Raw genomic sequence first — 144,179 nt, forward strand, 5'->3', positions numbered from 1 at the left:
TTTTTAATTCTTATAGGTGCAAGGTGATTCCTACTGCTTCAGTTTAGTCACTAAAGGTATGTGAAGAGGTTACACTTAGATCAAGGGTGGGCAAAATATGGCCTGCGTGCTGGATTTTCAGCCCTGAGTGGTCCAGGCATGGGGAGCAGGCTGGGCCATGGCACATGCAGCCAGTCCCACCATCCCCAGGTGCCCAGCAGGGCTGGGGCAGCACAACAGCCAGACTCACTTCCCAACAGCCTCTGCCATGGCAGTTCCCTCCAGCTGCTGCTGCCAGTCTCCACCACCACCACTGGACCCAGCCCCACCGCCTGGACATCCCAACCCATCTTCGTCTATACTATTCCATGGTCCTCAACCATGTGGACATGAATGATGTGGTCAGGAGCAGTCCGCACCACATCATGAGTGATTACAGGGCTCTGGGGACCAGGCTTAGGAAGTTGAGGGCACAGGTAGTCTTCCCATACATCCTTCCAGTCAGCGGTCACCATCAACATCAAGATGCCTGCATCAGGGAAGTCAACCTGCAGCTCCAGAGTTGGTGCCATCATGTGGGTTTTGGCTTCTACAACCATGATCCACATTTCCATGACAGAGGCATCCTGGGACAAGATGGTCTTTACCTCTCTTCTAAAGATAAGAGTCTGTTCTCTTACAGGTTGGCTGATCTCCTCCGAAGGGCTTTAAAGTAGGTTCGTCGGGGGACGGGGAAGCAGAGGATAAGGAGAACCAAGGATCAGCGAGCCACAAACAATGCAAGAGTGCCCAAAAGCTTCCCTGGCTCACCAAGGACGTCCGGGAATGCCTGGTTGCCAAAAAGGCAGCGTACACCTGGTGGAAGGGGAGGGCTATCTCCAAAGAAGAGTATACCTCCACTGCTCGGGCCTATAGGGGGGCTGTTAGGAAAGCTAAGGCGGACATAGAACTAGGACTAGCATCAAAGATCAAAGATAATAAAAAGTCCTTTTTCAAATATATAGGGAGGACGAAGAAGGCACTGGGAAACGTGGGGCCCCTGCAAGATGCGCTATGCAATCTGGTGGTTGCGCCAGAGGAGAAGGCAGACCTCTTTAACAAATTCTTTGCCTCCATTTTCTTGTGCAGGGACTGGGACCGTGTTCCAAGATGGACTCAAGAGGAACGCCTCAAGACCTAAGGTTGAGGAAGACCAGGTTAGAGTGCTTCTGAAGGGGCTGGACGTGTTCAAGTCAGCAGGTCCAGATGCTCTCCACCCCAGGGTGTTGAGGGAGCTAGCAGGGGTTACTGCTGGGCCCTTGGCACGGCTTTACGAGCACACGTAGTGCTTGGGCCAGGTGCCAGATGATTGGAAGATAGCCAATGTGGTCCCCATCTTTAAGAAAGGGCGGAGGGAGGACCCGGGCAACTATAGGCCCATCAGTCTTACCTCAATCCTGGGGAAACTCTTTGAGAAGATCATCAAGGAGCACATCTGTGATGGGCCGGCATCGGGGATGATGCTCAAGAGCAACCAGCACGGTTTCATTAGGGGCAGGTCATGTCAGACCAACCTGATTGCCTTTTACGATCAGATCACAAAAGCATTGGATGCAGGTGTCGCCATGGATGTAGTCTTTCTAGACTTCAGCAAGGCCTTTGACACTGTCAACCACCGCATCCTCATTAAAAAACTAGGTGACTATGGCATCGATGCCTACACAGTCAGATGGATTGCTAATTGGCTGAAGGGTCATACTCAGAGGGTGGTGGTGGACGGGCCATATTCAACCTGGGGGGAAGTGGGTAGTGGAGTCCCCCAAGGCTCAGTCCTTGGGCCCGCACTGTTAAATTTCTTTATCAGCGATTTGGACGACGGGGTGAAAAGCAACCTGTTCAAATTTGCTGATGATACCAAAATTTGGGGTGAGGTGGGCACGCTAGTAGGGAGGGAAAGACTGCAGAAAGACCTGGATAGGTTGCAAGGGTGGGCTAACAAAAACAAGATGTGTTTCAATACAGACAAGTGCAGGGTGCTGCACTTGGGCAGTAGTAGCTGGCAGCACACTTATAAGATGGGAAACTCCCTTCCTGAGAGCACGGAGGCAGAAAGGGATCTTGGAGTCATCATTGACTCCAAGATGAACATGGGCCGACAATGCGAGGTCACAGTCGGCAGAGCTAACCGGACCCTATCGTGCATCCACGGGTGCATCTCAAGTAGGGCCAAGGAGGTGATCCTCCCCCTCTACACAACACTGGTCACGCCGCAGCTGTAGTACTGTGTCCAGTTCTGGGCACCCCACTTCAAGAGGGATGTGGACATTGAGAGGGTCCAGAGGAGGGCCACCCGCATGATCTAGGGACAGCAGGGCAGACCCTACAATGAGAGGCTACGGGACCTGAACCTGTTCAGCCTTCACAAGAGAAGGCTGAGGGGGGAACCTTGTGACCGTCTATAAACTCACTAGGGGGGACCAGAAGGTTTTGGGGAAGACCTTGTTTCCCCTAGCGCCCCCCGGGATAACAAGGAATAACGGCCACAAGTTGTTGGAGAGTAGGTTTAGATTAGACATCTGTAGGTACTACTTCACAGTTAGGGCAGCTAGGATCTGGAACCAACTTCCAAGGGAAATGGTGCTGGCTCCTACCCTGGGGGTCTTTAAGAAGCGGCTCGATGCCTACCTGGCTAGGGGCACTTGAGCCCAGTTTCCCTCCTGCCCAGGCAGGGGGTCGGACTTGAAGATCTACAAGGTCCCTTCCGACCCTACTTCTATGATTCTGTGATTCACTGGATCAGTCCAGGTAAGCACTAAGGTAAGCACTAAGGGGCCCAACAGACATCAGGACAGGGGGGTACCAAGGGCACCCATCAGGGGGCTTAAATGCGTCTACACTAATGGTAGGAGCATGAGGAACAAGCAGGAAGAATTTGCACTCCTGCTTGCAAGCAACACCTTCGACCCACTTGGACTAATTGAAATCTGGTGGGACCCTACTCATGATTGGGCAGTAGGCATTGAGGGTTACAGGTTGTAGAGATGGGATAGAGTGGGGAAAAAGTGGGGTGGGGTGTTGCTATCTATGTTAAGGAACAATATACATCCTCTATACTCAAGATGGGATCAGAGGAGGGCCAAACTGAGGTACTGTGAATCAGGATACATGGGGATCAGGGGGAAAGGGACTTGGTAGTGTAGGTCTACTATAGACCGCCACACCAGGAGGATGAGCTAGACTTGGAATTCTCCAGACAGTTCTCAGAGGCCATATGGTTGAGAGATATGGTTGTCATGGGTGACCTAAACTACCCTGACATCTGCTGGGAGCAGTCAGCCAAATCTAACCACTCACATAGGTTCTTAACCTGCATACAGGACCTCCACCTAACACAGGAGGTATACAATCCCACTAGGCAAAATGCCTTGCTGGACTTGGTGTTAGCTACAAGGGATGACCCAGTGGGGAATCTGCAGGTACAAGGCAACCTAGGGGATAGTGACCATTGATTAATTTAATTCACTATCCAGTGAATGGTGGGTAAACTAACCAGCAGGGCTGAAGAGCTAGACTTCAGAAAGGCTAACTTCAATGTGCTCAGAAGATTAGTTAGTGCAGCATTAAAGCTCAAGAGTATTGGCGAAATGGGGGGTCTAGGAAGAGTGGCTGTTCCTCAAGGGAGCAATCCTATGGGTGCAGAAGGAGACAATCCCAATGCACATAAAAGGGAGCACAGGGGCCAAGAAGCCCTCTTGGCTGAATAGGTAAGTCCAGGAAAGCCTAAGGGCAAAGAAAGAGGTGTACAGGCTGTGGAAACAGGGGGTAGCTACCAAGGAGGAGTATACCTCCCTGGCTTGCACTTGCAGGGAATCAGTTAGGAAGGCCAAAGCAGGATTAGAACTTAGGCTGGCAACAAAAAATAAGGACAACAAAAAGTCCTCCTTCAGGTATGTAGGGGGCAAAAGGAAGGTGCAGGGTAGCATAGGACTCCTACAGGACAAACTAGGGCAATTGGTGACAGAGAGGGGGGACAAAGCTGAGCTCTTCAATGAGTTCTTTGCATCTGTATTCCTAGACACAGACCAAGACAAATATTCCAATTGGATCATAGACAGACACAGGAGAGACACTAGTCCACCAACTGTTAGCACAGACTTAGTGAAGGGGCACTTGGAGAGGCTAGATATGATGAAATCAGTGGGCCCAGATGAACTTTATCCAAGGGTGCTGAAGGAATTAGCCAGTGTCATAGCAGAGCCATTGGTATGACTGTTTGAGCAGTCATGGTACTCCAGTGAGGTCCCAGAGGACTGGAAAAGGGCCAATGTGGTCCCTATTTTCAAGACATGGGGCAGGGAGGAACAGGGAAATATAGACCAGTTAGTCTCATCTCTATCCTTGGAAAAACTCTGGAAAAAATCATTAAGGATCACATTTGTGGGAGCCCAGCAGGGAAAATAATGGTGAAAGGAAATCAGCATGGATTCATTGCAGGTAGACACTGCCTGCCTAACCTTGTTTCTTTTTATGACCAGGTCACAAAATGCTTAAATGCAGGAGTTGAGGTAGATGTCATCTACCTAGACTTTACAAAGACCTTCGATGCGGTATCACATTCTGTTCTCGTAAATAAACTGACAGGCTGTGATGTAGATGTTTACATGGTCAGGTGGGTGGCAAATTGGCTTAGGGGTTGCACGCAGAGGGTGCGTCCAGACGAGTGCACGCATGCCTCTTGCCCCATCTCAAACCCCTTTGAGACGGGGCAAGAGGCATGTGTGGGAAGGAAAAATGTTCCCAGCACTGCAAACCTGAATATCCAGGGGTCAAAAAAAAATGGAGTTTAAAAAAGCGGGACAGGACATGGTCCCGGACCGTGCCCTGAGGTAACCGGAGGCTCGGTCCTCCACTGAGATGCTCTGGCTGCCAGAGCATCTTGATGGTTGGCAGCCTCGCCCTGGTGCTGAAATGCACGGCCTGCCAGACAGCGTGTTCAGCACCAGGGCTCCAGTGCCTGTAAGTAAGGAGTCAAGGGGGCTGGAGGAGGGGTGAGGGGATGATGGGGGATACCTCTGATGGCCCTGTCCACTCCCCCAGCCCCCCCCGACCACTGCCCTGCCCAGCCCCACCCCCTGCCTGTCCCCCCAACCCCCCAATAACTTTCTTGCCTGGCCCTGCCCCCACCTGCCCCCATCACTTCCCTGACCAGCCCCAGCTTCTGCCTGCCCTCCTGAGGCCCCCAATCCCTGCCCTCCCCAGCATCCCCAATTTAAAAAAAAAACAAAACCCAGCACTTACCGGCAGTCTGGCTGCCACCTGTCACTGGGGCCCTGCCCACACAGTGCAAGGCAGAGAGACAGCCAGAGCAGCCCCAGCCCGGGCCCCCCTGCCCCCCACTGCCCTGTGCTGCCTGGGGGGGCTCTGCCAAGAGGCTCCAGAGCCCCCCCAGCCCCTGCTTCTAGGGTAAGTAGAGGCTTTTTTTTTTGCTTTCTTTTTCTTTCAAGTGATGGGGGCCTGGAGGTGTGAGTGGGGGCTGGGGCTGGGCGGGGCAGCCATTGGGAGGTCTGGGAGAGCAGGTAGTGGGGCTGGGTGGGGCAGCCATCAGGGGGATTACAGCAGCTGGCAGGGGATGGCACCAGGTGGGGCAGCAATCGAGGGGTTGGAGTGGGGCATGTAGGCCTTTCGGGGGGGGGGTGGTAGCCCCTGCAGGCCTTCAGCCCCTGTTGGGGGGCCATAGCCCTTGTGTGGGGGCTGAATCCCCATAACCCCTGTGTGGGGGGTCGTATCCCCTGTGGGAGGGCAGCAAAATGTATATTCATGAATTCATGAAACATTTATTTAGAGTTCACTTTATTATTATGATTAGAGACATGCTTTAACACTGTAGATATATCAATAAAACATTGTCCAACTGATCACTGTCTCTGTCTTGTTCTCTCTCTCTCGTTATAGTGGTCTGTTGTTTTACTTGTGGAGGAACATGGATTTGTGGGTATTTTACAGAGTGACTTTGGGATTTTTTTTATCAGGGATTTTTCAGTTTTCCAATAGGGAACACCAGAATTCCTGCTAGGGAGGCCAGTGGCAGGACCCTGCCTGCTCAGAGCTGGCACCTTGGACCCAGCTGGCTATGGCTGACCTCCTGGCCAAATTGGGCCAGGAGGACATGTTTTGACAGTTCAAAGCAGGCCACCACACCAGGAACATCCTCCAGGTGATAGCTGCCCAGATGGCTGGGCAGGGGCACACATGGAAGTAGTGCCACACAAAAGGCCAACTCTGCAGCCAGAGCCCACTGGCAGCTGGCCCAGAGGGGGCAGATGCCTCTACTGGCTGTGCAGTCCCCATCTGGGTCTGGCAGATGTGCAGCAGGTCACAGCTGGGCAGCAGCCCCCACAGTCAAACTGCTGAAGTGGGTAAAAAGTGCAGGGAACTCTCAGGGCTGCTTCAGCAGTCCAGCTAGCACAAGGGGTAGTGTCCCCAGGTACCAAATGGCTGGGCCCCAGAAGCTCCTGAGAGGTAGTAGCTCTGAGCTACTTGCCAGGGCAGCTTTTTATACTGCTGGGGATAGCACAGGTGCTGGCCCTGGGCTCTAGCCCCCCCTGGCTGCAGATCCGGGAGGAGCCAGGCAGGGTTATTTTGCCCCAAGTGGCGCAATTTGCTCTTCAACAAAACGCATGTCTGAGCATGTCCACTAAGGCAAAAAGCCCCAGCTCAAGTTTGCACCACTTATATTTGAGCTGCTACAAGCACATGTGCTTACTTGTGTGGACGTGTCCAGAGAGTGGTGGTGGATGGGTTGATATCGACCTGGAAAGATGTGGGCAGTGGAGTTCCGCAAGGCTCAGTCCGTGGACCGGTGCTATTCAGTGTCTTCATCAGTGACTTGGACGAGGGCATATAGAGCACCCTGTCCAAGTTTACAGATGATATCAAATTATGGGGCAAAGTTAACACACCAGAGGGTAGGGAATGGATCCAGGCAGATCTGGACAGGTTGAAAAAATGGGCAGAACGAAATAGGATGCAGTTCAACAAAAACAAGTGCAAAATGCTGCACCTAGGCAAAAAGAACCACCAACACACTTACAGACCAGGGGATGACCTTCTCAGCAGCACAGCAGCAGAAAGGGATCTTGAAGTCATAGTTGACTCTAAGATGAACATGAGTTGTCAATGTGACAAAGTGATCAACAAGACTAACCGCACTTTATCATGCATAAGCAGATGTATGACGAACTGGTCCAGGGAGGTGATGCTTCCCCTCTATGTAGCACTGGTCAGGCCGCAGTTGGAGTACTGCATCCAGTTTTGGGTGCCGCACTTCAAGAGGGATGTGGAGAATCTTGAGAGGGTTCAGAGGAGGGTACTTGTATGGTCAGAGGCCTGCAGGCAAAGCTCTATGAGGAGAGGCTGAGGGACCTAGATGTCTTCAGCCTTTGCAAGAAAAGGCTGACAAGTGATCTTGTGGCTGCCTATAAAGTCATCAGGAGAGGGCAACAGGGAATAGGAGATGCTCTATTTACTAGGGCACCCCCTGGAGTAACTAGGAACACTGGCCACAAATTGATGTAGAGCAGATTTAGGTGGGACATTAGAAAGAACTTCTTCACAGTAAGGGTTGCCAGAATTTGGCATGGGCTTCCAAGGGAGGTGGTGCTCTCCCCTACTGTCTGGGGGTCTTCAAGAGGAGACTGGACAAGCATCTAGCTGCGGTCATCTGACCCCAACACTCTTTCCTGCCCAGGGCAGGGGGTCAAACTCAATAACCTACTGAGGTCCCTTCCGACCCTAACATCTATGAATCTATGAACCTGTCTACCCCACTCCCATTGCCGGAGATGCCAGATGCAACAGGTGGGCAGGGTCTCCCTGGAGACTAGCCCAGGACCCATACAGGCAGGGCACGCTCAGCCAAGTATGCTCAGCCAGGCAGATAGGATGGGGCCATGAGGGGCAGGCAGGCAGGGCCAGGGCCGGGATCAAGATTGCAGGGTGGTTATAATGTGGGGCCAGGGCCTGGGGAAGAAGCGCAATCCACCCCCACATGCCCCAGCCCATGACACTGGTACCCATCGCAGGGGTTTGCAGGGAACAGATTTATTTTCCCTGGCTTAAAAGCCTGGTTTCTTTTCTTTAAAAAGAAATAATGTAAAATATTCTCTGGTGAATCAATCTGTTCCTGTATACTTGAAACATGTGCTTTTTCAACAGGAAGAGGTAAAAGATATAAGTACTTTTGTAAAAGTAGCTTTTGTTTAATTGAGTGACATGTTTAATGACAGAGTATAAAAGTAGCCTTTGTCTATGACAATGGACTAAGCTCGCAGCTGGTGTAAATCAGTTCTGCCAGTTTACACTACTCGACAACCTGATCAAAGATTTTCAGACAGGAAAAGTAGGTTTATTTTTCCGTGGACTGTTTTGATAAGACCTGCTGCTATTCCCTTTAGCCTGGTCTCATTCTAGCTTGAAATCAATGACATTTTGGCCATTGATCTTAGTAAATGCAAAAGTGGTCTTTTTTGTTCTCTCCATCATATTAGAACTGAGTGAAGAGTATTTTGAATTAGTGTGGGATGGGAAAAAGTAAGAACCTTTTTGAAATGACATATCCTGAGTTCCCCAAAGCTGTCTAGGTCAGCCCAAAGTCTAGCCAGATTGTGTGCTCATCCCTAGTATTTACATTGACAGAGGAAGCAGGACTGAAACAGCTGCAAATGATTATGCTTGTGACCCTTTCAGAGTGAAGCACTGTACTCAAGGATGCTTTAGTTCATACTGTACAGTGCAATGGCTAATGTTCACTTCTGTTTAAAAACAGCCACATGAAACTTATTTCATTATGACTAATATATATTAAATTAAATTAGTTTTAAAAGAGTCCTTGGAAATCTCTCTCCTCTGAATGCTTCCTCTGCCAGAAGAATATCTGTCTTATATGTACAGTGGTTTTCATTTTTCCTGATGCACCTATAATGGATAACATAGGAAAAGGTAGAATCAGTCTGAACACAATGGATGAGGCCCTGGCCTTTCCCAGTGTTTCTCCTGAACCTCTAGGGCTATGTGAAGAAGCTAAGAACCAGCTCTTATGTATTCTCTTGGCCTGAATGAGTCCCAGGTGGATGTAGATATGGCTTTATGCCACCCTCATCCAGCAGTGCTGGAACAAGGAGTATGTTAAGGATGTTTTAGCAACACAAACATGAGAGGCCAGAGCACAATTAGCCAACATTCCCCAGCTGGCACAGCAAAAAGAAGCCAGCCACAGATTTTTTTCACTTTCACACAAACTACTGTATTTTATAGAACTAAAAATATGACTGATATTGAAGAAAAGATCAAATTTTATTTATTTCTATCCTTGGGAATAATGAAAAGAATTAATGGAACAGAATATTGCTGGAGCACAATAGTTTCTGCTGTTTCCATTTTTTTTCTCTCTTTATGGACTTGTTAACATCATTTAGAGCTAAATCCAGGATCCACAGAACAAAGCTTGGAACAGAAGTGGTTTGTTTTGTGTAAAAAAAGTTTAATACGTCTGTTACTGGATTCAAGATGAAAGAAGGAGGGACAATATTCTCGTTGCAGACCTTTTTCATGGACTTAGAAGAACAAACACTTAAACAATATCACTTAATTATTACAATATTATAGATACGTACTTTAATAAGGAAAATGGAAATTATACATAATTTAACTCCAGTTACTCTGATTATTGAAGTTAAAAGTTTTCCTCTAGGGGATTTAATAATTGAGAAAGCAGATTGGTAGAAAATGGCATAAAGTATTATAGTACTCTCTTTGAGAATACAGTATGTACTATACTGAATAATAAAAAACTGGAAGAGACTTTTTAAAATTTGCCTTTATACTTTTATTAACAGTTATTTAGGTATGCCACAGGAAAAATATAAAGGCAAATAAGTCATAGAGTAAGTGGTTTAGAGACCATTTTATTACCAGAGTCTCAGTGGAAAGGTGGAATCTAAAAAACACTTACAGAGTTTGAAAAATTAATAGAATAAATTACAAAAATAAGTTGGGAAAAGCTTTCACCTCCCAAATGAAAAGGGAAAAATAAAATGAAATAATAATGTATATTAGAAAGTTCATCTCCAATTGCTTACAATCTGATGGAAACTCATTATGAATTGATACTTTCCTTCAATATTTAAGTGCACAGAATTACAGGGACCTTCACGCTGCTCGTGTAGGAGCTTAGAGCCCCATATCATGCATAGACGTATATGCCATTATCTTTATAGACCATGTATAGTAGGGGTATGCAAGCAGTCCCTATTCGATTCAGATTCAGATTCGGCCTGAATCAGGGACAGTGATTCAATTTGTTGATTTGGATCACTGTCCCTGATTCGATTCAGCCAAATCCGAATCTGAAGATTTGGTGTTGATTCAGAGAATCTGTGATTCAGACACAGACACAGCTATAAAAGTTTTTTCAACATACCTTGAGGTAGCAGGCACAGCTCATGATCGCTGTGATGCTGGGGCACATGGAGCATCCCACAGGAGTGCAAGGGGGCCCTCCATGTGCTCAGCAGCGAACCCAGAAGTACTTCCAGTCCACTTCCAGGTCTTCTGGGGAGCATGCTGGGGAGGCCCCCAGCACCCCCCCCCGGCTCAGGAATCAGCCACAGGGGGACCCCAGGTGCCCCCCCCCCAGACCCAGGAAGCAGCAGTCATTGAGCTGGGGGGGGGGCACAAGGGAGCCCCCCAGCACACTCCCTGGTGGACCTAGAAGTGGACTGTAAGTGTTTCTGATCCACTTCTGGGTCTGCTGCCGAGTGCGCTGGGGAGCCCCCCACGTTTCTGTCGGGTGCTCCATACACCCCAGCATTGCAGCACTGACAAGCCCCTGCTACCTAGTTGTATGTAGAAAAAACATTTAAGCTGTCTCTATGTCCAAATCTCCAAATATTTCCGAATCTCTCCAAATTGATTCGGAGGGTTCTGATTCAATTCAGAGAGATTGAAGCGTCCTCTGATTCAATTCAGATTTGGAGATTCAACCACCAAATCGGGCCAAATGGCTGCCGAATTGAATCAGAGACCGAAGCTTCGCACAGCCCTAATATAATGTATAGCCGTACTTCATCTTTGCAGGATTGGAGCCATAGTTTGGCATTGTTCAAAAACAGAGAATATTTGTCCAAATGTTATATATGCTACCAAATTATCAATGAAATGAAGAATGGTATGGCTCTACCAAAGCAGTTTGGAGTATACAGTACCAAAATAGCAAATGCTGAGCCTCAAAAAAATAACTAAATGCTTATTTACCAGCAAAAGATATTGTCATAGGATTTAGAAGTTTCAGTCACCCTCGAGGATTTTAACACTTAACGCTAGTCTGAAGAGTTACTCACTAATGCCAATGGAAACAGCATTAAACCATAATGACTGGCTATGCAGTATATGGCATGTGGCAGAAATGGAATGTTGCAATTTAGGCATTCTAGTACACATTGAAAATCTTTAAAGCTGTGTAGAAAACTTGTATAAGTTTCATAGCAAACTCCTCTAACCCTGCAGGAAAAAAGATGATAGTGAAACGGACTGATGAACAATATTAAAAGAAGCTGGATAAATTTAATTTGATCTGTTTAAAAGAATGAGGGTGCATCTACATGTGCAATTAGGGCAAATAAATAAACTCCAGTGCAGTTCACGCTGGAGTTTATTTCTCCTGGGCATAGCATTTAAATGTGCACTCAGGACCGCAGCACATTGAGCCAGGGCAGAGCAGCTCAGGCCTAGCAAGGGAGCCAGGGGGTCAACCCTGGGCTCTGGGTGGCATTGTTAGGAGGCAGAGGGGTTGGTTGGGGCAAGCAGGTGCTACAGTGCAGGTTTAGCCAGCAGTCAGCTCCTGCACTGTAGCACCCTTGTGCCCCAGCCAGCCCCAGTTACCGTTTACATGTGCACTGCAGTGGCATAAATTACTCTGCAATAGGATAGTACTTGTCCCAGACAGTACCATCCTATGGCAGAGTTAATTAATTTACTGCACCCTAATACAGTTGCATGTGGAGATGGTGATGTTTTATTGTGGATCTAATTAGTCAATTCCACATAAGGCATGCATGTAGATGCACCCTGAATGAATGTCACATCTGCAGAATGTTCTTTTAACTGCACATTTGAATCGTAGACTACGTAAGCAGTTTGGTGTTGATAATGTTGATTATAGAATTGGCATGTAATTTATTAATGTCTGTGCTGCATCATTTGGAACTGTGGTTGTCTATTTCAGTTCCATTTGGGGAAAACAAACAAGGGCTGTTATTGAAGAAAAAAAAAAACTCGACAAAAATGCACAAGTTGAATTTAACTTGGCAAAGTCATTTGATTTGATTTTTTTAAACACAAGAAAATGACAAATTATATGCTTTACACAGAGTTGCAGAGCTATGAAATAGGATTACAGGCCAAAACAGGCAGGCTGTGCATCTTGGCTAGCAGATCCTGCATCTGTTCAGGGAGTTGGACTCAATGACCCCTGAAGTCCCTTTCCAACTCTATGATCCTATGCCTATGACTAGAAGATATCAACAAATAACAAGCAGTAGCCTGTCCCACCTCTTACACAGGACATCTGATCAATGGATATTCATCGGGTACAGATCCACAACTCAACAGATCTTTGGCATACCTATAAGTGCTTCAATTCCCTTCAATTCCCTGCACAGACCATTTCTGAACATTATAGTAATTATTATCCACATTGATTGTTTTGTCTGCTCCCACCTTAAACAAATCTATGGAATCTACTTAAACAAGTCTACTGAATCACTGATGTACAGTTACTCTATCATACAGACCCATATATTTCTGTTCTTTCCTGGAATGCCTACAATACCAGTACTCTAGTCCTAATCACAATTTCATCCTGTCTGTGTAATCTCCATAATATCCTGGTGTACGACCTGCACCATCAGTACTAGTTCTTCCGTGTTGCTGCCCAAACTCCTAGCAATAGTATACAAACATCTCATTTGCTTCTCCCTGACCTCATCCAATTTCCTAGCTTCATTATGTGGATTTCTTTTATTAAGTGTAATGATCACCTGGCTGTTGCTTTCATCAGAATTAGTATTTTCTTCTTGTTTTCCATACCTCTGCACTTTGGGGTCCTTTTATCCATCAGCATAACCTCATTTGCCTAATTTTTCCTCTTTCTGTGTATTCAAACCAGGCATGGAGATTACACTAAAGATCTTCAAGGGGAGTCTATCTATCAGACAGAGTCCTATTTCCATGAATGCCTTCTGGGGTGCATCCAGATGAGTGCGCACATGCAGTATGCAGCACCACAGGCTCATCTGTGGCTCTGCACACTGCACCAGGAGGCATTCCCTACGCTCCTAATTAGTAGTGCGGGGATTTTTTGTTTTGACAACGGGAGATCCTGGTGTCAAAAAAACCTGTGCTAGAAAAAAGCAAGGTGATGCACATGGCGGCAGAATGAGCCATCCAAAACCAGAGCCTGGCCAGCCAGAGCTATGTTCCAGCTTCTGGCCAGGCTCCCTGCTGCCAGATTGCCACTGCTAGAGCCCTAGGAGGTCCCCCAGACTCCAGGTAAGGCTGCTGGGGCCAGACCAGGTGTTGGCCCCAGCTGCCCCTAACCCACCCAGGGCAACTTGCTATGCACCAGAGCACGTGCTGTTCACCAGAGCACACCTATGTGCTGCTGTCATTTATCCCCAGGAAAACATACATGCATACTCATCTGGATCTGCCCTTGGGGGTTAAACAACCTCAAACTTTCCATGACACCAGTCTCTAAACTATCTGTTGACCTTCTCGGATCATCTTGGGTCAACTAGTGTTGATTTTCTTGTCATTTCTTTGCCCTTCTTCTCCTAGGAATAGAAAAATTGTACTGAAGATCACCTGAGACTTTGTACCTCAGAATATCTTCCCAACTTGGTACAGTCATTCCTGATTAGTTCCAATGGGGATCTGGCCATGTCATCTATCCTGACATGAAGGACAGTCAACAGAGATTACTACCGCTCACATCAGTATCCTTTTCAACCCCAAGTGCACATCTTGTACTTGTAGCCTTACTCCTGACACATACCTAGGACTACTGGATTCATGGTGGAAGTGGGTTGCTCTGTGGCTCCTTTAATCTTGCAGGTTCCCACATGCACCCCCTGCTGCTGACTGGTGGAGGGGCCCCACTTGTGGCCTGCTGTTTTTGCCTCCCTGCCAGTCAGCAACGGTGAGGAGGCACAAAGAGTGCCATGTTTAAAGTGGTGGTTTTGGCTTCCCTGCCATTCAGGAGCAAACTGCAAGAGGGGCCCTTCCACCAATCAGTAGTGGGAGGCATGTGGAGGAACCTGCAAGATTAAAGGAGCCACAGAGCAGCCCACTCCCACCATGAATCTGGTAGGTCCTACACATAGCACACCCTTCTGGTGTCAAGCTTCTAGCTTTTTTAGTAAAGAGTCTCCAAGCATATAGATCTGCCTCTTCTAGTGTTGATGTAACTCAGGATCTCACTGCCCTCAATTGGCAAATAGCATATGCAAACATTTTTTTTCTGCTTTTCATTTTTCAGAGCAATATTTTGTGTTCACATGATAGGTGCAGAAGTGTTCACATGATAGGTGCAGGAACCATTGGGCTACAGAATATTAACATAATGTTGAAAAGAGATCATTTAGCTTTCAGAATTAGGAAATAAGAAGTGCCATACTGGGTCAGACCAATGTTTCATTTAGTGCAGTATTCTCTATCTGACTGGCAGGAATGGATGTTATCAAGGGAAAGCATTAAAATGCATATCTCTAGAGTGATCTAATCCCCTATCCAATATCTACCCTCACATATATCATTATTGGTTTAGAGATGTCAGAGGCAAAATCTCCAACAATTCTGTTCAATAGCCATTAATAGATCTATCATCCATGAATTTATCCAAACCCTTTTTGAACCTGGCTATGCTATCTGCCTAAACCACCTCCTATGGCAATGAATTCCACAAGTTAAAACATACGTTGCATAAAAAATGACTTTTTCTTGTTAGTTTTAAACCTGTCACCTATTAAAATCAGTGTGTGCTCCCTAGTTTTAATATTCTGGGACTTGCCAAAAAACAGTTCCCTGCTCACTTGGCCAGCACCTTTCATTATTTTATAGATCATGATCAGCCCCTCAGCCTTCTCCTTTCCAAATTGAAGAGTCCTAGCTTTTTTAGTCTCTCCTGGTATGGCAACTGCTCCATGCCCCAATTATTTTGGTTGCCCTTCTCTGTACCTTTGCTAACTCTACTACATCCTTTTAGAGACGTGGGAAACAGAGCTGTACACAATTACTTTTCATCTGTGCATTAGCACAGAAGCAATGCAGGATGGTCCCAAGGAACATTGGCCAGAAATTATCTACAAGAATACAAGTTTACGTGATTTTGGGGTTGGGAGTGGTGTGGAAGATTAACAGTTCATAGTTTTCCAAAACTGTCTATTTTTTCAAAGCACAGATGTAACATGCATCTTATTTGTCAGAAGCATAAATACATTCCAATTTTCATTCATTTTTACTTCAGTAACATTTGCTTAATAAATCATTTGCATAATTCCCTTTGTAGGGGGTATCTCTAAGTAACAACAGAAACAATGATTGTGGTAAATTCATTATCTTGTATAACTCCATTTTCCTTAGTAATCTCCACATTACCCTGGCAATAGTAGAAGCTGAATCACAACCTCTCCTGGTATTGTTATTAACACACTAAAATTTTTTTTCATAAGCATTTGGTTTTCTGTACAATGAATTCAGAAAATTAAAGCATGAACTACGTCTCTACACCCAGCCTGGGTGAGAGGTGAGCACAAGTTCAAAAACAGTAAACACTTATGGGTCCTTCTGCTTTACATCCAATTTATGGGTTCTGTCCTAGATACATGCCTGCCTTTAGGCTGCTTTATAGCTTCTCAAATGTTCAGTACACAGGAAAGGCCTCTCAGATGTCTCTGTGAGCTACACTCATCAGTACACTATGGTGGCTTTGCACCACTTTAGTAACACAGTCTGGCTTTAAACACTGTTAATTCAGATTTACAGCTACTCTGCATCACCAAATAGTTAAAAACAACCAGAGATTATGGGCAACTCTTGTCCATCTGGTTTGTTAATTTAGCTTGAATCTTCCATAATAGTTTAGCCTATAGTCCACGTACTCCTAGCTTTACATCTTTATTTTTTAAAAGCACAAATGGCTCTGATTTTAAAAAGCAAAAAAATAACATAATGAAAGCTGCATTAATACAGGAATGAGTTTGCATCTGTACTTGACATTGAATGGATATTGGCATTAATGTTCAGTTTATGCTAGAATACTATGGTGATGGGCCCAGAATAATTACTTTAAAATAGATAAAATGCATGAAAGAAGTGATAATAAGCATAGAATGTTTTCTATACTATGAAACAACTGCAGGAAAGCATTTCATTCAGTGCAATGTATGATCTTTAGATTAGTGCAACAAGTCAACCATTTCTATACAAAGTAATTGCAAAGATTAATAAATTCTGATAAATATATTTTTAAATAGGTAAATAACTAATTGAAAATTAATGGACAACCTGTTCTGTGTGAGTAGGCTTGGGAGAATTTGATTTTTATTTTTTAATGTTTGACAGCTAAAAATGATGCTCATTTTTAGGGTTGTTGGTTGTAGCCATGTTGGTCTAAGGACATAGGCAGGCCAGGTTCTTTAGGTAGATGTGGGCAGACAAGGTTCTTTGGGTGAATCTGATATCTTTCATTAGACCAACTTAAATAGTTGGAAAAAATATTCTTTGCAAGCTTTCAGGCACAAATTCCCTTCATCAAGCATAGGAAACCTCTGCTGGTGTTATGTGTTCTTCAAGGTAGAAAAAAAGCTAATTTTCATCATGCATATCTGCAGAGAACCAGCAGTCACCCTAAACACATCAAAAAAGCTGTAATATACAGCCAAGCTCTCCGATACCACCAAATCTGCAATGAGGAGAATACCTGCAATCATCACCTCACACAGGGCTTTCACCTTAGAGATCAGAAGGCAATATTTTACAGTTAGGGTGGCCACAATCTGGAACCAACTTCCCAGGGAAGTGGTCCTCGCCCCTACCTTGGGCAAATTCAAGAGGACATTGGACGATCACCTGTCTGGGGTCTTGTGAACCCAGCATTCATTACCAGAAACCCAGGTAAGCAACAGACACCCAGGTAAGCAACAATAGGCACAGCAGTCCTGGGAGCAGGGAGGAGGTACATGCACTCTAAGGAGGCCTCACATGTCTGTACACTAATGCACATAGTATGGGGGGCAAGCAGGAGGAACATTGCCTTCTGATTGCAGGGAAAAATCCAGACTTAGTGGGGCTCACAGAAACCTGGTGGGATCCTACTCACAACTGGGTGGTGGGCATTCAGGGATACACTCTATATAGAAGGCACAAGACTGGGAGGAAAGGCGTGGGGGGGTGGGGTCACCCTCTATGTCAAAGAGCAACTCACATCTTCAAGAATTAGCTTTGGGGTGGAAGAAGGTCAGGCAGAGGGAATATGGGTCAAACTTCAAGGGGGGCAAGGCGAAAGGGATCTTACGGTGGGTGTCTACTATAGACCACCCTGCCAAGGGGTTGAGATGGACCAGGATTTCTCAGTACAGCTTATGGAGGCAGTTGGGTCTAGGGATGTTGTTGTCATGGGGTACCTAAACTACCCAGATATCTGCTGGGAGGAGCAGTCAGCCAGGTCTGAACATTTGCGTAGGTTCCTAGCTGAAATACAAGACCTTCACCTTATCCAGGTGGTGCACAGCCCCACTAGGGGAGATGCCTTCCTGGACCTGGTCTTGGCCACTGAGGATGACCTGGTGAGGGGACTGCAGGTCCTTGACCACCTGGGTGACAGTGATCATCGCCTGCTGGAATTCACCATCCAGTGCAGGGTGTTGAGGGCTTACACCAAGACTAAAGCCCCTGACTTCAGAAGGGCCAACTTCAACCAACTTAGGAGATTAGTGGGGGAGGCACTGAGGGCCCAAAAGGTAGAAGATATGGGAATCCATGAGGGATGGTCATACCTTAAGGGGACAGTCCTCCAGGCTCAGAGTGTGACAATCCCTGAGAGAAAGAAGGGAGTAAGAGTGCTCTGAAACCCCCTTGGCTCAGCAAAGACATTTAAGAATGCCTGAGGGCCAAAAGGGAGGTGTACACCTGGTGGAAGAGAGGGGCTATCACCAAGGAGGAATACTCCTCCTTGGCCCGTGAGTGTAGGATGGCCATTAGGAAGCCCAAGGCGGGGGTGGAGCTCAGGCTAGCGACCAGGATTAAGGACAAAAAAAAGTCCTTCTTCATATACATTGGGAGTAAGAAGCAGGCACCGGGTAATGTAGGGCCCCTGTTAGACTCAAATGGTAATCTTGTGGCTACGTCAGACGAGAAAGCCGAAATCTTTAACAAGTTCTTTCCCTCTGTTTTCTTGGACAGGGAACAGGACAGCTGTCCCACCACAGGTAGGGGCAATCTTGAGGATAGCACTGCCAGGCCTCAGGTCTGTACAGAAGTAGTTAGGGATCTTCTGGAAGGGCTAGATGTTTTCAAATCTGTGGGCCCTGATGCCCTCCACCCACAGGTGTTGAGGTTGCTGGCGGGGGTCATTGCTGTGCCCCTGGCCCGGCTGTACGAGTGATCGTGGTCCACGGGCCAGGTGCCCAGAGATTGGAAACTAGCTAATGTGGTCCCCATCTATAAGAAAGGGAGGAAGGAGGACCCGGGAAACTATAGGCCCATAAGCCTCACATCGGTCTTGGGGAAAATCCTTGAAAAAATCATTAAGGAGCACATCTGTGAGGGGCCAGCAGGGGAGATCATGCCCAGAGGAAATCAACATGGATTCATCAAAGGCAGGTCCTGCCAGACCAACCTGATGGCCTTTTATGACCAGGTAACTAAATCCCTGGATGATGGTGTCGCTGTGGACATAGTCTTTTTGGACTTTAAGAAGGCCTTTGACACTGTCTCTCACCCCATTCTCATTAATAAACTGAGCGACTGTGGCATTGATGCCTACACAGTTGGATGGGTCAAAAATTGGCTGATGGGGTGCACCCAGAGAGTGGTGGTGGACAGGTCGTACTCGACCTGGTGGGATGTGAACAGTGGAGTACCCCAGGGCTCGGTCCTGGGGCCTACCTTGTTCAACATCTTCATCAGCGACTTGGATGAGGGAGTGGAAAACACGTTGTCCAAGTTTGCTGATGACACCAAGATGTGGGGAGAGGTAGGCACACTCAAAGGGAGAGAGAGGCTGCAATTAGACTTAGACTACACAGGTGAGCGGATGGTAATAGGACGGGGTTAAATGTAGATAAATGCAGGGTGCTGCACCTGGGGAGAAGGAATCCACAGCATACATACAAGCTGGGGAGCTTCCCCCTTGTGAGCACAGAGGTGGAAAGGGATCTTGGAATCATTATTGACTCCAAGAGGAATGTGAGCCACCAATGCCAGACCACAGCGAGCAAAGCCAACCACACCTTGCTGTGCATCCAAAGATGCATCTCAAGCCAGTCCAGAGAGGTGATATTCCCCCTCTACGTGACATTGGTCCAGCCTCAACTGGAGTACTGCATCCAGTTCTGGGCACCGCACTTTAAGAAGGATGTGGCCTGCCTTGAGAGGGTTCAGAGGGTCACCCATTTGGTTGGAGGGCAACAGGGCAGGCACTATGAGGAGAGACTGAGGGACCTGAACCTGTTCAGCCCCAGCAAGCAGAGGCTGAGGGGGGATTTGGTGGCTGCCTACAAACTCGTTAGGGGAGATCAGCAGCAAATAGGAAGAGCCCAATTCTCCCCAGCAGCACCTGGGGTGACGAGGAACAATGGCCAGAAGCTGCTAGAGAATAGGTTCAGTTTAGAGATTAGGAGGCACTATTTCACTGTCAGGGTAGCTAGGATCTGGAACCAACTTCCTAGGGAAGTGGTCCTCGCTCCTACCTTGGGTAAATTAAAAAAGAGGTTGGATGAACACCTGTCTGGGGTCATGTGGTCCCAGCATGTGCTCCAACCAGTGGCGGTGGGTTAGACTAGATCTGTTCAGGTCCCTTCTGACCCTAGCTACTTTGAAACTATGAAACTGTGAAACTATTCCTGCTTGTGGCAAGGGGTCAGGCTAGATGATCTGTTCAGGTCCCTCCTGACCCTAGCTACTATGAGACTATGAAACTAAAGGACTTTCACCCAACAAGGACACTCGTCCAGAGAGATACATTGTACTTTTGAAAGAGCCACCCGGATACTACGTGAAAAATTACTGCAGTACAAAAAGAAAATCTCCATGAATCACACAACATTAGTTATGACATGTCATCCTTCCCTGGAACCTATATGGAAAATTCTCAAACATTGCAACCCATACTAAAAGAAGACCCAATTCTTAAAGAGATCTTTCCAGAACCACCCATCCTAGCCTTTAAACAAGCACCGAACCTTGTTAACCTCATCACCAGAAGCAAACTTCCTATGGCCCAAACCACACTGAATGGATACAGATCATGCCAGGACAAGAAATGTAACAACAAACCTGCCACCAGTCCCACAATAACCACACCCCACAACAGAACCATCACTGTTCCTGGATCTTACACCCGCACCTCCAGATATGTAATATATCTCATCCAGTGCACCAAGTGCCCTGATAGAAAATATGTAGAAGTAACCAAACAACAACTGCATATCAGAATGAATGCACACTGAAAATCCATCAAAGACAAATATCTAATTACCTGTCGGTGCATACTTTTCAAAAGACAATCACTCCCTCTCTGACCTCTCCATTCTAATCCGCAAAGGGAATTTACAAAACACCTTTCATAGATGAGCCTACAAACTTCAGTTCATAAATCTACTGGATATGAAACAATCATGAACTAAATATAGTTATTGGATTTATGGCACATTACATCCTGCTTGCCATCTGATAACCTGCCTGCAGCTGACCAGCTACATTCTTTCACACTTCCCTTCTTTCCCCAACCTCCCCTCCTATCTCTACCCATTGTCACCCAAACTACCACTCACATTTTCACAGACCTGCAGGTTGAAAATGAGCTTCTTAACTGCCTTGAAGAACACATAACACCAGCAGTCTCCCTATACCTGAAGAAAGGTGTTTGTGCCCGAAAGCTTACAAAGAACATTTTTTTCAAACTATTTAGTTGGTCTAATAAAAGATATCACGCTTATTTTTAAGCATTCGTTTGATTTTTTTTATTGACTTACATTTTCAGGATTGCACAAAATTAAAGGGTGGAGCAGGTGCGTGCATAAGCACACACACGCATACGTGCATGAGCTCCCTTCCTCTCCTCCCTCCCAACACACAGCAGGTGAGGAGAAAGTTGCTCTGCTGCTAGGTTGTCAGCTTTCTGCTCAGCCCCTGATTAATTGAGTCTGCTCTAATGCGCTGTAATTACAGCATGTCGGAGCCAGCCACCTTAATGCACATGTATAGGCACCCCTTGAGTGCAGGGTGGACATGTGTGTGTGTAAGTTGTGCAGTCTTTTATAAGTTTTCACACACTGTTAAGTACAGTGTCAAGCTTTTTAGCATGACAACTTCTGAACTATACACAAGTTCAGAACTTTTTAGCGTGACAATTTCTGAACTATACACAGTATTCTACTGGGGTGTATACCATAGCATGTGCAGTAGTTCTGAGCACTTTGAAGTTGGCACAATGTGCCAGCTACCCATGCACAGATTTTACTGCTGACCTATTGAATGTGATGTTTATAGGTGAAGAAGCATGCTCTTGGCTTGACCATTGTTCAGGTGGAAGAGTGAAAATACTGATTTACTGATGCTCCCTGTAGCAGGGCACTAAGATGCCTGCTACTTGGAGAGCCGGAATAACTCCTCAGGTGCCGGTTGATGAGGCAACTAGAGGGAACTAATGACCCACACTGGCCTAGCCAGATGACAAGAAGGGGCAGGGCCTGGCTCCTATATAAATCACAGGCAGGAGGGAGTTCCCTGCTGGCAGACAAGGAGGAAGGAGCTCTGCCTGTGTGAGCAGAGGGAAGAGGCCTGAATGTATCAGCAGTGAGACTGGTAAAGGATGGAGCACCCTAGGGGTGGCTGGATTAATGTTATAGCCGGACAGCTGGAGTTTGTGTTGTAGCCCAGGGGCTTGTGTTTTGCTTGCTGGTTGTAACTGGTGGTTTGGGTGAGGCTAAGAGGGGATGGAGGAGGCCTCATAGGTGACCTGCAGCAGCGTGGGAACCCTAGCCTCAGAGAGAGAGGGGGCAGTGAGAAGCCCCAGAGAGAGGGGGCAGCGAGAAGCCCCAGAGTGGGGCAGCGATTGCAAAGCACCAGAGGGCACAGAGAGAGACGGGGCAGCTGAGGGCCCGAGTGCCAGAGAGGGCGCGGAGAGAGAGATGGGGCTGCAGAGAGCCCAAGTGCCAGAGAGGGCACAAAGAGAGAGAGCCAGGGCTGCGGAGAGCCCGAGCACCAGAAAGGGCGCAGAGAGAGAGAGAGATGGGGTTGTGGAGAGCCCGAGCACCAGAGAGGATGCAGAGAGAGACCGAACGACATCAGTTACATCTGCGAGGCTTGGGGGGTGGTACAGGGGTGGTTGGAGCCATGCATAGCCCATAAGGCTGGGGTGTACAGAATACCCAATACAGGAACAGGACAAGTGATAACAGGAGAACCGTGGCCAAGAGTACGAAGGGCAGCCTCCCTATAAAATACATAGGACATTAAAGCCGTGGCGGGCGAGAATCTGAGGGTGCTTGTCGGCAGCTTGGCACGGTAAAGGAGGCGGCAGGGGATAGCACAGCAACCCTGACCGCCCTCCCGTTACAGTGGTGCATTGGCCAGGAAAGCTCAGCCGTGTGCAAACAAGGAAGGAGAATGAACCTGTGGGTAAGAATAGAACCGAAGAAGGATTTATAGAAAGGGAGGGGGGCCACAGCTCGTGAGGTAGGGTGGAAGGAGGAAGCCCATTGCCAGGAGTCTCACAGAGTAAGACTGAGACCCCATCCCAGAAAGGTAGGAAGCATGGGAGACCAGAGACAGGAAAATTTCAACTGGCAACTAAGGATGGATGAGATAGAGGAGAAGATGACTCAGTTCGAGTGGGAGCTAGGAATAGCAAAAGCCCAAAAAGAGAGAACAGAGGTGCAGGTTGCTGCATTAGAGCTACAAGTATAGTCTGGCAAGAAAGAGGGAGGATCAAAAGAAATCAGGTGCCTAGTGGTGATAGAAGCAGGAAAGACACAGACAATTGAACAGCTCATTTCTCAGGAGGCTCAGAGGAGCTGGGAGAGGGAAGAGAGATTGAAAAAACTGCAGGAAGAAATGATAGTGGGGGGGCAAGGTCTCTGGAAGCCAGCACCAAACAGGCAGAAGAACAAAAGGAGGTGCTATGGAAATTAGAAGTAGCCAGAGGCCTAAGAGGAGTCCTCCAAAAGCAAGTCCATAGCCAGGAGGACCGGATAGGAGAATTGCAGGAGGAGCTAGAGAGCTGGCAACAGAAAAGTACGTGTGCAGAAGATCTGGCACAGGAATTGCAGGAAAAGCTGGTCAAAAGCCATACCCAGGCGGAAGAGACAGACAAGATACTCATGAGAGAGATGGAACAGATGAAAAATTTTAGGATGAATTATGAGATGTTGGATAAGCAAAGGCTGTCCCTGGAAGGGGAGCTAAAAACCAAGGAGAGAGAGAATGACCGGTTACAGACCCAGTTAAGGAGTGTGGAGGGGTAAAAAGATAAACTTGGGCAACAGGTACAGTCCCTTAAAACCTTCTAGAAGATAGCCTAGCTAAGGAAGAGTGGACAAGGGTAGAGAATGAGCAGTTACAGCTGGAAGTGCAAATGATGAGGCAAGAAATCCAGGGGTTGGAGACTGAGGGAAAAAGATTACAAGAAGCAAATGACCAGATGGCTATAAAGATCCAAGACCTGGGGGAGGCTGAGAGGTCAGACAAAAGACTGGTAACAAACCTCGCAGGAGCAGGCCAGAAACCTCAAACCTTAAATACTGTGGACAGAACATGGGAAGGGTTGGAGGCTCTGGGAACCCAACTAGCAGAGCACCTGGGGGACGCCAAGTATGAACATCAAGAACAGTATCAAGAGATAGAAATATTGAAGGGGTCCTTGAAGGAGGCAGAGGCACTGTTAGAAATCACTCGATCAAGAACTATGGAGTATCTTGAGCCAACAAAGTTCCCCAGAGACCTAGGCCCAGAGGATCCTAGGGAGGAGGCTGGAACAGGACAGTCCAGAAGAAACAACGGGGAGGAAAAATCCACAGGGGAGAACTCGGTGACCCTACAAAAGCAGTCCCTGCTGGCAATCTTAGAGTACTGGAACTGGAGATGGGACCAATGGCAGAGTCACCATGCAAAGGAGATGAGCCAGCTAAAACATCAGCTGAAGGAACTGTTCCGACTACAAGCCAAGGGAAACAGTACAGCATCAAGTAGGGGGCAGCCAAGGGAAGTAGACCTGGTAGAGGCAGGGAAGCATGAACAGATGACCCCAAGGAGGGAGCCCTCCTGCTTAATTTGCCAGGACTGTACACAGGCAGCCCAGGGCCTGGGGCAATATGGGTCAAAGATGGGCCCTGTAAAAAGGGAACCAGGTGAGCCCAACAAAGAAAATGGGGCCAAATGGAAACAGACAAGGAAGAGGGAACTACCACCTAAAGGGGGATCAAAATCTGAGAAGAGAACTCAGATTTATGTAAATGGCCCCCCTAGACAGGTCAGGTGGTGGATGTTAAGAAGCCGCATTGAAGAAAAAGTTGGGAGCGTAGCATATATGAAGGTGTATAAGGGACCGGGAGGAAGGTCCACCGGCAAGGGTAAGGTAGAGTTCTGGAGAGAAGATATCCAGAAAGCATTGAGGAGGCAGTGGGAGATCTGGGGGAAGCTTCAGGATCTCCAGAAAGGCATAAGGAGACAAGAAACCCCACAACTCGCCCTGGGAAAGAGACCAGGGTATACAGGGATGGAATATAGATGGGCCAGAGGGGAGAGGGAGAAAAACCACTGAGAGTCAGGCCGAAGCTCGACCAACAGAGAGTGTAACCTACCAAGGTTGGCTAGTGTGGGGGGACTGCCCGTGGTGGGGCACATCCCATAAAATCCCACATGGTGCGCCTTGGGTAAAAGGCAGGTAAGAGGCGCCTTAAAACCTCCGCCTCTGCATGCTGTAGGGGTTGAAGAACAAGAGCCTGAACTTGAGAGAACTGAGACAGAAGATGTGCAGCAGATAAGAACCAAGACCCGGCCCACTGAGTTGGAATCTTAAGTGGGGATGTGTGTAGCAGGGCACTAAGGTGCCTGCTACTTGGAGAGCCAGGATAACTCCAGTGAGACTGGTAAAGGATGGAGCACCCTAGGGGTGGCTATATTAATGTTATAGCCGGACAGGTGGAGTTTGTGTTGTAGCCCAGGGGCTTGTGTTTTGCTTGCTGGTTGTAACTGGTGGTTTGAGTGAGGCTAAGAGGGGACCTGCAGCAGCGTGGGAACCCTAGCCTGAGAGAGAGAGGGGGCAGCGAGAGGCCCCAGAGAGGGGGCAGCAATTGCCAAGTGCTAGAGAGGGCACAGAGAGGGACAGGGCCACGGAGGGCCCGAGTGCCAGAGAGGCCCCAGAGAGGGGCAGCAATTGCCAAGCACTGGAGAGGGCGCAGAGAGAGCTTGGACCACGGAGAGCCCGGGCACCGGAGAAGGCGCAGAGAGAGCCGGGGCCGCAGAGAGCCCGGGTGCTGGAGAGGGCGCAGAGAGAGTCGGGGCCGCAGAGAGCCCGGGCGCCGGAGAGGGCGCAGAGAGAGACAGCCAGGGCTGCGGAAAGCCTGAGCGGCAGAGAGGGACCGAACAACGTCAGTTACATCTGCAAGGCTTGGGGCATGGTACAGGGATGGTTGGTGCCACGCATAGCCCATAAGGCTAAGGTGTACAGAACACCCAATACAGGAACAGGACGAGTGATAACAGGAGAACCATGGCCAAGAGTAAGAAGGGCAGCATCCCTATAAAATACATAGGACATCAAAGTCGTGGTGGGCGAGAATCTGAGGGTGCTTGTCGGCAGCTTGGCATGGTAAAGGAGGCGGCAGGGGAGAGCATGGCGCCCCTGACCGCCCTCCTGTTACACGCCCCAATGACCTCATGCCTCTCAAACACCACCCTCCAACTCCATGCCATTGTCTTGGAATGAAGCATAGGTGAAGCAGAGAATGAAGCAGTAATTGCCCTATACCGGAGTGGGCAAAATACGGCTTGCAGGCTGAATCTGGCCTGCCAGGCCATTCTAGCTGGTCTACAGGGTCCCTAAAAAATTTAGAAAATTAATATTTAGCTGCCCCTGGCTGCCTGTCAAAGATGACAGGACACAGGGGCAGTAGGACCCAGGGAAAGCCACCAGCAGGACCAAGCTGCTGTAGAGGCAAGTCTGGCCCGACTCCGCACCTCCCCCAGCTCCAGCCCCCACCGACCCCAAGCCAGAACACCCTGCCTGGCAGAAGCTTTTGGCCTGGGGCTGTTCCAGCCTCCCTCTGCTGAGGAAAATTCAAATAAGAAGGGGAGAGGGAGGCAGGGGAGGACTGCGGGTGATCCCCTCAGACCTTAGGGTCAGGGCAGGCCAGCTCCTGCAGTCCAAGCACTGCAGCCAGGCACCATGTGATGCCAGAGGGAACAGCGGTGGCAGACATGGGCAGGAAAGCTGGGAAGTGGCTATAGCAGGTGGGGGGGAAGGGACAGCAAGCAGGTGCGTGAAGCACAGCAGCAGCCAGGCAGGAGCATGAGGCCCACACTGATGCACCGAGGCCAGGGCCAGTAGGGGCCAAAAGCATAGTGGTAGAAATGCAGGGCCCAGGCTGCCCCTCCCTGCTGGTGCAGCCTGGCCCAGCTCCATAGAGTCCCCACTGGCCAGCGCCTGTTGCTGCACTCTGTGTGCCTACTCACATCCTGGGCACACAGCAAGGCTAGGGTGGCTCCACAGTGGGACTGCCTTTCTAGGCAGCCTGGGACATGGCAGTTCCTTTGCTGCTGCTGTTGTCACTGGCTCCAGCCCTTCATTACAGGCAGGGACCAGCACATGCACCCCCAACGTCACGCATCCTGCGTCGGCTCCAGGCTGCCCATCTAGGCTCAGTAGCAGCAGTGCTGGACAAACTGCTGCTCAGCATGGTGGGAAAAGCGGCCCCTCCCACTCCCACTCACTGTAGCTTTCTAATTCAGCGGCACAGGGCCTTCCCTCCATCTCCACCCCGTCTGACCTGCCTTGTGTGGCAGCAGTGACAGCATGGAGCAGCCACAGGCCAGCTGAGAGGTGGCAGTGATGAAGCTGCAGAGCAACAGTTTTTGCCTGGCACCACCATTGCTACTGCTGCTGCTCACCCTGGACGGGTGAGCCAAGAGCAAGCACAGGGCGTGCAGGGTCAGGGCTCTGGGCTCTGGTTCCCACTGCTACTGCGGGGTTGGGGGCAGCAGCAGCAACCAGAAGGAGCTTCCCCAGGTCTGCTGCATGCCCGGGGGCAGCAGGACACACCATGGCTGGGCAGTGTGGAGCAGACATGGGGCACGCTGGGGCTGTGTGCTGTTGGTGGCAGCAGGGAGGCACCATGGGCATGTGGGCTCTGGGCTGTTGTAGGGTGGGGGCAGGTGCTGGCCAGCTCAGGGGGGCTCCCATGCACACCCCATATACCATCAAACCCTCCTCCACAAGCCCCACAACCACACCCTGCTCCACACACAATCACACACCCCACAAATACTCTACCCACACATACACAACAGTGCACCTCTGGGGGTAGCCCCACTCACTGGTTCATGCAGTAACCCCACTACACACATGCACCCACACACACACTCCCCCTGCCACACTCCCCCTCCACACACCCCAAATCCACCCACAAACCCCATACCCAACCACCCACATATCCCAACAAACCCCCCACACTCACCCACCCAAACCCCCACATTCCTCCACACCCCACACAATATACAAGAGTAAGACTTCATTTTGAGCTATTATGCAATCACTTCTATATATACAGCACAAACACACAAATCAAGACAATTTTTTATAATTAAGTTAAAATATATTATTATGGATGTTTAATTTTTTAGTATATAATTTGGGGGTTCTCCAGTTCTAAGATGGCAAACCCTCTTCCCAAAAGGAGTACCTCCAGGGCAAGGGGAGGGACTTCCAGTGGAAAAGGTCAGAAGTTAGGGGTGGGACTTACGGTCCCTAGATGTTAACTAGGGGGCGGGGGGAAGTGCTTGTCAAGGGGTGGGGCTACCCGTGTGGCCCTCGACAGCTCAGCAAAACTCATTAAGCAGCCCTCAAACGGAAATAATTGCCTGCCCCTACCCTATACTGCTGGTGGGGGCTTATCCATCTGTTACATTGAGTAGGGCCATAACTCTGATTAATTGACAACTGGCTGCCCCACCCCTCAAGGTCACTTTGCTTTCCTGAGAGAGGCCAGGGTGTTGATGTGGAATCACTTAATGCAAAACGGCACCCAAACAGCTCCCAAAAGACACAGAAAGCTTTTCAAACCTCACAGCCAAAGTGTAACCAACAGTCATAACTGTGAGTTTTCACTGGCGCAATCACCGCAGTACCCTTTCGCACAGCACCTACCATTGAGCATTGCTGGAGGTAAGGCCTAGCAGGAACATGAAAACTTCCCCCTAGCAAACCCTGCTCCTGACTCCCTCCCTCTGCCCCTCTCCTCCTGAAGCCTCTGGGCCCAGACCCTTGGATTCCCAGGCTTCCCAGCTCCCACAGCAGGAAGGTGGAACCCAAGTGCCCATGTCCAGGTATTCCTAGCTGAGAGGTGGAATGCAGGCATTCCGTGACATGGCCACTGCTGGGTTGTGAGCAGCTGTGCAGCTTCTGGCACCAGGCAAGGGAAAGGGTCCAGACAGAGGAGTTACCATAGGTGCCTCAGTGTCTCCCTTATTTGCATACTCTGCAGTTGTGCATGGGAGGCCCAGTCATGGAATCCAAGATGCTGGATCCAGGATGGTCAGCCAGACAACTGCAGGGCTCAGGGGACACGTTTGTAGATAACACCAGCAAATGCAGATCAATTCAGACTCCTGAACGGACAGGTTGGCAAATGCTTGCCTCCACACTGCCGCAGCACTTGAACAAGCCATCCAGGCCCAGCAATGGATTGTGAAGGTCCAAGAATGAGGTCTATAGATGTCCAACCACACACTGAGGGAGGCCATGCTCATGGCTATAGAGCTGAGTGTTGCACCGCTAGGATAAGGAGTTTTTGCACAGGGTCAAAGACCTATTGGGATCCAGCTATGACACCCCTGAGTGGCATCAGTGCCACCTCCTGCGGGGAGATCATTGCCCTCCCAGGCAGTAGTGGTGGGGCAGACTGGTGTTTACCTCCCCTCTCCCAAAATGGAAAGTCCTGCTCCAGGGAGCTCCTTCCTGGGATGACATGCATGAGAGTCCCAAGTGAGGGAGTCTTAGATAGCAGCTATGAGTAAATTCTTCACACCACACATTGACTGGTAGATGCTACGGTGTGGGGGGGCCCTGGAACAGGAGATTTGGTGCATGGGAGCCCCTGTCTCATGGTCCAAGAAGCCAGAAAGGCACCTGGAGTGGCCCACTCCAGGAAGTAGCGATGCACGAAGGGAGAGGGACCAGGCTGCCTGAGGCCCAATGTCAGGGCTGGCATTGATTCTGTCTGCCTTCCAGGGCAAACTTGCTACTTCCAGACTCTGGCCAGCCCTGGAAGAATGCAAGATCACTCAGAAGGGCACAGTGTACACTCCTGGCCTGGAGCTTGCTGTGGAGAAATGGTGCAGCCTCTGTAAGGATAGGCAGCCCAGGGCAGCCCCCTGGGCTTGAGTCCAAGTTCTGGAGTGGGCAATGTTTCACAGTTTTCCTTTATCATGCACACAAAAAAGTATGGCAGCTGCAACATTTAATTAAACCGGGGGCATTGCTCCTGTTGTCCCAAGTTTCATGTTTAAATTGAGCTCCCATGGCTTTCCACCTTCCCTCCTCCCCACCTCAACATCATAACCACCTCGTGCAGCCAGGGTCTTTTCTCAGTCTCTCAGTGTTAACAGAGAAGATGGTTTCAAGTTCCAGAACAGTCAATGTTCCACAGTTTTGTTTAATAAACACACTAAAAGTTGGCAGCTTCAACATTTGATTAAAATGAGGCAAGTACCTTCCTTGGGCTGCATTCCCCTGCAGCCTGGTGTGTGCCCCTGACAAGGGCTGGGGAGGGGGAGGAATGGGGATGGTGCCCAGGCACCTTGGGTTGTGGGCAGCAGTGCCCAGGATGCAGAGGCAGAAGAGCTTGGGGCTGGAGACCCATGGCTTAGTTAGTACCAGGCTGGGGGCACTTGAAGCCCTCCAGTCATACTCATCTGGGGAGGACTCCCAGTCCACATTGTTGGTCATGGCTTCATGGATCCTGACAGCCTGCCGCTGTGCACAGCCAGGGCCACCAGCATTGGTGGGAGGAGGGCACAGAAGTATAGGCATCCAAGACGCAGACGCATGCACACACACACACAACCCAGGCATCGAGGACGCATCCCCACACACAGAACTCAGGCATCTGGAACACAGGCACAATCCCCCCAAACTCAGATATCCAAGATAGATAACACATACACAGAACCCAGACATCCAGGACACACACAGAGAAGCCAGGTGTCCAGGATGCATGCGTGATCACACAGACACACACAGAACCCAAAAGTCTGGGGCACATGTGCACACATACACCCTCACACACAGAACCTAGGAGCCCAGGATACACACACATAGACATACACAAACACACACAGAACCCAGGTATCTGAGGCCCACACACACACACACACACACACGCGCGCGCGCGCGCACAGAACCCAGGCTCAGCCGTTCATCTCTGCTTGAGACAGCAGCCTAAGGAGCCCGCAGGGCACTCTGGGAAATGTGCATGAGAGGCAGGCATTCTCCCCATATTTCTTGGGACACAGGGACAATACAAGCAACTGCTTTATAGCTGACAGCATTCCTCTTTGGTTCTTCAAACATCTAGGAGTCAGTAGGCATGTCTACATGAGACGCTTAACTGTGCATTAGCATAGTTTACTGTGAAGTGTGCATGTGCGTCTACACATGCACATGCTTATTATGCAGTAAACCTTCCAAAACCTGAGTAAATTTGTTACCTACAAATGCAACTAGCAAATTTACTCAAAATTAGTAATGGCACACTAGCACTTATGTAGACACCTGACCAGAAGCAAAATCTGCTCCTGGTCAACCATTCACCGGGGGGTGGGAGATAGCTCAGGAGCAGTAAAAAATCTACCTGCTACAGGCTATGTCTACATGAGATACTTTACTAACAGCATCACTGTCTACACATGCAGGCACTTAGTGTGCAGTAAATTAGTCTACTGTTCAGTAAATTTACTACCTGCATATTCAAATAGAAAATATACTGAGCAGTATATAGCACAGTAAAGCCAAATAGCATTAATTGTATGTGTAGACGTACCCACAGAAATCTAGAACCTAAGTCACCAGTCAGGTTCCAAGCTCAAGCTTCAGCTCAGGCCTGCTTCATACCTCATTTGTTTTGTGACTCCTAACAGCTTGCTGAATGATTATTGAAGGTAGCTCTTCAAGGTTAGATTTTACAGTTCTGGCAGTAAATCACCTGGAAATCATACATAAACCTGCCTAACACATTCAGCAGAACAGATGTTGATCTTTCTAACAAATGTCTGAGGAAATGATGGCACTAGTGTTTTGAAGCATATCTGGTATGTTCAAAAGTCCAGAAATTTTTGGAATCTCCATGTGTTGTGAACATAGTTTATCATTGAGATTATATGAAATATGCAAATCCTGTTAACTTTTGAGATTCAATTAAAAAACAGAGAAAAATAGTACAGGCCTTTTTTTTAAATTGTAACTACATTTTATAACAACATAGAGATCTAGCTATAATGTCTATTACTAGGTGACATACAGCAAGTGGACCAGTTCTATCAAACTATATTGATTTGAAATTTTGCTATTCACAAGAATAGCACTCTTCACTAGAAATTCAACTTGGACTACCAGATCTATATATCCCATTTATGCTCTAGAAGAACTATAAGGCAATTGGAGCCCTGGCAAAATGGTGCCTCTCCTTCAGAATATCATAAGGAAAGAGAAATCTGCTAAAGATCCGCTGACTGAGGACTCAGCAGTCCCAGCTCCATCTGTTTATTTGAAAAGATGGAGAAAAGATTACTTCTGGTCTGTTTAGAGGTGATTTTCTTCCAAGTTGATCTCTGTTTTCTGCCAGTCTCAGACCAGCAGGCTATGAAGAACTGGTACATAAAGCAAAAATTGGCCCCATTGACCAAATGAAGAATATAGTTTGGAAAATTAATACTCCTCAAAACAGAAAAGGGACAGAAGTAGTGATCTGGACAACCTGTTTCTGTGCATAATAGATGGAATTTTATTTTATCTAGTGGACTACTGAAATGCAGCTTACAACCAACTCTGAGTTACCTGACAACAGACTAGGAGTGACCTGCCCTCCACCCCCTGCAAAAGTATGTAAATACCCCTCTTATAGGAATCTGATTGCCCTGCAGATATGTGCTGATGTTTACCTATTCCTATAATGGTGGCACAATTGGAGCTGGCCACCAAACTCCTTTAAGCTCCTTTGAACATCAGGAGTAACCTCCAATACTGACTCCTTTTGTAAATATAGGCTAGTTACTTAAGGCTACATTTTCAGAAGGCTGAGTTCCTGAACTGAGGGATCTCAAATTAGTGGACCCTCTAGCACTCTCCTTCTTCATGTACAAAAGAAAATAAAACTTATTCTTCCTATTCGGTTGTTGTGAAATTCAGTTAGGACCTAATCCTGCTCCAGGTGAACTTCATGGGAGTTTTGTCACAGGCTTAAATGGGAACAGATTCAAGAGTAGCAAAACCCCCAGTTTGTTTGTTTTTTTAATTTTAAAATGCATTCCCTCCCATTCCCCAACCATTTCTGACTTTTTCTCTCCCTCTCTATTCCCTATAGATAAGTATAAGTGAGCTCAGACTTAGGATAAGCTTTAAACATTTTTATTTTGGTAGTAAGTTTTTGGTTTTGGATATCCATTGTTGAATATTGTATAATTATTAGGTTTGTATTGATTTTTACTGTTGTATATTGTATTATTATCATTTTTGTATTCATTTTTATTGTTTCATATGGATGTTGTATGGTTTAGGCCTGTGTTTGTAAGTGAACCAAAGTCATGTCAAGTTTCCATTTTATATGTCAAGCCTCCATCTTCTGTCCTCTGCCTGGGCATCCCAAGTTGCAACTGTATGAGTCACGTACCCCTCCCATGTAACTGGTTCCCGGATGAATGAGAATGATTGGGAATGATTGAAATACAATAGTAGCAGGCCTCTACTGAATGGCCTGTAATGACTGGGCCATCATCTCGCATTGATTCTTCCAGGAACCACAGACCTCACCCAGGAACAGAGACAAGAACCCAGCATTTGAAAGACAAAAGACCCTGCAAAACCAGCAACTCTCTCCATTACAGATACCCAAAACTACACATCCCTGCATGAAGAACACATGCTCAGTATGCCAGGGGCTGACCCTTGCCTGGGCATCCCTCTGTCACTAGGGTCACACAAGGTCTGCCCCTATAAAAAGGGGCAGTGAAGACAGATCCAGTGGGATGCCCTCTCCTTCTGGACCAGCACCATGCCACACCACCTATCCACCCAGAGGTCCTGCCGGCGACCCCCCTCTGGACAACACCTACTGGACAAGGACCCCTTTCCAGCCTGGATAGGTAGATATTACCTGCACACTTCCTCCTACAATTTGTACTCTCTCTCTCTCTCTCTCTCTCTCTCTCTCTCTCTCTCTCTCTCTGTCTTTCTCCTCCTGGACTTCAGTGGACTTCAGGCTCTGCACCAAGCCTCTCTAACCCCTGCTGCCATTGTGTGTGTGTGTTTGGGAGGGTGCAAAGGAACCAATAAGACATTGTGTCACCATCTCCCCTGTTCAATAAAAACACTGTCATTTGCAACCCCGAGTTGGGTCATGTTTTACTGAATCCCAGTCCCTTCCTTATCTTAAATTCCAGCCACATTCTTGCTCTCTCTCTCTCAGCTCCAGCCCCCACCCCTCTCCAATAGTTTCCCGGACTCCTCTCAATTCCTACTGCCTTTTCCCTGCGACTTTCTGCTGCCTTTCTCTGCTTTCCTGCTGCCCCTGATGTCTTTCAATCTCTCCTGCCGCTTTTCCTGTGGTTTTCTGCTGTCCCCCTGCTCCCCACGCTCCTACTGCCTTTTCCCTGTGACTTTCTGCTGCCTTTCTCTGCTTTCCCGCTGCCTTTCAGTCTCTCCTGCTGCTTTTCCTGTGATTTTCTGCTGTCTGTCTATCTGTTTTCAGGCTTCCCTCGCACCTTCTGTAATCATTTCCCACCCTCCCCTCAGCTTCCCAGCTCCTCGTGGCTGTCCTGCAATTTTTCTCCAGCAGCTGGAGCTTTTCTGCAGTTCCCAGCACCTACTGCCACTCCCTGCAACTTCTCTAGCTGCCCCGGAGCCATCCTCTGGCTACCCACACCCAGAGCCCTTCTTTAACACCCACGCTTTCCCTTAGTCCCATTTTCTCTCTCCCCACCTAGCTTTTCAGCTCCCCCGTAGCTCTGGCTCCAGTCCCAGCCTCTGTGCCGACATCCTTCCCCTAGTCTGTAGGCTTTGGGCATTGTCTTTTAATCAATTAAGATCAATTAACCTAAAGTTACCCCCAGCCTCAGTTCTTCAGCCCAGGCCCCTCTAGTCTACCAGTTCTAATCCTGGTCCCACTGACTTTCACTCCCAGCAACTTTCACTCCCTACACTTCTACTTTCTTAGCTTAACCTTTCCCCAGGTATCTCAAGTACACCAAGCACATACATACATACACATCACAACACCCAACTTAGGAATTCACTTGTGTGTATGTGTAGGTGGGTGGTATGTGTGTGAATACACATATATATACATATATAGATATCATTGTGTGTGTGTGTGTGTGTGGTATATGAATTAGTAATCCACGTATGTGTATTGGATGTGCAGGTGTTGGTAACTGGTAACTGATTCTGTCTAAATTTGGTGTGTGTAGTGTGTATGGGCTTAAACTGGTGATAGGTGTGCATGAACTAAACTGGTTATTTTGAACATGTGTGTATCTGAGTTGCTAGTGAGAGAGACAGAGAGAGAGACAGAGAGAGAGAGAGAGAGTGTGTGCGCGCGCGTGTGCGTGTATGGCATTGTGTGCATGATATACAAATTAGTGATCTGTATCTAACTTTTGGGGTGTATAGTGTATGTGCTTGCATTGGTGATAGGTATGCATGTGCCTAGGCTGGTTTTGATGTGTATGTGCCTGAGCTGGTAGTGTGCGTGTGTATGCACCTAATTGATCTGTGTGTTTGTATATGTGCAATTGTGTCACACCCTCCTGTCTAACAGTGCAATATTGAGATCCTGAGAGGTGGCCTGACCCCACAGGGCAACACAAGCTCTGATTGTTTGTAAAGTATTTGAAGCTGAAAGTAACAGATATTATTATATTTTTATAGTAGATTATACAAATGCAGAGTTAATGGGACATGTGGACAGACAGAGTAAACAAGATAGCTACTACTAATGACAAAGAAGCCTGCTCTATATTTCTAAAGACTGAACAAGGTACCTTTATAAAAGCAAATTGCATCCAGAAAGAACTAAACTGTGTATCATGTCTTTATTTGATCTGGGTAGCATATATCAGTGTAGACTCTAAAATGTATACGTATTACTTAAAATTGCCATTCTGTTGCTTTGGAGTTGGATGGACAATGCACAGCTGAATTACCTGAGAAGACTAGAAAAGAAAAGGAAAGGAAGACCAGCTCTAAAAAACATTAATAATTGATCTTCTCCTGTCTGTAATCTTTTATTTATTTATTTATTTTTTAAAGGGCAGTAATTTTTATTTAGATTCTATAGGAATAAACAGTGCTTATTCCCAGCCTGAATTTACAATTACATTTGCTTGCTTCTAGGTAGTTGTTAGTTTTTTAGTTTACCAAAAGAGGGTGCTGTTTCCTTAAATGTTTTACACAGTAGAAACTACAGCTTACATTATAGCCCAGGGCTCACAGCACAAAGCTTTCTTAAGGGTTGAAGTTCAAACGGAAGGTGCAAGAGCAACAGATTTGTTGAACAAAGTTATTAATAAATCATATTTGTCATAAAAGTAACTCACTTGTTTGGTTAAGCATTTGTAGGCAGGCTAGCAACAGGAACAAAAGAAATGACCTCTGCCTTCCTGCATATTTAAAATTATCCCCAGAAGCTTCAGTTTCTCATAGTTTTCATGCCTTATGCTTACAATATCTAAAGACCTCTGTGGCCTGAAACAAAGAAGAAATTGTTAACAAACAGTTGTTAACTTTCCTTCTCAATATTGTGATGCTGAGTAAAATCTCATGGACAAAGGGCAGATCTGTTTACAGAGGATCCAAAAAATTCTAAACTTTTAAACCTTCACACAAATTTAACCCTTTATGTCTTCATTGAGCTCAAACAAAGACCTCAAGATATGTGGATCCTTTTCTAAACTTCGCAGTTGGCAGGTAAGTGGATTAGCATGAAATATACTGTTAATGTACTGATCAACTCTTTACCAACACATGGACACAACTTCATGGCCCTGAACAATAACCATAGTTATGCATTTAAAATGGAAGCTGCTATAGACAGTCCTGTGAACTATCCTTTGTAAATTGCAAAGGAACATAATTCAGTCTGTAGCCCAGCCTTTGATGCAACTCGAGCAGGACCCTTAATTTTCATCAGATAGTATTAATGACTGTCAGTTCCACATAGAATGTCTCAGCATTTGTTTTTATTTACTGGTTAAACATCATACACTTTATCAATCAAAAAAAATCAGGAATCCAGAAGTAGCTCCCAAATATATCAAATCAAAGACTAAGAGGATTCACAACTCTTTTAATTTAATCTTCAACCAGTCACTTGGTTTGCTTCCCTCTCAAATCACATGTGATATCACATTGTGCCATTGTGATATAATATCACTGGAAAGAGAAATTACTAAAAGCAAACCACAGTGTGGGGGGTGGGAACAGAACCAGCAGTCATGTACTTGAATCCAACTTGTTTTCTCCCAGCATAAGAGATGTCTGAGGTCAGGCGTATTTAAGTTTCACATTTTTAAAGTGAAAAATGTAATTCATGTGTGTAAGGAGGACGCTGGTGTGTCACCTGGAGCCGAGCTGTCTCCCTATAGATGGTAGTGTTTCATCTTTCAAGAAATCATCTGCCATGCCTTTGATGTTATGGGAAATGGACATTAGAACACTCTTGGGGAAACAAAGGGTTAGTGAGGGATCACAGCATCGGCTGGTTTTCACAAGGCTTCACCATCGTCATACCCTGCCCTAACTACTCCATATGTCCTGGGTGCATTGGTACTGGCCTCTGATGTTGGTACTCTAGTCTCGGTCTTAAGGACCGTTGATAGGAATCTCCCTCCTCCTCTGGCTGCTTGCCCCATTCTTCCCTGCATAGGTCCCAAGCCAGCTACTCTTGCTTCTAGTCCCACCCTTTCCTTCAGGGTTAGGATGGACTCTCTCCCTCTTGGGTAGGAATCTTGTCCATGTCTTCACTCCCTCCAAGGCTCCCAGAGTGGTTAACTTCACCCCCCAGAGAAGGACTGATGGCTGAGCAACTTCCTCCATTCCTGCGCTGCCTGTCCACAGCAGGGCAGACTCTTCACTGGATCCCTCTAGGTAAGTTGAGGAATAGAGGCTTTCCTTGGAGCTCTGGGGTTGGTCCTCTGTCTCAGTCTCTCCTGCCTTCTGCCTCTCCTCTTCTTTTCTTCCCTCCTGCCACCCCCAGAATGCCTTCTCGGCATCCCTTAAATTTTCCTCTTGCTCAGCTGGGTCCACCGTGGTAGCCTCCCATTCACTGCCGGCCTGACCTAGCTGTTTTCCCTCTCCCCCTCCAACGTGGTTTTTCTTTCTCCTTTTTCCTGCATTGCTCTCCCCCTCTTGGGCTTGAGCCCCCAGCAGCTGGATTTGCCATGGCAGATTTGATCTGCTGCAGCCCCAGCTAGTTCCTTCAATTGCTTGGATTGCTGCGTTTCTCCCACCTGGGCTTGCCACACTGTTCCCTGGCTCACTAGGTAAGTTCATATTTCTCTGTTATTCCCAAGCCAGGGTGACTGAGACATCCTGTCACAATATGGAAAGAGCTAAGGATAGCAAAGTGGACATTTGAGACTTTTATTCCTTTTGTATAAATTTATATATATACAGGTTTCCCTCGCCTTATACTGTACATGCGTTCCTGGAAAACAGCGCATAACTCAAATTCACATAAATGGAACCCACATCACAATGTAACAAATAGGGATAGGATACATTCCAAGACCTCGACTGTAGTGACCCCCCAGACCCATTTCTACCACTTTTACAAGACAATTTTGGTACAACACAGTACACACAAGCACAGGGCACTATCATAAAGGGGATGGCAACTACAGAAAGACGTGTCACAGACAACAAGCAAGGAGCACAGATCCACACAGGAGACTATATTTTGGTTTGTGTCACTCCCACAATGCACCACACAATGCAGCTGACTGTGAGCTTCCACCACACTGATCACATAAGAGTGAATTTACCTCTCATATAATGAATTTTCGGTATAAGACGGGTCATCGCATGAGGCTAAATTCGTACATACAGAACCCACATAAAGTGAGGGAAAACTGCACACAAAAACATTTTGAAGCTTTGAAGGACACTATCCTCACAGGAAATTGAAAGCATTGTAATTAAAAAACTAAGTAAACATACATGATGCAAAGAAAAATGCAGTTTTTATAACTAAATAGATTACAATTTGTTTACTATTGGTATGAATATACAGGAAATACTTTGGAAAATCTTCTTCCTCATTTGGTTTGCCCAGTTTCCTAGAACTGGAAACTTCTTGGTCTAATTCTGCCTTCCCCCATCTGCTCTCAGTTTCTTCCTTGTACTAAGGAAAACATCAGAAAACAGAGACAAAAGCAGTACCAGGATGGATCCGGGTTTTGGCAAAGTGTGGTGAAAGAGACACAAGCTGCACTCCAGGGGTAGCTATATCCCTACTCCCAGACTCCTTTTCCCAACAACTGGTGTGGACAAGCCACAATATGGGCACACTTATATCAGATGCTACATTGCCGTAGCAATGAGTGATGGCGACATAGCATCATCAGGCATGAACCATGACAATCTACTGCGCAGAAAGGTGGGAAAAGATCCATGCGCTGCTGGGACTGTGCAGTAACAGTGGACAGAACTTGCTAACTGCACAGAAAGCAAGTACTAAATGACTGCGCAGTAACAACTGCGCAGTCAGTCACACATGTAGATGTGCCCTATGGGAGCCTCCAGGGACATTTTAAAGTTCCCAAGCACATAAGAATCCCCTCTTCCCACTCAGGGTCAAGTCCTGTCTCCAGGACAGCAGGAAAAGCAGCAGCAGCAGCTAGGAGAGGAGGGGAAGGAGAGGGGAGGATATATCACTGAGAACAGAGGAGAAGGGCAAATCTTCACATGTACTGGGGACTTCAAAAAGTTTCCAGAGGCTCATGCAGCATGGTCCATTCTGAAAGACAGGTGCAGCTGTGCCACTGTCCCCTCCTCCCCTCCCCGGATCTGCCCCCAAGTATTGGTGCTAGCATTGGATAATCCAGGAAATCAACTTCTACCTAATACATTGTTTCAGTGCAGTCATTTCCAAATCATTCTTTTCATATTAAATAACTTTAAGATGAAGAAAAAGGGGAATACTTCAAGCTGTTATTCTCCTAGGGAGAATGTCTGGAACCTTCAGTGTTGCCTTCCTTTAGAAATGGTCTCTCAATCCACATAACATATTTTGGGATATTATGTTGTTCATGCTTTGCCTTTATTAACCATAGGTGTTCACAGACTACATGAAAGGCAGACGTGTGCAAAACAGGCCGTATTCAATTTGGATTTGGCCTGAAACAGGAACAGTGATTCAATTAGTTGATTTGGATCACTGTCCCTGATTCAATTCGGCCAAATCCAAATCTGAAGATTCGATGCTGATTCAGAGACATCAGTCTACTGCCAGAAACAGGAGAGGAACCACCGGCTGAGCTGCTTCTCAGCAGGGCTGTGTGAAGCTTTGCTGGCTGTTTCATTTTGACGCTGTTTCAACTCATTTTGAGCTCAAAACAGCGAAATAGAAACAAAACATTAGGCTTTGAAACAGCCTCAAAATGAAATGAGGACAGTCAAAATGTTTCAAAAGTTTTGAAATGTTTCGAGTTTTGAAGCTGAAGCTGGGCTTGTCTGCAGGGAAATAGAAAGTAAGGAGAGAGAGGGGGAAGAGGGGAGCTGTGTTACAGCAGCTCAGCAGCATCAGACAATAAAGCCTACTAGCCCTGGTCTTCTTAAGGATTTCCTACTTGCTAGCCTAGGTTAGCCTAGCAAGAGGGATTTCAGAATACCTTTTTGGCTTTTTCTTTCTTCCACGTGCTTTTATTTTATTATTATATTCATTGATTTATTCTTTTCAATTTTATAATTATATTGGATAGGATTACTATAGAATATAATTTATATAGGAAGGCAAATACAGTTATATTTTATTTCTATACATTTATATTTGCAGCATACATACATTATTAAATTTTTATAGGAAGAAAGATATATTTATATTTTTATATACATTTCTACTTTGCACCACACACACATTATTGAATTTATATAGGAGGAAAGACATATTCATTCATTCATATTTCTTTTTTATACATTTCCATTTTGTGCCACACTCACTCACATTATTGAATTTATATAGATGAAAGACATATTCTATTCTTCATATTTATTGTTATCCATTTCCACTTTGCACCACACACCCATGTTAATCAATTTATAGTACTGAATTTATATAAGGGAAAGGCATATTCTATCCTTCATATTGCTATAAAATTCCACTTTGCACCACACACTCATGTTACTGCATTTATATAGGGGAAAGACATTCTATTCTTCATATTTGTTGTTATACATTTCCACTTTGCACCACACACACACATGTTACTGAATTTATACACTCATGTTACTTAATTTATATAACGGAAAGACATATTCTATTCTTCATTCATATTTGTTGTCATACATGTCTACTTTGCACCACACACAGATTATTGAATTTATACAGGAACACAAATAAATGTATATATTTATAGAAAAGCAAGACATGAAACATACCATGAAGCATGGTGGAAAGGCAGGTGGTCACAAGCCTTCAGGGAGGGGCAGAAGACGAGGTAGAGGGAGAGGTGTAAGCCCCCCCCCCAACTGAGAAGCAGCCTCTTTCCTCCAGCTAGAAGCAATGAGGCTTCCACAAGAAGCAAGGAGAGGGCAGCAGTGCCAGTGCCATTGCCTGTGCCTGAGACTGCATCCCCTACATAAGCACCAGCCATAACCCAACCCCCCGCAACCCCCATGACAACAACAAGCAACATCACCAGCATCACAATCTCCTCCACCCCCATTTCACTTCCCTAGCTGAGCCTGCCAATGCCAAAGGAAAAGCTGGAGCTGAAGCTGGATCGCAGTGCCCTAGCAAGGGAAATTTTGGGGAAGGAGGGGGAATCATCTGAGTTTGTGCTCCACACCCTTCAAGTTTCCCCTAGAGCCAGGTCTCCTTCCCCAGAAGGCACGTTGGAGGAGGAGATCGGGATCAGTGGCCCACTGAACAGAGCTGAGTGGGATACCATCTTCCAGACCTTGGTGGTCCTCAAGCCCTTCCTCAAGGCTGACAAGACCCTGAGCGCTGGCAATGTCCTCCTTAGCCAGGTAATCCCCACAGTGAGGGCACTTTAGAGTCAAATGGAGAGCTTCCAGGGGATCAATGTTCCTGGCTGGGGCAAGCTGCTGTCACCAGATGTCCAGGAGGCTGAAGAATGGCACCAGGAAACAGCTTGATCCCTTGTGGTCCAGTACAGTCCACATGCTGGCCACCATGTGTGACCCAAGGGTGAAGGGCAGCATATGCAGCAGTCAAAGCCTGAATCAGTGGAGGAGGTGCTGGTGAAGAGAGTCAGGGAGGAGAACGGTGGAGGTGGGGGGACGTGGAAGAGAGGGATCCACTGTGCTATGCTAGCATGCCATCCACCAGCCAGTCTCCTCCTCGGCACTGCCAATGTGGGCCAAGGGCATGGCTTCCATGGTGGGGTCCAGAGGCACCAGACCCCACCATCAGGCAGGTAGTGCTCAGGCCTTGGTGGCTGCCTATCTCACTGAGGACATGGAGCTGCTGTTATATGACCCCTTGGCCTACTGGGCAAGCCACAGCCAGATGTAGCTGGATCTGGCCACGGTTGCCTACAAACACCTGTCCTGTCCATCAACCAGTGTTCCAAGCAAGAGAGTGTTCAGCCCCACTACACCTGCTTGGATCCTGGTTTGGTGGAGCAGCTGGCGTTCCTCAAGGTGAACCTCCAGCTGCTGGGGTTCCCCAAGCTCCAGGTGCAGATGGAGTGAATGCCATCCTCCTCACTCCATCCACAACTATTTCCTTTAAAAAAAAACAGTTAATGCCCCACTCTCAGAGCTGGAGGGAGCACTCACTGCATCACCAGCCAGCAGGGGAAGAACATGTCCCTACTGAGCTTCCATGCCAAGATGAGCTTGGAGGTATAGGTTGGGGCTATGGGGAAGGAGGAGGCCCCAGGTCCTGGGTATGACCACTAAAACTGCACCCTGCCAGGGTCGGGGAGGTCTGGTAGGACTGCTAGTGGTGAGGCAGCCCGTAAATGCTAGGACCAAGGATCCCCCTGGTGAAAGGCAGGTAGGAGGTGCCATAACCTCCAGCTACCACACACATGCACAGAGTCCTGGCTGGGTAAAGCCCAGACCCATCATGTCTTTGACAGGCCTGAGACTTGCTGATTTCAGTGGAGCTGCGAGGCTCCAGGTGAGCTCAGCTTAGCTGCCTTGGATGCCAGCTTTTGGGTTGAAAAACCCTTTGTTAGGCTGAGGAAGCACCTGCAGTTGGTGTCTGTGTGCTGTTCCTGGGTGGAAGTAATAGTAAAGAAGCCAGAGACTGGCATGCAATGCAGGCAAGGAAGCCAGTCAGTGAAAATGGAAATGGAGGTGTCAGGGGGTGAAGGACAGGCAGGGGCAGGGGGAAGGGAGATGTAGTAGCGCAGTTAGAAGTGGAGAGGTACCTGGGGAGTCAGATGTCTGGCACGTGGTAGTGTGTCAGAGTTCTACTACATCAAAAGCTTTGTTATCCGGCACCCATGGGGAATAGAGGGTGCTGGATAACAAAATATGCTAGTTAACTGAAAGGCCCAAGCAGGCATCTTTGCCTGTTCAGGCCACCACCTCTCCCACCGCATCCGGGGTATCACCACCCTGCCAAAATGCAACCCCTCCCGCAGGCCCCATGGGACAGGGAGGTGGGCCCCACACAGGCTGCTATGCCCCAGGCCATGAGGGCTCGGCAGCACAGGCTGCTTTTCCCCAGGCCATGGGGGCTCAGCAAAACTGGAAGTGCCACAGTGGGTACTTCCAGTTTCGCTTTTACCTTACAAGCTGGCAGGCTGGTTAATAGAGCATGCTGGGTAGTACAGTGCTGGATAACACAGCTTTTACTGTATATTGAGTCCATGAGTTTCTGTACTTAGGAGGCTAATGAAGTGAAGTTCATAGGCCTGGCTGTGAAAAGTGGTTTGTAATTTGTTCCCTCTCAGGATCAGGTGTGAGAGACTGGAGACAGAGTGTTTTTTTTGGTGAGAAATGTGTCCCCACTGGTAGTTGGGTATTGTTGTCTTTGATAGATTCTGATGTGAAGTTTATGGGGGTACTGGAGATTGTTGGCAGGTTTTGTGTTTTTAGCTGTAGGAAGTTGGCTTCAGTTCTAGTGATAAGGCTAGGATAACAAGGTTCGGTGCTTGTTTGAATTTACAAATCACTTTTCAGAGCCGGGCCTATGAACTTCACTTCATTGGCCTCCTAGAAACTCATGGGCTCAATATAGACACTGACAGTGGAATTCTGACACACCGCATCCTGCCAGACATCTGACTCCCCAGGTACCTCTCCACTTTTACCTGTGCTGCTACATCCCTCTCCCCCCGCCCTGCCCTCCCCAACCTGTCCCTCACCCCATGACGCCTCCATTTCCATTTTCACTGACTGGCTTTCTTGCCTGAATTGCATGACAGCCTCTGGCTTCTTTACTATTCCTTCCATCCAGGAACAGCACACAGATGCATCAACTGCAGGTGCTTACTCAGCATGACAAAGGGTTTTTCAACCCGAAAGCTTGCTAAGATATATTTCTCTAACTATTCAGGGTTGGTTTTTTTAATAATAAACATATAAGCACAAAAACACAACATAACCGATCACACACCAAAAGTAACACATTGTTTATATATCAAACACAACATCTGTACTTCTTCCATTCAATTCCTTTATAAAAAGAAAGGCTCTGTGACAGTTTGACTGCCTGAGATGCTGCTAGTGCTACTGTGCTGCTGCTCGCTAAGTTATTATTTTACCTGTTGTCATTTAAAGTGGTGGACCAGGATGAGGCTGTAGGAAAGGATGAGAACTTATTGGGGCACACTACCATGTTGTGTAGATGCCCCAGCGCCAGTGAGGGCGCACCTAAACACAGACAGTGTCACCCACCCATGTCACGTGTCTTGCCTGTCAGCAGCCTGAGGTGCAGTTTCCCAAAACCCCCTGCACTTATCTCCTTGAAACTTAGCAGGCTTTGTGGCTGCAGAATGGGTTACTGTCCCTGCAAGTTTCATCCAAATAAGGCAAGAAATGTCAAAGTTATAGGCAGTTTTGTGCTTCCCCATTATAGCCTATGTGTGAAACATCAAAACAGCATTGAAACACCAAAATAGTTTCAACTAAATGAAATGGAACAGCGGTTTTGAAACAAAATAGAACTCAAAACAAAACACTGTCCCTTCAAGGCATCAAAATGGAAGTCAAAATGGAACAGTGCCGTTTCGCAGAGCCCTACTGTTCAGTACAACTCAGAAGTTAGGGAGGAGCTATGGGGGTGGCAAGAGGCTCCTGGTCCTGGGCATGACTGGAAATTACACCCTGCCAGGGAAGGGTGATCTGCTGTGATTGTCGTGGTGGGACAGCCCCCCAGAAATGCTAGACCAGTTACCTCCCTGGTGAAAGGCAGGTAGCAGAGCCTGATAACCTCAGCCCCCACATCCCTGGTGGGTAGTGCGATCTGGACAGGGGGGAGCTGAGGCTCACTGCAAGCACTAAGGCAGGGCCCAAGCCCATGTGCAGGGTCCTGTGGTAGTGCCTAGGCTCACAGATGAGCCTGAGGTTGCAATGGAGCTGGGAGTAAGGCTCCAGAGGGGTGGGGCCCTGACCCTTAAGGAGCAATGGAAGGGAGCTCCCAGGTGAGGGGATAAGGGTTTAACTTAGAGAGGACAGTGGAACAGGGCTTGGAGCCCTAGTCCCATAGTCAGGGGCTTGGAGCCTGGTGCAAGGAGGCTGGGGCCTAGAGAGAGCGGCTTGGAGCCCAAGAATGGGGTTTGGAGCCAGAGAGAGGCTTGGATCCTGGAGATGGATCTTGGAGCCCGAGCACAGGGTTCGGAGCCTGGAGATGGGGCTAGTAGGCCCAGAGATGGGGTCTGGGGCCCAGTGTGGGGCCTGTGGGCCCCGAGTGTGTGTGTACTGAGTTGTGATAAGGCCGGGTGTTAGGCCATGGAACATCTATGGGACATGGGACATGATAAGGGGAGGTCAGAGTCATGTACAGGCCTTGTCACCAGGGAAGATAAATGGCAGCCTCCCACCTGAGTAACATTTTTGTAATTATAAACATCAAGGTAGGGCAGATGAGGAGACGGGCAGTTTGCCCAAAGACAAGTGGGTGGGTCTACGTTTGAGACCGGCCCTGGGATGCCCACTTGTTACACTTAAATACTTCATTGTCATGTTTTTCCTTTCCTGAGGGACTGGAAAGAAAGACATCAGCAAAGGAAGAGTATGGAAACCAATCTGTGTAGAAGGGAAAAACTATATAAAGATGGAAGAGGTGGGAAAGGGAGAAGCTAGGAAATGAATTCAGATGTAATCTCAGACACCTGTCACTATGTTATCTTTGTGGCTAGCAGTATCTGGAGCAGTAGGAAGAAAAGTAGCATTAGCAGCAGAGGGCCCATGATGTTAAAGAATGTTTGAGAAAGGGGAGTTGATAGATAAGGGGACTGGTTGGAAAGGTAACCACAGAGATGGACTGATCAGCCAAATTCAAGTGGAGCAAGGAGACGGTTAAATGCAAGGATTGTGTCTGTCACCTAATTCCCTCCACCCACTCACAAAAGCTTCAAGAGACTTGGAGAAAAAGTAACTCTTACTGGTATGAGTGTTCTAGTCACTGAGTCATGCAGGAAACTATTGATATTAGTAAACTAACATTAAATCAGAAACTTTGAGATCAGACCTCACTACTTGGCAGAAGAATAAATATTCACCGCTGGGGACTCTGTCTGCTGTTATTGTGGAACTTTTTCATTCATACTGTGTGTCTAGCAGGCTTGCCACAAATGTTTTTGTTTCAAGTGCATTTCAGGTGAATCTCCTATATCCCACTCCACTCCTTTCAAGACTCCTGTGTTTTTGTTGCCTCATTATTGCAGCACAGACTCCTCCTCATGTCTAGAAAGAGTTAAATCTGTGTTGGGGAATTAACAGACAAAGAATGTCTATGTTTTCCTAGGGTGTCAGTAGGCATTTGGATTTGGAGCCTGTTCAGCAACTAACAGAAAAGTAGGAACCAGAGAAATACCTGCAAGAACATAATTCATTATTTTCAACCTCTCGGTTGTGATTCCAACCAGTCATTCTGGAACCCTGTGCCTCTAGTTCAAAAGTAGTCAAAGTTAGATTCTCCGGTGTAGCAGAGAACCAGCGGATGAGATTTGAAAAATCCCTTCCAATTCCAGTTCCTACTCAACAATAGAAGAGAAGAAAGAACAGGAGGTATATTTGTCACTTAAGTAAAATGCTATAAAGATTGCTTGGCTGAGTCTTGTTGCCAGCAGGCTTCCCAGACATGGTAGATGCACTCAAGCATCAACAGTCTAAACTGGTCCAGACTTATTCAAACCAATCTAAACTGGTCCAAACCAGCCCACACCATAACTTATCTGATTGGCACAAGCACTGAGGGAATTTATACACGTGCTCTGGGAGTGGAGGGGAGGGACACTTTATAATTAAGGTGCCCAGATGGTCACGTGCAACAGTGTCCCCACACTGAAAAATGATGGTGGAGGCACTTTAACTAAAGCCCATCAAATAGGCTTTCTTTAAAGCGCCCCCCCTGCCATTTTTCAGTGCAGGGGTGCACATGATTCTGGAGTCTGCTGGAGCACGGTAAGTACCATGCACCAGCAGACTGAATTTATCAAGTTTGCTTCAACACGCTGTAATTACAGCATGACAGAGTAGACTCTATACACATGTATAAGTGCCCTAAATGACCAATTGCCATAGCCTGGGTTCCGGGGCCCTGACACTACCATGTGCAGCAGACTAAAGCAGCTTAGACAAAACCAGTTTAGACTGGTTCAATCTAGTCCAAACAGTCTTATCTGGACCAAACAGTCCAAAGCAGACCAAACTGTAGCTGACAATGCTTTTCTGATTGACACAGGCAATAGATGTCCAATTGCCTTAAACCAGGCTTACAGACCCTGTTGCAGCCACATAGGGCAGACTATGTTCAAACTCATCTAAACAGCTCTAAACTGCTTCAAACTAGTCTAAACTCAAAACAGTTCAAACCAAGTTGACCATAGGAACCAACTTCTATTTTTGCTTGGGATGTGGGGGGCATAGTTGATCAACATGTGGAAAATGTTATGCATTTCAGGTGACAGCCCTCTTCCCAAAGGGAGCCAGGGCTCTTGGGCCACCACATACTTGGCACCTCTGAGTTAGACCCAGTTCAGCCCAATCTAAACTGCTTCACACTGGTCCAAACTAGATCTGACGATGCTTTTATGATTGCAATGTGCACTAGATGCCCAATTGACATAATGCAGGTTCTAGGGCCCTGATATCACCCTGTGGGGCAGACCCTGGCAGTTTAGACCAAATTAGCCCAAACCAGTCCACACAGGTCCAGACTGGACCACAACGGTTCACAATGGAACTGACAATACTTTTCTGATTAGATGCCCAATTGCAACCCAACTGCATGATTCTGAAGTAGTGAAATTGGGGCACTCACCTCAGAGAGAGAGATGAGTTCTGGTCTGTGATCTCAAGTCTATGTAGATATTTCACCTGAAACAGTCACTGCAGAAGGGGCATAAACACTTTAATGCTGACACCAGAAGCTCCAACCTCCTCATGCATTTCAGTATTACTGGGGGTGGGATTGAAGAGAGTCCAGCAGAGGGCAATGAAAATGGTTAGGGGGCTGGGGCACATGGCTTATGAGGACAGGCTGAAGGAACCAGACTCAGAAGAGTAGACTGAGGGGGGATTTAATAGCAGCCTTCAGCTACCTGAAGGGTGGTTTGAAAGAGGATGGAACTAAACTGTTCTCAGCAGTGGCAGATGACAGAACAAGGAGCAACAAGGGTAGTTTAGGTTAGATATTAGGGAACAGGCTCTCATGAGGAGGGTAGTAAAACACTGGAACAGGTTACCAAGAGAAGTTGTGGAATCTCCATCCTTTGAGGTTTTTACAACTCAGCTACAGAAGTCTCAGCTGGGATGATCTAGTTGGGGATGGTCCTGCTTTGAGCAGGGGGTTGCACTAGATGACATCCTGAGGTCCCTTCCTTCCCTAATTTTCTATGATTCTGTGACCCCAGTACCTTGTGATGTGGCACAAAATGGGGCAATAGGTAGTGATGCAACTGACTGAAGCTATATGAGACAGTAATTTAACCTTGCTACAGAAAGCACCAATCCTGTTTGCTCTCTGTGGTCTACACCATGTATTTGCTTAGGAAATAATGCAAACCCATAGTATCCCCATCTCCTCCTGCCCTGGGTCTCATTTGGCTCCCTGCTCCCCCTTCCCCACTCCCCAATCCTAGAGCACCTCGCTTCTGAGCTGCAGCCAGTCCTATGTCCCTGTAGCTGGAGGTAAAGAGGCCTTCTGGGACATCAAATCTAGTCCCCTCTATTGTTGGGCAACCATTTACCTGAGGAAGCTCCAAAATTATTACTTCACTCCCTCACACGTTAACTACAAAGCCATGCCGTTCCAGGACCTAGATCTCTGCAATGTCTTAGTAGATGCTCCAAGCTATACAACTCCATGCTATCCCATCTCTGGGCTCCTCACCCCACAGCTCTGTCTAGACACATCTACCAGAGCACTGCTACCACAATAAATGCCACAGTGGGCAAAGAAAAAGAAACTCTCATCCAACTTTGTGATTCCAGTTTACTGGGGGTCTGGGTGGTATATACACCTTGCTGATCTCTTCTGCTTACATTTTATTGCTGCATTAGCCTATTGGTCAAACAGCTTTCCACCTCAGGTCACACTGAACACAAATATAAGCTACTTTGTACGAGCTCTGAAGGTCTATCTGGTTCAAGTGAATCACAGAAGCATGTTCCCTTCCACTTTTGTTGCTGCTCAGACCAGCATCATTAGACTACAGTTCATCAGAAGGACACATTCTTAAGAACTGCGCAACTTCTGCAATGCCTGCCAAATCAAGGAAGCTAGTCATACTAAGGAAGGACACTTGTGACCCTGTCCCTCTTCCTGAACTAACTAGCCAGGACTTGCATTGTGTACTACATAACAGCAACAAATAAGAACTTCCCTAGTTGTAACCCAGTGATGCCTAGAAGCTTCAAAACCATGAGAATGGAGAACAAATATTCTGCTAATTCTCTAAATTGAAAGTTTAAAAACTGATAGTGATATAAAAATTATGTGCCCTGGGGAAAAATAAACATTGGCAACTAGTGGTAAAAAAAGAACTAAAGAATCATCTTTATTTGATATGCTAAACTCCTCCAGATTTTCATGAAAGATGTTAGGGGCTGCTTAATATATTTGCAATAGTTAAAAAATTGTGACAAGCCTGTCCTTATGCAAGCAAATCAGACACTATACTCAGTGCATCCACTCCAACGTATTCCTGGCTGACTTGCTGAAAACTATTCTTACAATGGATCAGTATCCAAGAGAAAACTGCTCCCTTCTCTTTCATTAAAAAATAAAGTGATGATCATTTCTAATTCAGAGTGCTGCAGGGTCTGGAAGATGAGATGGAAGGGGAGGAAGATGGTGATGGTTATTTCTCACTGGAATGAAATGTATTTTTTTTCAGCTTCCAGACCAAAACTTGCTGAGGAAAAAAAAGGGTGAAGAATACAATGATTCACTGTCATCGGGTAAGGACTAACCAACCAAAGCTCTGGATCAGCCAAGAACCTTTGGCAAGGGGAGGATTTTATGACCTGAGATACTGCCTCATCCCCTGGGTTGATCAATTTTAGAGTTTTCCATCAAACAAGTACTGCCTGGCTGGACCACAGGCACACACAAACTGAAAAACCTGTATACTGCATCCTGTTACTGATTACTGCCAGTAGTAGGTTCATGTAGGCTGGGAAGAAAAGTCTTAAAGAAACCCAAAGTCTCATGTACAGTTAAAATATGTTTTATCAGTCAGCGGTTTGATGAGTTATTTCAAGGTAATGATAAAGGGCAATGAAAATACTGAAAATAGAAGGATGACAAAATTCCTTTACTCAGTTTAAAAATAAAGCAGAAGGGTATTTCAGGAATCACTTCCTTTGGGTACAGGATAACACCATACTTCTATGGTTCCATAAAAACCAAGAAAAGAAAATACCTGGCCTTTTACTTGTTTAAAACATCATAAAAATCTTTATCTAATAATTAATCTTTGCAGTGCCCCTGTGATAGTTGTATTCACTCTATATTAAACACACACACACACACACACACAAACCCCAACAACAATTAAGCACTCAGATTCCAGAATGATGAGAGAATTATAAAGAGCTTAGGTAGAGAGGTCACTCCACCTTACAATTAGTTGATTGATTTTCCCAAGTATATACTGTGAATCAATTGCAAAGCTAGGACATAGGCTGAAGTCACTGAACTCTTCTTCCCAGTCTTAATCCTCTTCACCACATTGTCTGTCAGATGGTTTTGTTTGGAGAAATTGTTTAGCTAAGCTCATTTAGTCTTCAAGCCAAAAATGTGCATAAACCAGTCAATGGCAGATGTATACCAATTTACATTAAGACAGGTTAAAACAGCTATAATTTGCTGTTAGTTTTGCAAGAAAGACAAAAGCCTGTGGGTATATGAATTTCAAACATTTTGTTTGAAACAACACTATTCTGGTTTTTCCTCCTTCCAGACTTTTTTTCTTAATCCACTTCAAAATTGTTACTTTCAGGTTTGGGCTGGTGTAGGTCTGCATTTGATCCTTTATTCCTGCTGGCATTCCTGGCACTTGAGTTAAGTAAAGCCATAGAGATAGGAGTGATTTGCCTGGAAGCAGGGAAAAGATCAACATGGGATTGTTCAGAGCCCTTATTAGCCATGTCTACACGTACTGATTTAAGGCACATTAGCCATTTTAATGGCACTTTAAGGGCACGGGTCTACACTGTACATTAAGTTTAGGTACACGTAAAAGCATGTGTAGATGTGCCCATTGCCTCCATACCAGCTTGACTAGCCTTAAAAATCTGTCAGGCCTGGGCCATGCTTCCCCATGCAACAAAGATGATCTATTGCTCTCCACAGGATCTGGGACCTCATTCAAATCCAACAGTAAACTAAGAACTGTCCAAAAAAGCTTAGAATCTAAACATGAACAGGACTTTGGATACAAAGCACTAAGGATGTTGCCTCATTTTATTTTTTTTAACAGAGAGAAAGGATGACCCTACAATGCTACCCTAAACTTGCTACATTCTGGCTACAATGCTACCCTAAACTTGGTAAACCTGGCTTCAACTCCTTACTCAGCTCAAATATCCTATATGACTGTAGGCAAAGCACATAATATAGTACTGAGATGCAGAGTAAATTGGTCTACTGAGTTCCACACCACTGCCACTAGACTGCTACTAGTACCCAAGCAAGCTCAGGAATCTAATACAACACTGCAGTCACTATTGTGGCTACAGAATAGGCATTCCCTTGGTTTAGAGAATCCCTGTGCCTTAGTTCCCCATATATAAAAGGAAGATAACTGCATTTCCATATCTCATCATAAGCATAAATTAATTCAATATTGTAAAATATGCAGGCACCATGTTTTTTGGAAAGTACTAGAGAAGGAGTCTTTCAATGAATATGGGAAAGAATTCGCACTTTATAATCTTTCAAAATATTTTAACAATGCCATTATTTTGTGTCCAGAACTTTGACAACTAAATCTGATTGAGGCCACCCAGTCAATCCAGGATTGGTTTTAAATTATATAATGAATGTATTACAATTATGAGAGATCGTAACACTTCCTCATCTATCTCTATAGTCATTTCAGTATTTCCTTATGCCTCCAAACTTTTCAAAATTATGGCATCCTAGACATCACACTCATAGACAACAGATTAAATGATTTTCCATTTCTTTTGTTTCTTTTCTTTTGCTTCTTCCTGAACTGTATGTACTTCATATGCTCTGGGATTTGAATGCCAAGTCTTGACAATGACCAGCAAGATAATATCAACCAAGACAGCAATGACACACCCTTGTAGTTCCACTTATAAAAGGTCATGATCATATGAGACACTAGTCAATCATATCATCAGATAAAAAACCCCAATGCTGGGACCTGGTGATAAACATTTGTTTCCAAACAATATAGTTTATTACATGACTAATGTTCATGTGATCTCAAAATAAGTAACATAATATTAAAAACAACAACATTTTTTTATCACAGTATTAGGAATATTGCATTCAGGAGAAAGATGTATACTAAAGTTGATCACAGGATTTAGACTGCTCTTTCTGTTATATCTAACCAGAAATGGTGTATAAAATAGTAATTTAATTTTTATGCACAGGTAATTGATAATTTAAGACAAGTTTATAAAGTGTGCTTCTCTAGTATAAAGGCAAAGCCCATTTCAGAACTATAAGCCAACTCTGTAGACAAGCAAGCTGGGATTGTGCAATTCATCTCATGCTTTTGACATTTTTACTCTATGGAATAGCAGGGGGGGGGGGTTCTTTTAAAGGTAAGTGAGCTAAGCGTTCAAACTATTTTCACACTGGTACCTACAGCTGAACTGTTGCGATTGTCAGCCCCATCTCCATATTGAGAAACAGAATTAATGGCGCAGATTTTGTTCAAGAAAAAGCAACCAGCCCACTAAGGACTGCAGCCTTGTGGCACATAGGATACTTGTCACAAGGCAAAAAGGTAGTCCACACTCAAAAAATGCTGTGCTGCCTAAGTATTTTCTAGTCTGTCTCCTCTCCACCACATTTAGAGCAAATTAAAACTGGAGTAGAAAATAGAGGAAGGATGATTAATTTTTTTGGTGCATGGGCCTACAACTCAGGAAACTTGGAGCCAGTTCCCAGATTCAAGTGCCACAGACTTCCTGTGTTGCCTTTGTCAAATCATTCAGTCTCTCTATGCCTCAGTTCCTTATCTGCAAAAATGGGGTAATGACATTTCCTTGCTTCAAAAAGGGGGAAGGGGACAGATTGAAGTGACTTGACATCTCTGTGAGGCTATGATATGGATGTTCATAGATTCATAGATGTTAGGGGCTGGAAAGGACCTTACAAGATCATCAGGGTCCAACCCCCTGCACTTGGGCAGGAAAGACTGCTGGGGTCAGAGAACCCCAGGAAGGTGTTCATACCCAGTTAATTATATATACAGTAGAATAAAGAATATAACAAGTTCATACCCTCATACCCTCCAAACAAGACCATTCACAAAAAGCAGGCATCTGGACACATTTAAAAGACTGACAGGTCTACTGAGAGGAACACAAGGGCACACCCACTCCTTGGAGGTGTTGCATTTGATTCTTTGATTTAGCTGAAATACATGCACAACTGTATGTGGCTTATTCTATCATTTTGGTAAGTGGAGGGAAAAACAGACTGTGTGAATGATGATCACTCCCCTCCCAGGATATTCTTGGAGACTGGCACTCTAGAGTTCTTTAAAAACATTAAAGGGGAAAGCAGCATGACCTATGGAGGCATCAGTCCTGCTTCTCTGAAAGAAGGGAGAAGGTTAATTGGTCACTTCCCAACAGTACTGCCTAAACTGACTGGGTAACACATTTTGTTCCCTGAAGATATTAAGACCAGATGGGGAATATCTGGTCTCCCCCAAGAGCAAGCCACAATGCTGGAGGAGACAGGTATTTAGAAAAGTGACCTGGCACAAAGATGCGTTCCTCTACCCAAAGTCCTGTGTGGATTTATCTAAGCTACTCACCCATGTTAACTGTTTACCCTTAATTGTCTTTAACTACAGAGAACATATTACTCTAAAATTTCATTTCATTCTATTACAAGCTGCAATGGAACTAAAGTCATCCCCTGACTAAGTTTGCCTTGTCTTAAAAGTGTACTCTGTGAAAGTATACTGGGATCTGTGGCTTCTAAGGTCCAATAGGAGAACAAGTTCTCAAAACTAAACTCTGTCCCCCCAAGAAGAAATGGTGGATTGTGGAAAGAAATGTGACACACATCTGTCCATCTGTTTGCAGTGCCATTTTGTCATGACTCCATCTCACTTGTAGCATCTACAGCATTTCTTTACCGCTGGCCACTTTCATCAAATAAAATGCAGGTAAAAAATATTATATACAAGCCAGTACTGTGTATCATTCATCAATTATGAGAAAGGTTTCAGTACAGTGGGAAAGGGTCATTTTACAAGTGCTGCAGAATCTATGAACAGATAAAAGTTACATTCAGCCCTAAGTACTGAAGAATACACATAAAAGGAAACCTCCCAGAAAGATGGCAGAAAGATCAAACTAAGGCAAAAAGAAGGAAGGCAGAAATGGAGACTCAAGCAAATATTGCTTTAAAGCAGAGCTGTTTTCCAGCACATCCTCCATGCTGTATATTTGCCAACACTCCATCTTGGCAACCAAGCATCTTGTTTTGTGACACCCTTCACCATCTATTTTAAAAAGCTTCTAAGCCTAATCAGTGGCTGGCAACAAGAACCCCAGTGAAGTGTGATATAAAAAAGGATCCTTCCTGAAATGTGAGCCTCTTCCCTTTCTCATTTTAAATGTGTAAGAGGGAAGGCCTCTGGTCACAAACTTAATTGCAGAAGCATATTGTTTTAAACTGAAGAGGGATTTCTCCACTGAACCAGTCATTTTATTTCTAACTAAAAAATGTTGGCTACTTCAGAAAATGCACAGCAGGAACATTAATGTAGAAACTAACATCGCACAAAGTCATACAAAACAAATGCATGTACAAATGCATGTGCATACGAGGACCATGGGCAAATGCTATGATTTTGCTGAAATACATGCACAGTTACAAATTTCCAATTTCAGTTTACTCCATTACTCTGCATAAGAAAAAGAGCAAGATACTTTGTAGGTCTTATAGGCCTGATCACGGTGCAAGAATCACCAATGATGAACTCCTACATTTTGGGAGGCCTGTACATCTTTTCTCACTGCTTTCATGACGGCTTTTGCTCCATCCTGGCAACCCCAGAAGAGTGTTTCTTTGACACAGCACCTACCCAATACACAGAAACAAAGTTAAACAAATCTCTCCCATGATCACATATCCCACATACATTCTCCCTTCCCCCATCCTGCACCCAAAGCCTCAAGTGTTAGAGGCTGCAAGTCTGCTTTAGCCTCTGGCAAGCACTCTGAAATGAACATTTTCATAGAATCCAGAAAAAAGCAAAAATGAAGAGTTTTGACCAGCTTCTTCAAATATATACATTTGTTTTAGTCATATCCATTAAATACATGTATAATAGAAGATGTTGTAACTACATGATAAGCATTTCCTAGTAAGGTATTTTATAAAACATCATGTAAATAAATGCAATTAGAATACTAAAATTATTTGTTCCTATTAGAAATTATCTTAGAGTACATATTCTGTATGCATTTAGTACAGAAATTCTAGAAGCACAGAGGGATTTGGATGTTTACCAGGTTTGTTTACTAGGGAAGTTGCTGCAAAATTATGCTGTAGAACCAAGCTATTATTAAAAGAGGGAGAGGGGAAAAGAGAGGCTGCCTGCCCTTATGGTTGCAAACATGTAAACCAAGTATAAATCAATGTACTGTCTGTCTTCCTTAATCTGCAGAAAGGAAATAGTTGCTAAGAGATGTAAACTAATCTCCTTCATCTTAAATGGAAAAATTTTTGAAAACCAAAGATAAATTTAAACATCAGTGTTTCACTGTTAATTATTTTAACGAGACACCTAGTTAATGTGCTTGTTCAAAGCCCACGATTATGAATTCTCAAAGTGAATTCTCAAAGAACTGAACTATATTTTTTCAGCCCCAGAATGGGTATGTAAGACATACAGCACATTTGTAAAGATTATTCTGTAAAGAATGCCTAATCAAATTCAGCAACAGCAATGAGAAATGCACTTTTTATTATCAACAGATAGGATATGCAAAGGTTTCAGGTGATCTATACACCAAAAAGTATTGTTTGAATGTCATAAAGAAACACGCATAAAGCACCCCTAAATGGTGCTGGCTGTAGATGGTCTGTTTTGACAACAGAAATAACAAGTCTAGTTGGATGATTGAAGAACCAGTGGTATCATGGATTCACAAGGCCTACCGCCTCAGCAGTGCACTGAGATGTTCATTGGAAGCCTGCTCCTTGGTGTCATCTGCAGATTTGCTGAGGGTGCATTCTATGTCATCTTCCAGGTCATTGATGAAAATATTGAACAGAACCAGCCCCAGAACTGGCACCTGGGACCCTCCACTTGATACTGGCTGCCAACTAGACACCAAGCCATTGATTACTACCCTTTGAGCCCAATGCTCCAGCCAGTTTTCTATCCACCTTGCATTCCATTCATCCAGCCCATACTACCTTAGCTTGCCTGCAAGAATGTTGTGGGAGACAGTATCAAAAGCCTTGTTAAAATCAAGGTATACCACATCCCTCATCCATAAAGCTAGTTAACTCATCATAGAAGGCAATCAGGTTGGTCAGGCATGACTTGCCCTCAGTGAATCCATGCCAGCTGTTCCTTATCACCATCTTTTTCTCCAAGTGCTTAGAAATGGATTCCTTGAGGGCCTGCTCCATGATTTTTCTAGGGACTAAGGTGAGGTTGACGGGCCTATAGTTTCCTGGATCCTCCTTTTTCCCTTTCTTAAATACGGGCACTATATTTGCCCTTTTCCAAACATCCAGGGCTTCTCCTGATTGCCATGCATTTTCTAAGATGATGCCCAGTGGCTGTGCAATCACATCAGCCAACTCCCTCAGTACCCTTGGGTGTATCCCTAACTGGCCCCATATGTCCAGCTTTTCTAAATAGTCCCTAACCTGTTCTTTCACCAGTGCTGGCTGCTCACCTCCTCCCCAAACTGTGCTGCCAGGTACAGTAGTCTGGGAGCTGACATTGCCTGTGAAGAGTAAGGTGAAAAAGGCATGGAGTACTTCAGCCTTTTCTGCATCCTCTGTCACTAGGTTGCTTCCCCCATTCAGTAAGGGACCCATCCTACATGCTGTGTCTTCTTTTCCTGCTTCCTTTATTGAAAAAGTACCAGAATCTGGCTGTTTTTCTATGCTACAAACAGCATTAGATTACCAAAACAATTTTAAAATGCAAGCCAGGCTATTTACACTGCATGTCCCGCCCCTAAAAGAGATTTAGCCAATTAAGGTGGTAGGGGTGGAGCTATATTATACATTAAGTATGGGTGTTAGTATTGCATGTAGCCTTATGCAGTCATTCTGTGTAATCTCTTGGGTGCAATGAGTGAGACAGGATTTAACAGAAACCTGACTCATTCAGTCATCAAGTTCACAGAGAGAGTCCAAAAGTTATTAAGGAATACTTCTCATGCACTGTTCACTGACCATTCTGTTTGCTAAATGAGGCAAGGATCCTCCAAACAGATTCAAAGTCTTATTTATTTAGATTGCATCATTATCATCACTACTATTATTACTAAAGTACCTTGGAGCCTTGTGGTAAGCACTGCACACAAAAGTGACAATCCCAGCCCCAAAGCGTTTACAGTCTTAAGATGAAAGGGAACAGTTCAATAGAGACAGCAGGGAAAGTACAAGGAGCAAGTGAGAATGGAGGGGGACTAAGGATATACAGACAACTTTAACCATGTCATTGTCATGTCCTGACTTCCAAGTGCTTCAGTGTCCATTCTTGATGTTCTTTAACAGTTTCCTGTCCATGGACTAATTCAGTAGCAAGCATGTAAAGTTACATATGCTGATGAAGGAATAATAAAAAGTACAAAAGTTTGATCTAGTCCAGGGGTGGGAAAAATATGGCCTGTGAGGAGGGAGGCCATTCTATCCAGCCTGTGGGGCCCCTAAAAAAATGTAGAAAATTAATATTCATCTGCCCTTTGTTCCTGTCCGGTAGCCAGTAGGCTCTCACAACAGCAAAGCCCTCCCGGCCCTGCCCCCCTGCCGGCCTGGAAGCACATGGCTGCCCCTCACCAGAACCTCAGGTAAAGGGGGTGGGAAAAGGGCAGGGGCAGACCCCAGGGAGGGAAGGAGCATGGGGGGGGGGGGAAGCAGTCCCTCCCCCACCCCGTGCCCTGCGCTGCAGCTGCTGGCATCCCACCTGGGGCTGCCTGTGCCTGCTCCGGACAGCCCTGTGTGGGCTGAGAGCAGCTGCAGCAGGGAGCACCGGCCACAGGGTGGGGGAGGGGCCGCTTTCCCCCCCATGTGCTCAGCTTCTCCCTGGGCTCCTTCCCTTCTCCTTCTCAGTGCTGAGGAAAGCGGCCCCTCACCCACCCCATGACCCACGCGGGGCTGTCCAGAGCAGGCACAGGCAGCCTGAGGCAGGCTGCAAGCAGCTGCAGTGTGGGGCACCAGGCATGGGGCGGGGAGGGGCTGCTTCCCCCCCAGCGCTCAGCACCACCCTGTAACCCGGCCCTGCTGCCAGCCTGGGATCCATGCCAGCTCCAGGCTCACCCATCGGGGCTGCGTGGGCTGCGAGCGCCTGCAGCAGGGAGCGCCAGCCATGGGGCATGTGAGGTGCCACTTTTCCCCATGCTCAGCACAAGCTTTTTCCCTGCCAGTGAGCACGGGGCCCACACTGGTGTCCCAGGGCCAGTGCTGGCGGGGCCCATAGCAAGGTGGCAGGAGTACAGGGTCCCGGCTGGCAGGGACTCTATGGAGCTGGGCCAGCTCCCTCCTCTCCCTGCTGGTGCAGCTCAGCCTGGTTCCACAGACCCCTGCCAGTCTGCACTCTGCTTTGGGCCCCACCAGTTCTGGCCCTGGGACATTCGTCCCAAGATGGTGGCCAGGGGCCAGGCACCCGTCAAGGGGCAGGGCTACCCATGCAGCCCTCGACAACCTGCCAAAACTGGGTAAATGGCCCTCTGCCCAAAATAATTGCCCACCCCTGATCTAGTCCCATATGGAATGCTTTCTTGAACCTCTTCAGTGTAGAAATAGAGCTCAGGTACATCAGAGAAAAATAGTTTCGCAAAAAAATTCCAGAAATGTTTTGTTAAAAAAGAGTTCAGAGTAGATTCTCTTTGTTTGCTGTTATTTTTTTCAAATATTTGTTTTTATTAAAACACTTTCATTCAATTAAAACTAAGTTTTTGCTTAATGAAAAGTTACAATATACAATTTTATTTTTCTGTAGAAATTTTGAAAAAGTCTATTTAAAAAGCTGATGAAAGTGTGTGAAGGAGGAGTTAGGGGTGGTAAACAAAAAATATATATATATTGAAAAAAATTCAGCCAGCTCTGGCCTGCTCCACATGGGCAAGAGATGCAGGGGTTTGTGTTTGTTTGTTTGTTCTGTTTTTTTCTAAATTCTGAATTGTGCATAAACCCAATGATATTTAACATAGGTTCCTGCTACAGGGCCCTGCCCTATTACTGGGGTTTTGGGGGAGACTGAACAGCCCCATACCCCAAAAGCACCTCTGCACACCCACCCCAGACCTGAGAGAACTCACCAGAGACTGGGGAATCAGGTCCTGGGACGTAATGAGTCCCTCAGCAAGGCAGCTGACTCAGGTCGGGGGAGTAAGAGAGTTACCCATGTGAGCCCAGAGTAGGAAGGATAAAAGACACTGAAAACAGCCTCAAGCAGCTGCACCTGGCCAGGAAGCAGGCTGCCTGGAGCCTAGAGTTACCAGGGGTTAGGCAGCCACCAGAAAGCACAGAGCAGGACTCTTCTCTGATTGCTTGATCATTTGTTTTGCTGTACAAGCCTGCAGGCTCTGCAAAGCCTCTGAAAGAGACAACCAGGAGGTGAAGCCTGTAAGAACCACTGGAGGACAGCTGAGTGCTAACTTATTTGTTTAACTTCTTTTGTTTGTTTTGCATCACTACCAAGTTGGGGCAGCCTCTGAGTATTATCTACTAGCCTGGCTGCAGCAGAGGCAAGGGCCCTGAATGGTGAGTCCTTGGCCAAAGCCAGCAGCAAAAGTAAAACTGGTCAGCTCAGCTAGTGACCAAACATACCCTGCTGTCAGCTGCCCGGACTCTGCCCATAGCAGCCTACAGCTCCATATACTAATACTGTTTGAGAAGTCAATATTCTTTGACTAGAGTGAGAAGTAAAACTAGGTCACAGCATCTCTGGTGTTTGAGACCACATGGAGAAATAGTAAGAAGGAAGATAAACTGGTAATAAAGAAATATTTGGCTGTTACTGGTAAAGCCACCATGATGTTGCAGAAAATATTGATGAGAAAGGGGAATTGAAAATATGGAGAGACCCTTGGAAATTTTTTTCTAAAAATGGCATCCAACCAGCAGTGACAGATAGCTCTCTTCAATTAACTGTACAATCACTTGAAATCAGAAAAAAAGTATTCAGAAATTGCTAGCCTTAGCATGTTCATAATGGATATGTTAGCACAAGATACTGTATCCAGTATAGAATCTTGAAACCTCCACTTTCCCCTCAAACTCTTGGAACTTTTCAGTCTCACCTAAATCCAAAATCCACAGCTCTATCCTATCATTTTAATGGTGCTGAACCAGAGCCCCAGCAAATAACTATATTAAACTCAGAAAGCACTCACAGCTTGGACAGCCAAGAAAACAGCAGCCAATGTACAAATATCAGATGTATATTATCTCTGTATACAAAAGGAAAGTTAGCTGTACAAGGTATTTCCCATTATGCTAAGACAAGGATAGAAAGTACCTGAAAAATAGGGTACATAGTCCAAAATGTGATCCAAATTTCTGCCCAGAGTATATTGTATCCCCAAAACATCAGTAGGCATGCATACGTTAAACTTAACAGAAACTGGAAATATGTAACTGTTGCTCTTCTTTCAGAATAAATGTAAGACAAAAAGACATGGCACATCAGGCAGAAGGCAGGGTAGACTTGTACCTTATACCCCTCTTCTCACAGATGGGCACAAGTCACCATTCAAAAATCAAAGTTCTACAGGTGGAGGACGTGCCCGTTGATACACTTCCCACCTGCCCCCCACCCCCTAGTGCCAGGGTGTATAGTGTCAGCTCTCTCTCCTCCTCTCATTCAGTCCACAAGTTCTTGATCGCTGAAGCCACGATTGGATGGGTTCTTTTTATTATCAATAACTGGCATCTCACCAGCTCAATTAATGGCCCGCTACAGCCAATTAACATGGAAATGCATTTTCTGAGCTCCTCCAAGCTCTATAGACCCTGCCGGTCACCAGAAGAGACAGGTAATATAGTTTCAGACCCTTCCTCTAGCAGCACAGAGTAACATGCAGTGAAGGGGACTGCTGCAGATCACTGTTTAGGAATATTTTCCAGTTGGAATTGGAGAAAAGAGATCAGCTTGAAATGAAAGAAGAGTAATGAGAGAAGAGTAGCTGAAGTAAGGCAATGGAGGATGGTGTAAATGGTGCAGACCGAGAAATAAAATTTCTCAAAAGTGAGCTAGATCACTAGAGGGGTGGGGACGGTGGTGGGGGAGTAATAATTTGCTGTACCATGTGTGGAAAAGCATCCTCTAATTGGCTTGCCTACCCTTAGCGCCACTTCCTAGAGTAGATCAGCAAGCCATGGTGGCTGCTGGAGGCAAACAACTCTCTACCCTCTCTTGAGTAACTAGATTCAAATACCACTGGAAAGGTAGGGCAGAAGGAAGTAGAAAGAGCCCAGCAGTTCAGACCAGCTTTGTTCTCTCCTCACTTCCTGTGAGCAAATGGATAGCTACTCCACTCTTCCTCCTTCCTTGAATCGAATCACCCTGGGAGGTGGCCTGGGAGGTGTCCAAGGATGGAAGTAGGAGAAGGGGCCCTTCTGCAACTGCCTCTCCAAGACAGAGATGGAGAAAAGGTTCAGAAGGAGCAAAGATGATGTTGGTAGGGAGAAAGTATATGAGTGGACAGATGTGAAGCTGTATAGACAGAATGGATGGAGTTGATGAAGGCAACAAGGGCCACATTTAATTTGCAGGCTGAGGTGGAATTAATTACTTATCAGCAGGGATCCTGGTTTTTTCTGATATAAAAATCACAAATTCTCTGATATAAAACCCCAAATCCGTTATTAAAATTAAAGTGCCCCCCCCCCCAGCTCTCCCTGGTGCTGCTGGTGCCCCTCACTCCCCCCAACAGCTTCCTCTGCCCTCCTGATGCCCCTCACTCCCCCAACAACAGGCCTCCAGCCCCACATACACAGGTACAGACATGCAGGCACAGACAGGCAGACACACACGCACGCACGCACAGATACTGACATCCACCCCAGCAGGTAAGTGTGTGGGGGGGGGGGGAAGGGTCAGGGCGAGCATATCAGGAAGGGGGTGGGAAGTGTGCTTCTGTGCTTGTTCCCAGGAGCAGGGCCAGGGAGGACGGGCAGGGCCCTCTGTGGGGCCGTACACACACCAGCCGCCCAGACTGACAGGGGGGTTGCACACAACAGCCACCACTGCAACTCTGCCACTGTGCCCCACACTGCCGGCTGCACAGTTTCATGGACAAGTGGCGGGCGGCACAGCAGCAGTGGTGCAGTGGCAGCCACTGCGCGCGGGCCGTAAATGTGCTACCCAGCCAGCTGGCCAAGGGTGACGGCAGCAGGGCCGCATGGCTCTGTGGTGGTGCAGAGTGGTGGCTGTGGCAGTTGCGTGCCAGCCAGGGGACAGGGAGGGGCTCACACACAGTGGCTGCCACTGCTGCTACTTGCCTATGAAGCTGTGCTTATATGGACACAGCCACCACGTAAGAGCCCCCTGTCCACAGGCATGGCTCTCCAGACAAGTGGCAGCAGTGGTGCAAGGTGGTGGTGGCTTCCGTTTGCGAAACCCCCCCATCTCTGCCAGCCAGCACACAGTCACCACTACCACCACCATCCTGCGCCGCTGCTGCAGCTAGTCTAAGGAGCTGTGCTCACGGATGGCGGGGCTTGCAAGTGGTGGCTGTGGCCACCACACCCCCATTGCCACCCTGTGGCCTGCTGCACAGCGCTGCAGGCACAGCTCCACAGGAAAGAGGCAGCAGTGGCAGCCACCACATGAGAGCCATCCCCCAGCCGGCACACAGCCACCACAGCCATCACCCCTCACCACCAGAGATCCATAGCCATAGAGCCATGCAGCTGGTTGTGGGGCAGCAGCAGCAGTGCAATAGTGTAGCAAAACCCCGTTTTTGTTTTTTTCATTTATTTGAAAATGCATTCCCTCCCCTTTCCCCAACCATTTCTGACTTTTTCTCTCCCTCTCTATTCCCTATAGATAAATAAGTGAGCTCAGACTTAGGATAAGCTTTAAACATTTTTATTTTGGTAGCAAGTTTTTGGTTTTGGATATCCACCATTTTATACTGTATAATTATTGGGTTTGTATTGATTCTTACTGTTGTATATTGTATTATTATCATTTTCATATTTATTTTTATAATTTCATATGGATATTGTATGGTTTAGGCCTGTGTTTGTAAGTGAACCAAAGTCATGTCAAGTTTCCATTTTATATGTCAAGCCTCCATCTTCTGTCCTCTGCCTGGGCATCCCATGTTGCAGCTGTATGAGTCGCATACCCCTCCCATGTAAATTGGTTCCTAGATGAATGAGAATGATTGGGAACGATTGAAATACAATGATAGCAGGCCTCTACTGAATGGCCTGTAATGACTGGGCCATCACCTTGCATTGATTCTTCCAGGAACCATGGACCTCACCCAGGAACAGAGACAAGAACCCAGCATTTGGAAGACAAAAGACCCTGCAAAACCAGCAACTCTCTCCATTACAGACACCCGAAACTGCATATCCCTGCATGGAGCACACATGCTCAGTACACCAGGGGCTGACCCTTGCCTGGGCATCCCTCTGTCACTAGGGTCACACAAGGTCTGCCCCTATAAAAAGGGGCAGTGAAGACAGACCCAGTGGGACGCCCTCTCCATCTGGACCAGCACCATGCCACACCACCTATCCACCCAGAGGCCCTGCCGGCGACCCCCCTCTGGACAACACCTACTGGACAAGGACCCCTTTCCAGCCTGGATAGGTAGATAATACCTGCACACCTCCTTCTACAATTTGGACTCTCTCTCTGTCTCTCCTGGACTCCTCCTGGACTTCAGTGGACTTCAGCCCCTGCACCAAGACTCTCTAACCCCTGCTGCCATTGTGTGTGTGTGTTTGGGTGGGTGCAAGGGAACCAATAAGACATTGTGTCACCATCTCCCCTGTTGGGACAAAAACACTGTCATTTGCAACCCCAAGTTGGGTCATGTTTACTGAATCCCAGTCCCTTCCTTATCTTAAATTCCAGCCTCATTCTCTCTCTCTCTCTCAGCTCCAGCCCCCACCCCTCTCCAATAGTTTCCCGATCTCCTCTCAATTCCTACTGCCTTTTCCCTGCGACTTTCTGCTGCCTTTCTCTGCTTTCCTGCTGCCCCTGCCGCCTTTCAATCTCTCCTGTTGCTTTTCCTGGTGTTTTCTCCTGTCCCCGTGCTCCCCACGCTCCTACTGCCTTTTCCCTGTGACTTTCTGCTGCCTTTCTCTGCTTTCCCGCTGCCCCTGCTGCCTTTCAATCTCTCCTGCTGCTTTTCCTGTGATTTTCTGCTGTCCATCTATCTGTTTTCAGGCTTCCCCCGCACCTTCTGTAGTCATTCCTCCCCCTGCCCAGCTTCCCAGCTCCTCGTGGCTGTCCTGCAGTTTTTCTCCAGCTCCCAGCACCTACTGCTGCTCCCTGCAACTAGCTGCCCTGGAGCCATCCTCTGGCTCCCCACATTCAGAGCTCATCTTTAACACCCACATTTTCCCTTAGTCCCATTTTCCCTCTCCCCACCTACCTTTTCAGCTCCCCCATAGCTCTGGCTCCAGTCCCAGCCTCTGTGCTGGCATCAGGTCCCTGTTCTGTAGGCTTTGGGCATTGTCTTTTAATCAATTAAGATCAATTAACCTAAAGTTACCCCCAAACCTCAGTTCTTCAGCCCAGGCCCCTCTAGTCTACCAGTTCTAATCCCAGCCCCAATGACTTTCATTTCCAGCAACTTTCACTCCCTACACTTCTACTTTCTTAACTTAACCTTTCCCCACGTATCCCAAGTACACCATGCACATACATACATACACATTACAACACCCAACTTAGGAACTCACTTGTGTGTATGTGTAGGTGGGTGGTATGTGTGTAAATACACATATACATACATATATAGATATCATTGTGTGTGTGTGGCATATGAATTAGTAATCCGCGTATGTGTATTGGATGTGCAGGTGTTGGTAACTGGTAACTGATTCTGTCTAAATTTGGTGTGTGTAGTGTGTATGGGCTTAAACTGGTGATAGGTGTGCATGAACCTAAACTGGTTATTTTAAACATGTGTGTATCTGAGTTGCTAGTGTGAGAGTGAGTGTGTGTGTATACATATATACATATACATATAGCTATATATGGCATTGTGTGCAGGATATACGAATTAGTGATCTGTATCTAACTTTTAGGGTGTATAGTGTATGTGCTTGAATTTGTGATAGGTATACATGTGCCTAGGCTGGTTTGGATGTGTATGTGCCTGAGCTGGTAGTGTGCATGTATATGCACCTAATTGATTTGTGTGTTTGTATATGTGCTATTGTGTCACACCCTCCTGTCTAACAGTGCAATATTGAGATCCTGAGAGGTGGCCTGACCCCACAGGGCAACAATAGCAGCCATTGCATGAGAGCCACCCCACCCCCGCCAGTCAGCTGGCCACGTGGCACACATGCAGCTCACACACGGCGGCCACCACCACTGCCGTGCCCCATGCTGCTTGCCTCCAAAGCCGTGGGGCCAGCTACAAAAAGGCAACATGGGGTGTGATGGTGGCAGCTACCATGTGCAAACCCACCCAACCGGTCGGCATGTATGTGGCCTGCAGAGGGCACCCGTGCCTCACCCCTGGCCCTGTTCCTGGTAGCAGGCTGAGGTCGGGGGCAGGGAGGCACTGTGGTGTGCTGCCTGGGGCCAGCAGTGGCCCCCACTCCCATACCCCCCAGCCACCTTCCCCCATAGCCCTGCCCCACAACCCCCACTTACCTCTAGGCTCCAGGGACAAAGGGCGACTCTGAGTCTGAGTCTGAGCCTGAGCCTGAGCCAAGCCAAGCCTTGGATGACTCAGAGCCTCAGGCCCCACCCTTCCCCCTCTCCCTCTCCCTCCAGGCAGGGTTGGGGGTTTCCAACTGTGCCAGCCTGCAAGAGCTCTTTGCAAAAGTGGAGAATCCACAGATTTCTTTGCTAAAAAGGGGAAATCTGCGTTCTCTCCGATTAAAAACAGGGAATCCATGGTTTTCTTCATTTTTCCATGGGAAATGGAAGACCTGGATCCCTGCTTGTCAGAGGGACAGGTGGAGGTAGGCAGACCACTTTAGGCACAGTGGCAGATAGATAAGAATATGGGGAGGAGACCAAAGGAAATAGGAGAGTTTAAGATTTAGGTAACAAGTAGATTATTCTGATTTATTCTGAGAGAGCTACATGACACACTGAAAAATTCCTTTATATGCTCTGAATACAGGGTTTAAATTTGAAAATACAGCAAGCAGTAGAAGCTTTACTGTTTTGTTACTACTGATCTGAATACCTAGACACCTGTGCTATTTGGATTGTACTGGTGATAAGGGAACTAGATATTGGTACCAGAAAATCAGAATTCTAAGTCACGTATAAAGACTAGGGAAATAATAACAGGGCTGGCTGAGGACTGAACACCCAATTTCTTGAAAATGTTCAAAATTTCAGTCCTGTTTTTGTTTTGAACTATTTGACACTCTCATTTTCTGTGATTTTTCTTCCAACTTCAAATTATTGCAATTGCTACTGTAAGGCCACTTACTGAAATGTTGTTTTTTGTTAAATGGGACTTTTATTATTATTTTTACATGTCAATGAAAATATTACAAAAATATTAAGGTGCTGCATTTTAGCAAAAAGAATATTATTCAATAGCATAGACAGAAAATTTTTCATGGAAAAAGCATTTTTAAGAAAATATTTTCTGACAAGACAGCCTTAGTTCAGAATATTTTGAGCATAGATTCATAGATTGATAGATGTAGGGTTGGAAGGGACCTAAGTAGATCTTCAAGTCCGACCCCCTGCCCTGGGCACAAGAGGATACTGGGCTCATATGACCCCAGCTAGGTAATTATCAAGCCCCCAAGGTAGAAGCCAGCACCGCTTCCCTTGGAAGTTGGTTCCAGATCCTGGCCACCCTGACTGTGAAGTAGTGCCTTCTAATGTCCAGCCTGAACCTACTCTCAAACAACTTATGGCTATTATTTCTTGTTACTCCAGGAGGTGCTTGGGGGAACAGGGTCTCTCCCATTCCCCGCTGGTGCCCCCTGGTAAGTTTATAGATGGCCACCAGGTCCCCTCTCAGCCTTCTCTTGTGAAGGCTGAACAGGTTGAGGTGCCATAGCCTCTCCTCGTAGGGTCTGCCCTGCTGTCCCCTGATCATGCGAGTAGCCCTCCTCTGGACCCTCTCAATGCTGGCCACATCCCTCCTAAAGTGTGGTGCCCAGAACTGGATGCAGTACTCCAACTGTGGCCTGACCAGTGTCACAAAAAGGGGAAAGATCACCTCCTTGGCCCTGCTTGTGATGCATCTGTGGACACACGAGAAGGTGTGGTTAGTCTTACTGACCGTGTCCTCACATTGGAGGCCCATGTTCATTTTAGAATCAATAATGACTCCAAGATCTCTTTCTGCCACTGTGCTTTTGAGAAGGGAGTTCCCCAGCCTATAGGTATGCTGCTGGTTCTTACTGCCCAAGTGCAGTACCCTGCACTTGTAAGTATTGAATCCTGTCCTACTCACATTCACCCACCCCTGTAACCTGTCCAGGTCCTGTTGTAATCTGTCCCTCCCTTCCAGCGTGCCCACCATGCCCCAAATCTTGGTGTCATCAGTGAATTTGAACAGGGTGCTTTTCTCTCCCTTGTCCAAGTTGCTAATAAAGACATTGAACAGTATGGGCCTGAGAACCAAGCCCTGGGGGACCCCACTGCCCACATCCTTCCAGGTCGAATATGACCCATCCACCACCACTCTCTGGGTGCCTCCCCTTAGCCAATTTGTGGCCCATCTAACTGTGTAGGCATCAGTGCCACAGTTGCCTAGCTTTTTAATGAGAATGGGGTGGGAGACAGTGTCAAAGGCCTTCCTGAAGTCCAGAAAGACTACATCCACCGCAAGACCTGCATCCAATGATTTTGCGACCTGATCATAAAAGGCAATCAGGTTGGTCTGACAGGATCTACCCCAATGAACCCATGCTGGTTGACCCTGAGCATCAACCCCCCTGCTGGTCCTTCACAGATGTGCTCCTGGATAATCTTCTCAAAGAGCTTCCCGAGGATCAAAGTAAGACTCATGGACCTATAGTTGCCTCTTTGGTGATAGCCCCTCCCTTCCACTGGGTGTACGCAGCTCAAGTTAATAGCTGTTTAGCATCAAATTCTGCCTTGTTACACCTTCAAAGCACTTGTCACACCAGCTGAAGTCCATGGGTGTGTCCAGACAAGCCCACATGTGCCTCTTGCCACATCTCAAAGCAGTTTGAGAAACAGCAAGAGGCATGCTGGGAACAAAAACACATTCCCCATGCTGCAAATATGCAGCACAGACTCAACCCCCTCAGCTACTCCCCCCACCCAAAAAAAGCAGGGCAGGGCATAGTCCAGGACCATACCCTGAGGCAACCGGAGGCTCAGGTCTTTCAAAGAGATGCTCTGGTACCCAGCCAGAGCATCTCTATGCCTGCTTCTTGCCCTGAGGCTGCAGCACAATGCCTGCCCATGCAGGGCAAACAGTGATGCAGGCTTCAGCGACTTGGACCCGGGCTCCATTCCAGATAAATAGTGGGTGAGGAGAGCTGCAGGGGTGGGGTGTTGTGAGGGTGTACGGGACCATAGGGGGGCAGTTCAGGAGGGGTGAGTCCCCTACCCACCACCCCCAGGGCCCACATGCCCCCATGTGTGGCCCCAGCCTCCCCTCATGGCACACATCTCACCGGCAGCAGCAGCAGCCATCAGGGCACTCAGGGGGCCTCCTGGCACAGTACCCCCCCAGCACAGTGCAGGGCAGCATGGTACCGCCTGTGTCATATCGTGCAGGCCCAGCCCGGCCCAGCTCAGCATGGTACTGTGCACCTTCAGGCAGCTCTAGGCCACTCAGGATGTCACCCAAGGCCCCGCACTGCTCATGGGGACCGCCTGTTTTGCTGGGTCAGGTCCTGCATGCACGGACCTGACCCAGGTCCAATGGCACATGGGGCCTATGCACATAGGACCCAGCCTGGCATAACAGGCAGTCCCTGCAAGTGGTGTGGGGCCCTGGGTGACAGCCCCAGTGGCCTGGAGTTGCCTGAAGGCACATAGCCCCGTGCCAAGCTGGTCAGTGCCCATGCAAAATGGCACTGGCAGCACTGGCTGCCAGGTGGCCGGGACTAAGCCACGCTGCACCACACAGGGGGACTGTGCCAGGAAGCCCCAAGAATCCTGATGGCTACTGCTGATGAGCTGTAGGTTGTGTGGAGAGGCAGGGGACCCATCCTTCCTGAGCAGCCCCCACCACACAGTCCCCACACAATCCCTCACACCCACCCACAGTCCCCCCACAATCCCTCCACGCACCCCATACCCCCCCATCCTTCTACACTAACCCACACTCCCCCGTACCCCTTCCCACCCACCTCCTGCAAACCCCACATCCCCCCAGCACACACTCATTCTGCCCAGCTGCCAGACAGGATGAGACCTAATGGCAGGAGTTGTGGCTGCTGGGTCACCTGTCCCAACATCCTAGTTAGTGAAGGGGTCAGGGGGAGCTCTAACTGTTCTATGATTAGAAAACCAAAAGCAAACATCAAAACATATAGATATTTAGAATTTATTTTATTATGATGATAGAAACACTGGTAGGCTTCCAAATTGCTTTAATGTTGTAAACATATCAGTAAAACACTGTCCAAAGGATCTCTCTCTCACACACAGACAGACAGACAGACAGACAGACAGACAGACAGACAGACAGACAGACAGACAGATAGATAGATAGATAGATAGATAGATAGATAGTGGCCTTTTGTTTTAATTGTGGAAGAACATGGATTTGGGGGCATTTTAAAGAGTGAATTTGGGATTTTTTTATCACAGATTTTGCAGTTTTTAAATAGGGAACACCAAGATTACTGTTAATGAGGCAACTGGCATGACCAGGCAGAGGAGCCTCCCCAGGGCTGGCACCCAGGACCCAGCTGGAGGTGGCTGACCTCCTGGCCACTTGGGGCCCCTCTGTGGTGGGAACTCCTGGCCACCTGGGGCCAGGAAAACATGCTTTGACAGTTCAAAGTAGGTCACCACACTGAGAACATCTTCTGGGTAATAGCTGCCCAGATGGCAGGGCGGCGGCACACATAGCAATAGTGCTGCGCAAAGGCCAACTGTGCAGCCCCAGCCCACTGGCAGCTGGTCCAGAGGTGCAGATGCCTCTGCTGCAGCTATGCAGTCCCCATCTGGGTCTGGCAGACACACAGCCTTGCGGCCACATGCTGTCACAGGTGGCAGCAGGTCATAGCCAGGCAGCAGCCCCCACTGCCAGATCGCTGCAGTGGGTAGAGGGTGCACAGAACTCTCAGTTAAGGCTGTTTCAGCAGTCCAGCTGGCACAAGGGGCTTAGAGTCCCCAGATGCCAATTGGCCAGGCCCCAGAAGTTCCTATGTTGATAGGATTAGTTAGGGAGCATTGCAGAGGAAGCTAGACTATTTCTAGGACCCAGGCTTGCTAGAAATACTGGTAGGAACTCATACGGTTTGATCTGGTAGTCCCACTTTAGCCCCTAATCATAATCAAGATGGCCATCACACATGCACAGCCATTCCCATCTCAGTGAGCATTCAATGTGTTAATATTTACATGACAGTCATGCCCAGAGACACTGTTTAGAAGCTGGGACCTGTTATGGGAAGCGATATAACACACAGTGTTCTGGAGAATATATAATATAGGAAGATAAACAATGCATGAGCTTGGAGGCAGACAAAGATAACTCAGTATGCTATGTGCTTTTCATTTTGTAATTCATAAATGAATATCAGCTTTCCAACTGCCACTCAACCTAGAGGTTAAATGTTGTCTGTTTTCTTGCTAATGCTGTTCTTTTATAATAACAAGCTGTTCCCAAAGCCTCATATTTACAGATTAAGACAACCAAAGTACTGTATATGGTTTTCCACAACATTCATTCAGTAGTTGCAATTAAAATAGGACAATTCAGACCCTTGTGCATTTCCCCACAAAATGACAAAACTGCAGTTGTTACTATTAATATATACAACCTACATGAAAGAGTTAACACAGCCACTTTGTTTTCTTCACTGTAGTACAGTAGTTTTCTGATCCCTTGCTGTAGAGGTCCTGGCAGTTACCAATATTTCTTTCAGACACTGTTTCTCCAGACACTCACACTCCATTCATCTGTACAATAAAAAAGAAATTCAGTGGGCCAGATTCATTCACTGGGCTTATACCAGGAAGGAACTGATATTGAGATTTAGGGGTTGGTTTTATCAAATTGTGAGATGGGAAGGATTTGAAACATCTGCAGAAGAATGGATCTCCGTTCTCACAGGTGGCAGTCACATTCCTGTTTTGGTCCTAAATAAATACTGTAGTTAGGATATCAACTGAAAACTGGTGCCTTAGTTACTCAATAGTGCCGAAATCTAAATGTTCAATTTAACACAATATCAAAGGTTTAGCACTGCTCTACCACCTTCTTCACAATTTTATATTTTTACAGGTGTTCTTTAATTATACCCTAATGTTATGTCCATTTTGCAAATGATGAATTATAAAATAAAAGAAATGGAGGCTGGGGAAACCTCAGATGGTGGAAAGCTGATGTAGGCATCTTACACTATCTCTTCCTGGACCCCAGCTTGCCTAGAAAGCTGTTGGAGTTGTAACAGAGTTGGGAGCTTGACCAAACTACACAGTACACTCAGTTCTTTCTAACATAATAGCACCTTGGAGGACAATGCAACTTAGCACATATTTGAGCAGCCTCAGGGCTGCTTAAGCTTGTATCAAATGATTGGTTCAAACCTCAGCATGAAAAAGTTTTAAATGGTGCATAGCCTGCTTCCCCCTGCCCAACTCTCCATTGGCTGCATTAAAAAATGATCAGATCTGAAAAGTTGACCCTTATGACAACAGGCTTCTTTGTCATATCGTTGAGAGACAAGGTTGAGAATACTACTCAGATCTTCCAATTTTTATTCCTCTGTTTTGACCACTAAAAGCCACTTTCAGTCATACTGAAAGACAACATTTCAGTAATTATCTGCTTTCAAACAGAAGTTTTCCCATGTTTAAATATTATTTCTATCCATATAAGGGTGTGGGTTGTAGCCATGTTGGTCTAAGGACATAAGTAGACATGGTTCTTTGGGTGAATCTGATATATTTTATTAGACCAAATTAAATAGTTGGAATTTTTTTTTTCCAGCAAGCTTTTGGGTTTAAAAACCCCTCGTCAGGCTGAGGAAGTCTCTGCAGTTGGTGTGTGCTCTTCCTGGATGGAATGAATAGTAAAGAAGCCAGAGGCTGGGCTGGTATGCATACAAGACAGGCAGTCAGTGAAGATGTAGACTGAATCATCAGTAGGTGAGAGACAGGCTGGGTGGGAGGGGAAGGGGGATGAATGTAGCAGGTAAATAGTGGAGGAGGCACCTGGGGAGTCAGATGTCAGGCAGGTTATAATGTGTCATAAAACCAATGTCTATATTTAGTCCATGATTTTTTGCATCCAGGAGGCTGATGAAGTGAAGTTCATAGGCTCATCTGTGAGAAGGGTTTTGTAAGCTCCCTTTGAGGATTAGAACTGAGAGACTGGAAAGAGAGTGGTTTTCTTGTGAGAAATGTGCCCCCACAGGTAATTGGGTATTTTTGTCTTTGATAGATTTGCAGTGTGCATTCATTCTGGTGTGCAGTTGTTGTTTGGTCTCTCCTATGTATTTTCCATCAGGGCATCTGGTGCACTGGATGTGATGTATAATATTTCTGCAGGTGCAGCTGTAAGATGCAGGAATGCTGATGGCTCTGTTGTGGAGTGTAGTAATTGTGGGGGGGGGGGGGGTGGAGATGTGTTGGCAGGTTTTACATTTCTTGTCATGGCACGGTCTGGATCCATTCAGTGTGTTCTGGGCCTTAGGAAGTTTGCTTCTGGTGATAAGGTTAGCGAGACTATGAAAAATTGTCTACAACATTCATCCAACATAAAAAGAAGAAATAGAACAAATTACTCCAGGAACAACTTTCCCAGCCACAAAACAACCATCAGAGGAACACCACCAACACCTTACAACATTCCAACCTCAGACTTAATGAAACTGAAAGCAGCAACCAACCCTAAAATATCATCACTCTCTCCACACACGTGCTTATCAAAACTGAAAAATTTGTCATTTCTAAAGGCCTACATTTATATCCAGAAAAATACCCTAATAAAATACTTCAACGTGGAGAACCAAAAGTATTCTTCTGATGCCTCTGGCCCAAGAAATATTTCCATAACCAATATGAATCCACTTCCAACAACAACTCATCCTCTGACAACATTGAGGAAAGGATCAACCCTCCAAAACCCCCCAAAAATCAGATTGGACACCTCACAGTGGGCAAAACTCTAACCTTGACCACTGAATTGACTGCTTCAGGGAAAGAATGAACAATTAAATAATCAACAACACATGCCACCATAACAACCTCTCTACCAGAAAGAAAGGTCATAGAATCTTTAAGATCTAACCACCAAATAGTAATAAAACCAGCAGATAAAGGAGAAGCCACAGTCATCGGAAACCATGAAGACGACATAAAGGAAGCCAACAGACAACTCTCTGACACCACCTACTACAGAGAACTACAAAAAGATCCTACTCCCCTTTTCACCATGAAACTCAAAAATACCATCAAATCATTTCCATAAGAACTACAAGAAAAACTGCAGGCCTCAATCCCCACCACTACCCAACCTAGGGACTTTTTACATGCTTCCTAAAATCTACAAACAAGGGAACCCTGGCAGACCTATCATATCCAACCATGGAACCCTAACTGAGGAAATATCAGGTATCGTGAAAACAATCCTAAAACCGCTTGTCACCCAAACAGCAAGTTTTGTCCAAGACACTACAGACTTTCTACAGAAACTTCAAAACATAGACCACCTTCCCAACAACACCCTCCTAGCCACCATGGATGTTACCAGCTTATATACCAACATCCCACACCAAGATGGCATCCAAGTCTGCCTTACATGCCTATGAGAGCAAGATGACAACTCAGAATACAGACCCAAAGGTATTACTGACCTTATACACTTCATCCTCACACACAATTTCACTTTTAATAACCAACACTTCCTTCAAACCATCGGCACAGCTATGGCCACCAAAATGGCCCCATTGTATGCCAACATTTTTATAAGCCACCTAGAAAAAGAATTCTTCAAGGACTGCACCATCAAACACTTGCTATAATTAAGATATATCAATGACATCTTTATCATTTGGACTGAAAACCTGCAATCTCTGATTGAGTTCCATCAGAAATTCAACAATCATCATCCCTCCATCTGACTATCTCTTGAATACTCCAGCACCCACATCGTTTTAGACATGATGATCAGTATCCAGAATAGTAAAATATAGCCCATGTTATACAAGAAACCCACAAACCAACATACATATCTGCACAGAACCAGCAATCACTCTAAATACACCAAGAAAGATGTGATATACAGCCAAAACCTCAGATACCACCGAATTTGCAGAGGCTGAACACCCGGGATTGCCACCTCACCAATCTTAAAAAGGCCTGCACTCACCAAGGACACTCTTCCAGAGAGATAGGTCGCACATCTGAAAGAGCCACCCAGATACCACATGAAGAATTACTGCAGTACAGAAGAAACCTCCCCCCCACAAATCGCACACTTCTGGTTATGACAGGGATGGGCAAAATGCAGCCCACGGGCCAGATGCAACCTGCCAGACCATTCTATCCAGCCCACATTGCCCCTCAAAATTTAGAAAATGAATATTTATCTGCCCCTGGCTGCCTGTCATGTGGCCCTTGATGGCTTGCCAAAACTCAGTAAGTGGCCCTCCACCTAAAATAATTGTCTGCTCCTGGGTTATGAGATATCACCCCTTCCTCAAACCCATACAGAAAATCCTCAAACAATTGCAACCCATACTAGAAAGAGACCCTATTCTTAAAGAGATCTTCCCAGAGCCACCCATCCTAGCCTTCAAACAAGCACTGAACCTCACTAACCTCATCACCAGAAGCAAACTTCCTAAGGCCCAGAACATACCAACTGGATCCAGACCATACCATAACAAGAAATGCAAAACCTGCCAACACATCTCCACCACCTCCACAATTACTACACCCCACAACAGAGCCATCAGCATTCCTGCATCTTACAGCTGCACCTGCAGAAATGTTATACATCACATCCAGTGCACCAGATGCCCTGATGGAAAATACATAGGAGAGACCAAACAACTGCACACCAGAATGAATGCACACTGCAAATCTATCAAAGACAAAAATACCCAATTACCTGTGGGGGCACATTTCTCACAAGAAAACCACTCTCTTTCCAGTCTCTCAGTTCTAATCCTCAAAGGGAGCTTACAAAACCCTTCTCACAGATGAGCCTATGAACTTCACTTCATCAGCCTCCTGGATGCAAAAAATCATGGACTAAATATAGACATTGGTTTTATGACACATTATAACCTGCCTGACATCTGACTCCCCAGGTGCCTCCTCCACTATTTACCTGCTACATTCATCCCTCTTCTCCCTTCCCTGACTTCCCCTCTCCCTCCCCCTCCCACCCAGCCTCTCTCACCCACTGACAACTCAATTTACATCTTCACTAACTGCCTGTCTTGCATGCATACCAGCTCAGCCTCTGGCTTCTTTACTATTCGTTCCATCCAGGAAGAGCACACACCAACTGCAGAGGCTTCCTCAGCCTGAAAAATGGTTTTTAAACCCAAAAGCTTGCTGAAAAAAAAAAAATTCCAACTATTTAATTTGGTCTAATAAAAGATATCAGTTTCACCCAAAGAACCTTTTCATTTCTATCCATAACACTTGATGATCATTTGCCTCTGACATAATTTCACTAGTCCGATATCAGCAAAATCTCTGATATTAATCTTTTTAGGCACTTGCATTTTAGGGTCTATAATGCTCCTAAATGGCCTCACTATAAAGTCAAGATTCTATTATACCAAGAAAGTGAAAAAAAATCTAACAATCCTCTTTATCTACTTTGAGAGAGACCTCTGGTTGGTCTCAAACAATCACGAGTCAAAAAAATCCTAGGCATTCCTGCATTTGGTGCTTTTCCAATAAGTTTCCCATCGGCAACCTGTATATCTTCTGCCAATAACACTTAACCAAAAAAAGATACAGGTTTTATAATTCATTTCTCATGCTCACTGGTGCTTTATTCTTTTGTTCAGTTTTAGGTACACCATACTGGAGCCTCATTATAAAATAGGATTTGTTATTACCAGGGATCCTGGTTCTCTCTGATTAAAAAGTGCAAATTCTCTGATTAAAAACCCAAAATCCATGATAAAAATTGAAGGCCCCCCACAGCCCCTCCCAGTGCTGCTGGTGCCCTGCACTCCCTCCCCAACAGTCTCAACAGCCCTCCTGATGCCCCTCGCAACAGTCCCCCAGACATACAAACACAGACACTGACACCCACCCCAGCAGGTAAGTGAGTGTGGGGGGAAGAGGCAGGACAGGGCGGGGGAAAGGGAAGGTGCTAGGGGGGTAGATCAAGAAGGTGGGGAGTGTACCCCTGTGGCCACTCCCAGGAGCAGGGCTGGGGGGGTGAGGGCAGGGGTGCCACTCTGTGGGCCACACACATGCCAGCCAGCCTGACAGGAGGTTCATACACGGAGGCCGCCACCGCAACTCTGCCACTGCACCCTGCCCTACCATCCCACGGCCACATGAATGGCTTTGTGGGCAAGTGGCGCAGGGCACAGCAGCAGCAGTTCAGTGGCAACCACCGTGGGCAGGCCGCATATGTGCTGCCTGGCCAGGGGGTAAAACAGGAGGCTTGCATTCAGCAGCATGCCCCACAACCAGCTGCATGGCTCCACGGTGGCATCTGCATGCAGAGTGGGGGGTGCTTAGCGGGCAAGCACTGCCACTGCAGAGCCATGCCCTTCGCCCCTAGATACTAGAGGTAAGTGGGGTTTGGGGGCTGTGGGGCAGGGCTGGGGAAGATGGTTGGGGGCTGAGGGAGAGGCAGGAGGTTTTGTATGCAGTGGCTATCACCACTGGGATGGGCAGCCCCACAGGCAAGCAGCAGTGGCCACCCATGCCAGCGGTGACTGCCTCTATCTCCAAAACCTCCCACTGCTGCCGCGGAGCCATGGTTAGAGCTGTGCAGCTGGAGGCCAGCTGCACAGCTCCAGGCATGACTCTATGGTGGCAGGGGGAGGTATTTGAGGCAGTGGCCGTCACCGCCATAATGCGCCTCCAGGTAAAGGGCAGCACCGAGTGCAAGCCCAAAACCCCCCTCCCCCCTGCCCCCATCCCTCACCATGGCTGCAGAGCCAGCCGCAGATCTGTGCTCCACCCGCATGCTAGCCTCCCTCTCCCCTTCCCCTGGACAGCTGGCCGGGAGGCATATGTGCGGCCTGCACATGGCAGGCACCACCACACTGCACCCTGCATCACTTGCTCGCAAAGCCCCCCGCAGAGGGGCAACCCTGCCCTCACGCCGTAGCCCTGCTCCCAGCTGCAATGTGCCGCCTGGGACTGGCAGCGCCCCCACTCCCTCAGCCCCCCAAACCATCTTCTCCAGCCCTGCCCCACAGCCCCACTTACCTCCATGCTCCAGGAAGAAGGGTGAGTGTGAGCCTGAGCCCAGCCTTGGCTGCCTCAGAGGCTCAGGCTCTGCCCTCTCCCCTCTCCCTCCCCCTCCAGCCAGGGCTGGAGGTTTCCCGCCCTTTTTGCAATTGGCCCTTGGAGGCTGGAGCTGTACCAGCCTGCAAGAGCTCTTTGCAAAAGTGGAGAATCCATGAATTTCTCTGCTAAAAAGAGAAAACCACATTTTCTCCAATAAAAACAGGGAATCCATGGTTTTCCCCATTTTTCTGTGGGAAACAAAAAACCTGGATCCCTGGTTATTACCTTTCTGTAATTGTATACCTAAATAATAAATTGTATACCTAAATAATAAATTGTATACCTAATTTGTTTCACATAGAGTCCTTTCCTGTTTCCTTAACTATTCATTTTCTTGGAGCATTTTAAAAGACACTGACTGATCTCCTTTGAATCAGTAGTAAATGTTCTGGAACTGGCAAAGAATATGAAGTTAACTCCAGCCAGCATGTATGCTAGTCACATGTTTCTCTTTGACTCTGTATTAACGAAGTCCTGTAACCACCTCCACCCCCACCACCCCCAGGCAGGTGTATGTGGGAGCAAGTCCTCTGGTTCAGGGTATGAAAGTAATGGCAGTCTACAATTGCAGAATAAAAAAAGGATTACTGCCCCTGGCCTCTGCAAAAGTGGCAGTGAAGATAAGGATGTAGTATACACCACTATTTCTGTACATCTACCAGAAAATTATGCTAAAGAAAGCAGATACTGCACCCTTCATGAAAGCAGACAGTAACCATATTCCCTTGTATTCCCTGGTGCTCTGGGAAGCATTATGCCTCATCTTAGAATGAACTAATGGGTTCAGAATACTCCCCGCACTTGAACAAAGGACATACTCACAGTTGTTCTCACCCTTGCAAAGCTTTATTTAAGGATACTCGCAGAGGCAGGCGATAGGACAGAGCAGAGAGGACAGTCTCTTCACATCAGCCCTAGGCAGCAGCCGCCACCCTGCATAGTTTCCCTGGCCCCGGAGTGTCCCGATCCTGGGGGTCCAATAGCCTGCGCCGGGGCTCTGTGCAAGTCAGAACTTTTGCCAGAGCTGAGGAACCCCTTGTAATTCAAGAATGTACAGCTTATATAGTCTGGAGTAAATAACATCATCTCAAACTAAGAATCTGGGGATGAATCGTGATCCAACACACCTGGTGTTTACCACATTCCACTGTATTACAACATTCTACTATCTAGGTTCATGGTTCGGTCACGATCACAGAGCAGGAGGCCACATGCCATTTCGCTGGCCTACTATGGAATCAGCATGCAAAACTCTTGCTATTAGCATTAGCAAAGCTCTTACTATTACATGCCTATGCAAGACACTAAGGCTGTGCTAAGCTTCAGTCACTGATTCGATTTGGAGGAGATTTGGCAAGATTCAGTGGCCGAACCTCTGAATCCAAATTGAATCAGGAGACCTATTATGGGAGGATCGCTCAGCAAAATCTGAGCGGTCGCAAAGCTTCCTCTCGTGAGTGGATGACCTCTACCTGACTCAAGAAGTCTATGGGCCAATGAGAGGCAAAACGCTGCTCGACCTGGTACTGGCTACTGGGGATGACCTAGTCGGCGACCTAGTGATCGATGGGAAGCTGGGTGACAGCGACCACGAGCTGATCACCTTCACCATCTGCCGAAAAGCTGGCAAGTCAGTCAGCAACACGGAAGTCCTTGACATCAGGAAAGCCAACTTTGATAAACTCAGGAGACTTGTCAGTGAGGCCCTAAGGGACCATGACCCCAGGGAGAGGGGAGTTCAAGAAGAGTGGTTGCTCCTCAAGGAAGCGATCTTCAATGCACAAGCTAAGTCTATTCCATCTCGGAGGAAAGGCAGCAAGAGGGCACAGCAGCCCCCCTGGCTCTCCAGGGACCTAGCAGACCTCCTGAGGCTAAAAAGAAAGGCCTACAAAGGATGGAGGATGGGAGTCACCTCCAAGGAGGATTATTCTGCACTGGTCCGGTCCTGCAGGGAGCATACCAGGAAAGCCAAGGCTGCAACTGAACTCCAACTAGCTTCGAGCATCAAGGACAATAAGAAGTCCTTTTTCAGATATGTGGGGAGCCGGAGGAAAAGCAGGGGCAACATTGGACCCCTGCTGAGCCAGATGGGGCAACTGACAACTGACGCCCAGGAAAAAGCCAATCTATTAAATAGGTACTTTGCGTCGGTCTTTCATCAGTCCCATGGGACGCTCATGCCTGCTACGGGACAGGGAAGTCCAGGTGAGGGTGATCCCCTGCCCTCCATTAATGCTGACCTCGTGAAGGAACATCTTGAGAAGCTGGATACCTTCAAGTCAGCCGGCCTTGACAATCTACACCCCAGGGTACTCAAGGAGCTGGTGAGCATCATAGCCCAGCCTCTAGCACGGATCTTTGAAAACTCTTGGCGCTCTGGTGTAGTGCCCGAAGACTGGAAGAAGGCCAATGTGGTGCCTATCTTCAAAAAAAGGAAGGAAAGCGGATCTGGCTAACTATAGGCCCATCAGCCTGACTTCTATCCCGGGGAAGATCTTAGAAAAGTTTATTAAAGAGGCCATCCTTAATGGACTGGCCGACACCAACATCTTAAGGGATAGCCAGCACGGGTTTCTTGCGGGTAGGTCTTGCTTGACCAATCTCATTTCCTTCTACGACCAGGTGACCTATCACCTGGACAAGAGAGAAGAGATTGATGTCATATATCTTGACTTCAAAAAAGCCTTCAATCTGGTATCCCATGATCACCTCTTGGTGAAACTGGCCAATTGTCGCCTTGGGTCCACCACGATCCACTGGCTGGAAAATTGGCTCTGTGATCGGACCCAGAGGGTAGTAATTGATGGAAGTCACTCATCATGGTGTCCTGTGACCAGTGGGGTCCCCCAAGGCTCTGTTCTTGGACCCATATTGTTCAACATCTTCATTAATGATGTGGACACTGGAGTCAGAAGTGGACTGGCCAAGTTCGCCGATGACATCAAACTTTGGGGCAAAGCATCCACACCAGAAGACAGGCGGGTGATCCAGGCTGACCTAGACAGGCTCAGCAAGTGGGCGGACGAGAATCTGATGGTGTTCAACGCCGATAAATGCAAGGTTCTCCACCTTGGGAAGAAAAACCCGCAGCCTCCTTATAGGCTCAGCAGTGCTATGCTGGCTAGCACTACGGAAGAAAGAGACTTGGGGGTCATCATTGACCACAAGATGAATATGAGCCTGCAATGCAATGCTGTGGCTAGTAAAGCGACCAAAACGCTGGCTTGCATCCATAGATGCTTCTCAAGCAAATCCCGGGACGTCATTCTCCCCTTGTACTCGGCCTTGGTGAGGCCGCAGCTGGAGTACTGCGCCCAGTTTTGGGCTCCACAATTCAAAAAGGATGTGGAGAAGCTTGAGAGAGTCCAGAGAAGAGCCACGCACATGATCAGAGGTCAGGGAAGCAGACCCTACGATGACAGGCTGAGAGCCCTGGGGCTCTTTAGCCTGGAAAAGCGCAGGCTCAGGGGTGATCTGATGGCCACCTACAAGTTTATCAGGGGTGACCACCAGTATCTGGGGGAACGTTTGTTCACCAGAGCGCCCCAAGGGATGATGACTAGGTCGAACGGTCATAAACTACTACAAGACCATTTCAGGCTGGACATAAGGAAGAATTTCTTTACTGTCCGAGCCCCCAAGGTCTGGAACAGCCTGCCACCAGAGGTGGTTCAAGCGCCTACATTGAACACCTTCAAGAGCAAACTGGATGCTTATCTTGCTGGGATCCTATGACCCCAGCTGACCTCCTGCCCTTTGGGCAGGGGGCTGGACTCGATGATCTTCCGAGGTCCCTTCCAGCCCTAATGTCTATGAAATCTATGATTAATCTCTCCAAATCAAATCCGAAGCCTCCAATTTGATTCAGAGAGAGTCAATAATTTGGCCATAGGCACAGCTTTAAATGTTTGTTCTACATACCTCAAGGTACCAGGCACGGCTCATGAACACTGAGATGGTGGGGTGGATGGAGTGTCCCATGGGAGCGTGGTGGGGGCAGTCCCCCGTACACTTGACAGTGGGCCTGCAAGTGGATTGGAAATACTTCCAGTCCACTTCTGGATCCTCCTTGGAGCATGTAGGGGACCCCAGCAACTGGTACCTCCTGGGTCTGGGGGAGGCACCCAGAGTTCCCCCATGGCCAATTGCCGAGCCAGGGAGGTGCAGCCCCCCCCACGTGCTTGGTGGCGGACCTGGAAGTGGACTGGAAGTCCAGTCCACTTCCAGGTCCGCCACCAAGTATGCAGAGAGGCCCCCTGAGCTCCTGTGGGATGCTCCATCCACCCCACCATCTCAGCATTCAAGAGCTGTGCCTGGTACCTCAAGGTATGTAGAAAAAATATATAAAGCTGTGTCTATGGCCGAATCACTGATTTTCCAAATCAGAATCAAATCTTCAGATTCGGACAAATTGAATTGGGGCAGTGATCTGTATCAGCAAATTGAATCACTGTCCCCCAAATTGGGCTGAATCCAAATCCATATCAAATACGGCCCGTTTCACACACCCCTACAAGACACATAGTCTTCCTTATCTCCAATCTTGATATCTCTAAGCTATCCTGAGTAGAAACTGTATAGCAATTGGCTCAATAACTACTTTCTATGTTTAATTTTGTATTTCACCTTTACTTTGGGTAGGCTTTATTTTCTACCTATTCCATGGGTAGGTAGCAAACCACCACTTTCATGACCGACGTTCATTTTCTATAACAAGGGAAGGAAGAAGAACTGAAGAGTCCCTGAAGTTCACTAAGAATTTCACTATTCAATTTAACTTACTGAGACACTAGTCACCATAATGTTTACTACAATATATATTCTAAGATAAATAAAGTAGTAACAAAATTTCAGCAGCTAATAAAACAAAACATCTTGAACCAGCTAGTTTTATTTATAATGAATAATGTAAAACTTTCCCCTCACAAATGCAAATCACAAGAGCAGAAAAAGAAGAGGTATAAGATTGAGTGATGACATGGACCTTATAGCTGGGAAGGCAAACACTCAGGTTGTTGAATGAGTTGTGCAAGTTTTGTGGTTTGGTCCTGAAGGCTGTGGCCAGGCCCCTGGTTCCAGTTCCCCACCACAAACCACCAGTAACTCCTCATAAGGCAAACAACCTTAAATAACATTAAAACAAGGGCTCACAGACTTGGACACCCAGCACCAGCATGGTTCTTCAAACAAAGCAGCATATATATGGCAAACAACAGAACCACCTTGAATGGAAGGCTTGAGAGAACATAGAGGTTTCCTCTGACACCCTTCCTTTCCCATAGGCTGCTCTGTTTCATTATTCTCTTTACTAGGAATACGGTTCAGTTGCCTTCCTGCCTCAGAAGATATAGGCTACTTATTAATATTTGAAATACTGTAGCATCCAGGAGCCTCATTCTGACTAGAAACCCACTGTGTTCAGCACTGTACAAACAGAGAACAAGAGATGGTCTTTGCTCCAAATAATTTACAAATAAATTATAAAGGTAGATGAATACAGACAGACACATGGGATAATACGGGGAAATATTGGAATAATATTGGCCAGTGCAGTAGGTAGTGATATTAGCATACCAGTCATATTGTCTTTAAAATACTCTGAGCTACAAGAGGAACTCCTTCATGCCCTAGATGTCCCGGAAGTCTCCTGTCCCAATATCTAAATTGATGCTGTTTCCTTTTGAAAGGGAAACTTGAGCCAGTGTGCTTCATAACTCTAATGCTCCACTTTGGGGCTCTAGCATGTATGAATCACCCATCACACTCCTTAGAGCCTGCAAAGATGTTTTGTGCAAGGTAGCATAGTCCATTTGGAAAATGGTATCAAGTTACTCCACAAGTAATGTTGACTAAGAGTGTACATTCAGGGACTTATTATGAAGTAGTCAGTGCACCCTCAGTTCACACATTACCCTACTGCACCAGTAACTTCTCCATGTGGATAAGTCAACAGAAGCAATACCATATTCAGTATATACATGGAAAGTGCTGACAGTCCTCAACAATCTTGCACTTTGTTTCTACATACAGAATTTCCCCCAAGGTCCTATTTGGCCCAGTACTTCAGCCCTTACATAAGTGAGTAGTCTCACTGAAATCAATGGCTATTCACATCAAAAAGGGGTGATGGATTTGGTTCAATGTTTCATAACTTCCAGACTATGAAGAGATAAATAGGAAGCTTACAACTTTTTCTCTCCGTCACTGGCACTCCTAATGCCATGATCAACATATTATCTGGCCTCCAGCAGACCAAAACATTCTAGGTAGGGATAGACATTCAAGAAGCCTGAGCCTGAATTGATTCAACCTTTGCAGGTTAGTCTAACCTGGGTAGGCTGAACTGGTTTCCAACCATACAGACAGTCTCTCTGGCCTGAGGAAATTCAGGAACATGCCTGCAGTGGCTCAGGCAAGAAGCTGGGGAGTGCTAGAGCAGGCCTGCATTACCTTCCAGTGGTGAGCTGAGGGGGGCATGGCCAGGGCCAGGCAGGAGGCTCTGATTAGGAAGGGGTATAAACCCCCACCCTGCCTGCACCATCACAGGCTTTTCCCTGCTTCCTGCTCAAGGGGCAGGAGTGTTGCCAGCCTGCAGCACCAGGCTAGCACTCTGAGGCAAGAGGGGGGTGAAGTGTATGCATCTCTTGATGATACAGATCTTTTCATTCTCCCTCCCTGCTTCTGTATACTGTCTGCAGCAAAATGACAGGCAAGCAAGCCGGGGGGAGGAAAGGGGACTGATAACAGTGTTTATCACCCCTATCTCAGCGTTTATTGCCCCATTAAGAAAACAACAGAGACACATTACTAGGCACAGACCCAGCATGTGGTCTGCTGGCTAATACACAGACACCTTCTCAGCAAGGCAGAGGAGAGGGGGGAATTTGTGCTTAACAGAGAGTGGGGTATGGGGAGCAAATAGCTCTTCTCAAACAGCATTTCCAAGGAAGGACATTAAGCTACCTGTTGATCAGCTCCAAAAAGCCTGTCTGCCTTGATTGTCTCCCAACAGCATGAGTGTAGCCAGCATGTAGTCTGCTAGCTAGCTAATGCAGAGGTGTCTATGTAAGGCAGAGGGGCAGGAAGAACAATCCCTTCTTAGCAGGGAGAAGCCAGACAGATGCAGAGGGGAGGTGCCAACCCTGCTGTGGAGCAGAGAGCCCCTCCCAGCCCAGAGAGCATGCCAGGATGCTGGGGGTGTCTGGTTTATCCTAAACCAGCAAGGGGTCTAGGACAGACATTGCATAAACCGGTTTGAGCCAAATCAGACTACATTCAACCAGGTTTATCTGAAGCCAGTTTCAGCCATTTTCAAACTGGTTAGTGTGCATTGAACATCTGTTCTGTTACAGGTTTAAATCAGTTTCTGATCATTGAAACCAGTTTGTGTGTAATGTCTGTCCCTAGCCTCTGGATCAGTGTTCTCATGTGCTCGCACAGCTCTAAGTAACATGTGTCCAAGGAATGAGAGAAATATTCAAAAAAGAATAATCCTGGGTAAAAGGAGAAGAGGGATCCTCCAGGACTTCTGTCATCCCTTTTTCCCCCCACTTGTCCCCAGAAAACCTGTACTTTGGGACATAGTCACTTAGGGCACTGACAGAAATGACATTTGCCATATGATCAGCCCCTTGAAAGCACTTTACAGCTATGCCCTGACAGAAGTGCCCTGCAGAGCACTTTAAAAGTGCCCAATGGCATGACAAATTAACGCTCATGTAATGAGAGTTCAGGTGAAGGTGCTCTGTCTGTCCCTGTGAGTGACTGGGGCTGGACTGATGCATCCCAGTCCCACACCTGGGGCTGTCTGCAGTAAGGGAAGGGGGAGAAGGGAACAGGGAGGGAGCTGCGGGCTGGGGTCTGCTCAGACTGAGCTGGGGGGGGGGGGGGGAAGGTGGATTGGAGGTCCCCCTCCCAGGCAGCAAGTTCCAATCCACCTGCCCCCCTCCCCACTCCAGGTAGGCTAAGCAAACCCCATCCCACAGCTCCTTCCCCCTCCCTTCCTACAGACAGCACCAGAGCTGGAGGGGGGGCGCGAAAGGGAGAGGCTGCAGACAGGCAGCTCCTCCTGGATCAGCTCTAAAGTGCAGCTTGATTCCTCCCCACCCCCCAACTCCCCTAACCAAACAGTGAATGTCAGTACCTTTAAGCACCATGAGAGCCAAGGGAACTGCAGCTACTGAGAAGGTATGCCTACTGCAATCAGTGGCATGCTGGCAGCACATATGGACATACTCCAACTAGCTTTAATGTACTGAGCGTAGATACCAAGCATTGTAATCAAGGCAGCCTGGACTTCAGCCATTAAAAGCCAGTACCTGGGGTACCAGATAAGCTTTTGAAGTCTGGACTGAAGCCCAGCCTGTTGCAATCACATTGCTGTGAGTGTCTGAACTAGACAGACATAGGGATGTGAACTCAGGCTCAGGCTATCTGTAAGCCTGTGACGTGACTGCTAGAAACTGGGAAGGCAGGACAGGGGATGAATCTCTCTACACATGGCATATATATTTACTTTTCCTTAAAAGTTCTGCTACTTGCCTCTATGACAGATAGGCTCCTGGGCTAGATGGACCTTTGGTTGGACTCCAGTCCAGCAGACTTTATATACATATTACAGCATATAAACATATGCCTATGTGTGGTGCAGTGTAGACATATCCAGAGAGGACACAGTTGAGACAGCATGAAGAGACAGGGAGTTATATACATGCCTGAAATCACTTTAAAGTGCTTTACAAATCAGTTCAATCAGTGTGGGTTACCCTATAGTTCAGAGTAAATTATTAACTTTTCAGAAGGAGTGAAGAAACTACCACTCCACTTTTAAATAATGAAAATGCTAAAAAACCTACACTTAACATATCTAAAACTGCAGCAACTCACCCACCAGCACCCACTCTTCTTGTCAGCAGGCTTTTTTCAGCTTTGCCTATTATTTGTATTGAGCCAGAGATGTTTAATGTTTGCTGGATTTATCTGTTCAATTGATCCTCTAACTGCTTTAAGAAGCACCACGTGTTACAACATGTACATGTGCCACTGACCACTTTACCAGCACTATTTTGATCTAAAGAAGGAAGAACACACCTTGGAGATTTCAGACTGCTTTGGTTTCACCACCTCTGCATGTATAGCTGTAAAAGTCTGCTTTAAGATTGACATCAGCTTTTATTCATGTCTGAGACTTCACCATGGCATATATGTTTATTTTTCTAAAAATCTAGCAGTGAGGTCTAAGTTCTGCAGAAATTTAAGGAGTCAGGGCATAATGCAAGAAAAATATGTTTCTAAAGTGTCCTGCAAACACTTTGGGTGGTGAATTTTTAAAGGGCTGAAGCTAAAACAACCTACTTGTGGGTGCAATTTGTGCTTACAATTTTGCACCCACCAACTGAGTCGTGGAGGTGAACTGGACTGTTTCTACCTCTTGACTACCAGTTTTGTACCCACAATCAGACTGCTGTAGGTGCAAAAAAATTGCAAAATCAAACTTCACGGCTGCGAATTATAGTAGGGGTTCTTTGCAATTCTGTACATGAAGAGTTTTGAACCAGCTGTCTTTCCATTTCTTACACAAGAAGCTGGTATTTTACAAATGCATATTTTAAAATCAGATAATTTACAATGAGCATCAGAGATTTCAATTAATTGTTCTGAAATCAATATATATGAAAACCCTCCTTTCTGAAATTAGCAAAACAAAGATAGATTTAAGGTCATTTTTAAAAAATTTAAAAACAGAATAAGAAAAATGTCTTTAAATAGTGCCTTTGCTATCTGTCAATTAGCACTATTGCATTGCTGTCAGCTCACTCTTCCTTTAGTTCCAGCTTTTCTCCATCCTACGTAGATCCATACAAATCAATTGTCTTTTCCAAACATGTGGTAACCACTGAAAAGTGAAATTAATAAAGCGCTAGAAAAGCTGATTCATAAAGCTGACACTCCTGTACCACTCTGGGTTTTCTCCCCTCCAGCTAGTCATTTTGAGATGGGAAAGCAGGGTATAAGATTATCTAGTTGCAGCTGTCATTCCTGACAACATGCATCTCAATGCTGGAAGGAACTTTAGGTTTAAACTGAAATGCTACCACAAAAGGTTCCTTGGCTCCTGTCAATATGTGCACCTTGGATGGAAAGCTACCACTGAGGGCAGTGTGTCCAACATACAGAGCCTGCCACAAAATGAAGTCCTTCATAAAAAAGCTCATCTCATTCTCAATAACAAGGAGACAAGATGAGACCATCAGTCTCAATTGTGAAGACAGTGTTTTCCTCCCATATTATTCTGTCTGTCATGTACCCTTCAGGTTCCAAAGGAATCCCTGTCTCATACATCATTATTCTCCACAGAGGTTGAAAGCCTTCAGGGGGTTCCTTCCTGCCTAGTGTACGACCCTTGATGTTTGAGTACCTTCAGTGACAGAAGCCTCTCCCTGATACAAGGAGATTATCTGCATACTAATTAAACCTCCAAGCACTGAAGACTTAAAAAAAGTCCTGCAAGTAAATATGAGCCAAGTTCTAATTAATGCCTTAAGCCCTGATTCAGCAAAGTACTTAAGTACTGAGTTAACTTTAAGCACAAGGGTAGTTTCACTAAAGCCAAATGTAGCATCTAAGAGGCAAAGTATATTGGCCCAGTATAATACTCTTTGAAGTTCACCATAACATTCACAATCAAAATTGTCTTTAGTTTGCTTCATGCAGTATTTCTTAATTAAAGTGATAAAATGTTTACTTGCTCAATCCAGCTATGGCCTAAGTACTGTATCTGTGTTCAGCACCTCTCGTGACCTCACCAGGGCAGGATTGAGCTCACAGAAAAGGGCCACTATTCTGAAAAGCTTTCTGTTGACACAACTGCAAGAACTGTGACAGAAAGCAGAGCCCCTAACTGAATCTCGGCCCTGCTGCAGCTGCAAAAGGCCCAAATTCTTCCAAAATGGAGATTGACAGAGTAAGAATGTAACTGTGACTGTCTGATAAAGAGCAGTACAGTACTAAACCAACACTTCCTGACTGAGGTTTGCTGTAAAAGTTGTCATGTCGGTTCAACAGTACCAACTACTGAGCATTCTCAACTCCCACCGACTTCATAGAAGTTGTGTGCGCTTAACATCTCCAGAGATCAGCACGTAAAGAAAGAAGTTGGCATATGTTAGCTAATATGAGTCTTCTGGCTAGGATTTGCAGAACAGTAAAACCACATAAAAGTTAGCTGAAGTATCATTAAGGCTGCACATGAAAAGCAAGGAAATTTAGAAAAGGATAAAATCCTAGCTTACAGTACACTATAAATAAGAAACCCCTCAAAACAAATGACAGTGCCATGAGTGTAAGACTCAGTACCAGATTTCTAGATTAACTCTGAATGTCCTTGCTTTCATTGGTTTAAGAGGCCTATTGTTGCTCCCATATTTTTCTAATTGTGAATATAAAAAAAAAAATCTTTATCTTTCATAGTCCTTAAAGTCTGTTATATAAATACATAATTATGGCTTCTTTCAACTGGGTATAAATTTACTGGATAGTTCATAACAGCTGCACTGGAACTATTAGAGTTTATCATTTAAAAACCTAATTAAGGGCTTCTTAATTAGCAGATCCTTCAGTCACTAGATTGTAAGAGATCCTTGGCAGCCACTGCATGATACAAATCTGCATGAAATTTTTCCCTAAAAACAGGATATGTACAAATCAACTGTCATTCAGAGCCTCCAAAAGTACATTAATTGTCCCCATGGGTAAACCTATTTGCAAATCCTAGAATTTAAATCTGCAGAATAATTTTTGTATGCATATACACAGTCTCGTGAACAAATGCAACTTTCTCTTTGCAAGCATGTCACAGAACTTGCATACATATCTGCAGACCACTTAACAATTTGGACTTTTGGCCAAACTCAGAAGCAATGTGAACAGAGGTGCAGGTTCCATGTTGAAAGATTCAAGGGGGGCACCCAAGTAGGGAGAAGCTACTTGAGATGAAAGGGAGAGAGACACTTTTTTTGTGTCAGCCCCTCACTCTGCACTCCACAAACATTATTTGCATTACTCTGGTGCTTAGAAGCTCAGTTCATGAGCCAAGACACCATTGGGCTAGACAAAGGACAAACGCTGAACAAGGAGATAATTAAGTATAAGACAAGAGACAAAAAGATTGATACAGGCACGTGGGGGAATAGAAGAAAACAATGAGACAGTACTGATCACCATGACAGGTACTGGTCTCAGTGCATTAACAGCCTAACCACTGGCAATTTTATAGGAATCATGGCAGAGGGGAGTTTTCAAGAGGATAATGCTGTAGCTCATAGGTGTTTATGAGTTCTTTCTTGCAAGCATGAAAGGTATTTTGGGAGAAAATATACAGGTACTTGTTAGAAAACATAGTAATTGGGCAAGGGAGACTGGCATTCTGAGCCAGCAGATGGCAGAAGTAAATATAGTGATGGTGAATTGAATTGTTGGGGCTCGAGTCCCGAGTGAGTTGGGGCTTGAGTCCTGAGTGAGCACACATGTGCCTCCAGCACACATGTGCCCCCTGTACTCACCAGTGGCGGCAGAGGCAGCGGCGGCAGCAGCAGATCCTCAAAAGGTAAGTGGGGCAGGGAAGCCAGCACAGCTGTAGAAGATCCGGAGGAGAAGCCCCCTGGATCCCTCTTAACTGAGCCAGCAGGGAGCTGCACGCCCAAGCTGCGTGCAAGCAGAGCACGAAAACAGGCCCGCTCCGTAAGGGCATGCTGGCATTTGCGCTGGCATTCGCACAAGGCAGGCGTGCAGCAGTAACCCGGAAGGAGCCTCCAGCAAAAGAGGAAGACTCACAGCTCCACAGACATGGTAGCGACGCGGAGCGCAACTGCTAGGGGTCCTGCCCTGGTGGCACCACCTACCCTGGGCTCCTCTGAGGCTTCCACCCAGCCAGAGCTCATGGTGGGGTCAGCATCCCCCTGCCCCCCTGTCTGTGGGGGTGGCCTGGTGGGGACCCAGGGGCCTGTGGTGGGAGAGGGGTCTTGTGGCTCCCTCACCTGCCCCTCCTGTGCCCAACTTCAGGCCCTGGAGGAGCAGGTGGGGGAGTTCCAGGCTGAGGTAAGCAGGCTACAGGGGATCAGGACTGCAGAGAACGAGATTGACACCTATTTCCATTCACTGCAGGACCAGTTTTCCTGCATACAGACCCCACAGGAGAGACGCACAGCAGAGGAGTGGCAGAAGGTGCCCACCAGAACCAGGGCTGCTCAGGCTAGCGTGGTGGAGGCTCCCTAGGTACAACTTGGGAACAGATATGAGGCCCTGGCACCCTTGGAGGAGAAGGACGAAGAGGATGTCTCCAGGGGGGACGGTGCCACTCCACACATGACACAGACAGCACAGAGAGGGAGCACCAAGAGGAAGAAACGCCACGTCCTTGTCATCGGAGATTCCATCCTGAGGGGAACGGAGGGTCCCATCTGCTGACCTGACCCCATGGCATGGGAGATCTGCTACCTGCCTGGGGCTTGGATTCAGGATGTCACAGAGAGGATCCCAGCCTTCATTCAACCCTTGGACCAGTACCCCATGGTCCTAATCCACATGGGAATGAATGACATGGCCAGGAGCAACCCAGATCACATCATGAAGGACTACAAAGCCTTGGGGGCCAAGCTCAAGGAGATGGGGGCACAGGTGATATTCTCCTCTATTCTCCCAGTAAGTAGACACGGATGGCGACACAAGGCCTGCAACAGTGAGGTTAACCAGCAGTTTCAGAGTTGGTGCTACCAGGCAGGCCTCGGGTTCCTGGACAACGACCCGCATTTTTGCACAGGCAGCATGCTCAGGTGGGATGGGTTTCATCGATCCCCTAAAGGCAAGCATGTCTTTTCTTCGAGGTTGGCTGATCTCATACGGCATGCTTTAAACTAGCTTTGCCGGGGAAAGGGGCCACAGGAAAACACGAGGACATCTCCCAGCCAAGACAGGTGACGGGCACAGGAAGTACCCAGGTAAGTGACAAGGGTCCGGATAGTCCTAGGAATTGGGGGGGAGGTGCATGTACTGATAGGAGGCCTTAAATGCCTTTACACTAATGCTGAAAGTATGGGGAATAAGCAGAAGGAACTTGCCCTCCGGACAGCTAGTAGAAACCCAGACATAGTAGGGCTCACTGAAACCTGGTGGGATTCAACCCACAATTGGGCAATAAACATTAGGGGCTACAGACTATATAGGCAAGACAGAACGGGGAGGAAAAGTGGGGGTGTGGTGCTCTACGTCAAAGAGCAATACATGCCCTCAACTAACAGGATAGGGTCAGAGGAGGGGCAGACTGAAGTGGTCTGGGTCAAAATACAAGGGGGTCACGGGGAAAGGGACTTAACAGTGGGGGTCTACTACAGACCACCCAACCAGGGGGAAAAGCTGGACCAGGAATTCTCGGGTCAGCTCGCAGAGGCAGTTAAGTCAAAGAATGTGGTCATCATGGGTGATCTAAACTACCTGGACATCTGCGAGGAGGAGCAGTCAGCCAGGTCTGACTGCTCATGTAGGTTCCTTGCAAGACCGCCACCTAACCCAGGAGGTGCACAGTCCCACCAGGGGGAATTCCCTGCTGGACCTGGTCATGGGCCCAGGCGATGACCTGGGGAGGGGACTCCAGGTTCTTGACCACCTGGGCGATAGTTATCATCGTCTACTAGAATTCCCCATCCAGCACACGGTGCCAAGGGCCTGCAGCAAGGCAGTAGCCCTTGACTTCAGGATGGCCAACTTCAATGAGTTGAGGAGATTGGTAGGAGAGGCATTGTGGTCCTGGAGAGTAGGGGAACTAAGTGTTCAGATGAGTGGTCGTTCTTTAAGGAGACGATCCTCTGAGCCCAAGGGGTGACAGTCCCAACGCAAGTCAAAGGGGGCAAGAGTGTTCAAAAGCCCCCTTGGCTCACCAAAGGCATTCAGGAACACCTGAAAGCCAAAAAGGAGATGTGCATCCAGTGGAAGGGAGGGGCTATCACCAAAGAGGATTATAACTCCATTGCTTGATTCTGTAGGGAGGCTGTTAGGAAGGCTAAGGCGTTGATGAAACTAGGGCTAGCAACAAGGATCAAGGACAACAAAAAGTCCTTTTTTAAATACACAAGGAGTAAAAAGAAAGCACCAGGCAATGTGAGGACAGTGCAGAATATGCTTGGCAATCTGGTGGTTGCACCAGATGAAAAAGCAGACTTTTTAAACAAATTCTTTACCTCCATTTTTCTGAGCAGGAACCTGGATATCTCCCCCACTGGGATTCAGGACAGATTCAGGAGAGACTCTGCCAGGCCTAGGGTCAGGGAGGACCAAGTTAGGGAACTTTTGGAGGGGCTGGATGTGTTCAAACCAGCAGGTCCACACGCTCTCCACCCCAGTGTGCTGACGGAATTGGCTGGGGCCATCGCGGCACCCCTGGCATGGCTTTATGATCAGGTCACAAAATCCTTGGATGCAGGTCTCACGGTGGATGTAGTTTTTCTGGACTTCAGGAAGGCCTTTGACACTGTCTCCCACCCCATTCTCATTAAAAAGCTAGGCAACTGTGGCACTGATGCCTACACAGTCAAATGAGTCACAAATTGGCTAGGGGGCTGCACCCAGAGAGTGGTGGTGGATAGGTCATATTCGACCTGGAGGGATGTGGGCAATGGAGTCCCCCAGGGCTTGGTCCTCAGGCCCATACTGTTCAATTTCTTTATTAGTGACTTGGACAAGGGGGTGAAAAGCACCCTGTTCAAATTCACTGATGACACCAAGATTTGGGGCATGGTGGGCACGGTGGAAGGGAGGGACAGGATACAACTGGACCTGGACAGGTTACAGGGGTGGGTGAATGTGAGTAGGATGGGATTCAGTACTGACAAGTGCAGGGTGCTGCACTTGGGCAGTAAGAACCAGCAGCATACCTATAGTCTGGGGAACTCCCTATTCGAAAGCACAGTGGCAGAAAGAGATCTTGGAGTCATTATTGATTCTAAAATGAACATGGGCCGACAATGTGAGGACATGGTCAGTAAGGCTAACTGCACCTTCTCATGTATCCACAGATGCATCATGAGCAGGTCCAAGGAAGTGATTCGCCCCCTCTATGTGTGACACTGGTCAGGCCACAGTTGCATTACTGCATCCAGTTCTGGGTGCCACACTTCAGGAGGGATGTGGCCAGCATCGAGAGTGTCTAAAGGAGGGCCACTCGCATGATCAGGGGGGCAGCAGGGCAGACTTTACAAGGAGAGGCTATGGGACCTGAACCTGTTCAGCCTTCACAAGAGAAGGCTGATAGAGGATCTAGTGGCCATTCTATAAACTTACCAGGGGGGACCAGCAGGGAATGGATGAGCACTGCCCAGAGTAACAAGGAATAACGGCCACGAGTTGATTGAGAGTAGGTTCAGGCTAGACATCAGGAGGCACTACTTCACAGTCAGGGTGGCCAGGAACTAGAACCAGTTTCCAAGGGAAGTGGTGCTGGCTCCTACCTTAAGGGTCTTTAAAAGGACACTTGATAATTACCTAGCTGGGGTCAAATGAGCTTAAACTTAGCAGGGGTCATATGAACCCAGTACTCATTCCTGCCCAGGGCAGGGGGTCAGACTTGATGATCTGCTCAGGTCCCTTCCGCCCCTACATCTATGAACCTATGAATGAGAGATAGGATATTGCCCAAGAAAGACTGTACAACAGCCCACACTTGTAGGGAGCATATTAGAAAGGCTAAAGTGGCAAGTGAATTTAAGTTAGCAATGGAAATCAAGGACAACAAGAAGTCCTTCTTTAGGTATGTAGGGAACAGAAGGAAAACAAACAGGAGTGTGGGGCCATTGGTGAACAACTCAGGACAGCTGGTTACCGACACTCAGGAGAAAACAGAACTCCTGAATGACTACTTTGCTTTGGTATTTCACTGGGCCAAGGGGGGGGGGGGGGGGAAATCACTCCAGATAAGGCATAGAATAGGCATAGTAGGAAGGCGATCATTCCCACCATTGACATTGGAACTTGTGCATAATCAGTTAAAAAAAATTAGACATATATAGAAGTCAGCAGGACCAGACGAACTTCATCCAAGAGTACTGAAAGAACTGCCTAAAGTCATCATGGAACCCCTGATGAAACTTGCCCAAAACTCATGGCACTCCAGAGAGGTGCCCGAGGACTGGAAGAGGGCCAATGTTGTGCCCATCTTCAAGAATGGGAGGAGACAGGACCTGGGTATCTATAGGCCAATTAGCTTAGCTTCTATCACAGGGAAAATCCTGGAAAAATTCATTAAGGAGTCTATGTATCATAGGCTTCCAGAAGGTAGCCATGCTGGCTGTCTTGCAGGCAGGTCTTGTTTTATCAACTTCATTTTCTTCTACGACCAGGTGACTCACTGCATAGATAAGAGAGAGGAGGTTGATATCGTATACCTTGACTCCCAAAAGGCATTTTGATCTGGTATCCCACGATGATCTCACAGGAAAATTGAAGGATTGTGGGCTTAACCGCATGACAGTTAGATGGGTAGGAACATAGCTGCAGGGTAGGACCTGGAGAGTTCTAATGCATGGATCTGTGTTGTCCTGGCAAGAAGTGGCCAGTGGTGTCCCCCAGGGGTCGGTGCTTGGTCCTGGTCTTTTCAACATCTTTATCAATGATTTGGATGTAGGGGTGACGAGCTCACTGGCCAAGTTCGTGAACAACACCAAGTTATGTGGGAGCGTGGTCACGCTTGGAGAGGCTGCAGATACAGGTGGACCTAGACAGGCTGGCAAGTTGGGCAGGTTGGAACCAGATGAAGTTCAACATTGAGAAATGTAAAGTGCTCTACCTGGGGACGAACAATCTCCAACATACCTACAGGCTTGGCAGTGCCAAACTGACCAGCACCATAACTGAAAGGGACCTAGGGGTAATAATAGACCACAGTATGAATATGAGCCTTCAGTGCAATGCTGTAGCCAGCAGGGCAAATAATACTGTGGCATACATCAATCGATGCATCTCAAGCAAAACTAAGGAAGTTATTCTTCCGCTTTACTCATAATTGGTGAGACTGCAGCTGGAGTACTGCATCCAGTTCTGGGCACTGCACTTCAACAAGGATGTGGTAAAGCTTGAGAGAGTTCAGAGAAGGGCCATCCATATGATCAGAGACTTGCACTGCAAGCCATACGACAAAAGGCTGATGGACCTGGGAATCTTCAGCCTAAAAAAGAGAAGGCTGAGAGAGGACTTGGTAACAGCTTACCTCTGCTTCAGGGGAATACATCAGGGGCTCAGGAAACAACTATTCACCAGGGCGCCCTTGGGGAAAACCAGGAGTAATGGCCACAAACTCCTGGAAGACTGTTTCAGGCTTAACACTAGGAAAAACTTCTTCACAGTTAGCATATCCAGACTGTGGAACAGGCTCCCTCCAGAGGTAGTGCAATTACCTACCCTAGAAATCTTCAAGAGGAGACTGGACAGTCACCTTGTTGGGGTCACCTGACCCCCAGTTGTCTTTCTTGCCTAGTGCAGTGGGGCTGGACTGAATGATCTTGTGAGGTCCCTTCCAGCCCTTACAATCTATGAATCTATGCTATTGATAGGCCATGAAGGCCATTGAGAGTGAAGATAGAAAGGGATATAAAGAGAAGAATGATGCGAAAAGGATGGACTAGGGCAGTAGTACTAAACTTTTTTAGCCCAAGCCTACATGAATGGTGCAGGGTTGCTCCCTGTGTGCTGGGATCAAGCCCTGCACTGCCCCCATGCACCAGGACTGGGGCTCCATGCCACCTCCACCCAGCCCCATGTACTGGGATCAGGGCCCACATTACCTGCATACCACATTTAGCATGCAGTGCCACAGTCTGTGGGGATGCCCACAGTCATGGGGAGCTCTGCGGGCTGGATGAACCAGTGCCAGGGGCCAGATCTGGGCAGCACAAGCCCAGCACAGGGACAGCACACAGCAGCACTCTCCTCACCACCTTTGCCTCCCCATGCTATGGCTGCTCTAGCCTCTGCCCCTGGCACCAACAACCAGTGCCCTGGGCTCCTGCTGGCCTACTGCACCAAGTGCCACCTGTCCCACTGCCATCTCACCTCTCCTGGTTCCCTCACACACAGTGACTGCCTGCCAGGCTGCTACATGCTATCCCAGGACTGCTGCTACGCACCTGCCACCTGCACCCCATCTACCTGACCAGACCCACCAGGGACACTGGCAATGGGCTCCAGGATGCCACCACCTAAGGCCACCCTCACCCTCCTGGGCCTCTACCCTGCTGCCTCTGGGCCCACTGAGCCAACCAGTACTAGTTTCGGCACATCATCCAGCACACCTGGGATGATGAGCAGTGGGTAGAGGCCTCCTGAATGACCTGGACCACCTTCTGGGATCTTCTGGAGCAGCTCTGGACCAACCTAGAGCAGCAGAACACCAGCATGCGGCCGCCCCTCCCTGCAGACACCCACCTGGCCCTCACCCTGCTCAAGGTGGTTACACCCACCAGCTTATGGTATGTTGGCCATCTGTTTGGCATGGGCAAGGCCACTGCCATGGAGGCCATTCTGGAGGTGTGTAGCACCCTCCAGGACATGCTGGACAACACCATCCTCTGCATGCGTGAGTCCCCCCCCCCCCCTCCAGGTGGTGGCGGAGTTCCATGCCCTGGGATTCCCCCAGTGCATTGGGGGCCTGGATGCATGCCTCTCTGTCACCTGCCCACTCCATGGAGACTGCCCCTACTACAGCCACTCGCTTACTAACACAGTAAACTATGCCACTGCACAGTTAAGTGTCTCATGTAGACACACCCAACGTGTGTTCACATTTGCTTCTTGTCCATGCCAGTTCCCAAGAAGTACATTAGTAGATCAGGAGATAGGCAGAGCAACTAGAACATGTGTTTGCAGCCCGGGCAACTGAAGATCCACAGCCCTTCAGCTCCTGGATTATTCACATTCATGATCTTAGATTTTCAATATAGTTGCTGCCCATAGAGTAGGATTCTAATGGTCTTACCCCTCACTTCTAGACTGAATGGTGTACAGAGCACTAGAGTAACTGTGCTTAGACAGGGAGGGAATGCCTTGCATCACTTCCTAGTGTTATGTCTAAGTACAAGGCCAGAGAAACATCTAAACCAATACGTTTCTACCTTTTTAAGATTTGAGGCACCCCTCAATAGACTGGAGGCACCTCTTGAAAATGCCAGAACTTAGTTTTTACTTGTTTTTTTACTACAATTATTTTATTTCAATGTACTCAGAAAGACCACAACAGGTCAGGATGTTTAACATTACAGATTCATAGTTGAAGTCTCTGGTTTATCATGCGAATAATTTCTGCACACCTAATAGTGCTAACATTGTGTGGCACCGCATGACACCTTTGAAATGATTCCAAGACACTCAAGGGTGCCAGGTCTCCCTGGATGAGAATCCCTAGCCTAAATCTCAGGTTGGAAGATTGACACCTTTTCATTAGATGTTCACCTGATAGCAACTGCATTACAACAGGTCAAATTTGAGGCCTGTCAGCCTTGATGGCATTGCTTTAAATATTGCAGTGACAAAATAGTATGTTGTATTTACTGCAAGATAATATAAATCACCTATTGAAAATCTGTATCATTAATGCTATTGCTTTCCAGTGGTAGATGGCTGCAATAATGGATTAGCCTCGCCATCTCATCCTCCCACTGGAAAACAATATATACAGTACTGATCAATAATCTGATCCAAGTTACTTATAAGGTGTCAGATGTAAGTATCTCCCTCTCTAAGAGGTTTAGGGACCAGATATTTTTGCAAAATTTAGGTCAGACATTTAGTCATTTTATATAAATTAGTATAGTCCAGGGCAGCATAACAAGATCCACCCATATATAGTTATAAGGAATATTTAAATACACAATTAGATAGGCTTCTTAAACGCACATAATTTTGCTGGATCGTTTGTTTAAAATATTTCATTTATCAAGTACAATTTTCTTTAGAAAAGAAGAAAAAAAATGGAGAAGGTATGTTTTACCTCATATTAAAAAGTGGCTACTAACTGGTACTTCACGCCGAAATCTACTTGCCCAGATGCTACTGTATCATTTTAAATTTCTTATAATCATTTTATTGAAGCTATTTGAACAATTCCATTCCCCTGTTATTTTCCAAGCATCTCAACCCATCCGGAAGAACAGAAAATGCAAAAGTTAATGGAAGTAAAAGTCAAAACTAAACACTACACAAAGAAAAGCAAATTCCTAAATGAAAAATTGATTACTCAGTACCTGTCTACTGCCAACTTCTTCATTGTCAGTGAAAATTAGCTCCGTCTTTAAGTACTTTGATCAGCTTGTACATAAGCAGTTTATAATGCAGCAAGCAAGAAAATTAGTAAGTAGAGAAATAATATAACTCTGGTGCTGCTGTCATAGCTGTCTCCTGAGTCCAAAATACTAGAGTCAATGAAGTTATGCCAGGGGTTATTTGCTTCCTAATACTTTGTAGTTCTCCCAGAAAATTTCAGCATTATGGCATCATTGGGGACCAGTCAAATTTTTGTAAAAAACTTTTGAGGGATTTATAACTTGGCCTTTATTATCTGCTTCAAGCTAATACTTGACATAACAATACTCCTGCCCCCCCTCCCCCCTGCAAAAAAAAAAAATCATGGAACTAAATTTGATTAGAATTGGTTTATTTTTGTATTGTTCAAAGCAGGTGTTTGGGGGGCATTTCAGATGTTTTACTGCATTCTCTTTAGGTCTAATTATTATTTCAATCTAAATATTGCATAGTATTAGCATACACCAAAAAATCAGTGATGTAACTAGAAGTTTTGGCACTCTGGGCAGAGATGCCCAAGAACCAGGGGCTGAAAGCAGACCAAGTGCTAGAGAGCACCAAAGTATCTGTGACAGGGAGCTTTCCTGGGGCTAGATCTTGAGTTAGCCCACCCACCTGGCTAGGGCAGTTTGCCCTGACTAGTCTGCTATGACTTGAAAGTTATGATGATATATTAAAGCAGGAGGCTGCCCATTCATTGCCCTGATGCCATGGGGCACTATCCATGGCTCTGTACCTCCCATACACTGTAGCCCATGCCTTGCAGATGGCATCCAGATTATTATTGCTCCCCTGTCTGAGGCCATAGCAAACTCAGTCCTTTGTTAGCCTCATTCACCCACACTCACTCACGCTGCCCCCCTCTCACAGGGGCTTCTTGCACTCTGCCCAATACTGGGCCACTCTCTACTGCTCTTACTCCCTTTGAGCAACCCCCTTGGGTCATCAGGCTTTATTACTCACAGTCCAGCATGCAGCAACTTCAGATCCCACTAGTTCACCTACTCTACGTGGTGTCACCTTGTGCCTCTGTCCCAAACCCCTCACTGGGCAACTAGTTTCTACTCACACACTTGGGGTTAGCCCACGTACTACCCTTCAAACCAGCCCTTTCAGCCCTACGTAGTACGCCCCTGGTGCAGCCCTTCAAGCCGACCTCTACGGTCTTACTCTGCACCCCACTGCCACAGTCCTTCAGGTGCCCCAATTGCACCCTACTCTGAGTGGGCCAACACAAAAAACTACCCACTCTCAGGCCTCCAAGGTCTTACACCCCTGTTGGGCTCAGGTGCTTCCTCATAAGCATGCCTGGCCCCTACTACAACTCTCTACACTACCCACCAGATGGTGGGGGCCAGAGTTAAGGTGCCCCTACCCAACTTTCACTGGCGGGAGGGGGGGGGGGGAGGGGGGGGCAGTACCTGGTCTGGTATTTCTTGGGGGTTGTCTCACCACAGACATTCCCGCCAGACCCCTCTTCACCAGCAGGCTACAGTTTCAGGTCATGCAAAGGACCAGGAACCTCCAGCCACCCCCATAGTTCCTGCCCTTACCTCTAAGCTGTTCTAGGAGCAGTAGCTCAGCCGGCTGATGTTACTTCCTCAGCTGCTAGCAACAGACTGCTACCCTAGCCTGTGTGTGCTGGGTCCTAAAATGGCCGCCCTAATCAAGCACCTGCTGGCTGCCTGCCTCCAGCCCTTAAAGTGGAAAGCACCCCAAAGATGCATTGCCACAGAATCTTATAGCACATAAGCAGCACCCTCTGCTGCCACCACAGGACAGGCTACCCAGAGCAACCATTCTGGCACCTTCTTGTACCAGTGCCCAGGGCTAGTGTCCAACTTGCCCACCCCTAGTTACACTAGTGTCAAAGATGACTATATTATAATAGATTTTTAAAAATCACTACTATATTATAATAGATAAATAATAGATAATATATATTAAAAAAAACCAAAAAATCACTACTTCATTACAGGTTATGGTCACATATTTGGATCTGGCTACCTTTATGTTCTTGAATAAGTCTTATGATCTCTATGTTCCATTTTTATCTACTTATAAAAGCAGAAATATTTTATTCATTGGCTATTAGTAGGACCTATTCAGATGATCAGTTTAGGAGAAAGTCAGTGCCAGGGTAGTTTGGAGACAGCAGGTGCTGACATATCTGAGCTCTAACTGAAGACCATTCAGTTTTGGGGTTTTATTAGAATATTACTTTTTTAACAATCCATGTGGTGATTTGTCAACATTCTCTTAAATTCATTGGGTTAGGATTTTGTTTTTGGATTGGTTGTGTTTTTGGTTTTTTACTGAGTCCCAAATGCAACAGACATAGGAAGTCTCAAATAATTCAGAGTATAATCCTGGCTACAAGAAACTCAAAGCTCCTATTGAGCACACCCCCACAACCATGCACATGCTGTTTGCAGCATCTCAAAGCAGTCTGAGGCACCACAAACCACACACAGCATATACCCACCATTAATTAGCATTGTGGCTGTGGAGGGGTTTGACATCGGGAGATCCCAGTATCAAAAACACCAAACCACGCTGGCTGAAAAAAGTGGTGCAGCATGCGGAGCAGCAGCATGCACCACAGAAAGGGAGCCTGGCTTGTCAGAGCCATGCTCTGGCTGCTGGCCAGGCTCCAAGCAGCTGGACTGCAGCTGGTGCTGCTCTGGGAGGCTCCCAGGACCTCAGGTAAGGCTGCTTGGGCCAGCACAGGTGCTGGCCCCTGTGGCGGGCCAGTATGGGGTGCTCCTGTGCAGAGCCACCCACCTCACTGTGTCCCAACCACCTTCCAGGCTCTGAGTGCCTCCCAGGGGGCACCTCATGTCTAGCCAACCCCCTTCCTGGATCACACCTGCTAGCCTGGAAGTAGTGCTGCCACCACCCAGGGTCAGGTCTGATCCTGGCATTGTGCCCCCTAGGAAACACAGACCTAATAGTCTCTAAGGGTGCTCAACCCACTTCAAGAATTTGGGGTGCTTCCCTCAGTGTGAAGCACAAACAATGGTCTCCCTCAATTAGTCGAGCCAAGGGGACCCCAAGGTATAATCTAGACCCATTCCCAATAAGTCTCCCACAATAGGTACAAAGGAGAACTTTATTAGTTACAAGAAGTAGGTTTGGAATAGGGTACAGGGTTGAGCAGTATCAGAGAAATCCCATAGAGCAAACAGGGTGGCTGGGGTAGCCTTTGATCACACATCTGAGATACTGCAAGCTATATAACTAGTTAGATCTCAAGTAGCTTACTCATAAGTATCATCCAGAGGCAGGTAGAGATTCCCTCTGGAGGCAGGCAGTTCATTGATCATGAGTTAAGAGAGAGCAAATTTCAGATGGTCCAGCTCTTTTCTCTCCGAGTTTTGATCATGGCTACTCCCCTCCTCCTGGGCACTGCTTAACTTATATAGCCCTTATGACCTCATTTACCTGGTCTAATGGAGGCCAGCACCTGTTGGCTGCCAGCCAACCAATTTGAAATGCATCACTGGTTGCTGGGAAAACTGGCAGGGTCTCTAGAATAATAGGGAGCCCAAGCCCCTCACCCAGGTATGTGATGTCAGTCACATAGGCAGAGGGAGCAGGTTTCCCCCCTCCCTCAGGAATGTATCCTACTCAGGGTACCTAAAGAGATAGGATGTCTGCCATCTGCAGGGCCTATGTTAACCAAATTGTCACAGAGCAGAGTTTTTGGGGAGAGACAGAGGTGGCATTCTGCCACAGCCCCAGCTTCCCCTACCCAACCCAGGACATTTTGCCACATGTGCAGGGGCAACCCCATGCCAGCCCCACATACAGGGGCATATGCCATTGCTATTTTTGCCATGGCAACCGCATGCCCTTTCATGTGGGGATGCACCCGCTGACTTCAAAGTAACTAGGATTTTAACTTTTTCATCCTAATGAAACAGCTTGACATGGTGAAACACTAAAGCCAAAAATCTTGTTTCTCTACCTCACAAACTGTACTCCAGAATGGATGTGTTTACTATCCCTCAGGCAGTGAAATCCAATATTCTGCTTCCCACAGTTCACTTTTGTCTTATTGCTACAATCAGTTCCTAGACTTTTTACTAAGACATGCCAAAAAAAAACACCACCACCTCAACACAGATAAACTAAGTCCTGAACTGAAATACCCATACAAAAATATTACAGCTACTTACCACCTTTCAGTATATAATAATCACACTATACAATTTTGTATATCTGCCTACTATTCATGAACATTACACCAAACAGATAGATACTCATAGTTTATGTAAGAGCGTTTCTCCACAAATCCTAAGCCACCTATTTATGTACATATCCATGTACATTGTAATGATACTATACCAATATCTGTGTGAACACAGACAAATAATATCCAAATACATGTTTTAATACACATTACTTTTTTATGCCAGCTGTATTTAACTTTGTACCATTATTACTCCTTATATGGGTATGCATTCTTGTATGCCCACCGACATTCTATAGGACATGCTTAAGTATGTATCTGCCTAAATGTACACATTTAGAAACACATTTAGGTTAAATATTTATAGATAACATTCATAAAATGTTAAAATATATCATCATTACAGAACTATGCTACACCCCTGCAACACAGACACACCATCAACAATACTAGAACTAGCTGAGGGCAAGAACAACTTGTTCAATGACTCTTTGCCATCTCAGAAAATGCCATGATGGTTCATTGAGTGTTACTCTAAGGAATCAAAACATGGGGAACACACCCATCCCCATACCAAGAGACTCTTGCCACAGAAGTGTTATTGGCAGTTTTAAAGAAAACAGCAGCCTGTTTATCTCAGCTGATCTTCACACAAGTGTCTTCAGTTATGCCACCATTGTGTAATGGTTTGTTCTTTGTCTGGGGTTATGCTGAAATCTATGGCAGAAAAGAAAATTAGTTCTTTCCTTTGAACTTCACCGCCCATGTTTACATCAAATTACTTTTGTGCAAGCAGGCATTCTACTTACTCTAAAAACTGCAGTAAATATATATCTAAAACTCCCAGCATAAACACAACTGCTTTAATAGAAGGCTGCAAATGTACCTCATACAAATCAAATTCCATATCATCACCACCTAACACACAGTATGCCAGCTCCCCTTCTAAAAATAACACCCTATTAATAATAATTGCATATAACTAGCAGCATAGCAAGGATCTCTATAACTCCCTTTGCTGAAGTGTGCATCAGCACATCTAGAGATTCAGTGAGACAGCTGCATTTAATTTGCAAAGCTTTTACCATGATTCCTCTCCTTTCCTTCCATTTGATGTGTAACCCAGGCAGTACTCCAAGATGTACCCCCTCTCCAACTGAAGGGATCAGAGCAGGTGCACAAGCATTGTGGGAGGTGTAGAGATCCTCCTCCCCTTACAGAGCAGAGCCAGATCACTAATGGGGACTTAACCATATACCTTTTAATGAGAGAACAGTAGTAGAAACATAACAGGTATAAACCAGGGGGCATAGGGGACACTACAACACCCTGAGGGGACAGGATTCAATAAAGGTTAGACACTTACAATCATAGACATATTCATCCTGTTGACAAAAGACACGGCTAACAAAGTATAAAACACAAACAGCAGAACAAACAATACTGGTTGGCAAAATATAAAAGGCACAAAATATAAAACATCAAATAACAAGAATTATAAGACCTAGGTACCAGGGCAGGGGACACAATGACCCGCTTCCACTGCAACAAAAATTTCTCCCTGTCACTTCACTCATCCCAAGTGGGAGTTGAACTTGGATCTCCCATGTGGTAGGCAGAAACTCTACCACACAGACACCAATGCTGGTACTGCTAGGGGTCTTGACCTTCCAGGAGCCCCAGCCTCAAATCAAGCTTCCTCATCTTTTTGGAGACCTGGGAACCTCTCAGGTCACTGCTCAGATCCTTGCTGGAGCTGGAGAACCTCTCCTGCTGGCCACAGCCTCTTGTAGGGGATCCTGGAGCCCAGCGGGGAGCCTCTCCTGCTGGCTGCATGCCGCACTGCTGAGGGTCTGCAGGTCCCATTTCTTCAGGTTCTCCTGAGGCAACTGCTCCCACTCCGCTGGCCCAGCTCTTCGATACTCCTTCCTTGTGGTCCCTCGCTGGTCTCCCCTGAGTCAGCTGTGCTGCCTCTTTTATCCCCCTCCAGGTGACCCAAGGGGCCAATCAGGGGACATGGAGGGTGAGGCTCTGGGGCTTGATTGGTGAGGAAAGGGAATTCCAAGCCCTCTAATCATCTTTTACCCTTTCAAAACCCCTGGGCTAAATCACTACCAACTAGCCCATAACAGATGTTTTAGGGCTTGAGCCCACTCCCACCGAAGTCAATGGTAGAAATCTGATGTAAGTGATGTCCTGCATCTGTACAGTAAATTAAAAGCTAAGGCCATTGTGACAGGGTGCCTGAAGCACCCTGCCATGGACAGAATGAGAAAGAAACAAAAGGAAAAAACTTACCCTGAGGAGCAGGAAGAGCCATGGCAAACCTGGAGACATCAAACGCCATGCTCAAAACAACCAGGGGAGTCAGCTGGGGCCACAGCAGATCAAAGGCTGTCGCGGCAAACCCAGCCGCCAGGGTTCAAACCTGAAAAGAGGAAAGTGGCATGGGAAGAGAACAAAGAGAAAAAAAAGAGAGAAACCACACCGGAGAGCAAAGGAAGAACAGCTGGGTTAGGCAGGCAGTGAATAGGAAGCTGCCATGGCAGACCCACTTGGAGAGAGGGAGATTTAAGGGATGCAGAGAGAGCATCCTGGGGTCAGAGGAAGGGAGGAAGAAGAGAAGATAAGAAAACAGGCGAGGGGAGGAGATTGACTGAGGAGCCAAAGTAAAAGCTCTGGCCTCGCAACTTACCTGACAAGACCCAGGGGGGAATTGGAGCCGATGGAGAGGCTTGAGTGACTGGTGAGTTCAGTACCGGCGGGTGAAGAGAACCACTCTGGGGACCTAGGAGAAGAAGATGACATAGGCAAAGTTACTCCCCAGAGAGGGGAGGAGGAAGAGAGAGTGGGTCCCAGCCACAGGAGGGTGACGGGGGGAACCAGAAGAGAGAGAAACAACTGTCTTGGGTCCCATGCAGGGAAGAACAGAGCAAACAGCCACTTAGACAAGGACCCTAGTCAAGGGCCCTTTGAACAGGAATAGGAATATCAATCTTACAGGCAATCAACAATGCCCAGAACATCAGGTGTAGTGAGGGCAGGGGATGGGAATGGTGGAGCCCTGTAAAGAATCGCCGACATCTTGAGTCCATAACTATTCTCAGTTGTCTCCCAGAAGTGTCTAAGCGTATCTCCCATAACACCAAAGGCATGGCAGACAATCTACAATGATGAGACACTACTATTCCAGCTGGGAGGTAACATGATTCTGGGCAGCACGTCAACCCCCTTACAACCATGATTCAGCAAGGCACTTAAACACGTGTCTAGTTTTAAGTACATAGTAGTCTCACTGGAGTTGATGCCATTGTTCATATATTTAAATTAGACATGCTCCTAAGTACTTTACTGCTGAACTGGGGTCTAAACCTTGAGAAAGCCTGAATGTGATGGGTTCATGAGTAGCGTATGTTGACTTGGTTATTTGGATGTTTAATATAATAAAAAGTGTCTCTGGCTCAGATCAAGTTTAGTTGAGTAAAGCAAGGGACTCTGGGGGAGGGAGGGAACAAAAAAACAAACAGGCAGGGAAAAATGGCTACAGGAAAGCCCCACAATAATTGGAGATCAAAAGAACTCTCACAGATTTAAAAATAACTTTTCTCTTCTCAGCAGCTTCTTCAGGGAATCAAGCTGCCAAGGTTAGCACTAAGAGATGGTAAAATTTTAATTAAGACAGACAGACAGACATCTTGACTCTTCTTAAAAATTCTCTTCTTCCTCTCAATCTTTGTTCCTGGTGTTAAAATAAACACTAGGTGTGAAGCAGCAAGAATTCGATTTGGATTTGGCCAATTTGGAGGGACAGTGATTCAATTCTGTGATTCAAATCACTGTCCTGATTTAATTCAGTTGATTTGAATCCAAAGATTTGGTGCTGATCCAGAGATTCAGCGATAGACTAAACAGGCAGCAGCCCTCGACCACGCTGGACACAGCTGCCTCCAGCTAGTAAGTCTTTTGTGGTGGGCAGAGGGGGGGAAGTGGTGTGGGGGCGGAGGTAGATCAACACCCCCACAATGAGAGATTAGGACTGGGGCTAGGACAAGCTGCCCAGTTGGGGGGGAGAGGTTGCAGGACTCAGGGAGTGGGGGTCCTGCCACTGCGCGCTGCCAGTTCAGGAGGGCATAGGAGCCAGTGTGTGCCCCCTGGACCTGCACGGCACGGCACGGCACGGGCTGGGCCAGGCTGCGCTCCATGGGGCAGGTGGAGCCAGGGTTGCACTCCGGGCACCTAGCCCCAGCTGCAGCCTGAAGCACAGCACTGGCTTTGCCCACCCTGCAGAGTGCAGTGGAGTGGGGGCTATAGGGAGGCTGCAGCCACCCTAAAATTCCCCATAGCCCCTGCCACCGGCCCCTCCCCAATCCAGGTGCACACGCCTGCCCCCAATGCCCTGCCACTGCTCACCCAGCCAGGGCACAGCAAAGCAAACCCATGGCTTCTCCCAGAGGTGCAGGAAGGCTGGAGTGACTTCCACCGTGGTGCACCACTTGTCTCAGGCAGCGCAGTGGCACTGTCCCATGCCTCCCCACCCCTATTAGGTAAGTGGCGGGAAGGCATAGCCCCTATTCCCAGAGCCTTCTACCATGCATCTGGAGTGCAGCCTGGCCCAGTCCACCCCATGCAGTTCTGGGAGTACATGCTGGCTCCCATGCCCTCCTGGACCAGCGGTGTGCAGTGGCAAAAGCCCCTGTCCCCGAGTCCTGTGCCCCCCTGTGTCCCCAGCTGGGCAACTTGTCCTAGCCCCAGCCCCAATCCCTCACTTGTTGTGGGGGCATTGATCTTCCCCCCACACGCCCCTTTCCTCCCCCTTCCACCCACCACAACAGACTTACCAGCTGGAGGCAGCTGTGCCCAGCATGGTCAATGACTGCTGCCTATTTAACTCTATGGTGAAATCTCTCCAAATCTATTCAGAGGCTTCCGATTTGATTCAAACCTTTTAATAGGTCTCCCAATTCAATTCGACTTTGGAGATTCAGCCACCAAATTGGGCTAAATCTCCTCCAAATTGAATCGGCTACCAAAGCTTCGCACAGCCCTAATAAACACTTTAATTTTTGGAAGGCAGTCTGATGATGACTGTCTAGCCCTAGTCACAGATTTCTCAAGGGAAGAATTGCATGTACTCAAGCTGTACTGGACTTATTGGCTAAGGATGCTTTCTACACAAGATCCTGCAGTCCAGAGCCAGGTCTCAGAGTGGGAGAACTGCAGAATCCATCCTTGTATAGATTAAGGGATGAGACCCAGCACCAGAGGGCTGCTCTCAGAAAGACTGGAGATAGGGCAGAGCTGCAACTACCTCCTGTAACTTTGACACTGAGTACCTGCAGTGAGTTTCTTGGTTATAGAATGGGACTTGCCCACATCCTGAAGGGAGGCTGCTTATAAGACACCACTGGTATTTGGTAGGGTTGTGCAAAGCTTCAGTCCCTGATTCCATTTGGCAGAGATTGGCCTGATTCAGTGGCTGAATCTCTCAATCTGATTCAAATCAAGAGACCCTTTAATCCCTCCAAATCAAATCGGAACCCTCCAAATCAATTTGGAGAAATTTAGAAAGATTCAGTGGTTCAGACATAGACACAGCTTTAAATCTTTTTTCTACATACTTCAAGGTACCAGGCAGCTCATGAATGCTGTAATGCCGGGGCAGATGGAGCATCCCAATTCTGGTCCACTTCCGGGTCCACCAAGGCGCATGCTGGGGGGGCCCCCCGTGCCCCCCCTGCTTGGTGACTGGTGCCTCCTGGGTCAGGGGGACACCCAGGTTCCCCCCACAGACAATCACTGAGCCAGGGGGACCCCCCCAGCACATTCCCCGGTGGACCCAAAAGTGGACTGGAAGTACTTCCAGTTCACTTCTGGGTCACCATGGGCCCACCCCCGCCCCCCCCCCACACACTCCTGTGGGACTCTCCATCCGCCCCATCATAGTATTCATAAACTGTGCCTGGTACTTCGAAGTATGTAGAAAAAACATTTAAAGCTGTGTCTATGGCCGAATTGCTGATTCTCTGAATCAGCATTGAATCTTCAGATTTGGATTTGGCCAAATTGAATTGGGGACGGTGATCCAAATCAATGAATCAAATCACTGTCCTCGATTCGGGCCGAATCTGAATTGAATATGGCTCATTTCACACACCTCCGGTATTTGGGACTTATAAGTGCTCCTGTATGAAATATTGTATTTTTAGTAATACACACACACAATTAATACTATTATTATATATAATATCACAGGAATAGAAAAACCCAAGAGGCAAGACTGATTTTCAGTGCATTTCCATTATTTTCATAGAATTGATCTGGACTGCCCACTATAGACATTTCTTCCAAGAACCCCTCCAAAGCAGCTTCAGATTAAATACAGAATGGACCAAAGACCCTAATTGGCAAGAGACTCTAGACCACACAGAATTTAGTCCTTTTCAAAACAAGGAGAGAAGGGGGCAGGGGAGATTACTGAAAGATTGGATAATACACAGTCAAGCAGACGAGCATGCTAAATTCAAGAGCTGGAAGCAACAATGGGCATGAGGACAGTAACTCTTTCAGTTTCAACCTGACACAGCTATGCCTTTTGAAAACAATAGCATGAAACCACAGAAGCAAGTCTTCTGAGAAGGGATAACAGCCTGTTTTGTCCTCCTGGGCCCAATGGTGCTGATAGAACATAGGAAAGTAGGGCTGGAATGGACCTCATGAGGTCATCTAATCCAGCCCCCTGCTCAAGGCAGGATCAGGCTGACTACATCAACCCAGTCAAGCATCTGTCTAACCTGCTTTTGAAAGTTTCCAAACATGGAGAATCAACAGCTTCTCTAAGAAGCCTGTTCCAATGCCTAACCACCCTCATAGTCAGAAACTTCCTCTTAATTTCTAGTCTAAATTTCCTCTGATGCAGCTTGAGGTCATTGTTCCTAGCCCTGTCTCCTGCAGCCACAGAGAAAAACCTATCTCCAACCCGTCTACAAATCACTCTTCAGGTATTTAAGACTATTATCAAATCCCCCATCACTTCTCTCCTCTCCAGGCTAAATAAGCCTAGTCTTTTCAGCCTTTTCTCATAAGTCTCATTTCCTAGGCCATTAATCATTTTGAGGCATGTTATGAGTCACCATCAACCAGACCACCAGACCACCCTTGCTTCCTCAATATACTACTGCTCCTCAACTCCAGATCTTGGAGGTCTGAAGGACTCCTATGTCAGAGACAATGACAATAGCAGGAAAAACATCTCTTTCTCAAAGGAGCATAGGACTGGAAGGGACCTCCTAGGACATCAAGTCCAGTCACCTGCATTTACCAAAAATTTGTGCAAAGGGTCCTCAAGGGCATTATTCAATTCCTTTTGCACACAATAACTGCAAAGCTTGTTATAAAAACTCTAGAGTGCCACAGGTGAAAAACCAGGCAGACTAGGGCACTTTAATGACTGCCCACTGCAATAGCAGAAAATTATATTAAAATGTGCTTAGATGATCTTAGGCGTGGACAATACCCTATGCTACAAAGGAAGATACAAAAACACCAATGGTTCTTCCCAAGCTGATCTGAGGAAGAAAAATTCTTTCTGACCCCAAATCTGATATACAATCTTGTATATGCAAGCCAGACTCACCAAATAAGCACCTGAGAAGTTTCTAACAGCTATTAGAAGGATCATTTTATTTGCATGTACATTTTGAAAGCTGAGCAGCATAGAATGCAGGCGGCAGGATATTCACACTTCAAAGCTCTTTCCTCAGTGACAACCACTATCCTTATCTCCTGGTGACAAGCTAGAGTATGTATTATTTGATTGCTCCCACTCAAATCCATCTCTGCAAAGGTCCCTCTGTGGTATGTGCTTTGTACATCAAGATGCTGAGTTCACATGTTAGAAAAAAAAAGCCTCCATAGTTAGGAGCTAGATCATCTTCCCACTTACTATTGATTTCACCAGGGAATCTCAGCTGATGTCTATGAAAGCACATTGCTATGGAAGTGAGGAAGTTGACAGCATGTTCATGCTGCAGACTGCAGTGCCGTGTAGATGTATACAAGCTTGCAGTGTAGACACAACCAAGCTAATATGAAACAAAGAAGCTCTGGTCCTGGAAGAAGTCTAGTTGAAGTGGCACAGAGATTCACATAGGCTAGGGACAGACATTCAAAAAGCCAGAGCCTGAACTGATTCGACCTTTGCAGGTTAGTCTAACCTGCCTAGGCTGAACCGATTTGTAACCGGACAAACATGCTTTCTGTACTGAGGCAATGCGGGCACATGCCTGCAGTTGCTCAGGCCAGGGGCCAGGGGGCTCTAGAGTGGCCTTCGTCTGCAGGGAAGCTGTGGGGGAGTGTGGCCAACCCAGGCTGAACTGGCTAGAGAAGGGTTTAATTCCCCCTGTCCCTGTGCCACCAGCAGGGACCGGAGCTGGGTCTGCCCGGCACTCCCCCCTCGCTCCCTGCCCATAATAGGCCCCTGGCTGTCCCCTTCACCAGAGACCAGAAGGAGGAGGAATAACCCTGTTCCTGCCCGGCCGTGCCTCCTCCTTGCTGCTGCAGCAGCAGGCGGCAAGACCCTTATTGGGGGAAGCAGCCCCTGTCATACTGCAGGGGAGCATTAGCCCCTTGCCATCGTTGAGGGGCTGCACTGTGGGGCCGTCAGAGCTGTGGCTTGTTGCATGAGGCAACACTGGGGTTCCAAGTGGTCCAGAGCCCTGCAAGCCCCCTGCAGCACTCCACAGCGCAGCCCCTCTTGAGAAGGGGCTCACACTCCGAGAAGCCAGGCGCAGCCCTCACCACTGTTCTGTGCTGGGGCAAGCCCAGTCCTGGCAGGAGGGGGTTACTCAGCCACTGGCACCAAAGCACAGTTTGTCCAACTGGGCTGCAGCTGCCATTGCTCTGTGCTGGGGCCAGTGGCTGAATAAGCCCCCTCCAGCCAGGAGGGAGCTAGCCCCTACATTTAGTAGGATGTTATCTGATTTCTTTATGCTAAATGCATTCTCTTTTCCTTATTTTGAAAATCCCAAACAAATTAAGTGACATTATTATACTAATGCAGACAGTGTTGGAGACATTAGAACCACTGCTATATATTGATAACAATCAGGATGCAAGTCTCTGGTATTACACTGATTTGTAAGTGAATAACCTGCTTATGAATCAGATCTGACATGATGAGAAGGGTAACTGTATATTCTACAACCCATATTGGTTACTTTGGTGGTGTTTCATACTCATAAGGTTTTTCTGGCCAATTTAAAAACCCATAGCTTTAAGCACTTCCAAAACTGAAAATAATGTGAGCATACAATGGTAGTAACAGCTGTGGTGATATAGAGCATGCTCTAGAAAATGAGCAAAATGAAGTAAGAGAGATTTTTCCAGATTGTGGCTGCACAGAGCAGGGACAGAGTCTAGTCTTGAGCTAACTCACCCTCCTTTTCTGATTTAGGCTAACAGGAGCAGCTAGCACATAGTAAAATTGCCTATAAAGGAGTGGGCTTGATTAGTGGAACATTAAGACCATTAAAAAGGAACGACGATCATCAACACCTGTGGTGTGATAAACAACAAGATCATAGGAAAGTATGCCATCAGAAGGCCATCTAAGTCTAGCCCTCTGCTCAACACAGGATTATCCCTGACTAAACTATTTTAGCCAAGTGTCTGTCCAACTTGTTCTTGAAAACTTCCAAGGATAGAGATTCCACAATTTTTCTAGGTAGCCTGTTCTATTGCTTGCCCACCCACATAGCCAGAAAGTTCCTCCTAATTGCCAACCTTAATTTCCTCTGCTGCAGCTTGAGGCCATTGCTCCTAGTCCCATCATCTGCAGCCAGAGAAAAGAGCTCATTTCCATCCTTTCTTAATTGACCTTGAGGTATTTGAAGACTGGTATCAAATCCTCCTCAGTCTTTTCTTCTCGAGGCTAAATAACCCTAGTTCTTTTAGCCTTTCTTCTTAAGTCATACTTCCTAGGCCCCAAAACATTTTTGTTGCCCTTTCCAAACTGTCCACATCTTTCTTGAAGTGTGGGGCCTAGAACTAGACACAGTATACCAAGTGAAGCCTCACAAGTGAGGAAGAGAGAAGAAGAATCACATTTGTAAGGGACATTCCTGTTAATACAACCCAATATAGCATTGCCTTTTTTTTTTTTGGCAAAAGTTGGCCTTTTTTGCAAAACTGATGTCTCATGTTCAGTGTATGGTCCAGTGTAAGCCCCTGGTCCTTCTCTGCAGTACTGCAGTCTAGCCAATTATTCCCTGACTGTGTGCATGCAATTACTCCATCCCAAGTGCAGGACTTTACATTTGAACTTGTTGAATCTCATATTATTGTGGACTGGTTTTTCAGTCAAATTCAGGATGTTCTGGATGCTAGTCTTACCCTTCAAAGCTTAGGTAAACCCAACATAGTGCCTGTAATGGGTTGCCACCTCAGGGCCTTGTCTACCAGACTTTGCTTCCAAAGCTTCTCTCAGAAAGCTTTAACAACAAATAAATCGAGTAAACAAACAAAGAAACAAAAAGAGCTTACTGTCCCAGACACTGGGAAAGGTCCACTGTGGCTCTAGACATCCTACAGGCTTGCCCTCCTCATAGCCCAGACATCTATCTCTGGTGCTTCTTCTCCGCACTGCACTCTGGTTCCCTCAATAGCTTTCAACAGCTACAGCTCCTCAGCCAGGCTGGCCGTCTCCTCTTAAGGCAACAGGCTTAATTACAGTGTCATCTGAAAATCTGCTAAACATGCAACTCAATCCCATCATCCAAATTATGTATTGCCTTAGATTCTTAATGAAAATATCATGACAGACCATGTTAAAAGCCCTGCTAAAGTCCAGGTTTAACACTCCCCTCCCCCCATCCACAAAGCCTTGTCATAGAAGGAAATCAGGTTGGCCAGGCATGACTTGTTCTTGGTGAAGCCACGCTGGCTCTTCCTGATCACCTTGTTCTCCTCTATGTGCTTCACAATAGATTCACTGAGGAACTGCTCTATGATCTTTCCAGATCAGGCTGACTTGTCTATAATTCCCTGGATCCTCCATTTTTTCTTTTTTAAATATGGGCACTTTATTTGCCTTCTTCCAAGCATCCAGGACCTCACCAGACTCCCATGAATTCTCAAAGAGGATAGTTAGTTAATGGTTCTGAAATTACCTCAGTCAATTCCTTCACTTCCCTAGGTGCGTTCCATCTAGCCCTGCTGACTTGAAAGCATCTAGCTGCTCTAAGTATTCCCTAAACTGTTCTTCTACTAACATAAGCTGTTTGTCTCCTTCTCCATCTTTGCCTCCAACTGCATGTGTCACCTGATAACTAATCCTATTTGTGAGACTGAAGTAAAAAGGGATTAAGCCTTCTCTGCCTCATTTGTAACTAGATTGCCTTCCGCATTCCTAAGGGATCTCTGGTTTCTTTGGTCTTCTTCTTCCTCTTGACCTACTTGCAGAATTTTGTTGCCTTTTATGTCCTCTGCCAGGTGCATCTAAAATTCCTTATTTTTGTCTCTGAATGCCTATACAATACCCTTATGCTCTTCCCTAGTACTATGATCAAGTTTCCAATTTTGAAGGATTCCCTTTCGAGTTTCAACTGTTTGAAGACATTGCTGTCTTGCCCAGCTGGCCTTCTGCTGTACTTAACCATTCTTCTATTGCATCAACATAACTTACTTATACACCTTTAAAAGGGCCTCCTTAAAGTACAGCCAGCTATCTTAGATTTCTTTTTCCCTTAAATTTGCTTCTCGAAGATCCTGTTCACCAGTGCCCTAAGTTTGTTAACGGGCTATTAAGTCATAGTAATGCTGCTGTACTGTGAAGCAGGAATCAAAGAAGGGTGCTTCTATCCAGGCAGAAAATCAGCTTCCCTGCTTAATGCAACATCCCCATTTTTGTGGAGGAAAATATGTGTTGTATGTAATAAAATACTAGGGGTGGGGTGCTGTGTGCATGCACATATCTACCTCTAACCCCAAATATAATTTTAGTGATCTACTCAATGAATTAAGAAAAGATTAACTCTCCAAAAGGCTCTATCCTCACAAACTACATCATGATCAGCAATTAAAGATCAAATCCATACAACCTTTTGTCATTTTTTTTCATTTTACAAGAGTAATAATACATGCAGAGAGGATTGACTGATTTTGTATGAAAAACATCAGCTGTATCTTTGGCTATCAACTCCTCATAGCTAGTCATTGATTAATCTCTGGAAAGTCCTCTGCATTTCTTAGAAACATGGGGTTGGACGGGACCTCAAGAGCACATTTAATGCACCAAGATGGGATTATCCCCAGCTGACATTTCTCTAATACATTCTTAAAAACCTCCAACTTCAACAAGAAGAAATGCAAAACTCTAGAACTCTTGGTTCAGAGATAATACCTTTTATTATATTTTTCTGTGATTTCTTAGTTGGTCTAATAAAAGGTATCATCTCTGAACTAAGAGTTCTAGAGTTTTGCATTTCTTTTTGTCTAAGACCAACACAGATACCAAACACATCCCTCCAATTTCAACAGGACTGCTAAAGGGTCCTGTTCTGCAAAGTTCTGAGAGTCTCCTATGAGGAATGCAACCACCCTCTTATTGCCCGTTAAACTTCTAAAGACTTATGTATGCTCAGTGTCACAGAAGTTCAAAACACATGGGAATTAAATTTACCACCAATTCTAAGTAAGCATCGTTTTGAGTTACTTAAAACAAACCTTTGGCCAGTGTGTACAGAACTTCCAGGAGATGGCAAATCCTGTCTGTCCATCCTGCTTTTTATAATGATCAGATTTCCCTGTCTGTATTGTCTCAGAGTGGAAGGGGTGTTCCAGTTGCTTGCATCACACTAGTTCTTTTTCATCTTCCCTTTTGCCTGCTATTGCAGTAGCAGGTCTTTCACAGAAGTGGTGAGGGGGTACATGCACAAGGTAAATGCTTCAAGACAGTTTTCTTGTTTGCTGAATATGTATAACTCTCTGAAGCCTCACCAAAATGGACTAAATTATCTGGCAAGCAAGTTACTGAGGGGCAGGGGGGGCAGTTCTTTAAAGGAAACTATTCTTTTGGTGGTTAAAGAAGGTGGGTGGAGTGTAGGAGTCAGAGTACATGCATGACTGCACATTTTGAAGGGAAGAGAAAGAAAGCATTTAGTCCATGTGAGCCAGAACCATGAGCACTTGCCCATGTACTGTGGAACAAACTAGGATTGAAGTCTGAAGCAAGATTTCTTGATTTTTATGGCACTCCACAACTTCACACTTAAAATTCTACAACAATCTTAATTAATTTTCAAATTTTTTTCTGATATTTTGGCACTGAATGTGAATATGAAAAACAATTTGCAGAGCAACCTCGATGTTAATCTGTTTGTCATCATATTCAGACTTGACACTGTCCTCATCTTCTGAGTTCTCTTGTATTTCAAATTTGTATACTGAAAATGCCTACCTGTACTATGAGTCGGGAGGACACAGAGGAGGTTTGGACAGTCAGGCGGGGGGGGGGGGGGTAATTGGGGTTTTTGATAAGATGTAAAAAGCTGTTCAAGTACATGAGATAAGCACAGTATCTAGCTGTTCTAAAATGAGCAATGGTGAAATAAAATGACAATTGTCAAAATTGTTAACTCTCTGCTTCAGAAAGAAAATTGCCCTTTTGCAGATGACACCTTTCAGAGCTTTTGTTCCAGCTTGTGTGAAGATTCTGAAAACAATAGTGCCTTGGCTTATATGTAGGCAAGTTTCTTTAGGTAAATCTGATATATTTTATTAGACCAACTCAAATAGTTGGAAAAAAACTTCTTTGCAAGCTTTCGGGTACAAACATCCTTTGTCAGGCTGAGGAAGCATCTGCAGCCAACTGTAGATGCTTCCTCCGCCTGATGAAGGGTGTTTGTGCCTGAAAGCTTGCAAAGAAGAATTTTGATTAGAGTTGGTCTAATAAAAGATATCAGATTTAAGTAAATAACTTTGTTTGCCTATGTCCTTAGACCAACATGGCTACAACCTATACCCTTGGCTTATATGTAATATTTTTAAGGTTTTCTCTGCAACAGCCGTGGGACTTTTGAGTCTAAACTTTTTATTTTAAAAGTACTAGCAAGGGGTGAGTTTCTGCAAATCCTATGGCTTCAGAATGCATCCATCTCATCTGTCCATGTGGGTATTCAATGCCCCCATCCCCACAGACTCTGTACACCCATCCCAACCTTCATGTTTATAAATGCCATTCTCTCAGCATCCCTCTGTCAATGATAGTAATAAAAAAATGATTTTTTGTGAGAACAAAGAAAGTAAGGACAGGGTTACTAGAGGTCCAACTGTTGCTATGTTGCACAAAACATAAGGGAATCACCTGTGGTAAAATGGGTTTTGCCCAAAACCTTAGATAGTTTCACCTGACAGCTAATCATGTATTGTATGAGCAGTGAATTAACTAAGATTTTAACCTGGGCAACCAAGACCTAGCAGCAAATTTTTGAACAGAAGAATTTTGTTTGTTAGTGACCACAACTGATAACATAGCTGGTGCTGTGGCCATCCTTTCTAATTTCAGGGACCTTTTAAATAAAGTTCCACTCCAGAAACCAAGCATGAAAGGATGGGAATGAAAAGTCTTTGATAGATAAGATATTACAAGAGACTGTCAGCATCTTGGTAGGAGAATGAAATAACACTCTGGATACTGTCATTGAAAACAATAATGAAAGAGTACACCATTTTCTTTACTGAAGTACTATCAAATCTATGGTACTGCCACACAACATATTTTTTCGTCCAAAGGTGCCAATTTCAAACTATGACTATTGATCTCTATCTAACACTCAAAATTAACTGCACCACAGAGGAAAAGTGGCACCAAATCGTTTGAGAACATCAAACAGTAAAAATCCAATGGGGTCAAATCAAGGTCAGGGTTTGATGAGTAGGGTGTCATAAATTTAATCCATTTTGTCTAACATAACATATAGAGTCGGGATTGGGTTTTTTTCCTAATGCATTTTTTTAAACTAACTTCACTCTAAAGTATTCCAGCGCCAGACTTCAACTTTTTCATTATTGTTTTTCCATGACTGGAGAGATTAGTTGAAATGGACTGAAATGCAGATGGCAACTATGCCTGTGTTTATTTCCTAATGAGTCATAGGATTCTTTTTTGCTTTCCTTCACATCATTTCAGAATATAAAACATTTATCTTGAGGGAGGCTTGAGAAACCAAAATGCACTGTTAAAAGCCCCATTCCAGCAATACACTTAAGCACATACAAATCTTCAATCATGTAAGAAGTCTCATTGACTTAAACTCAAATTCAGTCATGACTGGTAAATCATTACCATGAATTTGTAAATCTGCAGCCTACATGGAATTAGATTTTTCAAAAGCAATTACATGGTGTAGGAACCTATGTCTCATTTTCAAAAGTGACGCATACACTTAGAGTGGGATGCAATAAAAGGCTTAGGTAGAATTGAGCACCTAAATCCAAAATTAGAAGAAAACTAAAAAAAAACCCCACTCAGCTGCTGGGTAACCCTGAATGTGCCTAAACTCACTAGTCACTCCCCTGTTTGTCTTTAAGCTCCCCAAGTGTAGAGTTCTACTTCTGCCCAGACCCAAAATTGCTCCAGGTTAAGCAACTTGGCCTAACTCACAAAAGAAGCACAATCTGAATGTAGAAACTAGGCATTCCTTGGCCTAAGTTTTCTAAAGGATCTAAGCAGGTAGGATCTGAGACCAACTACCACATGCTGAGAGGATTAAGTTTCTAATAGAATACAGTTGTGACCACTTTTATTTAAAACCATGAGAAAGAGATGGAGATGATAGGGTGTCATGATCATTAAAACAGACTAATGGTTAGAAAACTCATGCAGGAAGTGGGAGTGCTAGTTTCAAAGCAGCAGGACTTTATGAGGTTAGTCTTGGTGTCAATAGATTGACTATTACTTTGAGAACGCCCACAGATCAGGTAAGGTCCTGGGAGAAGACTGGAAAAGGGCAACTATTGTGCCCATCTTAAAAAAAAAGAAGAAAACAAGGAAGATCTAAGGAATTACAGACTACTCAGTCTAACTTCAATACCTGGAATGAAGCATATCCTAAAACAATAGATTTGTAAGCACTTAGGCCACATCCACACAAGCTAGCACGTGTCTTTTAAGCATCTCAAAGCAGTTTGAGATGCCGCAGGAGGCATGCCACGAGCTAAAACAAAATGTTCCCCATACTACATATTTGCAGCATGGATTCTAAGTTTGGTACTGGGGAATCCCAGTATCAAAAGAAAATGTGCTGGAAAAAATTGGAGGCTGGGTCCTCCAAGGAGACACTAGTCCCCAGTCGGAGCATCTCTATGCCTGCTGCATGCCCCCGCTGCTCCAGCATGCTGCCTCAGAATGCTGGAGGAAATAGAAGTGGGACATAGCTAGCAGCAGTGGCTCAGAGCTGGCTGGGACTCAGGCTCCCCGGCATCCAGGGTCTGCATTGGGCCCAGGTACAGCAGCAGGACCAGGCAGGATGCCTTGCAGCTATGCAAGGGGGCCAGCTGCATGTGTGTCCTGGATATGGAGGTGTCCCGTTCTCAGCTCCAGGCCAGCAGTAGAGTCAGGAGGACCCAGAGGCTGCAGCAGGGACCATGGGCGATCCAGGTAAAAGGGACATTGGGGTGAGGGGGGCACTGGGGGTGGAGGGACCGTGTGCTGTGTGGGTGGGGGACTGTGTGGGATGGGTGGGTCCCTGGCCTACCCGCCCGCCCACCCCCCCTCCCATAGCACACAGTGCCTGCTGCCAGGGGTAGCAGTCAACAGCAAGCCCTCGGGGTGCTCATGGCCCACTGGAGCCAGAGTCCCAAGACAAGGTTACACATGGAGCATGGAGCCAAACTCGCCTGCTGGAACATGCCCTGAAGCAGAACCAGGCCGACTTCTGCCACCACCTGGAGCTCCTAGTACTGCAGGCAGGAGCTGCATGCCATTGGGCTAGGCAAGGTCCTGCCTCCACATGGTTTACATGCCACCAGGCCAGGCCGGCTCCTGCCTCCACTTGGTGGGCACGTGGAAGCAAGAGCAAGCCTGGCCCAACAGCATGTGGCTCCTGCCAGGGGCCCCAGGTGGCAGCAGGAACTGGCCCAGTCCTGCTTGGAGACATGCATCAGTGGGCCAGGCCAGCTCTGTGCACCATGTGTATGCCTCGGAACTCAGGCAGTGCCACACCTCTGCCTGCAGTGGGGCATGAGGGCCCCGAGGACCCACTGCTGGCTGCTGCCACCAGCAGCGGAGATTGTGCACCATAGGCGGGGGACAGGTGGGTGTGGTGTGGCCCTCCCCACAAACTCCACACCCACAAACCCTACCAACTCACCCCCGCAGTCTACCCACAAGCCCCATACCCATGAATGCCCCCACAATCTACCTACAAACCCCCGCCCCCACAGACCCCTCCCACAAATCCCACATGCACAAATCCTCGCACAACCCCCCCATACCCCTCCACAAACTCCCCCAAATCACCCCACAAACCCCACTCACAGTCCCCCCCATGAACCCCACATCCTCCCCCACAAAACTCACACCCTGCATACCAGCCACCAAATTGGACAGGACCTGCTGGCATGTGCCACCGCTGCAGGGGCAACTGCCACACTGCAGCCCTGCCCAATGCCTACACTGATGCTGGGACATGAGGGGTGGGGGGGTGCCCCTCATGCCCCTCTACCCCCCTGGCCTGGGGGGGCCTCCTGGTTCCAGGAGCCACTTGGGGAGGGTGATGGGCTAGGGGGAGGGATGGAGGTGGCAACAGCAATGGGTGATGGCCAGTGGGGAACTGAGGTGGCAGTGGTGTCTACATGTGTATGTGAAGGGCCAGGGGTGGCACCAGGGCTGTTGGAGAGAGAGAGAGAAATGGGGAGAAGTGGGGGAGCACTCCAGGAAGGTGCGATCACCAGAGCCAGGCTTGGGGCCCCCCGGGCCCCTAGAGCAGCCTGTGCTAGGGGAGCCCAGACTGGAAGGGAAGGGGTTTACTCAGCCTGGTTCCTGAGCCCCAGTCAAGGGCTTCCCAGGAATGGTGTAGGGATCACTGGGGCCTCAGCACAGGTACAAGGAGCAGAACAGCAAGGGCTGGCACTATTCAGAGACACAAAGCAGCAGGTGGGACAGCTGCAGCTAATATGTCCTGGTGCTAGGAGGGAGCTGCTGTGGGTCAGAAGTGAGGGCCACTGGCAGGTCTGTGGGTTGAGAGTGAGAAGCATGGGCAGGGGCAGAGCACCAGCATATGACTACTGCTCAGTGCCACAAAGCAACTGTGGGTCTAGCTGCAGCTGTCCCCACATCCTGGTAAGTGAAGGGGCAGAGTGACCTCTGATTTTTCTATGATAAAAAAAAACTAAAAGCAAATGCCAAAGTGTATAGATATTTAGAATTGGGGGGGGGGGGGGAGTTAATAATGATACAGGCACTCTTAGGCTTCCAAATTGCTTTAAAATTGAAAATATATCAAGAAAACATTGCTCAACTGATCTCTGTCTATATAGTGATGTTTCATTTTAATCATGAAAAAACAGATTTGGGGCATTTTCATGAGAGAATTTGGGGGGTTTTAATCAGAGCATTTGCTATGTTTAAACAGGGAACACCAAGATCCCTGCTGGTGAGGCAAGCAGCAGCACCCAGGCAGAGGAGCCTGCCCAGGACTGGCACTGGGGACCCAGCCGGAGGGCAGATGAGGTAGCTGACTTCCTGGCCATTTGGGGTCAGGAGAACACACTCTGACAGTTCAAAGCAAGCCACTGCAATGAGCACATCTTCTGGGTGACAGCTGCCCAGATGGCAGAGTGCGGGCACAGAAATACATGACAGCAATGCTGCCCAAAGGCCAGCTATGCAGCCACAGCCCATTGGCAGCTGGCCCAGTGGTGCAGGAGGCTCTACTGCAGTCATAGATAGAGGAAGAAAATATTATTTGGTGGGACTGAGCGCATGTCTCAGCACAAGAACTACAACTCCCATTGTGCTCTGTGCGGTACAATGCATGCACAGTTAGCCTCTTCTTTAGCTGCACAGAGCTGAGTGAGCATGGAAAACTGACCTGGCTGCATGCTGAGCAGCGCCATGGTGCTGTTGCTGTTGCCGTTGCCACAAAATTTGTTTGGGGGGGATAAACCCACACAAGCCCTGAGCTTCTACCACCTATGGCTGCAGTGCCCGTACCACAGCCCAGGTGGCCATGCAATCCCCATCTGGGTCTGGCAGGCATGCTGCCATGGATCCACAAGTCCAAGGGGGCAAATGCTGTCACAGGTGAAAGCAGCCCTCACTACCAAACTGCTGCAGTGGGTAGAGGGTCCAAGGACCACTTTAGGTTAGGGCTGATTCAGCAGTCCAGCTGGCACAAGGGGCTAGTGTCCCCAGATACCAACTAGCTGAACATCAGAAGCTCCTGTCTATTTGTAACTTCCAGAGATTGTGGGCCCTAAGGCCCACCTAGTTAACTAATAGGCCCCACTGTGTAGGGTCAAAGGCTGAAAGATATAACTATTTTTTTTTTTCTTGTGGGACAACTAAGGAAGAAATGGGATGGGGTGATGTGGGGGTCAAAGGTTCAAAACATGAAAAGAAGTTCTCTGGAGGGGAACACCAAGCAGAGTAGCCCAGGCCACACCCACCAGTCCTCAAAGGCATCCAAGGAGCCGCTGGATGCCGCCCACAGGTGCTATGCCCAAAAACATGCAGTCTCTGGGCACCTTCCCAGCCAGAGCCTCCTTCCTGGTCAAGTACAGGGCCCACTTCACATGGGCCAGGAGAAGGTTGACCAGGAGGTCCTGGGACTTGGTAGGGCCATGGATGGGGTGACCAAAAACAAAAAGGTGGGGGGTGAAATTCAACCACAACCTCAGGAGAAGGTTCTGGAGGTGGAGGGGCTTCAGCCTGGTGCACTCAAGGGTCATGTGTGCCAGAGTCTCCCTCTGCCTGCAGAAGGGGCAGGAGACCGAGCTGTCTGTGAAGCTCACCATATACACACCCGTGATGATGGCTACATGGAGGAGCCACCAGCTGAAGTCCCCAGTGGCTCGTAGGATGAGGGTGGAGTACAGACTCAGCCACTGCAGTGCCCCAGCCACACCCTTGCTGAGCAGGTCCTGCCACTTGCTTTATAGGCAGGATGCAAGGGAGGCATGATGGATCATGCGGCACATGAGCGTGTAGAGGTGGCAGCGATGAATGATAGAAAAGCAGACCTGTCTGGTGTCCTCCAGCCAGCTCCGCTGGTGGCACAGGGAGTGCTGCACAGCCAGGTAAGTTGCTGACCTCACAACAAACTCTGGTGGGCTGGAGGACATGGGGGCGGGCAGGGACCACCACAGCACAGGACCTGGTCAACAAGGGCAAGGGCATCGGAAGGTAGGTTAGATTTCACCTCCTAGACCAGACGGCAGGTTGCACATTTCGTGGGTAGACCCATGTGCCAGGCCAGTACAGAGGCGTCCACCCATTCCTGCCTATGGTAGTCCAGGAGGTCTCTGACATGTGTGACACCAGCCAGCATCAACCTCTGTCACAACCAGGGCACCTCTGCCATTGGCACCCCCAGCTGGGGGTTCCAGAGGAGGGGTTCGATGAGCAGGTCAGCACCCTGGGCGAGTGTTGCAGGGGACCTGGAGGTGGAGACCCACCTCCAGGCCCGGAGGAGGTTCTGGTAGAACTCTGGCAGCCCTCAAAGGTCCTGCAGGAAGCAGCCCCACAGGCCAAGGAGCCGCCAGTCATATTGGAACCCACAAAGTGGCCCCATGCTGCGTGGCTACTGATACCGTATAGCAGTTGCTGCAGAGCCTGAAGGCGGAACATCAGGACCTTGCTACGCAGGCAAACCAGGCCCTGGCTGCCCTCCTGCAAGGGGAGACTCACGACCTCTGCAGCACCCAGTGCCGTCCTGTCCAGAAAAACTCCAGCAACAATCTCTGGAGCCCTGCCAGGAACTCAGGGGGCACAGAGCATGATCAGGACCAGCTGGTTCTGCACCAGCACTAGCCCTGCCCATGTCTGGAGCCGTTCCACCACCCTTGCCTCTGGCTGGTGCCAGTTCTCTGGTGGGTAGGGGTCTGTGGGAGGCAGGTAGACCCCCAAGTACAGCAGTGAGCCCAGGCTCCAGCAGATCCCATGGAGAGCATGTGGGAGTGAGCCCACCTACCACCCATCACACATTGCCAGGCAAAAACTCTTGACCCAGTTGACCCAGGCAAAGAAGGATGCTGATACAACACCTGGCAGTCCTCCACCTGCACCAGGTCACCTGAGTCCTGGACCGTGAGGAGTATGTCGTCGATGTATGCTAACAGGACCAGCCGCATCACTGGCTCCCGGAGCATCAACTCCACCACCCGCCTCCGCAGGAGGACAAAGAAGGGCTCCAGGGCCAAGGCGTACAGCTGGCCTGACAGCAGGCAGCCTTGACACATCCCTCTCCTGAATGGGATGGGCTCCATCAGGGTTCAGTTGAGCTTGACCAAACACTTTGCAGAGACGTACAGCACCTGGAGAGCCTGCACAAAGCAGGAACCAAAGCCAAAGGCCCGCAGCATGCCTGTGAGGTACTCGTGATCCACTCTGTCAAATGCCTTCTCCTGGTCCAGAGACAGGATGTCAAAAGACAGGCCCTCCCCCGGTGCACTAGCGCCAGGAGATCCTGAATCAGGTACAGGTTGTTGAAGATGGAACGTCCAGGCACCATGTTGTACATCTGGTCAGGATGGATCACATCCGTCAGCACGGACCACAGGCAGAGTAAGACAGCCTTCACTGCCATCTTGTAGTCTGTGTACAGGAGGAACGTGGGACACCAGTTCCTTAGGTAAGGGGGAGCCCTCTTCTTCAGCAGGAGGGTCAGCACAGCCTTCCAGCATGACAGGAGAAGTTCCCAACTTCCCTCAGATTCAGCCCAGACTGTAGCAAAGTCCAGGCTGAGGACATCCCAGAAGGCCTGGTAGAACTCCATCTTGTTGCCAGACATCATACCGAGGGCAGCTGAATACTCAGCCAGGGTGAGAGGAGCCTCCAGCCAGTCCCTGTTGCCCTCCCACAGAGTCTGACAGGCTTTGGCATCGGTCAGATCCAGGGAAAAGAGCTCTTCGTAGAAGGCCCACGTGCACCAGCACATCTCACCTGGACCAATGAGGGGGGTGCCATCACCTGCCAGAAGGCAGGTGATGTACTTCTTGGCCCCCCACCTCCTCTCTCCAGGGCACAGAAGAAACAGGAGCTGTGGTCCATCTCTCACATGAGCTGGACCAGAACTAGCCCCAGTTCAGAGCTAGCCCCTGCACTTGGACCAGGAGGTGCAGTCCAAGGTGAGCTGTACATTGCTGGCAGACCGCCGAGTGTACACACGGTCAAGAAATGCAAGTAGCTCATCCCTGGGGACCACCGAGAATGAGAGGTCCGCAGGCTCCATGGAGCCTGCCGGTTCTCAAGCATCCTCCTCCTGGTCCTGAGGCTCAGCGGGCTCTTTAGGCACTGCCTGAACCCCCTGGTCCGCTGAGACCCCAGACTCTGGTTGGGATTGGGAGAGCTCCGCAGCCCCTTGGGACAGGTGTGGAGCTCCTTCACAAGATGGTTGAGTAGAGCTGGGGAAGGAGCCCAAGGGGCAGGAGCCCGGGGGGCAGTCTGCACAGAGTCCCCAACAAGATCAGCCTGTTGATTAGGGGACCCCACCCTGACCCCCTCAGGTGCAGGACCATGGGGCAGACCGGAAGTGAGGTTTTTCTGGGAGGGAGAGAGTAGAGACCCATCAGGCATAGGGGTGGCTTTGGTGTCTGCTTCAGGGTCCTGGAAAAGGGGATTTCCCTCCTCAGGACTCACCAGGGTGAGCCCCAGGGCCCCTTTCTCCCCCAGATCATCAGAGGGGGAGGGTTCCACTGTCAGGCCTTCCTTTAGGTTGGCCAAGACCTTAGCCTCAGTGCCCATGGTCTCAGGCAGTAGGCCTTGGCCAGCAGAGTTAGGGGCTTTCTCCATAGGCTCCAGTTTGGGACTGCCCAGCAGCCCCAAGACCTCCTCCATGGGGATCACCTGTTTGACCTTTTCCAGAGGTGCAGTGTCAGGTACAGATGGGAAGGGCCCTGGAAGCTGCTCCTTTCCCACGTGTGGTGATCTTGGGAGTGGGGGAGGAGTCCTCCATGTCGGAGGGCTCCAGCTGTGCCCAGGCATTCCTCTTGGCTTTGGGGATGGAGGAGACCTGCACCCACTTGGTCATGGGGTGGTCCTCAAGTGGACCTCAGGTGGAAGGTGAGGGTTGGGCTGTTACAGCGGGGGCATGACTAGGGGAATGGGGGCCCCACTCCTTCTCTCCCTTTGGCTGCTGCTGCTCTCCCTATGACCCTGCCAAACTTGGTTTGGGGGCAGGGTCCCCTGAGCTCACAGGGGGGCTGGATGATGTGGCTGGGGTGCCAGGGAGGCCTGAGGGGGAAAGGATGCCAGTGGCAAGGGCACCCCTCTGGCCAGTGGGACCTGTGGATGCCCTCTCCTCCTGGCCCATGGGACATTCGTGACCTAAGTGGCCTGCGGCACAGCACTGGAAGCATCGCAGGCCCCCCAGAATATAGAAAACCCTCACCAGGGCCCCCTGAAAAGGAATCATGAAGCATCCCTCAGCTTCCAGCTGCATTCCTCCTGCCAGCTGGATCATAACCTGGAGATGGAAAGAGCGCATATGGTGAAGGCCAAGGTCTCGGCACCCCAGCAAGAGGGCCACCACTAGGGAGATAACTCTCCCCAGGGTTTGGAGCTGGGGAGCAGGGCCCAATTGGGGATATAGGGAGGGAGGGAGCTGAGGACCACCAGCTCTTCTAGGGGCCTGAGAGGGACATAGTAGCCCTCCACCATGAGCCCCCTCTCCACCACCTTTTGTGCGGCAGCCTCCAAGGCAAGTAAAAAGACCCCCCTTGCCTTGAAAGGAGGCTGCCACAATCTTGGGGGCCCTCACTACCCAAGCCAGGGCCTGCACCCAGGTCTCAAAGTGCAGGTTCTCCCACTTGGGCAGTTGGCAATTCACCCCATACCTGTGGGTGAGTGCCGGAAAGGGGGCCTCACCACCTGAGCTGGAAAGGCCAGTGGTGGGGGGTCCAGGCCCCGCAGCTTCAGGTCGCACTGCAGGTGCCTGTGCATAGCTGCGGTTCCCCCACTGGGAGGCTACATTGGTGGGGCCAAGGCTAGGGCCAGGGACAAGCTGAGTGAGTGTGCTGACTGATATAGTATACCTGGTCCCCTCAGGCACCAGTGGTCTAGGCTTGGGGGTGGGCCCCTTGTGCTTTCCACCCCAGCTGTGGAGGAGTCTGAAGAGGAGCCCTTCCCACTGCCCTTGGTCCCTGATGGTATCAGGAGCCCAATTCAGCATGTACAGCCTGGAGCTCACCATGGGTCTAGAAATGGGGGAGCAATGCAACCGCTCTACTGCTAAATTTCTGAACCCATAGGGAGCCCCACAGACTCAGTGATACAGAACCACATTCTGGATCTGGTCCACAGGCCAGGGGTTGAGCATCCCTGGCTTAGAGGGTCCTAAACACATATCCAAATATTGTTCTCATGTTTTCTCCCTTGACAGGAAAGCATACAGAATCATATAGCATGTAGTTTGAACCACTTTTCTTGTAGCATAATCACAGACAGTAGACATTTACAGGACTGTTAAATGGAGAACTTTGATCTACTGTTGCCTATACTTTTTAAGCACTAAAAATCTAGTTTGCCTTTAAAATAGTAGGAAATTAAATGTACAGTATACTAATGGGATGCTAAAGGCTAGGTTATAATAAGTACTGTACAAGGTGGGAGGCAAAGAAGGAACCTTCCATTTGCATCTTCAAATAGTAACTGATCACAGCCGTAGCATCTTTTGATCCCTGTGTGAAGGCAATGCTCAAAGATGGCATTACCAGCAACAGTGGAGGCAGGGGGGGCAGAGCAAAGGCAGTGTACTGTGTGTGTGAGGATAGCTGATGATGTGCTTTCGTGGACTGGCCTCAAAAGAGGACATGCTACTGATATAGTTAGTAAAAATAGGCCTTATTTCACCCAAATGTTAAAGATCTGGGTGTAGGAGCTAAAGAATCAGGATTTGTAAGCCTCATTTACGAGGTGTGCGCCATTTGGATAGTAACTGGGTTAATTAGAACAAGATAACATGACTTGTCACCTAAAAATGCATATAAAAACTGTGAAGACTGTCTTGGAACCATGAAGATCTTATGGATTCACAAAAACGTGTCTGCTTTCCATAGACATTTTTGCTTTTCTTTGAAAAAACAAAACAAAACAGGATTTAATATGAAAAATAACAATATGAAAAATAACAAATCCTTGGTGCCCAAAGACAGATTTAACTCAGATGCCTCATTTCCATTATCTTCTATAAGCCCTGGTCTCCAACTCCTGTGATGCATATCAGCTTACAAAGGGAGACCAAGGTTAAATCACAGAAGATGTAGTCTAGCCCTACCTAAAATAATCTGGAAAAAAAATACATTTCTGAATCAAAGTTTTCATTTTCCTTTTGTCCCCATCATTCTCTTCCCAATTTGAAACTTTTTACAGGCAGGAAAAATATTTTCATTTGGTTCAACTTAACAAATGTAATTCTTTGTTAAGTGCCACAGCACCAACCTACAGTACAGATCACAATGATTTCAAAGTTACAAAAGAAACATTTTCAGAAGTCAGTAAGCACTTCTTTATTTTTAAGGAAGCCACATTTTAAACCGTAAGTTTCTCCTTTGTCAAGTGCAGAAGGATCTTAATAAAACCTTCCAGGAAGAAAACCCTTGCGCTAACAAATTAAAAAAATTATCTAGTATGTAAATTAAAATGGATTGGATTTAGATGCAATTTTGAGCCAGATGAACAATCAAATAAATAGAACCAGTCATCTGTAAATTAATTAAAAGAGCAACAATTCCTTGATTAGAAAGTAGGTAAATTAATTTATTTATTTATTTAAGAGTTCTAATATGGCTTGTTTGTAAACTCATAAAATTCTAACAAAACTATAATTAAAAACACACATTAGTTTGTCTTTAGGGACTGTTTTTTTAAAAAACAAGAACCCAGAGTTAGGCTCCTAAATTAGTGGCCTAATTTTTAACAGGAGCAAATAAACACCAGCTCCAGTTCACTACAGGAAGGGATCTGTCAGGTACTGAACAAATCTGGCAGATCTGTAAATCTGGCTGCTGGTTTAAGACCCTAATATTACAGTTCAATTAAAAAAAAAAAAAGCCTGAGTACCTTGTGATATAGAGAGCACTGATTAAACCTAAGAATTTACCATAGAAACAAGAGAACTAGCCTTTGGAGTAACATAAAGGAAAAATGTGAGGAGCAGTTTGAATCACACCTGCAGTTCTCTTTCTTGTAACGCACATATCCACTAGGGCTGCTCAAGAAGGGTTTAGTTTTCACTCATTTGAAATAAAACATTTCGTTCTTCCTCTCCCCCATCTCCCTGGTATAAGTCTTGCACATGCCCAAATAGTTGTATATAAGATGCAAAGGTTACTACAGAAAGTTATTATAAAATGCTCTGTATTATCAATCATGTAGACTCCTACATTGATTTCCATATCAAGATACTTAGTTCTTGATAAGCAATAGCCTAGCCTATCAGGAAGCTGGAGGAGAACATGCTACTGGTTTGAATAAACAGTCTAAAGGTCATTTCAGATGTGAGCTTTGGCACTAAAAGTTCAATAGCCACCCACAGGTGTCACCATTAAATTCAAGGTAGTATACTGTATTCAATGAAAAAATGGCATTTCAATGGGTCCAGTGGCCATTCCCACAAAGCAATTTATCAGAGGGCATTTGTGGTGGAGCAAGGAAAATTTCCTGAGGCCCTCCTCAGAGAATTTATAGTGCTGTTGAAAGAATAAGGAATAGGGTTAGCAGCAGAAGTAGCAATGACTCTAGCCCCCAAACACTGCAGGCTTCCCCTCCAATGCCTGGTCAGATCATGGGAATGCCACTGGACATTAAGTTCATCTACTTTGATTTCCTGTGCTTCCCCGAGTGTCTGGGACTGTCCCTAAAGGGATTTTTCACAGCAGAGAGGAAGAATGTAGAAGGGACCTTGGCCAGATCAATAACATAGATTTTTCTAGCATTGCTATATAGGCTGAAGTGTGAAAAGGTATATTCCCTGACAGATATAGTTATACCAGCAAAAACCCCTTATATGAATGCAGCATTGCCAAAAAATCCCACTGTATTTTCACAGGTATAGCTTGTTCTGCTCCACTGAATTAGCCCCACTAACCTAGTACAAAGTGTGGTTTTGCCAGTATAGCGGTGCCCACACTAGGGGCTCATTGCCAATAAAGCGTACCAATACTCCTGCTCTGGTAAAGCAGTCACGCTGTAGATATAACTGCCACACACTAACTGGGCACATCTACACATGCCACTAATGTGCAGTAATAAACTCTGGAGCTTATTACTTTGAAGTTTATTGCTCCCAGGAAGCTTCCAAGTACACCATGTGTGCCTGGACCATAGAACATTGAGCCATGTCAGAGCAGCCTCAGCCAGCAGGAGCCCCAGAGGGTCAGCATACCAACCCAGGACTGTTCCAACCAGGCTCGATGCACTGTGGAAGGCCTGGGTGGGGCATGAGGGTGCTTCAATGCAGGGCTAGCTGGCAGGAAGCCTCCTCACTGAAGCACCCTTATGCCCCAGCCAGCCAGGTCAGCATCTGTATGTGCACCGCTGCACACAAAATAATTCCACAGCAGGATAGTACTTGCAAATTCGCATACTGCCTTGCTGCAAAGTTGATTAATTTCCTCTGCCCTAATAAGGAGCTTATTAGCCAGCTCTGCAATAAACAACTCGTGTTGATGCATCCACTGTTCTTCAGGCTGGAGAGCAGGGAGCCAGATAAATGCTGAATCAATGTTCTTTTTGCATTTTCTTTTGCTGAGACACTTGTCTTTTACCTACAGAGGGTCACTGCACCATGGATGCAGCACCTACCTTCCCTACCCCACATTTTCTTGTATCTTATGGAGGAATCCATGAAATCAGGCTTAACTACACTATCATATTGTCACAATGCGTTTGCATTACTAATGTTCAAGATCAAACCAGTGAACCAGGGCAGGAAACGGCAAGCAGTTTGAAGGCAGTTCACTGGCCATTTTGCAGGTCAGTTTGCCTCCCTCTCCCCCTTTGAGGGGAAAGCCTTTCACCTTGGTGTGAGGAAGCAGGAAAAAAGGAACCCTTTGGGGCCTAGGAACAGTAAACAGGCCAGCTTTCAGGTGACTTTGCTAGAGAAGGTGTGCTTGGAAGAAGGGCAGTAAGAGGCAGATCAAGAGACCCAGGAAAAGTGGCTGGAGAACATCACATGCAGAGGCAGTGGCAGAGCCACTGCCACTGCCTCTGCGTGCACCAGTGAGGTTTCTGTCTAGGTAGGACTGCTCACATTGAGGCCTCCACCCAGGTCTAGGTTTGGCGCTGTAGGGACTGCAGATTGCAGGTTCCTTCTGGTGACATCCAGATGGGGGAGTGCTTGTGGTGTGAGCAGTGCCTCCTGGTGCTGTCTCTCAGGGAACAGGCAAGAGAGCTACAGGAGGAGGTTTCGAGGCTCTGAAGCATCCTTCACCATAAGGAGTTCATCGACTGGAGGAGACCTAGCACTGCCTCTGGCAATTCTTCCTTTGCATCCTGGAGAGAAGAGAGAGGATATGGACATGGAAAGTAGAAGCTGGAAGCTTGTGACCTCTGGCAGCAAGCAGAAATCTTCATCTCTACCTGCAGTAGTCTACCTGGAGAACAGATATGGAGCCTGGGCAACAGAAGGCAAGGAGCATGTTCCACTGGTGGAATGTTCCATAAACCAGGCCTCCCCAAGGTGGGAAGGATCAAGATCACTGCCACCAGGAGGAAGTGATGGGTGGTTGTATTTAGAGACTCCCTTCTGCTGGGGATGGAGGGAGCCATCTGCTGATCTGATGTCTCAGGAAGTCTGCTGCTTGCCCAGAGCCAAGATATCCTGGAGGGTTTTATCTAGACTCATTCAGCCCTCTGACTACTACCCCATGCTGCTCATCCATGTGGGTACCAATGATACTGCCAGGGGAGACTCTGAGAAGATCAAGTGACTACAGGGTTCTGGGTGCAAGGCTAAAGGGGATGGGGGGAGGGGAGGGCTCAGGTGGTGTTCCCAATAGATCAGGGGGTTAGGGGCAGGACTTCTGGTCCCAATATGGCAATCAGGGGTGCACCTGTCAAGGGGCAGGGCTACTCATGTGACCCTTGACATCTCCCCAAATTTGGTAAGCAGCCCTCCACCCAAAATAATTGCCCACCCCTACATTAAGGAGTTTAAAGAGCATCTTCACAGACAGGCTTGCTAACCTAGTGAGGAGGGCTTTAAAATTAGGGTTTGCCAGGGGATAGAGATCAAAGCCCTGAGGTAAGTGGGGAAGTGGGTGACCTGGAGGAAGAGAAAGCAGGAGGGGGCAACAGGGGAGTTATTATTATTTTTCCTGAGAAATCAGGGCAATCAACTGTACATGAATGCAGAGCCTGGGAAACAAGCAGAAAGAATTAGAAGTCCTTGCATAGTTGCAGAACTATGACATGACTGGAATAACAGACTTGGTGGGATAGCTCCCATGACTGGATCATTGTCATGCATGGGTACAAACTGTTCAGGAAGGATGGGCAGAGGAAAAGAGAAAGAGAAGTTGCACCTTATGTAAAAGAGCCATATGATTGCTCAAAGCTCCAGTATGAAACTGGAGATAGGCCTGTTGAGAGTCTGTGGGTTAGGGTCCAAACGGGAGAGCAACAAGGGTGATGTTGTGGTGGGGGTCTGCTATAGACTGCCAAATCAGAAGGAAGTGGTTTGGCAGTGGATAAGGCTTTCTTCAAACAGCTAATGGAAGCTTCCCAAACACAGACCCTGGTTCTCATGGGGGATTTCAATCACCTTGACATCTGCTGGGAGGGCAATACAGCAGCGCACAGGAAATCCAGAAAGTTTTTGGACAGTGTTGGGGACAACTGCCTGGTGCAAGTGCTGGAGCTGCCAACTAGGAGCCATGCTCTTCTTGACCTGCTGCTCACAACAGGGAAGAACTGGTGGTGAATGTACTAGCAGATGGCAACTTGGGCAGTAGTGACCACAAGATGATTGAGTTCAGGATCCTGAGGAAAGGAAGGATGGAGAGCAGCAGAGTAAGGGCTCTGGACTTCAAAAAAGCAGACTTCAACTAGCTCAGATAACTCATGGGCAGGATCCCCTGGGAAGCCAGTCTCGGGGGAAGAAAAGTCCAGGATAGCTGGCTGTACCTTAAAGAACCCTTACTGAGTGCAGGAACAAACCACCCCACTGTGCAAGAAGACTAGCAAGTATGGCAGAAGACCAGCTTGGCTTAGTAGGGAACTCAGTATATAAAAATATCACAAAAAGGAGGCTTATAAGAAGTGTAAACTTGGACAACCAATTAGGGAGAAGTATAAGAGTATTGCTCAGGCATGCAGGGATGAAGTCAGGAATGCCAAAGTACAATTGAAGTTGCAGCTAGCAAGGGATGTGAAGAGCAACAAAAAGGGTTTCTACAAGTATGTCAGTTACAAGAGGAAAAAAATCAGGGAAAGTGTGGGTCCCTTACTGAATAGGGGAGGCAACTTAGTGACAGAGGATGCAAAAAAGGCAGAAGTGCTCAATGCCTTTTTCACCTCACTCTTCACAGGCAAGGTCAGCTCCCAGACTACTGCCCCTGGCAGCACAGTTTGGGGAGGAGGTGAGCGGTCAACCATGGTGAAAGAACAGGTTAGGGACTATTTAGAAAAGCTGGACATATACACGTCCATGTGGCAGGAGGGGATGCACCCAAGGGTGTCGAGGGAGTTCGCTGATGTGATTGCAGAGCCACTGGCCATCATCTTTGAAAACTCATGGAGATCAAGAGCAGTCCTAGATGATTGGAAAAGGGCAAACATAATGCTCATATTTAAGAAAGGGAAAAAGGAGGATCCAGGGAACTACAGACTGATCAGCCTTACCTCAGTCCCTGAAAAAATCATAGGGCAGATCCTCAAGAAATCCATTTCTAAGTACTTGGAGAAGGTGATCATGAAGGGTCAGCATGGATTCACCAAGGGCAAGTCATACCTGACCAACCTGATTGCTTTCTATGATGAGATGACTGGCTCTGTGGATGCAGGGAGACCAATGGATGTGGAATACCTTGATTTTAACAAGGCTTTTGATATGGTCTCCCACAACATTCTCAGGCAAGCTAAGGAAGTTCAGACTGGATGAATGGACTGTAAAGTAGATAAAAAAAAAACTGGCTGGAACATCAGGCTCAGAGGATAATAATCAAAGACTCGATGCCTGTCTCACAGCCGGTATCAAGAGGAGTCCCACAGGAGTCAGTCCTGGGGCCGGTTTTGTTCAGTATCTTCATCAATGACCTGGAAGATGACAACTCTGTCATCTTTCTTTTGGCCCAGTCTTCCAATTTGTCTAAGTCTCTCTGAATCCTAGCCCTACGTTCCAGGATATCTACTATTTCCCCCAGCTTGGTGTCCTCTGCAAAGTTGCTGAGGGTGCACTCGCAGATGACTGCCATGATTGTGACAATCTTCAAAAAAGGAGATAAGTCTGACTGTAGAAAATACAGAGGGATTGCCTTGCTGTCCACCACAGGAAAGATCATTGCAAGAACCCTCCTGAACCATCTTTTTCTGCTTGCTAAAAGAGCTCCTCCCAGATTCTCAGTGTGGGTTTAGGGCATCAAGAGGCACAACTGACATGATCTTCACAGCTTGCCAGCTGCAGAAGAAATGCCGGAAACAACATAAGCCCCTCTACATGGCCTTCCTTGACCTCATGAAAACTTTCGACTGTCAGCCGAGAAGTGTTGTTGAGAATCCTTCTGAAGTACAGATGCCCACCAGAAATGGTCACCATTCTCTGCCTGCTCCGTGATGACATACAAGAGGTGGTTCTCAGGAATTAATCTATCACAGATCCCTTTGAGGTTAAAACAGGAGATTAGCAAAGCTGCATCATCGCTCCAACACTCTTCTCAATAGTCCTTGCCATGATGCGACATCTGACCACCAACAACTTTCAGCTGGAGTGGAACTAAACTACTGAATGGATGGTAAACTGTTTAATCTCAGCTGACTTCAAGCCAAAACGATGACCACCTCAACCTCAATCACTGAGCTCCAATAAAGACTGACACTGATTAAGAAAATCAAACTTCACCTCAAAATGTGCAAGTGCAGCCTTTGGATGACTGAAGAAACAGGTGTTCAAAGATTAGGACATCAGATACAAAACCAAGCTCATAGTTAGTGAAGCGGTTGTGATCCCCACCGTGCTGTACAGAGCTGAGACATGTACAACATACAGGAAATATCTAAAGTTGCTAAACAAGTACCATCAATGCTGCCTGCAGAAGATCTTCCAAATCCAGTGGGAAGAGAGATGCTTGCATCCTCCTGCAAGCAGATATCATGAGTATGGAGGCAATGATCATCCAACATCAACTTTGTTGGGCTGGCCATGTCATCTGGATGTCCAACTTCAGAGTCTACAGAAAGGAGTAGGATGAACCACACAAGGGTAATATAGTAAAAATTCAGTTTGTAACAATCATGAAAGCAACCACACAAGAAACAGCAGGTGTATGCTCTATGCAGTAAGGAAAAAGGAAGAATTCCTCATTGCCACAATACAAGAAGTTTATTCTTCTGAGGACTGGACAATCATCCTGGACACCATTGGTACCTTTTAAATTAGATACAGGGGAACATGATTGCAACCAATTATTGGGTTGTGAATATGTAAAACTCTAAGTTTGATTAAGAGAACAGATGCCATTGAATGACTGGAATGCAAGAACATAGAAGAGTTTCATGATGTGTTTTAAGCGTAGGGACACTGTCAACTGAGTACTAGATAGAATTAAGAACCAAATACTCCCACCATGCATGCTGCAAGAAATGTTTCCCTTGTACTAAGGGAGAAACTGAAAAAAGAATTAGATTAAGTAACATGGGCATAATAGAAAAAGTAAAGCAACCAACTGCTTAGGTTCATTCACTGATCATAATAGGAAAAAAAAAAAAAAAAAAAAAAAAGAAAGATGGATCCTAAGCAAATGAACAGGTACATCAAAAGGGAGCATTTCCCCATTCTTACCAGGGAAGAGGTTTTTGGCAACATGGCAGAAGCTAAATATTTCTCAACTTTGGATGCCTCTGTAGCAACTCCATGGCCACAGGGCAGCTATAACCATGCAACCCCTGCCTAGCCCAGGCTTAGTTGCAGCCCTTCCCTTGAATCTCTCCTGCCATGCCTTGATCTTAGTGAAGATTATAAAAGGGAGGCTGCCTGTGATCTCTACATAAGCCTGAACCTGTGTTGATTCTATTGGCAACACGTAGGGGGTGCATGTGCACCCCCTGCATTGACAGTGCACCCCCTGAAAGAATTGCCACCAATGCTGCCAGCAGTGCCTGCAGGCGGTTGCCACTCACCACCCTCCCCCCTCACCACTGATGGCATCTGCAGGCAGTTGCCAATCGCTCCTGGCTGATGCCAGCAACATCTGTGGGTGATTGCCAAGTGTCAGTCACCATTCACCCCACCCCACTCTCCCCTCCGCCACTGCCATCACCTGAAGGCGGTCACCGTGCCCCCCCCACCCCTCCCCCATCCTCCAGGGGCACACGTTGACCCTCACTGGGCTCCCAGAGTCTCCTTAGTAACAGTCATGATCCCCAGATCAGCAGGCCCTCTCAGCCTGCCTGTGCCCCTGCTGGGCACTGATCACCCTAGGGGAGCCTCGTATGGCTCCTTAACTTCTCCTATACCATTTCATATTTCATAGATTTTTCATAGACATTAGGGCTGGAAGGGACCTCGGAAGATCATCGAGTCCAGCCCCCCGCCCAAGGGCAGGAAGTCAGCTGGGGTCATAGGATCCCAGCAAGATAAGCATCCAGTTTCATCTTGAAGGTGTTCAATGAAGGCGCTTGAACAACCTCCAGTGGCAGGCTGTTCCAGACCTTGGGGGCTCGGACAGTAAAGAAATTCTTCCTTATGTCCAGCCTGAAACAATCTTGTAGTAGTTTGTGACCATTTGACCTCGTCATCCCTTGGGGCGCTCTGGTGAACAAACGTTCCCCCAGATACTGGTGGTCACCCCGATAAACTTGTAGGTGGCCATCAGATCACCCCTGAGCCTGCGCTTTTCCAGGCTAAAGAGCCCCAGGGCTCTCAGCCTGTCATCGTAGGGTCTGCTTCCCTGACCTCTGATCATGCGCATGGTCCCTGGGTGTTACCATCTGATGATATCTGGCCCTTCTGGGCAGTGGGCCCCGGCCTCCTTTTTCTGGCCCCTGTGGCCATACACTCAGTCAACTCCAAGCTTGACAGCTGCTCAGGCCTTGAGCCTGCACCTGGCAGGGCTCAGGGGTATTGTGTGTAAGGTGGCCATCATAGAGGTCAGTCAGGTTGTCCTCGGTCCTCTATTGATATGAAACCGGACGCCTTTATGTCCTCTATTTTTCTCTTCAAGAGGCTCTATTTATGTCCTTCAAGAGAAAAACAGAGGACATAAAGCCATCCAGTTTTGTATCAAGAGAGGACAGAGTAGCAAAAAACCAGAATGTCTTCTATGATGGTCACCCTAATTGTGTGCCCTCCCCCTACCTCCCTGAGGCACTAATGGTACCTCCTTAACCAGAGCAACATAAGCATAAGCCCCTGGGCTATAACATAACAGTAAGAATGGAAACAGCCCTCTGTCCCTTTAAGAGGGCAAACCTTTATTCCCTAATACAACATGCCTCCTAGCCTGGGTACCTTGTGAGCTCCCTGATCCTCACCAGTCATGTAGGCAGCAAAGTTGGTAGTCACCTTACCTGGGTGGCTCTCCTGGGCAGGAACTCCTTCTCCTACAGCTGCCAGGGAAAGAACCCCCCAACTGGCTCAGGCTCTGGGCTTATATATCTCCAGCCTAAGCTCTCATCTGGTCATGTGCCTCATTAGTTCCCTTCCCCACCTGCAAACAGCCTCACAGGCTGCCAGCTCCCTTAAAGGAGCAGGTACACCCCGTGTACTGCTACAGCTTCTTCTGTGTTTTGGCAAGTTCCCCTACAAAAGAATAGTACTAGCTTATATACCTTCAATATGCCCTTTGGAAGGTATTGCTTTTGTAGGCTTCCTTTTGGACTCTGTTGTGCATCTGAAGTATTTCATAGAAAGTTGCAACAATTTATTGAAGGTCTTGATAGACCTATGGTTTATATTGATGATGTATTAGTTTGGGGAAATACTATGGAAGAACATGACTTGAGGTTAAGAAAGTCACTAGAAAGAGCTTGCAGAGGAGGTTTCAAATGGAACAAACAAAAATGCAAATTCAGGGTCAAAGAAATAACATATTTGGGATAACATTAATAAATGACATAGAAGAAGATGCTGTAAAGGCTTGTACAATGTGCCTAAAGTACACATCAGCGCAAAGAAAAAAAGCCCACAATCGTCATGGAAGACCCCGTAGCTCCATGGTATAAAGTTGGCATTGACTTATTCATATATGCAGGAAAAAAATTATACATTATTATTCTCACTATCTTGAAATTGCATTGCTCGAAGGCATGATGGCAAACTGTCATAACTCGCATCAAATCAATTTTTGCTAGACCCGGGATTCTACAAATTGTGAGAATAGACAACGGACCTCAATTAAACTGTCTTGAGTTTAAAGAGTTTGCAAACAAATATGGATTCTGTTACAACCCTTCACATCCTAAATACCCACAATCCAATGGTCTGGTGGAAAATGGAGTACAAATAGTGAAGAAACTGTTGAAAAAAGCTACAAATTCACACACCATTGTTTACCTGTCACACTTAAATTACAGGGCAACACTCATGAAACATGGATTGTTCCCAGCAGAAACGCTGTTTAACAGGAAACTCAAAACTAGGCTGCCAAATCTTGTGCATAATGCTCATCAGAATGAAAAGCAAGCCATGAAAACATTTTTTAAAATTCTACAAACTGAAAAAAATGGTACCAAGACAGGGGTTTTCCAAGGAGTTATCATAAACGCACAACAAAGATATGGTGCTTATTTCATATGGACAAACGTGGAAACAAAAAGCACTAGTTTCCCATCAAGTAGTTCCCAGATCCTATAAAGTAGTCACACCAGAAGGACAGGCGTTAAGAAGGAATAGACAACACTTGCAGCTTGTAAAGTAGAAAAAAAGAAACTGCATCATGAGATTCACCAAAGGAAACAGAGCTAACATCAAAGCAACAGAGGAGATTGAAAATGACACAGAAGCAGAGATATCTGAACAAGGAAGCCAACCAAGAACTAAACCAATAAAGATTTAAAATTCAAAGAAACTGAGAAGATCACTTAGAGCTAAAAAGCCAACATGAACACTAAGGAGACCTGTTAAAACGTGCTTTAACTATGGGTTGAACTAAACTGCCAATGTTAGTATTATGCTACAAATAGAGGGGGGAGATGTGTGGATACCTTTTAAAAGTGTTATGTATAAATTGTCACATTTGCTCAGGGATTGCAGGAGAGAACAGCAGAACTGTAGGCAGGGTACTGCTCTCTAAAAAAAAAACACCAAAAAAAAAACAAACGGCTTTTTCGTTCTATAAGCTTAACTTCTTGGTCTTTTGAGAACACCACAGGCAAAACTTTTTTTGCCATTCCATTAAGTTTATAACCAGAGATCCTGGTTTCCCCTGATAAAAAATAGCAAGTTCTCTGATAAAAACCCCAAAATCTGTGATTAAAATAAAAGGCCACTACATATGTAGGTGTTAGTTGAAACTAATGTTTTCTTGATATATTTACAATTTTAAAGCAATTTGGAAGCCTACCAGTGCCTCAATCACAATAATAAAATAAATTCTACATACCTATACATTTTGGTATTTGATTTTGGATTTATCGTGGAAAAATCAGTGCTCCCCCTGCCCCCTCAGCTCACTAGGATGCAGGCCCAGACCCTTCACTCCCCATCCACAGCCTCTTGGTGCCCCTCATTCCCCACCCTCCCACAACCCCCTGGTCCTGCTGGTGCTACTCACTCCCCACCTCAGGCCTCCCAGCCCTGCTGGTGTCCCTCACCCCTCACACCCACAGCCCACAGTCCCCCCTGCCAAAGGGGGCCCCCAGCTGCCAGGGCTAGGGGGCAAGGACCCAGGTCTTCAGCCTGCTGCAGGCTCAGGTGGGGGTGGGACTGACTCCCTGGAAATGCATGCTGTCCTGGAGATCCATGCATGGGATGGGGGCAAGTGCGCGCTGCCTGCTGTGAGCTCAGGCTGCCCTCCCTTAGGGCCTCTGTAGCCCAGTGGGTGTGACCCGGCACTGCAGGGAACAGCAGGGCTGCACAGAGAAGCTTGTTGCCACTGCGAGCACCATGCTGCCCTGGCGAAGTGTCCCCTGCCTGTGCCTCTGCAGCAAGGGGCAACGGCATGGGGTTGTGCCCTTTGCTGCTGCCACACGGTCATGGGATGCCTTGCCACATGAGCAGGGGAGCTTGTAGCTGTTACAACCCAAAGTTGTGGTTTGTTGTTTGTGTGTGCGCTTCGGCAACACTAAATTATGTTCCCGCTAAAATTACAGCTTCCTTGCACGATCGAGTTCTCTGCCACAGGAGAGAACTCCGGTGCAACAGGGAATTTCCCGCCAGATTTGCAGCTTCTTTGCATGGTGCATTTCTTTTGCATCTCAGAGATGCACGGTGCAAAGGAGTTCCCGCCATTTGTATTTAGATTCGCGCCACATTATTGGCTGGTTCTAAATGTAGGCATACGTGGCCGCTAGCTATTGGCTTGCTAGCCGTACAAAAGGCTTGGGTAGCTTCCGCCCAAGCCGGAGAGAGAGGAAAACTGGAGAGATACAGAACTCGCCAGGAGGAGGAACTTCGCGCTGCGTGAAGATCTCCAAGCGATGTGGACCCTTGCGGACCCAACGTGCCTTTCTTAAGCAGGCAACAGAGGTCTAAACAGCCTCTAGCCTCTCCCTGTCGCCGAGTGCAATCCTAGACATATCCCTATCCTATATGCCCAATTTTCGAACCCACGGAGTCTTAACAGCTCCGGGGGACCTGGGAACTGAATAAAACCCACGGAAATTCAGCCACTCCGTGAGGAAAGAATTGCCGAACCCGCGGAGCCTAAACCACTCCGGGGCCAAAGAACCGAGTTTGTCAGAGTCCTCCAACGAGGATTTAAGCGGAGCTGCACCTGGAAAACTGTCCAGCCTACACTGCGACCATCTTTGGTGTAAATAAATAATCTTTTCAATCAACCACTACGCCTCCGTAACTAATTCTAGCTGGCACGTACCTTACCGCCCCGCGGTTTTCTCCGGCCCCGCGTGCCCGGGCTGCTGGCCACAGCCCGTGTGCGCAAAGACGGGCCCGGCTCACCCCCGGCCCGCACAGTAGCGACAACGAGCTTCCTGCATAGCCCTGCTGCTCCCTGCAGTGCCAGGTCATACCCACTGGAATGCAGGTCCCTCCTGCCCCCTCCAAGACTGTGTGCAGCACTAGGGAGCCAGACCTATTCCTCCCACCCCCTGGACGAGCTGCCTGTAGCCCCATCCCACTCCCCACTGGGGCCCTGTGGCCATGCATTGAAACCCTGGGCCCCAAGACCCACACGCCACCTGGCTGGCAGCAGCCCCAGCCCTGCTCAACTTCCTCCCTCACTCTCTATGGGGGCCTCTTTCCTCCCCCCACTTAGCTGCTGGGGCTGCTCTCCAGGCTGCCTGGTGGCCACATACCTATACATGTACATGGAGCCCCTTGCCTGACCACCCTCCTGCCACTCCCCGCCAGCCTCTTGCAGGTTGGAACTCTGCCAGCCAGCAGAGAGCTCTTTGCAAAACTGCAAAATCTGTGGGTTTCTTCGTTAAAATGATAAATCCATGTTTTCCTTAGGAAAAGGGGGAAATCCACATTTCTCACTGTTTTTCCATGGAAAATGGAAAACCCAGAACCGTTTATAACTACAAAATGCTTTTCTATTAAAAAGCTTTTGATTTTACTTGATTTTCTGTAGTCAGTCCTGTAGCTCCTGCCCACAAAACAGGCTATCTAAATCAATGGGACTACTGACGTAAGTAAAGGCTGTGTGATCATACTGCCCAATGGTGGGCTTTCACCCCAAAAGTCCCACTCCTATCTGTGGTAGAAGCTTATCTCTATTGATCTAGGTGTCATCAACCTCTGGAGCTCATCACCTGTCTGAGTGGCTTTTTTTTTTTTCTTTCTACTTTTCTTCCTTTCTTACTCTATCTTCTACACCAAGACAGCTTTAGCACCTTGGCTAACAAGCCAAAGTCCACCATGACATCTTGCTGGCCCCTCCCACACATCTGCGATCTTGCCTGCCATGACTTATTGTTACGGGAGAAAATAGAATGCCGGGGCATGTGGGTCTTGACGCTTTGGCTCTTGCAATTTGTCTTAGTGTAGTGAGGGCTCCACCAACCCCTACACCCTCGCCCATTCCAGCAGGTGGTAATTCAGTTGTCTCCACAATCTGCCTTTGAGCAGTACAAAAAATGCTCCTTGGGTCTCTAGGCCTGGCCAATCAGTATCCCCGATGGGCCCGGTTGTACCTCACCCAGCTGGAACCTGGCACAGACCTGCCAGAAATCCTAGCCAGTCTTTTTCCTGGCTTATTGTCCTGATAGTTGTAAATGCACTATCTGGGGGTGACTTTCCTCTCACCCTAATGAAAA

This window comes from Alligator mississippiensis, chromosome 6, assembly GCF_030867095.1.
Source record: "Alligator mississippiensis isolate rAllMis1 chromosome 6, rAllMis1, whole genome shotgun sequence".
In the NCBI taxonomy this organism is placed as follows: Eukaryota; Metazoa; Chordata; order Crocodylia; family Alligatoridae; genus Alligator; species Alligator mississippiensis.